Source organism: Erinaceus europaeus, chromosome 1 (genome assembly GCF_950295315.1).
Source record: "Erinaceus europaeus chromosome 1, mEriEur2.1, whole genome shotgun sequence".
Taxonomy (NCBI): Eukaryota; Metazoa; Chordata; class Mammalia; order Eulipotyphla; family Erinaceidae; genus Erinaceus; species Erinaceus europaeus.
In genome coordinates, this window is record NC_080162.1 from 160,902,104 (window position 1) to 161,013,800 (window position 111,697).

Consider the following 111,697-nt stretch of genomic DNA (forward strand, 5'->3'; position numbering starts at 1 on the left):
TTAGAACCATACTGGACTCCACAGTATCATTTCTTATCCCACTATTTTGCATAGTACTTTCTGTCACAACAAAACCCCCATTTTTACAAAGATATACTGTCAGGGACTAGCTTAGAATAATCTCTTAATACTGAAAATATAAACTACCTCAGACTTGTAGTAGTTTGTGTCATGGGTAACTCATCTGTTTTTCTCAGAAATTTTAGATATTCTTTTTTTAAATTTTTTTAAAGTTTTTTTTAAAAAATATTTATTTTATTTATTTATTTCCTTTTGTTGCCCTTGTTGTTTTATTGTTGTAGTTATTATTGTTGTTGTCGTTGTTGGATAGGACAGAGAGAAATGAAGAGAGGAGGGGAAGACAGAGAGGAGAGAAAGATAGACACCTGCAGACCTGCTTCACCGCCTGTGAAGCGACTCCCCTGCAGGTGGGGAGCCGGGGTTCGAACCGGGATCCTTATGCCTGTCCTTGTGCTTTGCGCCACCTGCGCTTAAACTGCTGCGCTACAGCCCGACTCCCTAGATATTCTTTGATACCCATGTTAATTTCCTGGAGCATGTTAAATTAATGTTACATATCTGGAACTTTTTGACTCTTCCAAAAGAAAAACACTTTTCTTGTTCTGATGTGTGTGTGTGTGTGTGTGTGTGTTATATGTAATACAGATACACACACACAGGCATAATTGCTCATCGAACAGTGTAGCAGCTTTGTCATGCACAGGACTCAGGTTCACACCTGACCCACAGGACACTGGAGGAAGCTTTGCTGTTGTGGTGTCTTTTCTTCCTGTCTTTCTCTCTCACTTTCTTTCTATTTTTTCTTTAATATTTTATTTATTCATTGATGAGAATGATAGGAGAAGAGAGAGGAAGAACCAGACATCACACTGGTACATGTGCTGCCAGGGGTTGAACTCTCGACCTCATGCTTGAGAGTTCAGTGCTTTATTTATTTATTTAAAATATTTATTTATTTATTTATTCCCTTTTGTTGCCCTTGTTGTTTTATTATTGTCGTCGTTGTTGGATAGGACAGAGAGAAATGGAGAGAGGAGGGGGAGATGGAGGGAAAGACAGACACCTGCAGACCTGCTTCACCACCTGTGAAGCAACTCCCCTGCAGGTGGGGAGCTGGGGGCTCGAACTGGGATCCTTCTGCCGGTCCTTGGTTTTGCGCCACCTGTGCTTAACCCGCTATGCTACCGCCCAACTCCCAGTGCTTTATTTATTGTGCCTCCTCCCGGATCACTGTCTCACTCTTCTTTCTCTCTGGGGGGAAAAGAAAATCTAAAATAGCCTATAACCTTTTCTGTCTTGACGCCTAATAAACTCATCTCTGAAGGTACATTTTTCACATTTGATAGAATTCTTTGTCCCTAATATTTGGCATAAGTATTTGTAAAGATAGTTGTTTATTATGTTTCTATTTTATGTATAATTTTTACTAAAGAAATAATAGTATAGATTAAAAAGCGATTAATAAGCAGCATTAATATCAACTAGATGTCCTTAGATCTTGCCAAAATTTTGAAGTTCTTACTTTAAGTCACTGAACATTTTTTTTTCTGTTTTCCCTCTTCATATTTTGTATGCTTTATTTATTTTTATTTATAAAAAGGAAACATTGACAAAACCATAGGATAAGAGGGGTACAATTCCACACAATTCTCACCATCAGAACTCTGCATCTCATCCCCTCCCCTGATAGCTTTCCTATTTATCCCTCTGGGAGTATGGACCCAGGGTCATTATGGGGTGCAGAAGGTGGAGGGTCTGTAATTGCTTCCCCACTGAACATGGGTGTTGACTGGTCAATCCATACTCCCAGCTTGTCTCTCTCTTTCCCTAATGGGGCAGGGCTGTGAGGAAGCGGGGACACATTGGTGGGATCATCTCTCCAGGGATGTCTGGTTGGCGTTGCAAAGTAGCATTGTTTTATAAGACTATTTTTTTAAGTAAAATTTCATACCTCCTCAAATTGTTTCCACCACTTCCACCATGAAAGTATCAGTATATCCCGACACCAGGGTCTGCGTAACCCCTTACATTCTCCCCACTTCCACCTTTGTGGGCCTCAGTTTCTTAGTCTGAATCTAAAAGATCATTTTCACTCAACTTTAATTATTTACTTGCTTTGCTTTGTATACCATTATGAGTGAAATTGTTCAGGATTTTCTACTTTCTTTGTGCCATCAGGGCCGCCTGAATGTGCGTTTCCACTGTCTCTCGAGCTTTTTCATTCGGTTTTGTAATTTCAGATATGGAGAGTCATTGCAGTGTCACCCCACCATGTGTGGAGCTTGGTTTGGTGCCAATGCCATAGTGCTACCATTTGGTGCCAGGTCTTGAACCTAGAAACCCTGGCATGGCAAGACACCTGCTCTAAAATAGCTAAACTATTTTCAGGCCCAGTATTTTATCTTATATTATTTTTCTTTTGTCAATGCACTCTTTAGGTCTGGTTTATGGTACTGTGGGAAATTGAACCTGGGACTTTGGAGCTTCAGGCATGAGAGTCTCTTTACATAACCATCATGCTATCTACCTCCTGCCAAGGCCTAGTATTTTACATAGCTCTGGCTATCATTTTTAGTAGGGTCAGTTTAGTGACAATTCTTTTTCTTTTTTTTCTTAAACTTTATCTTTTTTTTTTTTCCCTTTTTGTTGCCCTTGTTTATTGTTGTTATTGCCGTCGTTATTGGATAGGACAGAGAGGAATTGAGAGAGGAGGGGAAGACAGAGGGGGAGCAAAAGATAAGACACCTGTAGACCTGCTTCGAAGCCTGTGAAGTGATGATTCTCACCCCCCCCCCCCCATGGGGAGCCAAACCTTGAACTGGGATCCTCCTTTGTGCCACATATGCTTAACCTGCTGCACCACTGTTCAGCTCCCCACAATTCTTTTAACTGCTATTTGTCTGGAAAGCTCCCTGTCTTTCCTGCAAATCTGAGTGATTGCCACCATGGTTATTACTGGGGCTCAGTGCTCACACTACAAATCCCTCCTTCCTTCCTAGCTTCCTCCCTTCTTCCCATCCTCCCTCTCTCCCTCCCTTCCTTTCTTTCCCCTTCTATGTTATTGGATAGGACAGAGAGAAATTGAGAGAGGAGTCGATAGAGATACCTACAGACCTACTTCACCATTCATGGAGAGTCCTGCAGGTGGGGAGCAGAGGCTTAAACGGGGGTCCTTGAACATGGTATTATATGTGCTTAACTGGATGTGCCATCACCCAGCTCCCCCTGTTTTTTTTCCCCCTATTGTTGTTCTTATTACTACCGAGGTTATCACTGGAACTCAATGCCTGTGTAACAAATCCACCAATCTAGGGAATCATTACCTTCTTTGTTTGTTTCGTTTTTGTTTCCTTCTGTTTTATAAAAAGAGAAATTTATAGAGGGAGGAAAGATAGAGAGAGAAACAGGCATCAATGCTGCCTTTTTGCTCAAGAAGTTTTGTACACTCCCCTGCCCGCTGCAGATAGGGACTGGGAAGCTTGAACCCTAGTCTTCATGAATGATAATGTGTGTACTTTACCAGATCCTCCACTGTCCAGATCCAACATCTTTATTTATCTAAAGTGTTAAGGAATAAGATCTTCAGTTAATCCAGGAAGCTCTTAAGAGTTTCCTTCCCACCACCACCACCAACAACAGCAAATAAAATAAAATAAAATAAAAAATCCAAACCCTAGCTCTATGATTTTTTTTTAAAGAATATTTATTAAATATGAGAAAGAAGGAGAGAACCAGCTATCACTGGTACATGTGCTACTGGGGATTGAACTCAGGACTTCATACTTGTGATTCCGATGTTTCATCTACTGCATCACCTCCCAGACCACCAAACTTTTATCTCTCCAAGACACATAGTAATTAAAATGGCAAATACCTGAACAAGTTTTGAAGGTTGCTAGAAAAAAGAAAAACTACCTAAAAGGAAATTATCGTAAACCTATCAGCTGATTTCTCTATTGAAACTGTTAAGGCTCAAAAGGACTAGCAGAGTATATTCAGTTTTGAATAGTAAATGCCTTTATCCAAGAATATACTTTCTTCAGGTTATAAGGTTTGAAAGAGGAATGAAGAACTTTTCAGACAACAGGTAAATTCATCACCACCAAACTAGCCCTATAAGAAATAAGACATATGTCAATATCTAGTAAAGATAAAGCTATCAACTCTGTAGAACTGAGGCTGCGTAAGGGGATTTGCAGGGTGATTTGGATTGCCAGGGGCACAGGGCACTTAGTGGATTTTGGTAAAGGGATGTTGGTATTTTAGTGGTGGGTATGGTATGCTACTATACATTGAAGAGGTGTGAAAATATACTTCTAAAACATAAATTTTGGGGGGTGGTAGTGCAGCGGATTAAGCGCATGTGGCGCAAAGTGAAAGGACCGGAGCAAGGATCCTGGTTCAAGCCCTCGGCTCCCCACCTGCAGGGGGGTGGTCTCTTCACGGGTGGTGAAACAGGTCTGCAGGTGTCTTATCTTTTCCCCTCTCTGTCTTCCCATTCTCTCTCAATTTCTCTCTGTCCTATCTAATAACAATGACAACAATAAACAACAAGGGCAACAAAAGGGGAAAATATGGTCTCTAGGAGCAGTGATTCAGGTACCGAGCCCCAACAGTAACCCTAGAGGCAAAAAAAAACAACAAAAAAACCATAAATCTTGTAAACCTCAAAACAATGTATAACATTAAAAAATTACCCACTAGGATTTATTTTATGTGAACCTCTTAATCTTTTTTTGGACCTGAGTGTCTTTACTTAGTGTAAAATTCTCAACATTATGGATGGTGAAGCAGTGTTTTGCATTTTCTCAGAAAAAAAAGTAAGTGGAGTAGTATATGCATTTGGGGGAAAATAATGGTGCTGAGTTGTTGACTTTAAAGCATAGTGCAAAATGAAAATAGCTAAGTGACAATTCTTTACTTAGATATTGTTCCAGATTGGACTGGGAAGTTAGCATAGTTGTTAGGCAAAAGGATTTTAATGCCTGAGGCACCAGTGATCTCCAGTTCAATCACTAGCATTGTCAGAGGTGAGCAGTGCTCTGGCAAAATAAAGTAACTATAAAAATAGTTTTATAAGTTAAACTTAACCAGTGGTTTGATAATTCATGCCCAGTGAAAGTCTCTTTTGTTTACTGAAGGAGGACTTGGGATCTCTTTGGCAAAAACTTAGAACTAATGTAAACTTAATGAGCTCCCTTTTCAGTCTACAGCTACTTTAAATTATTTAGTAAATTACTCTTTGTCCTAGTCATCCCGCAATAATTGCTACATAAACTAAATAAACATTTCACTTGGTCTAATAACTGTGGAGTTATTGTTTCCTTTACATTAAATAAGGGATCAGATAATTCACTTAGCTACTTTCATGAAAAACAAAATGTTATCCAAAGCTATTCCATGCATGTATGTAAATAATAGCTGTTGCGGGTCAGCAAAATAACCCACTTGGATAGTGCAACTGCTTTGCCCTGTGCCTGGCCCCCACTGGACTGATGAAAGCTTTGCTGCTGTGGTATCATCTCCCACCCCCACACCACCCCAGTCCCTACACACATCTGAAAAAGGACCTGGAGGGATAAAGCCCTGCTGGCAACAAAAAAGCTACTAAAAATGTTTCAACAAAACTCACTTTGAAAAAAAAAAAACTCACTTTGATGAAAAGATAGAAATTAGATCGACAAAAGGTTGGTAACGGCTGCTTTCCTGTAGTCTGGGAGGTGGTGCAATGGATAAAGCATTGGACTCTCGAGCATGAGGTCATGAGTTCAATCCACACCAGCACATGTACCAGAGTGATACTTGGTTCCCCCCCACTATCTTTCTCATTAATAAATAAATACTTAAAAAGCTGCTTTCCTGTTTGTTAACTGGCTGCATGAAATGAACAAGCTAAATCATCTGTGAACCATTATTTTCTCATGTAGTCTGAAGTACAGGACTTAGAATGATTATAGTCTGGAGAGAAATATAAGTCAAGGGGGTGGTGTGGTGGTGCACCTCCTGGAGTGCATGTTACAATGCTCAAGGTTCGAGCCTCTCATCCCCACCTGCAGGGTGAAAGCTTTGCAAGTGGTGAAGCTGTGCTGCAGGTGTTGCTGTGTCTCCCTCTATCACTCCCGCTCTTCTTGATTTCTGGCTGTCTCTATCCAATAAATAACGATAAAAGAATTTAAAAAGAAATAGGGCAGAAGTGTTATTACAGATATTTATCCAGGAAATTAAAAAGCCTTGGTCTAGAATTTATGGAGTATAGTGATAGACAGAAAGAGCAGAAAAAATAAGGGTTGTCAAATTTAGTGATAAAGTCATAGAAATTTTTACTTCTAATAGTGCTAATATTTTTTTTAATGAAAGATCAAAACACTCAGCTGTAGCTACAGTGATTGAATCTGGAATCTCTGGGCCTCAAACACTAAAGTCTGGTTTATAACTGCTGTATTTCTCTTGCCCAATAGTGCTAATATTAAGTAGCCCTGAGTACACAGAATAATGTCCTTACAAAAAGCAACTGTTGGGGTCTGGGAAGTGGAAAAGTGGATAAAGCATGAGGTCCTGAGTTCCATCTGGCACACATGTGCCAGAGTGACATCTGGTTCTTTCCTATCATTCTCATTAATAAATAAAATGTTTTAAAAAACTGCTTTTGTGGAGGAAAATATAATATGGTGACGGATGGTTGTCAAGGTAAAGGAGAAACAGGTGAGCTGTAGGCTCAAACTCCATCTTTGGAAAGTGAGGATTCTCTTCTAGGAAAGACCAGAGTATCAATAGTTATAAAGCTACATGGGGTAGCAGCTTACCTCACGGGTCCAGTTCTCAAACAAACAAAAAAGAAATGTCCTGTCATCAGTTTAATTGACCTACTTCCTAACTGCCATCACACTTTATGGTTACAACAGTCAGATGTACTTCAGTCATAGAGTTGGGATAGTGGTGGGTGACCATGGCATCCCTGTCCTCAGGTCTTCGTTTTCCTTATAATCTTAAACATGTTTTCTCCTTTTTTTTTTTTTTTTTTTTTTTTTGCATCTTGCTTCTTCATGTTCTTTACTGCTTTTGTCTTCAGCATCTGGTATCTTACTTAGTCTGGAGTCATCCTCTCTGGTCACTGTATTCTGAAGAAGGGCCTTCTATAGTGGCTTCAAAGTGTGTGCCCTCTACCTGATGTGCTACAACCTAGCCTCAAGTTCTCGTTCTCAGTCTTAAGTAATCAATTATTCACCACTCCAGAAATCTTTTTTTTTAAATTTCTTTATTAGGGAATTAATGTTTTACATTTGACAGTAAATACAATACTTTGTACGTGCATAACATTTCCCAGTTTTCCATTTACCAATACAACCCCCACTAGGTCCTCTGTCATTCTTTTTGGACCTGTATTCTCCCACCGACCCATCCCATAGTCTGTTACTTTGGTGCAATACGCCTTATAAATGTTTTTTGAATATTTTATTTATTATTGGACAGAGACCAAGGGAAATCGAGAGGGGATAGGGGGGATAAATAGGAAGAGAGGCAGAAAGACACCTGCAGCCCTGCTTCACCTCTTTTGAAGTTTCCCTTTCAGCAGGTGGGAACCAGGGGCTTGAACTTGGGTCCATGTGCAGTGTAATGTATGCACTCAACCAGGGGCACTACCACCTGGCCCCTCACCCCAGAAATCTAACACCATGTTCAAAATTTTTTCCAGGCAACACTAAAACAATATTTTTGTTTAACATTTTATTGAGTTACCACTGTAATCCTGTAGTTTGGAAGTAGAACTTCTTAGCTCTTCCACAGTACTAAAAGAGTAGTCAAGGCCACACTATTTAAGAGCTATTTTTTTCTTTCTTTCTTGGTCAACTTCATTACATTATGTTCCACAATTCAGAAACTGCTAGGGGGGATTAAAAAAAAAAGTGCCTGTGTACTCATATCCTACACACTTTGATTTGACACCTGTAAAAGCAAGGAATAGAGGACAGTCTTTTCATCAGTCATTGAGTGCATGACTATTCTTCCTTCCTGCCCTCCCAACATACCTACATATTGGCCTAATGGGATGCTATTTGGGGGTGTGGCTTTTGGGAATAAAGCCATGGTCTCATACATACAGTAAACCCCTGAGAAGCTGCCTGCCTCAGTTTTTATTTATTTATTTATTTTTTAAATCGGAGCACTGCTCAGCCCAACTCTAGTTTATGGTTGACCATGGGATTGAAACAGGGACTTTGGAGGCTCAGGCATGTGAGTCTCTGTAACCATTATGATGTCTATTCTCCCCCCCACCCCCAGCCCTACTCAGTTTATTTTTTTTTATTCCTTATTTAAGGGAAAGAGACAAGAAATAGGGAGACACCTGCTCTACTCTGGTGAAGTTTTACCTTTTTGCCATCCATGGAGCTCCCCCAGGACCATTTAAATTATTATTTTGGAGTGGTATCTGGAGTTTCATCTCTCCAGGAGACTTTTTTTTCACTATTTTTTAAATTTCATTTATAAAAAGTAAACACTGACAGAAACCATAGGATAAGAGGGGTACAAATCCACACAATTCCCACCACCAGAATTCCATATCCCAGCCCTCCCTTAATAGCTTTGCTATTCTTTAATCCTCTTGGGAGTAGGGACCCAAGGTCATTGTGGGATGCAGAAGGTGGAAGGTCTGGCTTCTGTAATTGCTTCCCTACTAAACATGGGCATTGACAGGTCGATCCGTACTCCCAGCCTGCCTCTCTCTTTCCCTAGTGGGGCAGGGCTCTGGGGAAGCAGAGCTCCAGAACACATGGTGGGGTTGTCTGCCCAGGGCAGTCTGGTTGGCATTATGATAGTATCTGGAACCTGGTGGCTGAAAAAAGAGTTGACATACAAAGCCAAACAAATTGTTGACTAACCATGAGCCTAAAGGCTGGAATATTGCAGATGAATATTTAGGGTCTCCGTTTTGAAGATAAATATGAGGCCTGTTTTAGATATATTCCAAAGGGTCCATGACTATCTAGTTTTTTGTTGTTGTTGTTTGTTTTTTGTTTTTCTATTCTGAGCCTGACATCTGATATGCAGGTGGACCCAAGTTATTGTCTTGGGAGATGATTTCATAGCTGGAAGAAGGACTAGAAAATTGGATCAGTATCGTTTTTTTTTATTCTCTCAGAGAGACACACCGAGGGAGAGAGGAAAGACACCACAACACTGAAGCTTTCTCCAATGCAATGAGAACTGAGCCATAATCTGAAACATGTGCACCAGATCTTTCCAAAAAAATTTTTTTTTTCCTGTAGATAGAGACACAGACAGCGAGAAAAAACAAGCTTCCCATTGAAGCTTCCCTTCAGTGCAGTGGAGGCAGGGCTTGAACCTAGGCTATGGGTATGGAAAAAACAAAACAAAGCAAAATACCACTATCCAAGTTAGCTATTTCACTAGCTACCCTCCCTTTTTTAAAAAAATCATTTAATGGACGGGAGCTGGAGGAGAATAATTTACAATACAGTCCTTGTCACAAGAGCAAGTTTCTTAGCTCCTCCCTCGACAGGTTCTTACACAGGACACCCACCACCAACTGATGTCTTCATTATCATTTTGCACTGGGTCCTCAGTGGTCTCACAACCCCCTTTTTTTCACTCTGCCCACCACACTCTCACCCTTGGGCCGCCGCACCAAAGTTTCACTTGATTTAATCAACAATGACCTACATCAACTCAAGGTAGCTCTGAGATACAGCCGCAAAAGGTCACTGCGCATGTTCCTTTGCGGGGGGTGGGGTGGGGGGGCGGAGAGGGCTGCCAACCAATCAGAGTCCCGGCGGGCAGGGCACAGCAGAGAGAGGTAGTGCGCGCGCGCGAAGAGCTGGCCCGCCATTGGTTACGCGGAGGCGGGAGCCTTGAGTGGCCCGCGGTTGAGAGGAGCGGCACCTGGCTGCTTAGTTGGCTCCTGTGCCTCCTCGCGGGACGCGCGCTCCGGTGGGATCCTCGGGTGCGTCCCTGCAGGGGGGAGCTTGTGAGGCTGCGACTGTCTGTAGGCTCGTGTTGGATAGAAGGGGGATCGGCACCGGTCGACCCAGGGAGGAGAGAAAGAGGGCGCCACTTGAGGTGGGGGGCTGAGGCCGCGTGCGGGGCCGGGGCTGCTACTTCTCTGTATTAAAATCTGAGAGGTTATTGGAGCAGCTGCATCGGGGCCACAAAGCCAGAGCAGCCACTTAGTGACAGACCTATTGCGGCTGGAAGGAGGAAAGCAGGAAGGGGGAGGTGTCCTTGGGTCCTTGTGTTGACGTTCTGACGTATTAGAGGTTTAGCCTCCCCCCACTCAGAGATGGCTGGTTTTCCTCAGTCCTCAAATGACATCCTTCAACACCTCCCCCCATACCTTCATCAGTTCTGCTCTCAGAGCACTTCGTGTCCTGAACGTCCAGTGCTACCAGTTAGAAGTAGTGATGTTACAGATGGCATGACATGCCTGTTCTGTGTGATCTGTTCAAAGGCTTTAAATATTCGACTTATTATTATTTGTTTTTAACCAGAGCAGCGCTCAGCTCTGGTTTATCTTGGTGCTGGGGACTGAATTTGGAACCTTAGACACTCAGGCAGGAAAGTTTTACATAACCACTATGCTATCTCCCTACCCCATTTCTATTTTTCCCCTTTATGGGGGGGGGGGGAATTAATGGTTTACAGTTGAAAATAAAATACAGTATTTGGTCCATGTGTCATATGTAAATTGCAAAACAAGAATTGAACCCTGACAGGCTGGCTCAAAAACTCTGGTGTTTTGTTTTGATAAACACATTTCATTGTCTCACCATTGGTTTAAAATACAACAAAATTTCAGGAGTATACCTTTATATCTCTGTGTGATTAAGACTTACAGAACCTGCCACTAAAATGGTTCTTCTAAATTGCACTTATTTGTTCTAAAGCTTTTATTTAGTTAGAGCATAACTCTCTTGACACATGAGATGCTGGGGATTGAATTTAGAGACTACATGCTCCAAATCCAGTGTCCTAGTAACTGTACCACCTCCCAGTCCCTCTCAACTGTTTTGTTTTCTTTATAGTGTATTTTATTGTGTTTTATTTTAATGAGAGAAAGAGTTCCAGAGAGAAAGAGAGATATACCTGAACACTGCTCAACTTTGCCATTTGGTGGCTAAGGCATTGAACCTGGGACTTTGGAGCCTCAGGCAAAGTTTTTTTTTTTTTTTTTGCATAGCCATTATGCACACCCCCCCCCCCCCAACTACCTCAACTAGTTTTTTGTTTGTTTGTTTTACCAGAGCACTGCTCAGCTCTGGTTTATGGTGGTATGGGGATTGAACCTGGGATTTTAGAGCCTCAAGCATGAGATTCTTTTTACATAACCATTATACTATCTACCCCTCAACTTTTTTTTTTTTAGTCACCTTTTTGTGCTGCTGCTCTTAATGCTTGCATTTTTACTATGCAATATTATTATCATTTTGGTAGATGGACTACATAAGAGGATGAGAAAAATTAGAGATCATAGTTTAGTTGTATAAGATTAAAGAGAAAACTGGGCTAGGGAGATAGTATAGTGATTATGCAAAATAAACTTTACTGCCTGAGGTAGCAAAAGCCCCAGGTTTAATCCTCAGCACCACCATAAACCAGAGTTGAGCAGTGCTCTGTTAAAAAAATAAATAAATAACTGCAGCATCAACCTAGAACATGTATGAGATGCTGTGGATCTGACTCAGGAGGAACTCATGCTTAAGAAAACATTCCCATGACCAGGCCACACGTACAGGGGGCTTTAGAGTTGTTAAGAATTTAGTGGGGGTCGGGCGGTGGCGCAGTGGGTTAAGCGCATGTGGCGCAAAGTGCAGGGACCGGCGTAAGGATCCCGGTTCGAGCCCCCGGCTCCCCACCTGCAGGGGAGTCGCTTCACAGGCGGTGAAGCAGGTCTGCAGGTGTCTATCTTTCTCTCCCCTTCTCTATCTTCCCCTCCTCTCTCCATTTCTCTCTGTCCTATCTAACAACGAATTGCGTCAACAAGGGCAATAATAATAATAACCACAACGAAGCTACAACAAGGGCAACAAAAGGGGGAAAAAAATGGCCTCCAGGAGCGGTGGATTCATGGTGCAGGCACCGAGCCCAGCAATAACCCTGGAGGAGGAAAAAAAAAAAAAGAATTTAGTGTTGGGGGTCGGGCTGTGGCGCAGTGGGTTAAGCGCACGTGGCGCAAGGACCGCCATAAGGATCCAAGTTCGAGCCCCCTGCTCCCCACCTGCAGGGGAGTCACTTCACAGGCGATGAAGCAGGTCTGCAGGTGTCTATCTTTCTCTCCCCCTCTCTGTCTTCCCCTCCTCTCCACTTCTCTCTGTCCTATCCAACAACGAACAACATCAACAATGGCAATAAAAATAACCACAACGAGGCTACAACAACAAGGGCAACAAAAGGGGGAAAAATGGCCTCCAGTAAAGGTAGATTCCTGGTGCAGGCACCGAGCCCAGCAATAACCCTGGAGGGGGGGGGAAATTTAGTGTTGGAAGAAAAAAAAATCTTTAAAAAAAATTATTCATTCAGGGTAGCGGAGACAGCATAATGGTTATACAAAAGACTTTCATGCCTGTAGTCTCTGAGGTCAGGTTCAGTCCCCAGCACCACTGTAAACCAGAGTTAAGCAGTACTCTGATCTTTCTCTGTGTATCTTTCTCATTAAAAAATACATATTTAAAAAAATTTTTAAAAAATATTTATTCCCTTTTGTTGCTCTTTTTTTATTGTTGTAGTTATTGCTGTTTTTGTTGTTGGATAGGACAGAGAGAAATGGAGACGGGAGGGGAAGACAGAGAGGGGGAGAGAAAGATAGACACCTGCAGACCTGCTTCACCACCTGTGAACCGTCTCCCTTGCAGGTGGGGAGCGGGAGGCTCGAACTGGGATCCTTCCACCAGTACTTGTGCTTTGCGCCACGTGCCCTTAACCCACTGTGCTACCACCTGACTCCCAAAAAATATTTTTAAAAGTGTTATTTTAAAAAAGCTGTCTCTCTCCCCCTCTCAATTTCTCTCTGTCCTGTTCAAATAAAAAAAAAAATTATAAAAAAGGCCACCAGGAGCAGTGGATTTGTAGTGCTGGCACCGAACCACAGTGATAACCCTGGAGGAGAAGAGAGAGAGAGCAGAAGGAATGGGGAAAAAGCAGAGTTTTGAGCAGGGGAGATAGCATTATCCTAATGCAAAATTTCACAGTTGAGGTTCTGAAGTTCCAGGTTTAATCCCTAGTACCACTACAAGCCAGAGTTGAGCCCTACTCTGATTTAAAGGAAAAAGAAAACAGGTACAGATTCTACTCCATGATGTTACCCTGGCAATTACTCACACCGTCTCAGGAAAATAAATAAATAAATAATAAAAAGCATTTATTAATGAGAGAGAATCAGAATATCACTCTGACACATGCAAATCAGGATCACACTTGGAACTTCTCTCAAGTTATGTGCTCAACTCACTTCACTATTTTCTGAGCCAATGGAAGAAATTTTAATATCTAGTTTATTCTCTAATCTATTTATTTTAAAAGTTGGCTGATATATATTAATACATATAATTTAACTTATTTTATAAGATGCTTTATCTGCATATCCCCCCGTCTTTCACTCTCTTTCTCTTTGTCAGAGCACTGCACAGCTTGCTTCCGATGGTGCTGGGAATTGGGCCTGGAACTTTGAAGCCTTGGACATGAAAATCTTTTACATAACTATTATTCGATTTCCCCATCCTATTTTAAAATGTTGGAAGATGTGATTGTAATAACCTGCTTTTATGGTTGAAGGTGTTTTTGTCAAAGTCATGGATGATTTTGATTTGGATGTTTTTCAGGTCAGTACTGTTGAACATGAGACGATCTGCAGCACCAAGTCAGTTGCAAGGGAATTCCTTGAAAAGACCAAAATTTATACCACCAGGAAAAAGTAATACAGATGCGAATGAAGAAATTATAAAAGTGAATTCAGATACAAAATTATTTGAGGTAAAAATTAATTAAGGGTAGTTGGGAAGGTCCCATGTTCAATTCCTAGTATTGCATATACCAGTGATGCTCTGGGCCCCTCTCTCTCTCCACCCCCTTCTTTCTCATTAATTAAAATTTAACAAAAGAAATGAAAAAATGTATAATATAGAGAAGCTTTTTCTTGTTCTAAAGTGACTAAAGATTTGAGAGTACTTACTGCCTGTAGACTATTTCAGTATCTCCTATCAAAGTCTCCCCAAAACTTTAGAATATGTGATAGGGTCTATAAAGTCAACTTTTGGTAGTAGTAAAAATACATCTGTGAGAGAAGGGGTAGAGATTTTTATAAAAATAAAATGTCCTTTTGCTAAAACATGAGTGGAACTGGAAGAAATTAGGTTGAGCAAAATAAGCCAGAAGGAGAAGGACAAATACCAGATGATCTCACTCAGAGATGGGATCTAAGAAACAAAGCAAAAGAAAATACAGGGTAGATCCACAATGGACTGTGTTATTCACAATGGCTAATAATTTAAAAAGTAAAAGTAACCCTCAAATTTATCAACTGGCAAATGGATCAATAAATTGTGATACTTTCATATAGTTAAATATTATATGGTGTAGCAGGCAGCACAATGCCCTGCAAGGTGTGCACATTCTAGTTCCCAGAACTTGTGGATATACTACTTTACAAGACAAGAATGCTTTGTTGGTATAACTAAGGTAAACAAAAACCTTGAGATAAAGAGTTTCCTGGTTTGTACATATGGGCCCAATATAATCAATATGAGTTCTGAATAATCTCATACAACCAGAGAGCTGACAACATAAGGAATCAAATTGCCATTGCTAGATTTGAAACTAAAATCATGAGGTCATCAGCAAAGAAATGTACATGGCCCATGGAACCTAGAAAAGGCTCAGGAAATAGATTATCCACTGAAACCTCTAGATATGAATATAGCCCTTCCAACAATTTAATCTTAGCCTGGATCTGGAGGCTAATATCCTTACTAGCATCTTTAGTTGGTTGTGAGAGACCTGTGTGGGACTTGTGATCTATAGAGCTTTAAGATGATATATTTGTGGGAGTCAGGCAGTACCACAGTGGGTTAAGCACACGTGGCGCAAAGTGCAAGGACCAATGTAAGGATCCTGGTTCGAGCACCTGGCTTTCCACCTGCAGGGGGAATCACTTCACAGGTGGTGAAGCAGGTCTGCAGGTATCTGTCTTTCCCCCCTCTCTGTCTTCCCCATCTCTATCCATTTCTCTCTTTCCTATGTAACAATGATGACATCAGTATAACAACAATAAAAAAACAACAAGGGCAACAAAAGGGAAAATAAATATTAAAAAAATAATATATTTTTGTTGTTTTAAGTTATTAAACTTCTGGTAATTTCTTATGATGGCTATAAATAATAAAATGGCAATAAAAAGGAATGAATTACTGATACATGATAAAACACAAATGAGCCTTGAACATGGCATAATTAAATGTCAGTCATATAAGACAACATACTGTATGATTTCACTTAATATAAGATTCCATTATAAGTAACTCTAAAGAGACAGAAAGTAGATTAGTGGTTGTTGATAATTTGGGAATTCTGCGGTATTTGACAAAAAAAGGGGAGAACAACTGCTGATATGTATGACCTTCCTTCCTACCTTCATTTTCTATTTTCATTGCCATAAGAGTTATTGCTAGGGCTCTACAAATTCATTGTTCCCATTGGCATCCCCCAACCCTTTTTTCCCTCTCATTTTCATTTGATATAATTGAGAGGGGGAAAGGCGATAGAGAAGCTTTCCCCCTGCAGATGGGGAACAGGGCTCAAATTCAGGTCCTCATGTGAGATCAGCCAGGTGTACCACCTCCCAGCCCCCTGTATGAGATTTCTTTTTGAAGTGATGAAGATGTTCTCGAACTGACTTTGGTGATCATTGTATAACCATGAATATCCTAAATATAACAAAGATCATAAAGTATAATGGGTGAATTGTTTGGCATGCAAGTTATATATAATAGAGCAGCTTTTTTTTTTTTTTTTTTCCCCTCTAGGGTTATCGCTTGCTGGTGCTTGATGCCTGCATTAGGAATCCACTGTTCCTGTGGCCATTTTTTTTCCCCTTTTTTTTTTTTTAATAGGAAAGAGAGAAATTGAGAGGGAAGGGGAAGATAGAGAGGAAGAGAGAAAGGCACCTGCAGACCTGCTTCACAACTTGTGAAGCAACCCCTCTTCAGTTGGGGAGCTGGAGGCTCAAACTGAGATCCTTGTGCTTGGTACTATGTGTACTTAACCTGGTGTGCCATGGCTTGGCCCTCCACATAGAGCAGCTTGAAAAAGAAAACTATTAAAAAAGCAAAAACCTTGTGTTTCTTGCTTTACATTGAAGTCAGAATTTATTGAACCTGGGATTTTGGAGACTAAGACATGAGAGTCTCTTTGCATAACTATTATACTATTTACCCCTACTGAAGTCAGAATTCTTAGCATAAAACAAATATATACACATCTAAAAAGCAAAATCATGTTGACTGGGGAAATAGTTTAGTGTAGAGTACAGAACAGGTAAGATCTCATGTTCAAAACCCAGCATCATATATGCCAGAGTAAAACTCTGTTTCTTTTCCCCCTTTTTCATTAATAATAATAATTTTTTCTTTTTTCTAAGTGGAGTAAAAAAATGTAATTTTTTTAGAAAGAACAAAAGACAACCTTTAAGACTGGACAAAGAAGCTGGATATTTATCTGTAAGAGTAACAAATAAGCATAATTATGAATGGCATGTTCTGACATTCTTAAAAACCTGATATGCTAAAATATACTAATTATAAGTTTACTTTTTATTTTGTTACATATATATTTTAAAGTCTTTTTAAAAAATTTAATTATCTTTATTTATTTATTGGATAGAGATGATCAGAAATTGAGGAAGATAGGCAGAGAGACCTGCAGCACTGCTTCACCATTTGTGAAGCTTTCCCTCTGTAGGTGGGGATTGAGGACTTGAACCTGGGTCCTAGTGCTTTGTAACTAACGTGTACTCAACTAGGTGTGCCACCACCTGGTCCCATTATTTTTTTATGATGCCATTCTAACTAGTTAGAGGAAAAAATTCTGAATTTTTCAGTTTTACCTTTTATAGATAAAGAGAAACTGGTAATGTTGGATTTTAATTTCTACATAAAATATCCATTTTGTCCTTTTAGGATGCTGCAAATAAGACTACCTTTTTCCAGTCACAAAATGAATCCAGAATATGTCTTCTGCCCAAGGAAGGAAGTGATAGAGAAATGGTTAAGCGCATTGATAGATGCAGTCTCAGACCATCTTCAATAACAACATTAGACCCACCTCAAACAAGTAAGACTAGGTCAAACTTATGTGTAACAAGTTGTTTTTTCATTGTTATTTAAATTGTTTTCAATTATAAAAATGTTATATTTGAAATTACCTTATGTAATAGCATTAGACTTCTTCTTCTAGCGTTTGCCCTTCTTCCTTAGCCAGTCAACAGCATCAGGTTGAAAGCTGTCAGGAGCTGCTTGTTGCTGGCTTTGAAAGTGACTGGGATCCATGTGGATTCAGTCGGCTAGGAAGGATCGTCAGTTTCCCCAATGAATGGGTACTCACGGGATGCACCACGAGAAGGTCGATCCAATGCATCCCAGCATTAGACTGTTGGCAATTCAGAATTTTGTTGTTGTTCCAATATATATTTATTGATTTGATATAACCATATAATTCAGATCTTGTACTTTTTTTTTGATTATACTTTATTGTGAGTATATGTTTAAGACCCTTCTTTCCTTCCTTCCTTCCTTCCTTCCTCTCTCTCTCTCTACCAGGGTTATTGTGTGTTTCAGTGTCTACACTATGAATCCACTGCTCTTGGCGGCCATTTTTTTTCCTTTTTTTTAAAAATTATTTTTTATTAGTGATTTAATAATGATTGACAAGATTGTGGTAGAAGAGGGGTACAGTTCCCACCACCAGAGTTCCATATCCCTTACCCTCCATTGGAAGCTTCCCTATTCTTTATCCTTCTGGGAGTATGGACCAAAGATCTTTAGGGGGTGCAAAAGGTGGGAATTTCCTTCCTATTTTATTTGATAGGATAGGACAGAGAAATTGACAGGAGAGGGAAGAGAGAGAAAAATAGACATCTGTAAACCTGCTTCACCACTATTGAAGCATTTTCCCCACTTCAGCAGGTGGGTAGCAGGGGCATAAACCTGGGTTCTCTCACATGATATGCACTCAGCCAGGAATGCCACCACCTGCCCCCAAGACTTTTCATTATAAACTTACCAGTTAAATATCATACACTTGAATTGAGAATATAGCTAAATGTGAGAGCACAGAACTTGCATACTTAAGGCCCTGGAGGCTCTCCAGGTTTAATCCCTAGCACAAAATACTCCAGGGATGAGCAGTATTTTGGTTTCTCTCTCCTAAAAAATGCATATTTAAATAAATCTTTTAAAAAAATGTTTATTTGTTTATTTTATTTTCCCTTTTGTTGCCCTTGTTTTTATTGTTGTTGTAGTTATTGTTGTCGTTGTTAGATAGGACAGAGAGAAATGGAGAGAGGAGGGGAAGACAGGGGGGAGAGAAAGATAGACACCTGCAGACTTGATTCACCGCCTGTGAATCAATTCCCCTGCAGGTGGGGAGCTGGGGGCTTGAACCAGGATCCTTATGCCTGTCCTTGTGCTTGCGCCACGTGTGCTTAACCCGCTGAGCTACTGCCCAACTCCCTGAATAAATCTTAAGATAATGAAATATAAGACAATACAAAGAAAAGGAAAGATATTCCCTTGCTCAAGGATTAGAAAAATTAACACTGGTAAAATAACTTTTTATTGCACTGGTTCAATGTAATTGTTATTAAAGTAGTGATGGTGTTCTTTTAATTTTTGTTGGAAATACTGGTTTACAAAACAGTTGTTGTAACTGGGGTACAATTTAACTTATCACCAAAATCTGTGCCAATGGCATTGTTTAAATAGAAGAAATGATAATGGGAGTCGGGCGGTAGGGCAGCGGGTTAAGCGCACGTGGCGCAAAGCGCAAGGACAAGCGTAAGGATCCCGGTTCGAGCCCCCGGCTCCCCACCTGCAGGGGAGTCGCTTCACAGGTGGTGAAGCAGGTCTGCAGGTGTCTGTCTTTCTCTCCCCCTCTCTGTCTTCCCCTCCTCTCTCCGTTTCTCTCTGTCCTATCCAACAACGATGACAACAACAATAACTATAACAACAATAAAAAAAAGCAACAAAAGGGGAAAATAAATAAAATATTAAAAAAAAAAAGAAGAAATGATATTAAAATTTGTTTGGATCTATTAAAGATCTGGATTTTTCTAAAGCTGTTCTGAGAAAAAAACAGTAGAGACACAATACTTCTGGACTTCAAACAACACTAGAGGGCTATGATAATAAAAAACAGTGTGGTACTGGAAGATTTATACTTAGTTGTATGAGAGAGAGAGGCCAGAGCATTACTCTGGCAGGAATTGACTGGGAACCTTTGGTATGCAAATCTGATGCCTAACCAGTTGAGCCATTTAAAAAAATTTTTTTTTATTTATAAAAAGGAAACATTGACAAAACCATAGGATAAGAGGGGTACAACTTCGCACAGTTCCCACCACCAGACCTCCATATCCCATTCCCTCCCCTGATAGCTTTCCTATTCCTTAACCCTCTGGGAGTATGGAACCAAGATCATTGTGGGATGCAGATGGTTGAAGGTCTGGCTTCTGTAATTGCTTCCCCCCTGAACATGGGCATTGACAGGTCGATCCATACTCCCAGCCTGTCTCCCAGTTGAGCCATTTCCCTAGCTCTTCCTTATTCTTTCCTTTTTTTTCTTTTTCTTTCTTTCTTTTCTTTTTTTTTTAAATAATCATTGTGAGAGCACTCTCAGTAAGTTAGGGGAACAGTATATTGAGAGTGTATCTACCTTCTCTTTTTTTAATTTTCAATTTTTTTATTATGTTTATTTATTGGATAGAAATAACCAGAAATCTAGAGGGAAGGGGTGATAGAGAGGGAGAGAGAAAGACACCTACAGCACTGCTTCACCACTCATAAAGCTTTCTTCCTGAAGTTGGGGACGGAGGTGGGGGCTTGAACCTGGGTCCTTGCTCATAGTAACGTGCACTCAACCAGGTGTGCTACCACTCAGCCTTCCTCATTCTTTTTAAAAGCTACACAACAGGGAGTGGCAGTGCACATCGGTTAAGCACCAATATTACCATGTGAAGGATATGGGTTCCAGCCTCCACTCCTAGCGATGACAAAAACAAAACAAAACAAAAAAACCAACAACATTCTATGCAACACTTCACTATACTACTACTGGATATTTAACTTACCTTTTGATATTACAAATAAAACTATAATAGATCTATGAAAATGCATATGATAAGAACTTTAAGGTAGGATACTGATTTCAAGGTATGTGCATCTGTGGGCCTATGTGAAAGCTTGGTAGAGCTTAGGGGAGCTCTCCCATCCTTGGATGGAGGTCTGGAAAGACACCTCACTTGTTAGCCTCTCTCCTTATAGAGATGAGCCAAGAAGGATAGGTCTCCCAGACTCAGTTTCTCCTTGTTAGTCTCTCAAGCTCACAGAAAGCCTACAAGCCTCTCACACTTAGTTCCCCCTGCTAGCAGGCCAGATGGTTGCCTGCTTGAGGGTTCACTCAAAGTTCACACATCCACTTCACCTTTTGATCATAAAGGAGAACAAACTCTATCATACACCCCCGCCAATACCAGGCAATGAGACCCCCATATTCTATTTCCTTGTGCCCTTTGATATATGTGATTCACATCAAGTTTTGTTTTTCTTCTTCTCTACCTCACCTTACTGGTTTAACCCCTGTGCTTTTCTCAAATACCTTTGGATAATTAACTCGCCTGCATCATGGAGACTAGTTATCTTGACCTTTATGTATCTCATCAATTCTTGTCATACCAGCCCCCTACCATAGGGGCAAGCTGACCTTTAACAAACCTGTAATTTCTGACATATGTGAAAAATGTTTTTTTTTTAACTCAGGCCTGTACCCTTCTCCAAATAAACGAATGTTCATACCAGAATGTTCCTTGATGCCTCTTTCTAAGTCACGCGGCCTCTAGAGCCGGTGAGGGAGGGTCGGAGGCTTACCCCCCCCCCCCCCCGTTGGAGCCATTCCACGTGAGCGCCAGCATGCATCGATCATTTTTTTGAATTTATTTATTCATGAGAGAGATAGAAGGAGAGAGAGAAAGATCCAGATATCACTCTGGTACGTGTACTGCTAGGGATTGAACTTGAGACCTCATGGTTGAGAATTCAATGCTTTATCCACTGCACCACCTCCTAGACCACAAGAAAATTTTTATTAGTGATTTAATATTGATTTACAAAATTATGAGATAATGGGTATAATTCTGCACCACTCTCACCACCAGAGTTCTGTGTCCCCATTCCCTCCATTAGGAATTGTATTAGTTCTCTCAAGGTCACAGATATGGGTTGACTATTATTTCTATAACTATCTATAGTCATATATATATTGACCCATTTTTTTTTCTATGGTCCTGCCTTCTTTTCATTTATAAGCACACCTATACCTGTTGCTACTTCCAGATGTCTTTCCCTTTTTCCTCTACTCTCACCAGGCACTGATGCAATTGTAGTTCAGAGCCCTCTGCTCATCTTTCTCTAATATTTCTTCCCCTCTGGGAGTATGGAACAAAATTCTTTATGGGGTGCAGAAGTGGGGAATTCTGGCTCCTTTTTTAAAATTAATTAATTTTATTTTATTATTATTATTTTTACCAGAGCACTGCTCAGCTCTAGTTTATGGTGGTGATGGGGATTGAACCTGGGACTTGATGGAGCCTCAGGCTTGAGAGTCTGTTTGCATAACCATTATGCTATCTACCCCTGCCCAAATTCTGGCTTCCTTAACTCTTCATTGGCAGGTCAATCTATACCCCCAGCCTTTTTCTATCTTTCCCTAGTGGGGTAGGGCTCTGGAGAGGTGAGGTTCCAAGGCACATTGTTGAGGTCTTCCGCACAGGTATCTGCAACTTGGTGGCTGGAAGGTGATAAGATATGAAGCAGGACAAAATATTTGATAAGCAGGGACCAGAAAAGTAGGAATAGAGCAGATGAGAATAGGGATCTTAGGGTGGAGATAAGCTAGGAAGTCTACTTTAGATATGTTTCTGGGGGCCCATGACTTTAGTAATTATTGTTTGAGCTTTATAGCTAACATACAGGTGAAATAAAGATATTGTCTAGGAATATGGTATCAAATTTGAGAATAGGGCAAGAAATCTGGATCAGGACAGAAAGTAGCTACCAAACTCAAGATATATAAATGCATTTAACTGTTTACCCCATCAGTTTTGACTTAGCACCTATATATATTCACAGAAGCCTGAATCTGAGTCTTTGTCAATCTGAGCTCACAGTCCATGGTTATAGCTGGGAATATTCTACACTGCACTCCTTTCAGGACCAATCTTCCTCAAGTGTTATGGTGGGATAACCCACTTACCCTCTGGAATGTGGAGCCGTCCCCTCCATTGCTACTTGATAGTGAGGGCAAGGTCCCGGAGAGGCCCACAAGAGGGCTTGTGAGAACATTCCTGAAGGAAGTGACCAGTGATGGTGGAGAGAGGGATTTATTAGTTGTCAAGCCCCATATTATCTATGTGGGAATCTATGAGTAGGGCCTTGATCAGGGGGTGGCCGAATATTGACTGTAAAGGCCATCATTAAGTGAGCCAGTCTCTTGAACTTACCCAGTTTTTGTTGTCCATTCTTTTTTTTTTTTTTTAATTTCTTTATTGGGGAATTAATGTTTCACATTCAACAGTAAATACAATAGTTTGTACATGTATAACATTCCCCAGTTTCCCATATAACAATACAACCCCCACTAGGTTCTCTGTCATCCTTCTTAGACCTGTATTCTTTGGTGTGATCCGCCAATTCCATTTCAGGTTCCACTTGTGGTTTTTTTTTTTTTTTTTTTCCGATCTTGTTTTTCAACTTCTGCCTGAGAGTGAGATCATCCCATATTCATCCTTCTGTTTCTGACTTACTTCACTTAACATGATTTTTTCAAGGTCCATCCAAGATCGGCTGAAAATGGTGAAGTCACCATTTTTTACAGGTGAGTAGTATTCCATTGTGTATATATACCACAACTCGCTCAGCCACTCATCTGTTGTTGGACACCTGGGTTGCTTCCAGGTTTTGGCTATTACAAATTGTGCTGCCAAAAACATATGTGTACACAGATCTTTCTGGATGGATATGTTGGGTTCCTTAGGATATATCCCCAGGAGAGGAATTGCAGGGTCATAGGGTAGGTCCATTTCTAGCCTTCAGAGAGTTCTCCAGACATTCCTACCAGCAGTGTAGGACGGTTCCTTTGACCCCACACCCTCTCCAGCATTTGCTGCTGTTACCTTTTCTGATGTATGACATTCTCATAGAAGTGAAGTGGTATCTGATTGTTGTCTTTATTTGCATTTCTTTGACAATCAGAGACTTGGAGCATTTTTTCATGTGTTTCTTGGCCTTTTGGATCTCTTCTGTGTTGAATATTCTGTCCATGTCCTCCCCCCATTTTTGGATGGGGTTATTTGTTTTCTTGCTGTTGAGTTTGGCAAGCTCTTTATATATGTTGGTTATTAAGTGCTTGTCTGATGTATGGTATGTAAAGATCTTCTCCCATTCTGTGAGGGGTCTCTTGGTTTGAGTAGTGGTTTCTTTTGCTGTGAAGAAGCTTTTTAATTTGATGTAGCTTTAGTCTTCTTTGTAATTGGATTCGTTTCATTGAAGATGTCTTTGAAATTTATGCAGAAAAGAGTTCTGCCAATATTTTCCTCTAAGTATTTGATAGTTTGTGGTCTAACATCCAAGTCCTTGATCCACTTGGAATTTACTTTTGTATTTGGTGAAATACAGTGGTTCAGTTTCATTCTCCTGTATGTTTCAACCCATTGTTTCCATTTTGTTTAAGAGACTCTGCTTTCCCCCATTTAATAGTCTGAGCCCCTTTGTCAAAGATTAGATGTCCGTAGGTGTGGGGGCTCACTTCTGGGCTCTCAATTCTATTCCACTGGTCAGTGTTTTTATTCATGTTCCAGTAGCAAGCAGTTTTGATGACAATGGCCCTATAATACAGTTTGCAATCTGGGAGTGTGAAGCCTCCAGTTCTGTTCTTTTTTTCTCAAGATTGTTTTGGCAATTCTAGATCTTTTCTGATTCTAGATAAATATTTGTAGCATTTGTTCTATTCTCCTAAAAACTGTGCTTGGGATCTTGATGGGGATAGCATTAAATTTGTAGATGGCTCTGGGTAGTATATTCATTTTGATGATGTTAATTCTTCCAACCCATGAGCATGGAATATCTTTCCACTTCTTTGTGTCTTTTTCAGTTTACTTGAGTAGTGACTCATAATTTTCAGTATACACGTCTTTCACTTCTTTTAGGTTTACACCTAGGCATTGTATTGTTTTTGTTGCTATAGTAAAAGGAATTGATTTCTGGATTTCAATTTCTTCTAACTTAGTGTTTGCATAGAGGAATGCCACTGACTTTTGAATGTTAATTTTGTAGCCTGACACCTTACTGTATTGCCTGATGATTTCCAAAAGCTTCTTGCTGGATTCCTTAGGTTTTTCCGTGTATACTATCATGTCATCTGCAAATAGGGAGAGTTTGACTTCTTCTCTTCCAATCTGTATCCCTTTAATTCTTTGCTCCTGCCTCATTGCTATGGCAAGAGCTTCCAACACTATGTTGAATAGAAATGGTGATAGTGGGCAACCCTGTCTAGTACCTGATCTGAGTGGAAATGCTTCCAGTTTTTCACCATTGAGTATGATGTTAGGGTTCCTTTGTTCTCCTTCCTCCTCCTCTTCTTCTTCTTCTTCTTCTTCTTCTTCTTCTTCTTCTTCTTCTTCTTCTTGTCTTTAAGATGTGCAATCAGGCTGTTTATTTGTGCTTTTTCTTGTTTCCTAATGTGTGCTTGTATAGCTATGAACTTCCCTCTCAGTACTGCCTTAGCTGTATCCCAAATATTTTGATAGCTTGTGTCTTCATTTTCATTGTATTCTTGAAACATTTTGATTTCTTCCTTGATTTCCTCTTTGACCCTGAGGTTGTTAAGTGTACTGTTGAGTTTCCACATTTTGGGACGATTACTAATCTTTTGTTGATTGTTAAGTGTTAGTTTAGTTCCACTGTGGTCTGAGAAGATGCTTGGGATGATTTCAGTGCTCTTGAATTGGCTGATGCTGTCTTTGTGGCCTAACATATGGTCTATCCTTGAGAATGACCCATGTGGATTTGAGTAGAATGTGTATTCCAGTTTCTTGGGATGAATGACTCTGAGAATGTCCAATAGTTTTTGTTTGTCTATCTCTTCGTTTAGCTCCCTTATGTCTTTATTGATTTTCTGCCTGGATGAACTGTCCAGTTGAGAGAGTGGGGATTTGAAGTCCCCTACTATGACTGTGTTGCTGTTAATATATTGCTGTAGCTCTTTCAGTAGACATTTGATGTATTTAGATGGCTTCTCATTGGGTGCATAGATGTTTTATTTATTAAGTCCTCTTGATTGACTGATCCTCTGAGCATTAAGTAGTGTCCATTCCGATCTTTTTTAATCTTATCTCTCGTTTCAGATATAAGAATAGCTGTTCCTGCTTATTTTTGTGGGCCATTGGCTTGTATGATAGTTTCCATTCTTTCACTTTAAGTTTGTGTTTGTCTTGTTGAGTTAGGTGGGTTTCCTGTAGACAATATATTTTTGGGTTGTATTCTGATCCATCTTCCTATTCTGTGTCTTTTAATAGGTGAATTCAAGCCATTGACATTTATAGATATCAAAGATTGAAGATATTTTAACGCCATACTTGTAGAGTTTTATAGTGATCTGATATATGTCCTATATCTTGACTATTTATAGAAGACCTTTCAGAACTTCTTTTAGGGCAGGCTTGGTGATAATTGATTCCTTTAACTGTTGATTGTCTGAGAAGGTTTTGATGCCTCCATCTAGTCTGAATGACAGTCTGGCAGGATTTAGTATTCTTGGTTGAAAGCCTTTCTTATTGAGCACTTGATAGATATCTTGCCACGTACGCTTAACCCACTGCACTACTATCCAACTCCCACATGTGAAATATTAAATGTACCCATATCCACCCAACATTCTTACCAACTAAGGATTCTAATCACATATAATATTCTTTTTTTTTTAACCAGAGTGTTGCTCAGCTCTGGCTTATGGTGGTCGGGGGATTGAACCTGGGACTTTGGAGCCTCGGGCACTGGAGTCTCTTCATATAACCATTATGCTAGCTACTCTATACCCACATAAAATATTCTTTGCCTGGTCTCTTTATCAACAAACCCTTGGCATTTTCAATATGCCTGAATTTGTGTGATGTTAGGGGAAAAATGATTTTTAGTGTGCTGAGAAGATAGCATAATGGTTATGCAAAAAGACTTTCATGCCTGAGGCACCAAAGTTTCCAGGTTCAATCTGCTTTACCCCCATAAGCCAGAGCTGAGCAGTGCTCTGGTAAAAATAAATAAATACATTTTATGATAGATCATTTTAGGGTAATTAATGAGATAGGATATTTTGTATTTTATTAACATTTCACTTCTTTTAAAATTTATTTTTGAGGGGCCGGGTGGTGGCACACCTGGTTGAGCACACATGTTATAGTCCACAAGGACCTGGGTTCAAGCCCCTGGTTCCCACCTGAAAGAGGAAAGCTTTGCAAGCAGTGAAGCAGGGCTGAAGGTATCTCTCTGTCTCTTGCCCTATCACCCCCTTCTCTCTCAATTTCTGGCTGTCTCTATCCAATAAATAAATAAAGATAATAAATGTTTAAAGAAATTTATTTTTGAGAACTTTTGGATAATTTTTTTTTTTTTTTGCATTGTGGGAATCTTGCACATGTATTTCATTGCTGGGATAGCCTGAGGGTGCTTCTTCCCGAGCTAGTGCTCTCTGGGTTGGAGAGAACTCAACTGGAGCTGATCTAGGCTGCTGCGTGGGAGAGGGATCAGGAACTCGTGACGCACTAACTTCGCAGGAGATACACTCTGGAACTCTCGGAGCCGGAAAGCAATTTCCAAATGTCTTTAATCAGAAGAGCAGCTGTTTTTATACTCTCCAAGTAGGGTGGAAACAGGATGTGACATAGAGAGGGTGGAGCAAAAAGTGACTGGTGGAAGATCAGGGTGTGACAAGGAGAGTGGGTGGAGCAGGTGAGAATTCTACCACTAAACCACCAATGCCCTGGAGGGAGTGTGGTGCTTTATGTAAATGTAGAAGTGATTTATGTAAATAGACCAAAGCTTTGAATGGGATCAAATCAATCCCTATATAGGCATATGGTTAAGCAGAAGCCAGGGGGAGCTGGCATACTACCCAACATTTCATCATTCCAGGTCAACTTTTTTTTTTTTAAATTAGTGATTTAATATTGATTTACAAAATTATTACAGATATAATTCCATACCTTTCCCACCACCAGAATTCTGTGTCCCCATTTCCTCTATTGGAAACTGTATTAGTTCTCCCAAGATCATAGATACGGGTTGACTTATTTATTTTGTTTTTTAAAGATTTTATTTGTTGATTGATGAGTAGGGAGAGAAAGAACCAGACATTACTCTGGTACATGTGCTGCCAGGAATTGAGCTCAAGACTTCATGCTTGAGAGTTCAGTGCTTTACCCACTGCACCACACACCCATTATTTCTATAACTGTCTATCTATATTTATATATATTTGTCCATTTTTTTCTTCAGTCCTGCCTTCTCTTCATTTCTCAGTTACACCTACTACTTTTGAATGTCCTTCTACCCCCTATACCCCCCTCTTCTGTGTCCTGATGGAATTTGAGTTCAGAGTCCTCTGGTCATCTTCCCCTAACAGTTCTCCCCTATTGGGAGTATTCTTTATGGGGTGCAGAAGGTGGGAGTTCTGACTTCTGTAATTGCTTCTCTGCTGGACATGGGCATTGGCAGTTCTGTCCATAACTATTTCTTTTTTTATTTTTTAATTTATTATTTAATTTATTTTTTATTGTTTGCCTCCAGGGTTATTGCTGCCTGCATTATGAATCCACCGTTCTTGGTGGCCATCCTTTTTTCCATTGTTGTTTTTGTTGCTGCTGCTGCTCTTGTTGTTAGATAGGACAAAGAGAAATTGAGAGAGGAGGGAAAGACAGAAAAGGGGAGAAAAAGATACACACTTGGAGACCTGCTTAACCATTTGTGAAGCAATCCTTCAGGTGGGGAGCTGGGGGCTCAAACCGGCATCCTTGCAGCAGTGCTTGTCCTTTTTTACTATATGCACTTAACCCAGTGTGCCACCACCTACCCCAGCCTGTTTTTTTTTTTTTTTTTGCCTCCAGGGTTATTGCTGGGGCTGGGTGCCTGCACCATGAATCCATGGCTCCTGGAAGCCATCCTCCCCCTTTCTTTGTTGCCCTTGTTGTAGCCTTGTTGTGGTTATTATTGTTGCTATCGTTCGTTGTTGGACAGGACAGAAAGAAATGGAGAGAGGAGGGGAAGACAGAGGGGGATACAAAGATAGACACCTGCAGACCTGCTTTACCGCCTGTGAAGCAACTCCCCTACAGGTGGGGAGCCAGGGGCTTGAACCGGGGTCCTTGTGCTGGTCCTTGAACTTTGCGCCACGTGAGCTTAACCCGCTGCGCTGCCTTCGACCCCCACCCAGCCTGTTTCTATCTTTCCCTAGTGGGTTCTGGAGAGGTGAGGTTCCAGGACACATTGGTGAGGCTGTCTGCCAGAGAGTTCCAGGTGAAATTGTAGTAACATCTGCAACTTGGTGGCTGAAATGCATTAAGATATAAAGCAGGACAAAATGTTTTCATGAGCAGGAACCATAAAGTAGGGATAGAGCAGATGGGAATAGGAATTTTAGGGTGGATAGAAGGTTGGAAGTCTATTTTAGGTACATTCCTTAGGGCCCATGACTGTGGTAGTTTTTGCTGGTGGTTGATAGCTAACCTGCCAAGTGGACTAAAATATTGTCTGGGAAGACAGTGTCAGAGTCGAGAAGAGGAGTAGAAAGCTGGATCAGGGCTGAGAGTAGTCCCCAAACTTGAAGAAAAAATATAAATACAGTTAACTATTTACCACATCGATCTGACCTGGGGCTCATACCTATTCATATTTACCAGGCCAAATTTTTGTTTAGAGACAGGCAGAGATATCACAGCAACAGATCTGGCACTTCCTATATGATTTGCAGGGCCTAGAACTTGGGCTACATTCATGGTAAGGCAGATGCTGTACCTGGTGAGCTGTCTTCCAGTCCCTGTATTTTTATTTTATTTATTTTGCCAGAGCACTGCTCAGCTCTGGCTTGTGGTGTGGAGGATTGAACCTGGGACCAAGGACCCTTAGGTATGAGAGTCTTTTTGCCTAACCATTATGCTGTCTTTTCTACCCTAGTCCCAGTATTTTTAAGATAATACCTTTATTTCCCCCCAAAATAACAAAATATTATATAATGACAGCATATATTGTGTTCTTTCCTTGTGTTGAATAGAAAATAAAAATTCTGTTGAATTTATTTATATATTTATAAATTCTGCAAATTGCAAAGCATGTCCTAATTAGCATAGACTATAGAACAAGTTTCAAAAAGAAATAGGGGTCTGGCTTTAAGTTAGCATGTCATAGCAGTCTACACTTATTGAGGAATTCCTCAGGGTGGGGGGGAATGCTTATTTGTGAAGGGGAAATTTGGGCTTGTACATTTCAGGAACATATATGTACGAAATATCTGAGAAATGCTTTTAGGAACATCGTTTTAGCAGGGTAATGATAAGAGTCTGAAGTGGGCTCCAGTGTGTCCACGTTTTTCTGTCCAGAGTAATAAGTCATGAATCAGTAAAGGGATCTGTGACTCTGTCTTGCTCCAGGTGAAGCAAAAGAATGCTAACAGTGAGATCATCACAACATCCAAACTGTAAACTGGGGCCTTTGTGTGTTTTTTTATTAATCCTATAATATCCATATCAGTATTGACAGGAAGGAAAGGGGTAGAGTTGCACAGTTTGTTTGATTATACTTGGCTTTATTGTTTAAAAGTACAGAAAAAAAGCAGCTGTGACTTTGAATACCTATGGCAAGGTCAATTTTCATTGGCATCTTTATGAACGAGGATTATATGCATTACTGTTTTTTACAACTAACTGCAATAAAATCATTCAGAGGCAGTGAAAGACCAAGACTAAGAAGAACCAGTTCACTTATCTGGGTTAAGCCAGCCATCACCTAGCAAACATTCTTTAGAACAACCAGTAATCTTTCACATTTTCCCTAACAATGACACATATAAACTTCTAGTATATTGTTCAGTTCACAGAGTAAACTCAATAAATTCACTTTGCTTATATATTTCTGTAGAACTAAAATTACTTACTTCAATTTACTTTTTATTTTCCTTGGGCCTTGCATCGTGCTTGGAATATTCCTAACGAGTATGTGGTATTTGTTTTAGTATGTTTGAATACATTTTCCCTACCTGGAGAAACGTACACGTCAGGAGAAAATGGGTTTATTTTGCTTGCGTTGTTATTTATCACATGTTTTCAGACAGGGACTGGAAAATATATTCTAAACTTGTAAGCTGTTGGTCTTATCAAAGATTGGAATTGCTGTTTCCTTTCATAGTATAAATTATGTGAACACAGTTAAATATCTTATTCTGTAATAATAGCAAATGCCATTTTGTTGTGTTCAGTTTTAAGGCATGTGTAGGCAGTTTCTCAGCATGAATGGTGGATTTCACACAATGGAACAGGCTAGCATGTTCACACACATTACAGCTAGAATGATTCTATTGTTTAAAAACATTTCTTATCTGCTTTTTAGATTTAGTATTCAAGAAAAATTTCTTCTTAAGTAGCTGAAGAAATTGCATTGTCTACTGTAGGTTCCAAGATGAAGGAGAAGCTTAGCTTTACTGTGGAGTTTCAGTGTGGGTGTAACCTAACTAGCTAGAGGATATGCAATTCCTGATTGACAGCAGGACCAGCATTATGCAGATTTTGTAAGAGAACAGCAGCTCTGAAACAGTGACTGGAGACCGTTAGGAATCACTGTATCACCACACATATCACTAGTTTTTCATTTTTTCTGTTTACTGGATTTGTAAATAAATAGCACAAAATAGTTCCTCTTTTGTTTTTATTAAAGTAATACTGCAGTTCAATTTCAGTCTATCAGCTAGGCATGCACATGTGTAAATTTGATATTCTCACTAAATTAGCTAAATTTTAGCGGAGTTCCTTGCTTATCTCTAGACCTTTGTGTATTAAATCCAATCTCAAGCTGTTCTCTTTATACACAAGTGTGTTTTGCTTGTGCCTTCCTGTATTCTTCTGTGAGAAGCTTTATGTAGGTCAGGCTTGGCTTAAGCAGATTTCCTGAACCTGCGTCAGCTTAAGCTGGAGGAATTTTAATAAACCCTCCCCTGTAGGCGTGGGCCTAAATGAGGCTAGCCTAGTTAAGCCTGATCTTTTTCTGTTTGTGAAAGAGCTGAGCAGAGCTGAAGGCTGCATGGTGGTTTCAGAAACTGCCTACTTAATTTGAAAAGAACAATGGTAGGAAAGGCTAGATCTTCCAATTTTACCTTATCTGAAAAGCTTGATTTGCTAAAGCTTGTGAAGCCATATGTTAAAATTCTCGAAGAACACACCAATAAACATTCAGTAATAGTGGAAAAGAATAGATGTTGGGATATCATAGCAGTTAACTATAATGCAATTGGAGTAGACCGCCCTCCTCGAACAGCACAAGGCCTACGTACCCTTTACAAAAGGCTCAAAGAATATGCCAAACAGGAGCTATTGCAGCAAAAGGAGACCCAATCAGATTTTAAAAGCAATATTTCTGAGCCAACCAAGAAAGTTATGGAGATGATTCCCCAGATTTCCAGTTTTTGCCTGGTAAGAGACAGGAACCACATACAAAGGTAAGTATTCTTTTATTTTGTTGTGGAAAATTATGGCGCCTCCTATCTATTGGGCTCTGGCTTAGTTGTGAGAGATATGCATAGTAAGCATCTCTCCAAGGGGAGCAATGAATAGTGTCTTTGTTTTACATTCTTAAATAAAGAAAAGTAAGGCTATAAGGAATTTTGCTGCTGCATTTGATTTAAGCCACTTTTATTGTCCTCTCCCTTTGCTCCCTCTGTAGTTGCTAAAAAAAAAAAAAAAAAGTAAAGGCTAGAGAGGAGTGAAATTTGTGACATCATCATAAACTTGTTAGGCTCTAAAATTAAATTACTTAATTCATTTTTGAGATACCTTCTTAATTCATTTAAGATTATATTTCATTGGCCTTTTCAGTTTTATATAAAGTTAGCAGCTTCAGGAGAAATGGAACCCACCCTTGCTCTTTTGTGAATTTTAGTATCTATACTTAATGAATATTCATTAAGCTATAACACTAAAACCAATATTCAAGTAAACTTTGATGAGACTATATTAAGACAGTTTCAATTATTTTCTAACATGTATTAAAATGAAAAAGAAAGCACAAGAGTTGTCGAAGTATTCATACTTAATAGAATTAAAAGGCTTTAAAAATTCATTAATAGTCTACTTTCACTTTGCTTTTCATATAGTAAAGGGTAAGCTTTCTCATATTGCTTTACAAGAACATCAAATAATTTGAATATATTAATAAGAACAACTGGGTTCTTAAAGGGCTAGAAACAGTTTTGTTGTTAATTTGTGTTCTATGTAATTACTTACCTGGAATCTTCAGAACTATTATCTTGCTACTAATTGCAATTTTAACCCTTTCCAAAAGATGAACATGACAGCTTCAGTTCTTCTGAACCATTTAGGATAATTTAAACAAACAATAAACTCTTTGTCAACTGAGAAATTGTTTTAACAAAACTTTACAAGGCTCATTACTATTGGTAGAATGTCATTGATATTAGGAGATAAACTGAGAAAAACTCTTCAGTCAAGCATTTGTTATTTTGATAACTTGCTAGGTTTTGAGTTCAGCTCCTTACCACTGGCTGCTTCTATCTACTTGATAGCCTAGTTTAAAAAAAATCATCAGTGTAAATTTGGGACATGGGTATGCTATGCATTAACTCATGAAATCTCTGCTTTAAGTGTTCACTGTGATAACAAATCATTAAGCCTACTGTACTAGTGTCCAAAATCTACACAATAAGACCATCAAATTCTATTATTCATTAAAATTCCCCTCAGCTCATAGAGGAAAGTTCCTTTTTCATTACTGATATAAAATTACCTGTTGGATATTATTCTAGTCTTTTGTAATTTGAAAATTATACACAGAAATTAGATGTTAATTACTCACACATTTCAAAAATACTGTGAGTATAGAAGAGAAATATATATATCATGAATATTTGTTTAAAATATATTGATCACTATATGTGTACGCACACATACCTGAAATCAATCTATAAGATAAAATGAGCTTTTTAAAAATATATTTTTATACCTAATGTTTAAGCAATAGCACTTTTTCATATTTTAAGGGAGAGACTATTAAAACTAAGTCAATTAAATGCTTGCTAATTTCTCTATAAGTTTATTGGGCTTGTACTTATTTTACTGACATCACATTGAATCAAAAACTGTAGCATAAGTTTTTATAGCATAAATTTTTATTCTACAGTCTCCAATATGATTCTGTATAAATATTCTTGTCCTAATAAGAGAAATTTAACCACTTGTACTAATTAATATATTTAAAAACATGTACCTATGTAAGACTATTATAACACAATTGTATGTTTTGTGCTTCTTAATATTTTTTCACTCTTTTTAAAATTATATATACATGTATATTAAAATTATCTTTATTTACTGGATAGAGACAGCCAGAAATCAGGAGGCTAAGGGGAGATAGAAGGGAGAGAGACAGATGACACCTGCTGCACTACTTCACCATTTGCAAAGCTTTCCTCCTGCAGGTGGGATCTGAGGGCTTGAACCCAGGTCCTCGCACATTGTAACATGTGCGTTCACAGGCGACCCACCGCCTGGCCCTATATGTGTTTTTTTTTTTTTTTTTCTGTCACCAGAGTTATCACTGGGCCTTGGTGCCAGCACTACAAAGCCACAGCTGCTGGCAGCCATTATTTCCGTTTTTTTTTTTTCCTATTCTATTTTTATTTCACAGGACAGAGAGAAATTGAAAGGGAAGGGGAGATAGGGAAGGAGAAAAATAGACACCTGAAGACCTGTTTTACCTCCTGTTAAGTGGCCTCCCTGCAGGTGGGGAACAGGGACTTGAACCCTATCCTTGAACAAGATAATCTGAGTGTTTGAATGCACCACCTCCTGGCACTTTTTAATCTATTTGAATCACAAAGTTCATATAGATTTTAGAAGCCCTCTATAATTTTTGTGATTTTTTTTTTTTAATATTTTATTTATTCCCTTTTGTTGCCCTTGTTGTTTTATTGTTGTAGTTATTATTGTTGTTGTCATTGTTGGATAGGACAGAGAGAAATGGAGAGAGGAGGGAAAGACAGAGAGGAGGAGAGAAAGATAGACACCTGCAGACCTGCTTCACCGCCTGTGAAGCGACTCCCCTGCAGGTGGGGAGCCTGGGCTTGAACCGGGATCCTTATGCCGGTCCTTGTGCTTTGCTTCACCTGCGCTTAACCCGCTGTGCTACAGCCCGACTCCCCAATTTTTGTGATCTTTTATAAAGCTATTCTTGGGAGTCGGGTGGTAGCGCAGCGTGTTAAGTGCAGGTGACCAGGGTAAGGATCTGTTGGCCATTACGTCAGGTCCCCTGCATTGCTTGATGCTGTTGTCTATTTACATAATCATTGTTTTGCCTGAGACCCACCCTGCCTGCAGGGTATTGGTTTAATCCCCACTGGTTAGAACCTTTGAAACAGCTGCTATGGAAGCTTGCTACCTTTGAGCTCTTTTTCTCCACCCCCTCTCCTTGCCATTTCCTTTTCCCACTTGCCACTTTCGTTTCAAAAGATATAAAGGCATTGTCTCTGATCAGTAAAGGCATTGCATTGCGTTCCCACTCGGCCACAAGTTCTTGGTCTCTTCTCTCTCCTGCTACGCTAGCCCTAACCCAGCAAGGATCCTGGTTTGAGCCCCCGGCTCCCCACTGCAGGGGAGCCACTTCACAGGTGGTGAAGTAGGTCTGCAGGTGTCTTTCTCTCCCCCTCTCTGTCTTCCCCTCCTCTCTTCATTTATCTCTGTCCTTCTTCTTCTTCTAGCGTTTGCCCTTCTTCCGTAGCCAGTCAACAGCATCAGGTTGAGAGCTGGCAGGAGCTGCTTGTTGCTGGCTTTGAAAGTGACTGAGATCCATGTGGATTCAGTCGGCTAGGAAGGATCGTCAGTTTCCCCAATGAATGGGTACTCACGGGATGCACCACGAGAAGGTCTCTCTGTCCTATCCAACAACAATAATAATACAACAATAAAAAAACAAGGGCAACAAAATGGAATAAATAAATATTTAAAAAAGCTTTTCTTTAAAACTTGTTATGCTTTACTAGTTATGTTTAAACTAACATTGAATGTAATATTCATGATATAAGTATATTTTCAAATCATTTGTAAGTATAAAATTTGTTTAATATTTAGTCTTATAATCTATATATATCTTTTTAAATTTTTTTTCAATTATCTTGAAAAAATTATCTTTATTTATGTATTGGATAGAGACAGTCAGAAATTGAGAGGGAAGGGGTGGTAGAAAGGAAGAGAGACAGAGAAACACCTGTAATGCTGCTTCATCAGTCATGAAGCTTTCCCTCTGCAGGTAGGGACCAGGGGCTCGAACTTGTGTCCTTGTGCACTGTAACACGTGTGCTCAATCAGGTTCACCACTCAGCCCCCCTTTATAATCTATATATTAATTCAAAACTGCAATCCTGTGCATTTAATAATTATTTTTTTCTCTGCAGTTTTAGCCTTTTCCACTCTAGGTTTTAGAGATATTAATAAAAACAAATTGTACTAATTTAAATTATATTTATATTCCATTGTCTTCATTTTGTAAATTATAAAACTGCAAAAAATTCAAGAATCAAAATGAAGAAAATTATTTGATTTATAAATAGATTTTATAACACAATCTACTTTATATTTAAGTATCTGATATTTCAGACAATTTAACACATTAGTAAGTGACATATAGATAAGCACCTTTTAAAAACTTTTTATTGGGAGTTGGGCTGTAGTGCATCAGGTTAAGCACAGGTGATGCAAAGTGCAAGGACTGGTGTAAGGATCCGGGTTGGAGCCCTGGCTCCCCACCTGCAGGGGAGTCACTTCACAAGCGGTAAAGCAGGTCTGCAGGTGTCTGTCTTTCTTTTCCCCTCTCTGTCTTCCCCCTCCTCTCTCCATTTCTCTCTGTCCTATCCAGCAACGATGAGAACAATAATTACTACAACAATAAAACAAGGGCAACAAAAGGGAATAATTAAAATAAATATATATTTTTAAATATTTATTTATTTATTCCCTTTTGTTGCCCTAGTTGTTTTTTATTGTTGTAGTTATTATTGTTGTTGATGTCGTCGATGTTGGATAGGACAGAGAGAAATGGAGAGAGGAGGGGAAGACAGAGAGGGGGAGAGAAAGATAGACACCTGCAGACCTGCTTCACCGCCTGTGAAGCGACTCCCCTGCAGGTGGGGAGGCAGGGGCTCGAACTGGGATTCTTTTGCATTTTGCTTCACCTGCGCTTAACCCGCTGCGCTACTGCCCGACTCCCTAAAATAAATATTTTTTAAAAAAACTTTTTATTATCTTTATTTGTCTATTGGATAGAGACAGCCAGAAATTGAGAGGGAAGGGGTAGATAGAGAGGAAGAGAGGCACCTACAGCCCTGCTTTACCATTTGTGAAGCTTTCCCTCTGCAGGTGGGGATAGATAAGCACTTTTAATTTTTTCCCCTTATGTCTTCCTTGAACTTGTTCCAGCATTTTAATCCGTGTAGATTGTACTCTTAACTGTTACTTATTCGGAACTCTAAATGTGACTCTAAATCTTCTCTAAATGTGTAGTGTAGCATCTTACTTTAATCTTATAGTAATCTCTTTACCTTCTATAACTTTTAGTTTTGTTAGGCAGAAGCATAATTTTTTCAAAATCCCTCTAGAAACATTATTTATTCTCATTTTATAACTTCATATTATACATATTTATTTATTCATTTATTTCTTGAGCTTTAGTTTATAGATAATAAAGAGGATTGAACCTGGGATTTTGGAGCCTCCAGCATGAAAGCTTTTTTGCATAATCATTTATGGTGTCTCTCCCAACTATAGTTTTTAAATCTTATTTATATATTGTTAGAATACTCTAGATTTATTTATTTTTTTAAATTTTATTAGTGGTTTGACATTGATTTACAAACTTACATGTCAACAGGGGTATAAGTCCAATCCATTCCCACCACCAGGGTTCTGAATCTTCATTCTCCCCACTGCAAGCCACAACTGTTTTCCCTAAGTTTATAGACATGGGCCAACTGTCATCTCTACAACTGTAGATTCAACTCTACATTTATACATAATTTCCCCCTTTTTCTTCTAGGTCCAATCCTTTCTTCCCTCCCAAGCCACTTTTTGGCAACATTACTACCCTCCACATGTCCCTCTCCTTTTCCTCCTCTCTCTCTGGGTACTGATGGAGCTAGAGTTCAAAGCCCTCTTATCTTCCTCCTATCACTTCTCCCCAGCAGGGAGTATGAATCAACATTATTTTTGGAGTATAGAAGGTAGGAGTTGTGGCTTCTATAATTGCTTCTCCACTGGACACGGGCATTGGCAGGTTGATCCATATCTCTAGTCTGTTTCTATCTTTGCCAGTGGACCAGAGCTCTGGAGAGGCGAGGTTCCAGGACACATCTGGCACTATTTTTTTAAAAGGTAAAATTATAAGGTCTATATTGCACTTATGTCATGATATTCCTATGCCAAAATTTAAATCATGCTAAAACCTCTAATTGCTTCTGATAGGAATCAGTATCTTAGTGGAATTTTATGTAAATCTAACAATTCTTTTTTTTTAATTTCTTTATTGGGGAATTAATGTTTTACATTCAACAGTAAATACAATAGTTTGTACATGCATAACATTCCCCAGTTTCCCATATAAAAATACAACCCCCAGCAAGTCCTCTATCATCCTTCATGGACCTGTATTCTCCCCACCCACCCACCCCAGAGTCTTTTACTTTGGTGCGATACGCCAATTCCATTTCAGGTTCTACTTGTGTTTTCTTTTCTGATCTTGTTTTTCAGCTTCTGCCTGAGAGTGAGATCATCCCATATTCATCCTTCTGTTTCTGACTTATTTCACTTAACATGATTTTTTCAAGGTCCATCCAAGATCGGCTGAAAATGGTGAAGTCACCATTTTTTACAGCTGAGTAGTATTCCATTGTGTATATAGACCACAACTTGCTCAGCCACTCATCTGTTGTTGGACACCTGGGTTTCTTCCAGGTTTTGGCTATTAAAAATTGTGCTGCCAAGAACATATGTGTACACAGATCTTTTTGAATGGGTAAATCTAACAATTCTTAATCATATTTATTTGGGAGTTGATGGTTTACAGTTCATTTATTGATATATGGATATAGTTTCTCATCTCCTAGTGAAAGTTCTTTGCAGAACACTCTCACCCACAATTTAGGTCTTTTTACATTATCATGCACCAGGACCCTTTCTTTTTAAAATTTCTTTATTGGGGAATTAATATATTACATTTGACAGTAAATACAATAGTTTGTAAATGTATAACATTTCTCAGTTTTCCATATAACTGTACAACCCCCACGAAGGTCCTCTGTTATCCTTTTTGGACCTGTATTCTCCCCCCACCGAGCCCAGAGTCTTTTACTTTGGTGCAATACACCAACTCCAGTTCAGGTTCTACTTGTGTCTTCTCTTCTGATCTTGTTTTTCAACTTCTGCCTGAGAGTGAGATCATCCCATATTCATCCTTCTGTTTCTGACTTATTTCACTTAACATGATTTCTTCAAGCTCTGTCCAAGATGGGCTGAAAATGGTGAAGTCGCCGTTTCTTTCTTTCTTTCTTTCTTTCTTTCTTTCTTTCTTTCTTTCTTTCTTTCTTTCTTTCTTTCTTTTTCTGTGAGGAGTCTCTTGGTTTGAGTAGTGGTTTCTTTTGTTGTGCAGGTCTATGGCCATACCACCCTGAACATGCCCAATCTCATCTTTTGCTATGCAGAAGCTTTTAAATTTGATGTACTTCCATAGGTTTATACTTGCTTTAGTCTTCTTTGTAATTGGATTCGTTTCATTGAAGATGTCTTTGAAATGTATGTGGAAAAGATTTCTGCCAATATTTTCCTCTAAGTATCTGATATTTTCTGGTCTAACATCCAAGTCCTTGATCCACTTGGAATTTACTTTTGTATTTGGTGAAATACAGTGGTTCAGTTTCATTCTCCTGTATGTTTCAGCCCATTGTTTCCATTTTGTTTAAGAGACTCTGCTTTCCCCCATTTAATAGTCCTGGCACCTTTGTCAAAGATTAAATGTCCATAGGTATGGGTGCTTACTTCTGGGCTCTCAATTCTATTCCACTGGTCAGTGTATCTATTCATGTTCCAGTAGCAAGCAGTTTTGATGACAATGGCCCTATAATACAGTTTGAGATCTGGGAGTGTGAAGCCTCCATTTCTGTTCTTTCTTTTCTAGATTGTTTTGGCAATTGTAGGTCTTTTCTGGTTCTAGATAAACATTTGTAGCATTTGTTCTAACACCAAGACTCTTTCATCCCTCTTTTAATTTGATAACATTTAAAAATATTGTATATAGGTCCTTAAAATGCTTCATTAAGAATATCTTTTGGGAGTCAGGTGGTAGGCAGCGAGTTAAGTGCACATGGCGCAAAGCACAAGGACCGGCAAGGATCAGGGTTAGAGCCCCCAGCTCCCCACCTGCAGGGGAGTTGTTTCACAGGTGGTGAAGCAGGTCTGCAGGTGTCTTGTCTTTCTCTCCCCCTCTCTGTTTTCCCCTCCTCTCTCCATTTCTCTCTGTCCTATCCAACAACAACGACACCAATAATAACTACAACAATAAAACAACAAGGGCAGCAAAAGGGAATAAATTAAAAAAAAAAAAGAATATCTTTTGCCCCCAAGGAGATATCATAGTGTTTATGCAAAAGACTTCCAAGCCTGAGGCTGGAGATCCCAGGTTCAATCCTCAGTACCACAGTAAACTTAAAATTGAGTAGTGATCTGATTTAAAAACAAATTTTTTTCTATAATTCACCATATAGCTAACATTACATTCCAACACAATATTATGCTGTGTGAAGGGCATACAATGATAGATACAGACCTTTGCCCTTGTTAACCTTACTTGACCTCTGGCTGAATGAATGAAAGAGCAACTAACTGAGTCACTTGCATTTGACTAAGTAATATGGATAGTCTAGCATACTCACAACTATGCAACATCTTGACTTATTTTAAATGGAGAAATCTATATTTATACCACGTATAACCTTTCTTTATTCTTCTGACATTTTAGAACTTGATGATACTTAATTAGTTCCAGAGAATAGAAGGAAGAAGTCTAGGACTAAGGTGTGATGGATGGTAGAAAAGCCTAGAGTGTATTAATGTTGAGACTTATAAGGACATTAGATTTCTGTTGGAGAATACTGAAAAAGACTTTTCTGTTTACCTCATTGGACCTTCTTTAGTATCTGCAATTATCTGTTCTTTTAAGAACCCAGTTAAGGATGATATATATATATATATATATATATATTCATAGACTTAGTTTAATTTGTTATTCCAAGGTTGTTTTTCTTTTATAGTTTCCTTTATATTTTTTTATAGTTTCCTCTATAGTTTAATAATTTAATACATGTGAAATTATGCTGTATTTATACTCTCCTTTGATTTACATTTTATAATGCTTTTTATGTGCTGTAGTGCAAACTTGGATGAGGAAGCACAGGCTGGTGCCAGCTCACTGCAGGTAATGTTGGATCACCATCCGGTTGCTATTACTGTGGAGGTGAAGCAAGAAGAAGACATTAAGCCTCCTCCACTGGTTTTAAATTCTCCACAGAATGATACTTTACAGCAAAGAGAAGAACACGAAGTAGTACATGTTATGGAAAGATCTTTGTCGCCATCACTTTCCTCTGTTGATATGAGAATGACATTGTCTCCATCTTCTATCCCAAGGAGAGATGACTTTTTTCAACATGAGAGTGGAGATCACTTTAGATCACAATTAGGATATAATCCTCAGATTCTGCAGATGCTGAAAGAGGAGCATCAGATAATTTTAGAAAATCAGAGAAAGCTTGGATTATATATTCAGGAGAAAAGGGATGGACTGAAAAGAAGGCAGCAACTAGAAGAAGAGCTGCTTAGAGCAAAAATTGAAGTGGAGAAGCTTAAAGCAATTCACTTACAACACGATCACCCTGAGTATAATAGTATTTAAATTTTTTTTTTCTAGCTCTTCTATGTGACCATTTAAGTTTTGGCCAAGTTATTTTTGTTGAGAAATCTAGTGGTTTGGGAGCTGGTGGCAGTGGATAAAGCATTGAACTTTCAAGCATGAGGTCCTGAGTTCAGTGGCAGCACATGTACCTGAGTGATGTTTGGTTCTTTTTCTTTCTCTCCTTCTGTCTTCATGAATAAATAAATGAAATCTTTAAAGAGAGAGAGAGAGAAATTCTAAAACAGAATGCATATTCATAAAGAATGCTAATATGAAAAAAAATTGACATGATTTTCTAAGACAATTTTCTTTGGAGATTTTATAAACTTTTGATTACATAGCATGACAGTATGCATCTTAGTAGTCTCCTTTTTTCCTTAAGAAGTTCAGTTATTGGCCTTACAGAAGATACTTTATTTTGGTCATTAAAGCTAGCATACATAAATATTCTTTCAACATTGTTGTTCTTTAGCATTTTACTTAGAGCTGTGAAAGCTGTAGTTTAAAAAAAAATCATTCAAATACAGAAGCAATACTAGTCTAGTAATAGAAGCTTATCTACATGTCATTTTTAATGTGAGCACTTAACCAGGTGCACCACCACTTGACTCCGTCTTTGTCATTTTATTTTTATGCTTTCAGTATTTGAAGGAATAAATCCAGGGAATTTGGAGCTGTAGGTATTTGGGAACACTTTTTTCGTAGCCTCTTCAATTTACAGGTAAAAACTGAAGTTTACAGGAATCTCAATGATCTACTCCATGTAACAAAGTTAATACTTGTGACAGAGCAAGAACCAGCTCTCAGTTTTTATTATTTGGGAATCTTTCCCTTGCAGTTCCACATATGTAAAAATTCATTACATTAATGCACTAGCCATATGAAAATTCAAAGCAATGTACGTCATTAAAATTGTTTTTATGGATTGGTATTCAGTGAATGGGGAATTGTATCAGTTACCCACATTCTCCCTCTGGACATTCTTTTTGTCCAGCAAAACAAAACATTCTGTAGGAACTATTATATATTTTGGCTGTAAGATTTAATATATTGGGGCTGGGTGGTTATATACCCAGCAGAGTGTATACAAATTTAGTTACTGTGCTTGAGAATCTGAGTTCAAGCCCCAGTTTCCCAACTGTGAGGAGTAGATTGGCAAGCTCCTTTGTCTCTCCCTCTTATCACTTCCCCCTCTTTCTCTCTATTAAAGGAAATGAAAGGGAAGCAAAAGAAGGGGGCTTGGGGAAAGGAAGGAAAGGAAAGGAGAAAATAATGATTGCCTAGAGAGGTGGTAGATTCATTGTGCAGGCACTGAGCCTTGGCAATAACCCTGGTAGAAATATGTCTTACATTTGAATCTTATTTTGAAAACTACTTCTTTCACAGTAAAAGCCTCTATTAAAATTTTGATGATCAAAATTGGTGTGTTGGTATAGTGGTGAGCATAGCTGCCCTCTGAAGTTCTACTTTTGAATGAAGATTGTAAAAAATGTTTATAGTGCATAATACAATCTGTAGTCTTCTGTTTTCTGTAATATTTCTCTATTAGCACTTGGAAATAAAGCATTGCTTCTAAAGATATATTTTAAATTTGTTGAATTTTTAATTAATGTACACTAAGGATATCTAATTTTTGCTGGAGCCCTGTTTAGGGAGAATTTTAAAGCCAAACTTGGTGTAGGTGGAATTTCAGTAATGTGGGTAGAAAAGATATTTAAGAGCAAACATTATGAAAAAAAGGCATAGATATGGTCTGGGAGATGGCTCAGTAGATAAAGCACTAGACTCTCAAGCATGAGGTCCAAAGTTCAGTCCTTGACAGCACATGTACCAGAGTGATGTCTGGTTCTTTCTTTCTGTCCTCCTATCTTTCTCATTAATAAGTAAAATCTTTAAAAAAGAAAAGAAAAAAGGCATAGGAAATGGGGGGAAGTTGATCAGAGTGTATATCTACAAATGTGTTGCTAAGCCAGGTAATTTAAGTGAGTATAGAGAACTGGTTAAGGTTGTGAAATTATGGAGTAGGTTATTTCCTTTGACTAAATGGAAAAGCCATGATTCAACTCCTGAAGAATTTTTGCATATGAAAATAAGTTAAGTGGTCCACGAGGTGGCGCAGTGGATAAAGTATTGGACTCTCAAGCGTGAGGTCCTGAGTCCAATCCCTGGCAGCACATGCACCAGAGTGATGTCTGGTTCTTTGTCTCTCCTATCTTTCTCATGAGTAAATAAATAAATTCTTTAAAAAAAAAAGGAAATAAGTCAAATCTTTTTTTCCCCTTCTGCCAGGAAATGAACTCAGACACCACTACTGAGAGGCTTCCCCAGACCAATTTTTTTTTCATTCATTTAGAGAGAGGGAGAGATACCACAACACTGTCTTATTATTCATGGAAGGTTTCTTCCCTTCAGCCCACCCACATGTCTCCATGTGCTGGAGCTCAGACTCAAGGCTTCCCACATGGGAAGGCACACATGTTTTTTTTTTTAAAAATATTTATTTATTTATTTATTCCTTTTTTGTTGCCCTTGTTTTATTGTTGTTGTAGTTATTATTGTTGTTATTGATGCTGTCACTGTTGGATAGGACAGAGAGAAATGGAGAGAGGAGGGGAAGACAGAGAGGGTGAGAGAAAGATAGACACCTGCAGACTTGCTTCACCATCTGTGAAGCAACTCCCCTGCAGGTGAGGAGCCGGGGGCTCCAATCAGCATCGTTAGGTCAGTCCCTTGTGCTTTGCACCACGTGTGCTTAACCCAGGGAAAGCGCACATGCTACTAAGTGAGCTATCTCCTGACTCCAGAAACCTGTATTTATTTTATATATATTTTAAATCAGAGCATTACTCAACTCTGGTTTATGGTGGTGCGGAAGATTGAACCTGAGACATCCGAGCCTCAGGCATGAGGGTCTCTTGCAGAACCATTATGATGTCTCCACTGCATAGTGTGTGGTATTTTCCAATTAAAAAATGTTTGCTAATTCAGTTGCTTTTCAATCATTATACAGAAGTAATATGTAAGTTGGCCTTTTTCAGCCAGTGGTGGGTTTCCAGTTTTTCACCTTTGAAGTAGAACAGGAGTTTGTCAAGAGTAGATAATGACCACCATTACTAATTTGAGAACTTGTGAGAATTATAAATCCATTTTTTTTGAATCAGTAACTCTGTAGGGAGAATTTAGAACCAGACCTTTATAGATTCTGTTAAAATCTAAAATTAGAACCATTGGATAGAGTGTCTGGAACTTAGCTTTGGTGCCAAAATCATATTAGATTCTCAAAAAGTTTTGTTGAGTGATACGAATTTGAAAATTGTTTTGTACCAGATAATGGATTACAATAAATGTGCTAATTTTAAGGAATGAAACTTGAATGAAGAAGGCTTTTGAATAAGGGGGATGATTAGAGCTCTGATTTAGGGTTATAGTAGCATGTAGGAGTCGGCATTGCTGTGAGAGAAAATGGAAATTTTAGGTTATAAAAATAGAAATAGAGTACAAATAAAATGAAGTCACTTAAAACTTGTTGATTGCTCAATTTTATTGGCTGAAATAAAAAGCAGACACTTTTTTTCTTTACCAGGGGACTGCTCAACTCTGGTTAATGGTGGTGCAGGGGATTGAACCTGGGACTTTGAAACCTCAGGAATGAGAGTCTCTTTGCATAACCATTATGTTATCTATCCCTACCCAAAAGCAGACACTTTATATTTGCATTAGAATATATTCTTTTTTTTTTAATATTTATTTTATTTATTTATTCCCTTTTGTTGCCCTTGTTGTTTTATTGTTGTAGTTATTATTGTTGTTGTCATTGTTAGATAGGACAGAGAGAAATGGAGAGAGGAGGGGAAGACAGAGAGGAGGAGAGAAAGATAGACACCTGCAGACCTGCTTCACCGCCTGTGAAGCGACTCCCCTGCAGGTGGGGAGCCGGGGTTCGAACCGGGATCCTTATGCTGGTCCTTGTGCTTTGCGCCACCTATGCTTAACCCGCTGCGCTACAGCCCGACTCCCTAGAATATATTCTTTTGCCAGTTTCATCTTTGATCTGTTCTGTAATTTCCTTTGAAATGAATGTATTTAATAGTTGTAATTAGAGGTAAAGTTTTTACAATATAATTCCAGTAAACTCATTTTTGTAGTTATCTTTTTGAGTTTATTGAAAACATATTACTATATGAAATATAATTCATATTACAATTTCAGCATACTGCTACTCAGAACTAATAATGAATGCTCAGTTTGAGTGTTGATGTTATGCAATATAATCAGTGTTTCAAAGCGTGGAACTTTAATTCTGATAGGTGTTTCTAGAAGAGAGATCTGGGCCCATGTTCTATGTCTACGGCTATACCACCCTGAATACGCCCAATCTCGTCTGATTCTAGTGTTATTATCTAAAGATAAAGGTATAAACAAAGCTATTCTAGAAAACACACCATAAAATAGTGCAAATATAGCCTGCTGCAGTCACATGTTTCTTTAGCATTGTCAGGGTTGTTGTTTCTTTGTTTGGATAGTGACACATTCAGTAATATCTAGGAACTAAATAGAATTTAAAGCAACAACAACAAAACAAACAAAAAAATTCCCAGTTATAAAAGAGTATCTTAGAGAAATTCTGAACTAAAGCTTTTTTTTTTTTTTTTGATGTGTGCGCTTTTAACTTTTTCTTTGAAGCTTTTGAGTTACTAGACTATTTACTGACTTAATATTAGCTGCTTTTGCTGAGGTCAAATTTTACTAAGGGAAATGTATAGAACAAATTTTGTTAGTTCAGTGGAATGTAACAGAAATTTCCAGACATCTGTGTAGATTTGAGAACTTTATTTACTTGTTTATTTTCCCTTTTTTTACCCTTGTTTTTCATTGTTGATGATGTTGTCATTGTTGGTTAGGACAGAGAGAAATGGAGAGAGGAGGGGAAGACAGGGGCAGAGAAAGATAGACACTTGTAAACCTGCTTTACCATCTGTGAAGTGACTCCCCTATAGGTGAGATCAGGGGCTTAAACCGGGATTCTTATACGGGTCCTTGCACTTTGCGCCACCTGTGCTTAACCCGCTGCACTATTGCCTGACCCCCAGATTTGAGAACTTTGAATCCATGAGCATTGAAATGCAATGCTGGGAAAACTTGGGGAAGGATACTTTTATTTAAAAAAATCTATATGTAAAAACATATATTAGATTTGGAAAATAATACTCAGTCAAAAGATTATAGTATTCAGTAACTTAGTAGATAGGTTATTTTTGACATCTATCTTCTTCATATAAATGTATGTGAATACATTATTATTTTTATAACATTTTTAAACTATGATTTTGAAAGATTTATTTTGCTCTGTTCCATTTTATGTGAAAATAATCAAAATGTGAAATTATTTTCCTTGTGCCTTTTAGAGTAGTGTTAAGTTTTAAGCAGATACATTTAGAGTGTGTGATATTTTGCATTTAACATATTGGAGATGATGATAATTAAATGCTTAATAGTGTTCTAATACAAGGTAGTAAGTTGTATGATTGTATTGTCATTTTGTGTACTATAAGACTTTCAGTCCTGTAGGGAGTTTTTTTTGTTTTTGTTTTTTACCAGAGCATTGCTCAGCTCTGTCTTATGGCGTGTGGGGGATTGAACCTGGGACTTGAGAGCCTCAGGCATGAAAGTCTCTTTGCATAACCATTATGCTATACCCCCACCCTGGGAGCATTTTTTGATGAGACATAATATAATTTTATTTAGATGAGTATTATAGTAGATGCCAAATACGTACCATGTCTAAATATAATACATTTTTGAAATGTTAACATCTGCAAGTTCCCAGAATCAGTTATTATGTGGTAAATCTGGCTATAAGTACTTAAAACTAATTAGATGAAAGATAATTGTAATATTTAAGTTATTAGCATAAATTACTAAAATGTGATAACTAATTAAACATTAACATTCAAACTAGGTCTTTGACATTAAGAAGTTGGTGCAATGTATTCATATCTCTATTAATTCTCTGATTAAAACTAGCAGATATAATTTGAATTTATATTATTTATGTTTAGTTTTCACTTACTTTGTAAATGATAGAAAGCAAAATAACTTAAAAAGTCATCAAAGCCAGGGAGATAGTACAGCAATTTGTGCAATAGATTTTCATACCTGAGACTTGGAGGTCTTGTGGCTCAAGTGCTCAGAACTACCATAAGTCAGGGCTAAGCAGTGGACATAATAGTGGATTAGGAAAAATAATAATTTTTTTTTAACATTTACTTTTTAAGAGCCTGCCAGATGCTTGCTTAAAGGAATTGTGCTATTTTACACTTTGAAGTGTATCATCTTTAAAAGAAGCTTTGTATGTTTAGTGATTTAACATGTCAAAACAAACTGGTAGATAACTTTCATTATATAAATGAATTATTGCTGGACAGATAATTTGGATTTCTGGGCATACTATAGTTTTATTTATTTACTTTTTTATTTTAGCACTATTTCATAAATACTCTGGTTGAGAAATATATATAGTTCCTTATACTTGCTTATAAAGAGTCATTGTAAACATCTTTAATGAAAGTAATTTTTTAAATTTGTTATAAACTTGTACTTAGTTGACAGTTGATCTCCTATTAGATAAGGAAACCTGTGATTGCTAATTTGAAGGAGTTTATAGGTTCATATCTGTATTTTTAGTGTAATAAAAACTGTGTTTCGGGAGTCCGGCAGTAGCGCTGTGGGCGCAAAAGTGCAAGGACCGGTAGTTCCAGCCCCCGGTTCCCCACCTGCTGGGAAGTAGCTTCATAGGCGGTGAAGCAGGTCTGCAGGTATCTATTTTTCTCTCCCCCTCTCTGTCTTCCCCTCCTCTCCATTTCTCTCTGTCCTATCCAACGACGACGACATCAATAGCAGCAACAGTAATAACTACAACAATAAAACAAGGGCAACAAAAGGAAGAGAAATAGAGAACCTGCAGCACTGCTTCACTGCACATGAAGCTTCCCCCTGCAGGTGGGGACCGGGTACTTGAACCTAGGTCCTTGTACATTGTTAACACATGCACTTAACCAGGTGCTCCAGAGTTCCACCCTCTTGTTCTCTTTCCACATAGTTCTGCAAATAATGGATATATCTATGTTTGAGAACAATAATGACATTTAAAGTCAATTGTAAGTAATTTTTGAATTTTAATAATTACCGTCTTTTACTCAGTTTTTTTTTTTTTTTTTATGACAGAGAGGCCACTTGGCAGTATCACACATGTGCAATGGCCTAGGATCATTCCCATTGCAACATTACAAACAAAACTGAACAGAAAATTTTGGAAGAATTTTCAGTGCAAATCAAAGGTCTAAAAATCTTTAAGTCCTTTGGACCAGTCATCTCAAGGACTTTATTTTATGCAAATAACTAGAGCTATAGTATATAGCATGTAGTATGTAGTTTATATAGTATATAGTAGATCAAGTATATAGTTAAAATAAAAAACAAATGTTCACCAATAGGACACTAATTAAACTAATATTTCTCCTAGAATACTGTGTAGGTATTATACATTTATTTTTTAATTTTATCTCATGGGAATTCTATTCACAATAACATATGGAAAAAGGAGAATGAAAAACTTCACTCAGAGGCTTGGGTTATGGTCCAGTGGATAGAGTGTTTGTCTTGCTATTGGGTCTGATTTACACTAACACATGGGAGTATCATTGACAACACCAGGGGCAACTCCACAGATAGTAGACTGGCATTTTGGTGTCTCTCCCCACTTCTTCCCTTTTTCTTTCTTAAAAAAAAATACTGAATAAAAGTTGAGTCAAGAAGACTATTCAACCAAAGCACATAAATGGGAGAGAGTCAGGGTTCATTTCCTGCCACTTTGTGCATACAACGCTTAGCCAAACTAGAAGCATATTTCTATATCCCTCCCAAAGAAGTTTTAAAAATTGACCCATCCATATATTCTTATAAAAGGAAAGCACGAACTGGAGTATCTACACATAAGTTCTTTTCTTACTGACTTTTCCTAGGGCTACAGCAGCCCAATCCTTTCAGGGATCAGTAAGACTTCACTGAAACATGCATTCTGGTCACAGCTAGCACAAGCTTTCTATAAATCATCTATTTTCTCAAGGGGAACATAATCCTCAATGGTTTTGAGGACTATTGTTTAATGTTAACTCATTTTCCTAATTCAAGAATGCAACATAAAGAAATGAATAATCAAAATTCTGGTAGTGACATTAGATTTTTCAGGCTTGGGGAAGATTGACTTAACAAAGAGGTGCAACTCTTCCTTTCATTCTTTTTAATGTATTTCAGGACAACAAGATAACTCATCTGAAAAGGTGCCTGCACTACCAGGTGCAAGACCCAGGTTCAAACCTAGCCTCCTCAACACACTGGGGAAAACTTTGATACTGTGGTATCTCCACCCCTCCATTGTCTTTTTGTCTCTATCTGAAGTAGTCCACCAGAAGCAGTAATGCCTCAGTGACAACAAAAAAATCTTTTCTTTTTGTTAGAAAAATTCCAGTTGAATGATTATACTAGTTTTGTGTTTAACTTTTTAAGAGTCTTCCAGTCTTTTCCATAATTATCATATTTTATCCTTCTCAACAGTTTGAGCAATTTCCAATTGCTCTACATCTTTGTTAGTACTTGGTATTCTTGTTATTATTTTTATTTTATTTTAGTGGATCTAGTGGGTATGTGGTGTTATCTCATGTTTTCAGAACTTTATTGAGATGCAGTTCATATTATTTAAAATTGCTTACAGCTGTCACTACAGTTAAAAATTTTAATGCATTTTGAACACTTCAGAAAGCATCCTGCTCAGCTTTGTTCCATGCCATCATCATATATGCCACAGTAGAACAGTGCTGTGGGCTAAAGAATTCATTTAACTTTCAGCTTTCACATACATCCATCTCCTGCTCCCACCTTACCCTCTAGCCCTAAGCAGTCAGAAAGCATTTACTTTCTGTTTCAATTTCCCTCTTCTATACATTTCATATGAATGGACTATGTGGTTTTACATGAATGAGCTCTTTTTCTTTATTGGGGAATAAATGGTTTATAGGTGACCGTAAAATACAGTACTTGGTACATATGTAACATTTTTCAGATTTCCAAATAACACTTTAATCCCCTACCTAGGTTCCTTTCCATCATGTTCCAGGACCTGAACACTTCCCCCCTGCCACAGAGTCTTTTACTTTTGTGCAATATACCAGATCCAGTTCAAGTTATACTTTGTATTTTCCCTATGTTCTTATTTTTCTTTTACCACTTTGTTATTATTTTAATTTTTTTCTTTACTGGGGGATTAATGGTTTATAGTTGACAGTAAAAGACAGTAGTTTGTACATGTTTAACAGTTCTCAGTTTTGCACATAATAATCTAATCCCTTCTAGGCCCCCCTGTGCCATCATGTTCTAGAACTTGAACCTTCCCCCCAACACCAGAATCTTTTACTTTGGTGCAACACACCAACTCCAGTCCAAGTTCTGCTTTGTGTTTTCCCTTCTGTTATTTTTTTTTTCTGTTACTATTTTTAGACTTTTGTCTATGAGTGGGATCATCCTACTTCTCTTTCTGGCTTATCTCACTTAAAATGATTCCTTCAAGATCCATCCAAGATGAGGTGAAGAAGTTGAATTCGGGAGTCGGGCGTAGCTCAGCGGGTTAAGCGCAGGTGGCACAAAGCACAAAGATCGGCATAAGGATCCCGGTTCGAGCCCCCGGCTCCCCACCTGCAGGGGAGTCGCTTCACAGGTGGTGAAGCAGGTCTGCAGGTGTCTGTCTTTCTCTCCCCCTCTCTGTCTTCCCCTCCTCTCTCCATTTCTCTCTGTCCTATCCAGCAACAATGACAGCAATAACAACAGCAACGATAAACAACAAGGGCAACAAAATGGAAAATAAATAAATAAATGTAAAAAAATTATTTAAAAAAAGTTGAATTCACCATTTTAAATAACTGAGTAATAATCAGTCACTCATCTGTTGTTGGACTCCTAGGGTGCTTCCAGGTTTTGGCTATTACAAATTGTGCTGCTATAAACATAGGAATACAACAGATCTTTTTGGATGGGTGTGTTTCCTCAGGAGAGGAATTGCAAAGTCATAAGATAGGTCAACTTCTAGGTAAATGGCTTCTTTTAGCATAGTGTTTTCAAGTTTCTTCTGTGGTGTAGCATGTATTATATGTATTGGTGAATATCTATGTTATTCTGATGTTCTCCTAAGGTGGTACTGGAATTTTTTTTTTAATACTTAACATTTTTCTTTTCTTTATTAATTGAGGAAGACATTATTATTATTATTATTATTATTATTATTATTATTATTATTATTATTACTGGATAGAGACAGAAATTGGGAAGGGGAGATAGAGAGGGGAAATACAGAGATACACCTGTAGCCCTGCTTCACCACTTGTGGAGCTTTCCTCCTGCAGGTGGGGACCAGGGGCTTGAACCCAGGTCCTTGCACATTGTAATGTGTGCTCTTAACCAGGCGTGCCACTCCTTTTATTTTATTTATTCGTTTATTTTTTGTCACTTTTTTTTTATCACTGGGGCTTGGTGCCTGCACAATTATCCCATGATTCTCAGTGGCCAGATTTTTCCCTTTGTTTCTATTTATTTTCTTGATAGAAGAGAGAGAGAGATAAAAAAGGAAAACACCTGCAGTAACTTCACTGCTCCTTTAGTTTCCCGCCTGCAGGTGAGGTGAACTGGAACCTAGGTCCTAGCGCATGGTAATAATGTATGTGCTCTAACAGGTGCACCACTGTCCTGACTCCATACAGACTTTTTTCAAAGAAGAAATTTTCTGTGAGGGGCAGATGGTCACACACCCAGTAGATAACACTTGTTACAGTGCTGGGGTACCCGGGTTCAAGCCCCTGGCCTTTACTGAAGGGTGAAGCATCATTAACAGTGGAGCAGTGTGAGCTGCATCTGCAAAACCCCACTGGTGGGGCAGTCCAGTGAGGTACCCAAGGGACTGGGATGGGTATGCGGGGGAAGACACAGACTCCTGGGAGTGCTTCAGAGAGACAACTCAATTTTATTGGGGTGAGAACAGACTTATATATGGTTTAGAAAAAGAAGAAAAGGGGCAATAAGGGAGAGGATTAATAGAGGAAGATCAGTCTAAATAAGGAATATTGGGGAGAGGTCCATTGCTGGTATGTGGAACAAGGTGGCTAGTAAAGGAATTTATGGTCAGGCTAGTCCTAGTGAATGGGGCTAATCTTATCTCTGGCTGAGGGGCCTCTTTTATTGCGGGGCAATGATCCATTCGGCTTCATGTAAGCTGAGGAGGGAAGCGCCTGTCAACCTCTTTGCAGAGGGAACCCAGGGTTCAACCCCCTCAAGGCCTGGGGTCACCTAGGGAGCACTCCCCACAGAGCAGTGCTGCATGTCACTCCTCCTCCCTTTCCCTCTCCCTTTATTCTTCTTTATCCCTTTAAAAAACTTTTTTTTTTTGCTATCTTTATTTATTTATTGGATAGAGACAGCCAGAAGTTAAGAGGAAGGGGAAGATAGATACATAAGAGACAGAGATACCTGCATCACTGCTTCACCACTTGTGAAGCTTTCACCCTGCAGGTGGGGACCTGGGGCTTGAACCTGGGTCCTTGCACACTGTAACACGTGTGCTCAACCAGGTGCACAACCATCCAGCTCCCTTTCTCTTATCTTTTTCAAGAAAAAGGAAGGAAGGAAGGGGAAGATGGCCACTAGGAGCTGTGGAGTTGTCATGCAGACACTGAGCAGTAACACTAGTGATGAAAGCAAGAAAAGAAAAAAAAAAAGGGAAGAAAGGAAGAGAAAAGCAAGAAAGTTTTTAAATGTCCTGATTGCATAATACTGATATTTCAGAATTAATCACATAATTATTTTCTAACTAGGATACAAAAGTATTTTAATAAAATTAGCCTTGGAGAACCTAGTGGAGGTTGAATTGTTAAGTGGAAAACTAAGAAATGTTACACATGTACAAAATACTGTATTTTACTGTTGACTATATTTTACTGTTTATACTGTTGACTATAGGTTTACTGTTGACTATAGGTTTAATCTCCCAATAAAGAATTTTTTAAAAAATTAGCCTCATTCATACTTGGCTTTTTTTCATGTGTTATTTGAAATTATTATATAAGTTTTCTTTTAGTAAACTCTTGTTTTACTTTTCCGTGGCTTGTTATATCCCTGTTAATTAAGTCAGTTGTTTGTTTAAAGCATGATTTTAAATATTTTTCCATGCTGTAGATATTGAAATATCATCTTTTTAAAAAAATATTTATTCCCTTTTGTTGCCCTTATCTTTTTTTATTGTTGTTGTAGTTATTGTTGTTGTTATTGATGTTGTTGTCATTGTTAGATAGGACAGAGAGAAATGGAGAGAGGAGGGGAAGACAGAGATGGAGAGAGAAAGGTAGACACCTGCAGACCTGCTTCACCGCTTATTAATCGACTCCCCTGCAAGTGGGGAGTTGGGGGCTTGAACTGGGATCCTTGCGCCGGTCCTTGTGCTTTGTGCCAGCTGAGCTTAACCTAACGCTGCATTACCGCCTGACTCCCCTGAAATATCATCTTTAACTCCAGGAGCCTTATAATATTTATTGTGATTTTGTTATTCCTCTTCATCTAAATTCATGTAACTTTGGCATGATAACAAATTTATATCCATTGTGCTCATAGTAATGCCTATGATGATTATGATAGGATATTTCCTTATGTTTCTTAATACAATCTGATTTTCTTATGCCTTCATTTTTATTTGATTCGATTTTCTATTTAAATATTATAGTCACCTTTAATAATAATGAGACTTTTTTTTTTTTATTCTAGATCATCCACCTTATAAAGAAAAGACAGAATATAAGGGACAAAACGAGGAGCCTGATAGCCTAGTTAAATATTTCAGTGTTGTTTGGTGTAAAGCTTCAAAGAAAAAACACAAAAAGTGGGAAGGTGATGCAGTTCTTATTGTAAAAGGAAAGTCACTTACATTAAAGGATTTAGAAGGCAAAGATATTGCAAAAGGTATGTGGTTTTACCTAGTGTTTATGATTTGAACCAAAACTATGTATCTCTGGTTATATATAATTGGATTTTATAAAGGGATAGATTAAGGTGTTCTTTAAGTGGCATTTAAATTATCTTCTAGTAGTCAGTCAGACTGACAGTCATACATACAAAAGTTCAATAAAGCAAACCCCACCACCCTATTTTTTTCCCCCTACATAAATGAAATGGTCAGCTAGGTGTTTAGTTATTCTGGTATTTGTCTTAAAGTGTTTCTTACTTCTTTTTTTAATAAAGAGTAATTAACTAATGTATTTACTTATTATTGAGAGAACCATGGTTCTGGCATATGTGATGCTGGGGATCAAACTAGGACACCATGTTTGAATTTACAACACTTTATCTACTGTGCCACCTATTAGGCTGCAAGACCATTTCTTCAATTAGAATTTTTACTAAATTCAATAGGACCAGAAGGATAAGGTAAATCTTGCTTGGAGACTAGAGGAAAGCTTGATAAGACACTAGTGTGCAAGATAATATTTGTTTGATGAACCGTAAAGTGTGAGAAAAGGGCATATTTAAGTAGTATATTAAAAGGAAAAAAGGAAAGAATTAAAATTTACTTCAATGTTTCAGTTGTATGAAATAATATAAAAGGCCAGAGATGAGGCTGGAAAGTACAATAAATTTATTGTAAAATTAATGCCTCAGAATTGGACCTCCTATTTCCATTTAAAACTTGGATTAATTAGTTGCTAAAGTCTATGTGAAGATAAACTGTAATCTTCATTAATGTGAACAGGCCAAGAGAGTGGTTGAATTGAAAAATTTGGGGGAATGAAAAATATGTAGGTGGGTCTTTGGAATTTAGGAATACTAGCTAAGTTATTTCTATATCAAAGCAATGGGTATAAAAGATGCTCTATTACAAATAATTTCAGAATATATATTAATTACCTGTTGGCACAGTCTATAAAGTTTAGCCTAATTTAAATTAGGCATAACATATAAATTTCAGGTCAGCAAAGTAGCTCACCTAGATAGTGTACTTATTTTGCCACGTGTGAGACAGTACAGTACTGGTTGTGGTAGCACTTGCTTTGATTGCTAGTTCTTTACATTTTATTTTCATCTAAATGGAGATAGTAGTGCCATGGTGTTTGTCTGGTTTAAACACACAAACACACACACACACACACACACACACACACATCCTTATTACCTATCAAATTTTCCTTTTCCTTGGCTTAATTTTTCTACATATGAGGTGGCAACATTATGCACACAATATTTTTATTTGGAAGAAAAAAGGCCTTGCCTTCTCAAAAATGGGACTACTTTTTTTTTTTTGTTTGCAATTTTGATTAATAGTGGGTTACAAGATTTTAAGATTACAGTGTATAGTTCCACACCATATCCACCACCAAAGTTCTGGGTCTCCACCCTCCCAACCTCCCAAAGATAACTTTTCACGAAATCTTAGGGACAGTATATATATTTTGCAACTTCTTGTGGATTAGTTCTCTAGATTTCACATGAGTGAAATTATAAGGTAGTTCCATTTTTATTTGTTTATGGACTCTCCATATAGTCTTCCAAAGGGACTGCATTCCTATCAAAAGTATAGCATAATCCCTTTTTCTTCACAACGGCCAACACCTACAAAATGTGACTACCCTTTAAAAAAGATTTCAGTAGTGCCAGGGCCTTGCATAGGTTCAATTTCCATCATTCTCAGGCTACCTTCTCCCCCCATTTTATCTAAGAGAGAGAGACACTGAGGGAAGGACACCATAGCACTACTCTACCATCTCTAGGGTTTCCCTGTGTGCTGTGGTGTTCCTATGCCAGACTCAAATCTAGGGGCTTCTGTTGGTAAGGTGGACACTTCCAAGTGTGTTATTTCTTGGTTTCTAATTTTATTTTATTTTATTTTATTTTATTTTATTTTATTTTATTTTATTTTATTTTATTTTAACCAGATCACTCTTCAGCTCTGGCTTTTGGTGGTACGGGGGACTGAACCTGGGACTTTGGAGCCTCAGGCATGAGAGTCTGTTTGCATAACCATTATGCTATCTACCCTCCACCCAGTTTCTAATTTTAATAGCTACATTAACCACTATATGATTTTTCAGTTTTTTTTTAAGCCAAAATGATGAGTAATGTTTTCAGTCTGGCTAATGGATTATACAAGACAATTTTGCATTTAAAGTGATGTTTGTTTATGTTTTGTGCAGTATGGGAAGTGATGGTCTTATCGCTAAATAAGTTATTCTAGAACATTGACAAATTAATATTTTTCTTAATTTAAAGGCACTGGATATAAATTCAAAGAACTTGAAAAGATTGCGGAGGGCCAAACATTTATGATTGGTGGAAAAGAAATTGAAATCATGGGTATAATCTCTCCAGATGACTTCAGCAGTGGCAGATGTTTTCAGCTTGGAGGAGGAAGTCATGCTGTCTCAAATTCTCAAGCTGCCAAGATGTGTTTCTCTAACCCTTTCAAAAGTGTGTGTAAATCAAGTTCAAAGGAAAACAGGCAGAAAAGTATAGAAAATTGCAAGCCACGCCATGACCCATATGCTCCAAGTAAGATTTAAAAAAATTGAATATTCTATATCACTCATAGACAGAAGTTGAAAAATAATAGAAGGGAAAACACAAAGCAGAACTTGGAATAAATTTGGTGTATTGCACCAAAGTAAAAGATTCTAGGGTGCATGTCTGGTGGGAGGGCGGGAAGGGGTTCCTCAGATTCTGGAACATGATGGCAGAGGAGGATGGTGTTAAAGTGTTATGCGGAAAACTGAGAAATGTTATACATGTACCAACTACTGTATTTTACTGTCAACTATGTGCAAACTACTGTATTTTACTGTTGACTATAAACCATTAACACCCCCCCCATCCAGGGGGAAAAAAAAATCAAGAACTTCACAGAAAATGTAAAAATAAATGGAATATTCTTATTTTTACTGTCTAAAGATTTTTGACGTGAATTTAAAGACTTAATTTTTGTTTTAAAGGTTTTTTAAAATTTCTTTATTGGGGGATTAATGGTTTGCAGTTGACAATAAAATACAATAGGTTGTACAAGCATAACATTTCCCAGTTTTCCACATAACAGTTCAACCCCCATTAGGTCAAGCTTTCTTTCTTTTCTTTTTTTTTTTTAATTGGGGGGGGCTAATGATTTATAGTACAGTTGCTGACACATGGGTTGAATTTCTCATCCTGCCATGATAGGTGTCTGAAAACACCCCTTATTTAGGTCATTTTCCACCTCAAAGCGTACACCCCAGCCCTCTTCCTATCCTCCTCCCCCGGAGTCCTTTGCTTTGGTGAATGCACCCAAACATGCAAGTATATGATTTTGAATAAACTCTGACATCTTTAGGCAGGAAATATTAGGAAATTCAGAGATCAGGAGGAGTTTTTAGGTTTTTGGTTTGAAAGATTATATACCTTTCACATACTAAAATATTGAATGGCAAGATATATAAAGAATTAAAATTTCCCTCATGAGAATTCAGTTAAATTACATACTTTTAGAGTAAATTTAATTTTAAAATTCACATTAAAACTGACACCTAGTCTGTTTATTTTCTATTTGATTTTTTTTTAACTGAAAAGTATTTCTTGAATGGCTTTTGAGGTAAAGTTTTTATTACAGAATTTCTTATTTGGTGAGGAGACAGACAGTTAAATTTAAATTACAATCCAACAGATGGGGAAGGGGTGGCTTCTTCATAATAGTAGCAAAGTAAAATTATATAAAGTCATATAAGTAATTTCCCCTTTTGGAAGTATTGTGGCAACATAGACATTTTAAAATAAAGGGACCTTTGCAATAGATCATACTACCAACAGCTAGAGCTGAGTGATGCTCTGGCTAAATAAATAAATACATTAATATTGACAGAATTGGGGCAAAAACCCCAAATTAAAACTATCTAGCTTTACATTAACTTATCTAAAACTTAATTAAATTATAGAAGCTTATGCTTCTAATTTTGTCCAGATGTTTTGTCTGTCCCACTAGCTCTTTTCATAATTCTCACCTTTATGCTTCTTTTTTGCCTTTCTTTTATGTAACAGAGGACTGTAGGAGAACTGAAAAGACTATCATACTTATTCAATAATTGGATTAGGTGAAGAGTTCAAAAATGAGCTCACATATATATATACAACCACCTATTTTATGACAAAGGGGCTAAAACAATTCATTGGGTTAAAGGTTCTCTTCAACAATGGTACTGGGAAAAATTGGACAGCCACATATAGAAAAGTGAAACTACACCACTTAACATCATACACCAAGATCAAATAAAAATGGACCAAAGACCTGTATATTAGACCAGAAACTCTTAAAATTTATAGATGAAAACATCAGTGAAATGTCACAGGATCTTTACATCAAGTATATATTTTGAGACTCAGCCCTGTAATGTGGTAAATGAAAACAAATGTAAATAAATGGGGCAATATGAAACTAGAAAGCGTTGAAAGCAAACCACACAGTGATAACCAGGCAACCCAGTAAATGGGAGAAGATATTTGCACACCACACACCTGCCAAGCCACTGATATCAAACATCTATACAGAATTGGTACAGCTCTAAAATAAATAACCCAATAAAAAAGTGAGCCAAAGAACTAAACAGTTTTCTAAAAAGATACATATGGCCTACAAACATGAAGAAATACTCCTTTTGGGTGGGAGAAATAGCATAATTATGCAGTCTCTCCAGTTATAATCACCATCACATGCCAGAGTTGGAACAGTGTTCTGGTAGAAATAAAATAAAAATTAAGAAAAGAGGAAAAAAGGGAGTCGCGCGGTGGCGCAGTGGGTTAAGCAGGGACCGGCGTAAGGATCCCGGTTCGAGCCCCCGGCTCCCCACCTGCAGGGGAGTCGCTTCACGGGCGGTGAAGCAGGTCTGCAGGTGTCTATCTTTCTCTCCCCTCTCTCTCTGTCTTCCCCTCCTTTCTCCATTTCTCTCTGTCCTATCCAACAACAAAGCAACGTCAACAATGGCAATAATAACCGAAACGAGGCTGCAACTAGGGCAACAAAAAGGGGGAAAAAATGGCCTCCAGGAGCGGTGGATTCATGGTGCAGGCACCGAGCCCAGCAATAACCCTGGAGGGAAAAAAAAAAATTAAAAAAAAAAAAAGAAAAGAGAAACAAAATATCCCATTTATCATTAGAGAGATGCAAATTAAAACTACACTGAGATTCTACTTTACAGCTGTGAGAATGACAGTACATAAATAATGGTGGTGAGTTCAACAGAAAAATATGTTGTCCTTTCTCATTTCTTCTAATTAGTAGGAGTAGAGGTCATTTTGTATAGAGCTGGAAATAAAGAGTGTCTTTATGTTACATTTGGTGTGAGCCTTTCCAGAATTATAAATTGTGAATAGGAGTCAGACTTTAGTTTATTGAGTAGGATACATGACTTACCATGAGCAAAGCTCGAGATTTGAACCCTGGTACCACTGGGAAATATAGCATCAGGAGAAGCTCCACAACTGATGGAGTAGTGCTGTGGTTCTCTCTCCCTGCCCTTTTCTGTGTGTCTGTATCTGAAGTGAATGGGAAAAGTCAGGGCCATAATGATGGAATCATGCATGTGTGGGGCTCCAGAACTGCAAAAGAAGGGAAGGAAGGGAGGAAGGAAGGAAGGAAGGAAGGAAGGAAGGAAGAGATCTTGATAAAACTCCAACGGATGCTTTTGGTGGGAACTTGTTCTCTTTTCTTTAAATATTCAACTGTTGGGCGGTACTGTAGCAGGCTAAGCGCATGTGGCAGGAAGCCCAAGGACCAGCCTAAGAATCCCGGTTCAAGCCCCTGGCTCCCCACCTGCAGGGGAGTTGCTTCACAGGCAGTGAAGCAGGTCTGCAGGTGTCTTTCTCCCTGCCCCGCCCCACATTTCCCATCCTCTCTATTTCTTTCTGACCTATCAACGACGACATCAATAACAATAACTACAACAACATTAAAAAACAAGGGCAACAAAAGGGAAAATAAACAAATAAATAAAAATAAATAACTGCTAAGGTTTGTAGCTTACTGCATTCTTTATTGCACAGTGAATTTAAACACTTCAAAAGCACTTTGAGGCCTGTGAAATTTGGGAACATTTTTCTAATTCTTTACATGAAATCTCACGTCAGTGAGGCACGAGATTTTGCTTTTTAAAAATTGCTTTACCAACACTAGTGCTATCACTAGTATTACTAAATTTCAAAGATTTTTTTTTTTTGCCACAAGTAATGATAAACAGTTCTATATTCTGAGTGACTAGAGCTGGATAATGTACTTTTTGACAAAGTGAGATCACAGTGTATTTGTAATTATACTTTTACCATTTCCCTAAGATTCCCTTGTTATGCTACGACCAGACAATAATCACCAGTGGATATTCAATAAGAATTGTTACCCTGTTGTGGATGTAGTAACAGATCCTCACCTCGTTTGTCATCTTCGACCACACCAGAAAGAAGGAATTCTATTCCTTTATGAATGTGTAATGGGAATGAGGTAGGAAAATGAATCATTTGTTTTACTTCAGTCTGTTTTGATTTAACCTGTACCATAATGATTTTCTAGTAGGGACCTAATTGAATGAATCTCAGAGTATGCATCACAAAGTTTAGTGGTCAAAATGATAAATTATATTTAGTGTGTATGCATTTATTTGAAAATTATTTTTTTAAAAAGATGCATTCATTTTTAAAGAGTGTATGGGGTGAACAAAATAGGACCAGGACTTTACTCAGAAATCAAACTTTGTACTTCATGTTTTCAAGTCGAGTAGCCTATCTGTTACACCACCTCATGGGCCACACAAAGTGATTTTTAAAAATTATTATTGATTTAATAATGATCAACAAGACCATAGGATAAGAGGGGTATAATTCCACACAGAGTTCTGTATTCCATTCCTTCCATTGGAAGATTTCCTGTTCTTTATCCTTCTGGGACTATGGACCCAGAATCATGATGGGGTGCAGAAGATGGAAGGTCTGTCTTCTGTAATTGCTTCTCTGCTGGACATGGGCTTTGGCAGGTCAATTCATACTCCTAGCCATCTTTCCCTAGTGGGGCAGGGGTCTGGAGAGGTGGGGGTCCACAAAGTGTTTCTTACTGGATGCCCTGTGCCTGACATCTTGTTAGAGGCTATCTTGCCAGTTTTATATCGTTGTGTTTTCTTGCTTGGAATTCATTTCAAGCTCCCAACTACACTTGACTTTCTGTAGTCAATTTCTATTCACTTAAAATGTTTTTAAAATTTATTTATTGGATAGAGATAGAAATAGAGAGGTGCAGGGAGGATAGAGGTGTGAGAGAGACACCTTCAGTACTTGCTTCACTGCTTACAAAGTTTCCCCTTTGCAAGTGAGGACTGGGGTTTTGAACCCAAGTTCTTGCATTAAAACATGTGTGCTTAGCTATGTGCACCACTGCCTGGGCCTTTCTGTTTACCTTTTAGAACTCTGTTCACAGTGCATCTTCTCAGTGAAGCATTTTAGCTCTGCCTCCCACAACTGAAAGGATGGATCACTTTTTTCTCTCTGCTTCTCAGTACATTCCAGTCCACTAGAAAATGTTGTTCTAAAATAATAATAGGGAACATAGTTAATGTTTATAGGGTTTTTTTTCCCCCTTCTACTCGGAAATGGCAGACATATAAAGTTGGTGGTTTTTTGTTTGTTTTTGTTTTGTTATTATTTCTGCCAATCAGAAGTAGAGTGAGGAGCCCGAGTGATGTACCTGGTAGGGCCCAATCACATTTTACCTTGCACAGAAATCTGGGTTCAGGGTTCAGGTCCCCGGTCTCCACTTACAAGGCAAAAGGTTCACAAGCAGTGGAGCAGTGCTGCAAGTGTCTTTCCTCTATCCAACTATTTTTCTGTCTTCTTGCATGGAAGGGGAAAAAAAAAAAAAGGACTGCTAGTAACTGTAGTAGAGTTGACTGGACATTGAATCTCAATGATAGCATGGGTGGCAAAAGATTAATAAACAAAATAAATTTTACAAATTGACAGAATACACTTTAATCACCAATAACAAAGTTTAATTAATTCCCTTGTACTTTGTAACTTTCAAAGTATATGAGCACACTTGGTTGATTGTAATTTATTTATTTATTGATTTGTTTATTTTTGCCTCCAAGGTTATCGATGGAGCTCAGGGCCTGCACTATGAATCCACTGCTCCTGGAGACCATTTTTCCCATTTTTTGTTGCCCTTGTTGAACTTCTTGTAGTTGTGACTGTTGTCTTAGCTGTTGTTGGATAGAGAGAAACTGAGAGAGGAGGGAAGATAGAGAGGGGGAGAGAAATTCTGATAGACACCTGCAGACCTGCTTCACCGCTTGTGAAGTGACTCCCTGCAGGTGGGGAGCTGGGGGCTGGAACCGGGACCTTTATGCTGGTCCTTGCACTTCACACCATGTATGCTTAACCTGCTGCGCTACCTCCCAGCCCCCAATTGTAACTTTTAAAGTATTTGAGCGCACACGGTTGGGCACTCATGTTGTGCTCAAGGACCTGGGTTCAGCTGTATGAACAGTGAAACAGTGCTGCAGGTCTCGTTCTCCCTCTCTTTCTTCCCTCTCAATCGTTCTCTGTGTCTATCCAATAAATAAATAAAAAAGGGTCCCTTTAATGTATGTGTCAGATAATTTTATTTAAGGTAGAATATACTTATAAGTATACTTTATAATATTAGCTTTAAATTGCATTAGCCAGTAGATTTAGGGGGACGAGTGGCAGCACACAGGTTGAGTGTACATGTTACAATGCCCAGGGACCATGTTCAACCCCTAGTCCCAACATGCAGGATGAAAACTTCACAAACAGTGTACTAGTATTGTATGTCTCTCTCTCTCCCTCCTCCCCCCATCTTCCCTACCCTTTCAATTTACCTGTCTCTATGTAATAATAAATTTAAAAAAACAGCTTTATTAAATTATATTTATGAGATTTAGTACTTAGTGTCTTAATTTACTGGTATTGCTGAAAGCTGTTTTGGTTGAGGACTTCATTCATCTCCAAAGAATCATAAATACAACTTAGTAGATCTTAGTGGCTAAGATTATACTTTAAACTACATTAATATGCTGACATTGATAACATTTTAAGTTAGCGATGATAAGCACCAAGTTAAATTATTCCAATAGAGATGCAAAATAGTGACTTAGCTCTAGTCTTTCTAAGCACATAGGCTAATAACCAATTTAGATTTAGCTCTATAACTTCAAATTAATTTAGTTGAAATTAAATGTCCAGAAGCATCGTAGAATTCTGGACTTAAACATCAGGTCTCAAGTTTGATCACTGTGCTTACATATGACAGAGTCATACCCTATTTCTCTCTGTGTCCTCTTTTGAAATAAATAAAATATTTAAAAAAGAAATGAAACATGTAATGAATAGAATTATCAAACACATGAAAGACGTTATAAATCAGCTAAGGACTATGTTTAGCTGGTAGTAAACTTTGCCCTAATTATAAAATACATAAATATCATTTATAATTTTTTCCTGATAAGTAATGATGTTAAGAACTTAAATATTTTCTCTTTGTGATTAAAGTAAGTATAATTATTTCTAACAGAGTAAATGGCAGATATGGAGCTATTCTTGCTGATGAAATGGGCTTAGGGAAAACATTGCAATGTATTTCTCTCATCTGGACTCTGCAATGCCAGGGACCCTATGGAGGCAAGCCAATAATAAAGAAGACACTTATTGTCACACCTGGAAGCTTGGTAAATAATTGGAGGAAAGAATTCCAAAAATGGCTAGGAAGTGAAAGGATAAAAATATTTACTGTTGATCCGGTAAGAGATATTTTAAAACGTTTAGGCTCAGTCATTTTCTAAATATTTGCAGAAAAAAATTGAATTGGCTTACATTTAGTTTTGAGTTAATATATGCTGGTAGTTGACTGATGTTTATCAGGCATTTGCTGCTTAAATTTGGTACATCATACAAGTTCTATGTATAAAAATCTCTCACTCATTTTTTATTTTTTAGGACCACAAAATAGAAGAGTTCATCAAATGTCCATTTTATTCTATTCTTATAATCAGTTACGAAATGTTACTTCGTTCTCTGGAGCAAATTAAGAGCATAAAATTTGATCTTCTAATCTGTGATGAAGGGCATCGTTTGAAGAACAGTGCTATTAAGACAACTACAGCCCTCATCAGCCTCTGTTGTGAGAAAAGAATAATTTTGACTGGTCAGTCTTTACTTTTTGGAAGACATAACAGCATTTTGGCATAGTGAATATATAAAGCTTGTAATATAACACTTAATATCCAAAGAATTGCTAAGCCTGTGTTAACTGAAAGCCCTAAACTATTAAACCCCTCTATAAGAATTTACAGGGACTGGGTGGTGGCACACATGTTACAATGCACAAGGACCCGGGTTCAAGCCCCTGGTCCCCAACTGCACAGGGAAAACTTAACATAAACAGTTTCATGATACTACATAATCTTTAAAACTAATGTGATAGTGAATATCTATTAATTACACATTTTTTTCTGTATATACTCCTAGTGGTTAAGTATAGAGTCTAAATGAAAAGTATGTATATGAGTTGTATAAAGAGCTTTTCTGTATTTGTTTATTAGAGTATAGTACCAGGGGCCTGTGATTGTGGAGTAACTTCACTCCTGAGTCAACTTTTCCATTCTTTTTGTTTTATTTTTAGATAGATAGATAGATAGATAGATAGATAGATGTAGATGTAGATATACATAGATAGATAAGAGAGAAACAGATAGACAGTAGCATCATCCCACCATCCATGGCATTTTTCCCAGGTTCCTGGTGCTCCAGTGTGATGCTGAGGGTTAGAACCAGAACATCATATACTGATAAACATTCCCCCTACCAGCTAATCTGTACCCTGGCCTCTTAGAGCTTTTTATGGAGATAGGAGAGTAGAAATATAAACTTTGTAGAATTCTAGTAATTTGATTGGTTGAATGACAGGTTTATGTCTCTGAAAACATATACAATAAGACAAAGGAAATACATTTTTATTCTCAGGTAAACACTTCTCTTATTTTTTTTAAAAAAAATTCTTAACAGAAGCCAGACCTTTCACCTTCTGCATCCCACAATAACCTTGGGTCCATACTCCCAGAAGGTAAAAGAATAGGAAAGCTATCAAGGGAGGGGATGGGATATGGAGTTCTGGTAGTAGAAATTTGTGTGGAGTTGTACCCCTCTTATCTTATGGTTTTATCATTGTTTCCTTTTTATAAATTTTAAAAATCTTTAGTTTATTTGATTATTTTTTACTAGAGCACTGCATAGCTCTGGCTTGTGGTGGTGATAGGGATTGAACTCATGCCTCAGGCATGAAAGTCTCTTTGTATAACCATTATGCTCTCTCCCCAGCCCTTTCTTTCATTTTTTAAAAGAAACTTCTCTTCTATAATCCAGAAGAATAGTTTTAGTAAAAGATACCAATTTTATTTGAAAATCTTTAATATTTCCTGTCTTCCTGCCATATGACATAGCTTCTTGACTTCTATCAGTGTGAGGTTATTTATTTCTTCTGCCAGTTTTATTCAGTCTAGACCTAGAGAAGAGGACCAGAAATAATAGACTAGGTACTAAACTACCTTGATGATTGAAATTATCACAAACTTTGTCTTTACTTTTCACTATAATAACATGGGAATTTATTATCTTCCCACTTACAGTTATCATCACTACTAATTACCACTAATAAGTATAATTATAACTATTAATTATTTTGAGAGGAAGAAGCAGACAGAAAGATGAGCAACACCATACCACTATTCCACCATCTGTGAGCTTTCTTAGTGGTGTTCGTGGTGCTTCCATGTGGTGCTGGGGCTCAAACCCAGGGCCTCATACATAGAAAAGCATGTGTTCTACCAGGTGAGATATCTTTCAGCCCTTATCTCACATTTACTAGTAAGAACAAATTCTGAGTATAACTGAAATACCTTAAATGAATTACCTAAATTTACATAGTTATAATTAATTTAGAAGTATTAGCAGCTATAGAGTATTTATTACACTCTGGGCATTTAATTTATTTAAGTTAAGTATATCGATTTAATGTTAGACTCTCACAACTCTAGGAGTTACTACCATCATTCCCATTTTACAGATAACAAAATTCAGGTAAGTAATCAGATTTTACTTAGAGAAAGATACAAGTAGAATTTAAACCTTAGCAGTCAGGATCTTGTTTTATATGGTTATTAGTATACATTTTTCAAGTTGATTTTAACTTTTCTAGTTTTAGATACTTTGCTTCTGTTTATTCCTCTCAGGGGAAAGAATACAGATTTCTTTCCTCCCTCCTCCCTTTCCTTCCTCCCTTCCTTCCTTCCTTCCTTCCTTCCTTCCTTCCTTCCTTCCTTCCTTCCTTCCTTCTTTCCTTCTTTTTTATTCTTTCCACCAGGGTTATCATTGGGACTTGGTGTCAGCACTGAGTCTACTGCTCCCAGCAGCCATTTTTCCTTTTTTTTCTCCTTCCTTCCTTCCTTTCTTTCCCTTTCTTTCTTTCTTTCTTTCTTTCTTTCCTTTCTTTCTCTCTCTCTCTCTCTTTCTTTCTTTCTTTCTTTCTTTTTTTCTATTAGAACACATAGAAATTAAGAAGGGAGGGAGAGACAAATATAGACACCTTGTGAAGCGTCCTCAAGTGGAGGCTTAAACCTGGGTCCTTGCACATGGTAACATGCACTCAACTGGATGTGTCATTGCCTAGCCCCTGGGGTACAGGTTTCTATGTAGACTTGCAGTTGTTAAAGATAACCATGGCCTTTTCCTTACTTTTACCTCCCTTTAGGTACTCCAGTTCAGAATGATCTCCAGGAATTTTTTGCATTGATTGATTTTGTAAATCCAGGCATATTAGGTTCTTTGTCTTCTTATAAAAAAATATATGAGGAGCCAATCATTTTATCCAGACAGCCTTCTGCTTCTGAAGTAAGATTTACCTTATAATAAACAAGTTAAAGAGAGCAGTATGTCCAAGAAACTCATCCAAAATTTATTTAGCAAAAATGAAATTAATATAGCTTATTAAAAATTAACTTTATCCTTTTTGAGGTAACCTTGGTTACAAGGCTATAAATGTTTTATTATAGAAATAGTTTCATACCTCTTCAAAACGTTACACTCACAATAAAAACACCCATATCACTCCACCAGAGTCCATTGGTTCCTTTTAGCCCTGGGAACTCTACCTTTTTCTGCCAGCTCCCTCTGGTAACCTCAGGTCTGTACCTTGAGTTCAAGGGTTTGTCTTTACTGGATTTTACTTGTTTTCTTTGCATTGTGTGATTACTCCTGATGAGTGAGAACATTCTTTTTTCATTTTATATAAGTCCCTTTAATATTTCTTGTAGGGGGAGTTGGGTGGCAGCGCAGCGGTTTAAGTGAACATGGCATAAAGCGCAAGGACCAGCATAAGGATCCTGGTTCGAGCCCCCAGCTCCCCACCTACAGGGGCATCATTTCACAGGTGGTGAGCAGGTCTGCAGCTATCTGTCTTTCTCTCCCCCTCTCTGTCTTCCCTTCCTCTCTCCATTTCTCTCTGTCCTATCCAACAACGACAACATCAGTAACAACAACTACAATAATAAAAAACAAGGGCAACAAAAGGGAAAATAAAGAAATAAATATAAAAATTTTTTAAATATTTCTTGTAGGACCAGTTTAGTTGTAATGAATTCCTATTAATTTCTTTTCAGAGATTTTTTTTTTTTGTCTGAAAAGCTCTTTATAAGTCTTTCAAGTTCAGCTGCAGCATTATTCTCCATAATAGGAGACATCTTGCTGAATGTACCCACAGAGTTTGTTACTACAGAATCTGACTTCCAGAGTGTTTGTCTCAACCACTTGTGGAACTCAGGCAAGCTTCCATGGATGATTAGGAGAGTTGCCATGATAGTCCCTGCTCTTTGTCCCTAGAGTTTTTGTTCGTCTTCACTGGGAGTTCACTACTCCAGCTGATGTGGTTTTATTTAGCTTTTTTTTTTCATAGGAAGAGACAGAGATAGAGAGAGAAAAGATGTCACAGCAATAAAGTTTCCTTCTGTATGATGGGGGCTGGACTTGAACCTCAGTTATATCCATGGCAAAGTATATGCCTTGTAAAAATGAGCTATCTTGCTGACAACCATCTCTACAATTCTTAAATTCCTATTGGTTGAATTTACATAGCAATAGCAAGTGAGAATAATATCCTCTTCTGGTTGAATTTGCATGTTGTTTAAAATGACAATATGTCTAAATGATTCTAAGATAATACCAATTCTAAGATGTATCATTATTTTATATATCTTTGGAAGACATTATTAATAATTATAATAACTCATTCATTATAAAAAGGTATCCTATTTCAATGATATTAAAATGTAAAAAAAAAAAGAATGTCTCAGTGGGATAGTCACTCAGTGAATATTTATAAAGGATCACAAACTATACAAAATAATGACATATGCAGATATTTAATAGCTTGGAAAGTATTCTGATACATTATTTAAAAATAAGACCACGGGGGGGCCTGGGTGTTAGTGCAGCTGGTTAAGTGCACATGGCGCAAAGTCCAGGTGCCAGAGTAAGGATCCTGGTTCGAGCCCCTGGCTCTCCACCTGCAGGCAGGTCACTTCACAAGCAGTGAAGCAGGTCTACAGTGTCTGTCTTTCTCTCCTTCTCTGTCTTCCCCTCCTCTCTTGATTTCTGTCTGTCCTATCCAACAACAATAGCTATAATAACAATGACTACAACAAGGGCAACAAAATGGGGAAAATGGCCTCCAGGAGCAGTGCAGGCACCAAGCCCCAGTGATAACCCTGGAGGCAGAAAAAAAAAAAAAGACCACATTCATTCACTTAGACACCATATATAATAAGTACCTAAAGTAGAATAGATGCTAATGCTAAATACTAGGAGATACAATAATCCAAACTTTACTGGTTTCCTTTTTTCTACTAAGTTTTATAATTTAAATTTTTGCTTTTATAATAAATAATCATTAAATATATTCATATGTTAATGAAGACAAACATATTTGGATGACACAAAAGTCATGATATTGGTGATTATTTCTAGTAGATTAAAGTGAGTTTTATTTATTCATTTTTTTCTCTGGGATTTCACCACTCTGGGCCAAACTTACCTGATAACAGATGGATGGATGGATGGATGGATGGATAGATGAATAGATAGATAGATAGATAGATAGATAGATACATACATACATACATACATACATACATACATAGACAGATTGATTGATTGATTGATAGAGGTAGGAAGGAGATCAGCCTCCCCAGTGCAGTGCATTGTGCCCATGGCAGATCAGTCTCCTTCACAGATGAACTGTTTTCCCACCTCTAAAGTTGGTTCTAATTTTGTTTTTTATTAATTGTATTTTCTCACTTTCCTTCAGTGACTGTTCCTTTTGTGATAACAATTGAGAATAGTTTTTTTTTTAAGTATCTTTATTTATTTATTGGCTAGAGACAGCCAGAAATTGAGAGAGAAGAGGGTGAGAGAGAGAGAGAGAGAGACAGAGACCTGCAGCCTAGCTTCACCAGTTGCAAAGCTTTCCCCCTCCAGGTAGGGACTAGGGGCTCAAACCTGGGTCCCTGTACATTGTAACATGTGCACTCAACCACCACCCCTATCCCCCCTTTTCTTTAAAGCTACTGAGCTGTATGTAGCTTATGGTGGTGCAGGGTGGACTGAACCTGGTACTTTAGAGCCTCAGGCATGAGTGTCTCTGCATAATGCTATCTACCCCTGGCCCTATTTATGCTATCTACCCCTGGCCCTAATTAAGAATAGTTTTACTATATAAGAAGAAATTTATTTTGGGGGGGTTAATTTCTTTATTGGGGGATTAGTGGTTTATAGTCAATAGTAAAATAACATTTCCACATAACAATACAACCCCCACTAGGTTCTCCTCTGCCATCATGTTTCAGGACCTGAACCCTCCCCACCCCCTCCCCAGAGTCTTTTACTTTGGTGCAATACACCAACTCCAGTCCAAGTTCTGCTTAGAGTTTTCCCTTCTGATCTTGTTTTTCAACTTCTGCCTGTGAGTGAGAGATCATCCCATATTCATTCTTTTGTTTCTGATTTATCTCATTTAACATGATATCTTTGAGCTCCATCCAAGATGGGGTAAAAAAAAGGTGAATTCACCATAAGCCTAAGACTTTGGAGCCTCAGGAATAAGAGTCTCTTTGCATAACCATTATGTCATCTACCCCTGTTCACATTTCTCAGTTTTCTACATAACAGTTCAGTGCCCCTTTAGGTCTTCCTCTGCATCATGTTCCAGGACCTGAAACCCCCACCCCTCCTCCACCCCCTCACCTCCTGCCAAGGAGTAATTTCTGTTATCTATTTACCAATAAATCTATGCATATATGATTCATTTGAAGCTTTGCTGTGAAGTTCTGTGTACTCAAAAAAACTTACAGACTTTAAGCATACATTACAAACTTTTGAAATGTATGAATCATGGTTTTAAAGAAACAGGTATGCAGTAACTTCTTAGATGCTTAGCTTTAGGATTAGTAGCTTGTTATACTATTTTTTCCAATTATTTGCCAGGTTGGTTTTTTACTGATGATTTTAAGTCTATGAACATTAGTCTTCAAATAAAAGCTTACTTTTAGAGTAATTTAGTTTAGAGATTATTGACTTCTGATGGTTCTCAGTGGTACCAGTAGCAAAATAAGCATTAGGAGACTGGCTTAACTAAATTAAATGATTGTGCTAAACATTTAATAAGATACTGGTTTACTGGATTGTTTACATTTCAAATTTTTATTTCATTTTTTCCTGTTAAACAATCTGAAAGAAAGCAATTAATAAGTGATTTAGCATTATTAAATGTTTAATGCTAATTTTAACTAAAATGTTTTTGTTTCTGTCTGTTTCGATAGCACTCATATTTGCTGTTTTTCTATAGGAAGAAAAGGAGTTAGGAGAGAAAAGAGCTGCTGAGCTAACATGCCTCACTGGACTCTTTTTTCTTAGAAGAACTCAAGAAGTCATAAATAAATATCTTCCACCTAAAATAGAGAATGTAGTTTTTTGCCGACCAGGAACTCTACAGATTAAACTTTATCAAAAGCTGTTAAATTCCCAGGCTGTCAAGTTTTGTCTCCAAGGACTTTTGGAAAACAGTTCTCATCTAGTGTGTATAGGAGCTCTTAAAAAACTGTGCAATCACCCCTGCCTTTTGTTCAGTTATATAAAGGTAAGTAGAGTTGAGAATTTCTTGCTATGTGAATCTAAGAGAGCAACTGGGTTAATGCCCGAGTTGCATTTTTCATTTTCAAGAAGCTATACAACTTCTCCAGTATGGTTCTGCTAAAGAACTAACCTAGCGTTCTACTTATTCTTTTTAATACGATTTTTAAATTATCTTTATTTATTTATTGGATGGAGATAACCAGAAATTGAGAGGGGAGGGAGAGAGACCTGCAGCCCTGCTTCACCACTTGCAAAGCTTTCCTTCTGCAAATAGGGACCAGGGGCTTGAACCCAGAACCTTGCACATTGTAATATGTGCACTCAACCAGGTGCATCACCACCTGGCCCCTTCAACTTGTTCTTCATCGTATGTCCACATGTATAGAACTCAACTTCGAATTAAATGAATTTTAAAAGGCACTGCCTGCTGGATTTTTTGTCTTATGCCCATTGGTTCCTTATTTAATAGTTTGTCATAGTCTGCTTTTATTTTGTTTGTTTTATTTTATTTATTTATTTGAAAGAGAGATGCAGATAGAGACATAGAAATACCAGAGCACTGCTCAGCTCTGGCTTATGGATGTGCGGGGGGGATTGAACCTGAGACTTGGAGCCTCAGGCATAAGAGTCTTTGCATAACTGTTATGCTATCTCCCCCGCCCAATAGTCTGCTTTCTTTTACTAATAAGCCTAGTCATTTTTGTTTACATGTTACTAAGAAATACAAAATTTATCATTAGAAATGATTTCTTCTTTTATCATTATAAATGTAAGACATGTGGGCTGTATGAAATGTATCAAATTCAGAGAATCACAAAGAAGAAAATGGTCAGCTACTGACTGGAATGCAAATTGATAAAACTAGCAGATGGTCTGGTAATATATACTATAAACTTTGTAAGTTTTGCCTTTCATCCTGGTATTACTAGTTTCATGAATTTCTTATTAAGAAAAAAGTTCTCCAGCCAGAGAAAAACACTTTTTAATATTTTTACTGTAATAATATGGGCATATAACATTATATAATATTTGGGTGTATGCCTTTAAATCATTATCTATCTATATATACTACAATATGTTCACCACCAGATTTCTAGTTTCCAACCATCAACATGCACTGATCCCCTTTACTTAGTTGATCAGCACCACCCTTTCTCTTTCTGTCTGGTAGCCACTGTTTTGTTTTTATAGTCTAGAAGTAGGTTTCTGTTTTATTTAGCTTATTTGTTTTTTAGTGTAAATATCACATACACATGAGGTCATTTTGACATTTCTCTAAGCATAATACCTTTAGTTCTAACCAATTTGTTGTAAATGTCAGGATTTTGTTGTATTCTGTTGTGTGAGTGTATGTATTGACAAACAGGTAGGTATTGATGGATAGGCACTGAGATATATTGTATACACACACACACACACACACACACACACACACACACACACACACACACACACTGCATCTGTATTCACTTGTATGTTGGTGGGCAGATTAAGCAGAAGCTGCTGTTGTAATTAAGCATAACTTTCTCTGTTAACTTAGAATTGTTTCTTCTTACAGAAGAAATTGGTAAGACTGAGTATACTACTATGCTTATTTTGAGTATCACATGGGAGGTATTGTGTGATATCCATAAGTCAGGGGGGAAAAAAGTAATAGTAAGAAGGGAAGAAGACAAAAAAAAAAGTATTAATGATTAAAAAGTCTAGGATTGTGGTCCAGGAGGTGGTTCTTTCTCTGTCTCCTCTTATCTTTCTCATGAATAAATAAATAAAAATCTTAAAAAAGTGAAGTCTAGAATTTGGAGGAGAGTATTGTTTGTAATGTTTTCTTCCCTTTTTTCTTGGCACATGAGCAATTATGTTGCACTTGGAGGAGGATGTTAGCAAGCAATTAAAAACTGCATTCGATTGGTACAATACACCGGACCTGTCCAAGTTCTACTTTGTGTTTCCCCTTTCTGTTCTTATTTCTAAACTTATGTCTATGAGTGAAACCATCCCATATTCATCCGCTCTCTTTCTGCTTTATCTTACTTAGCATGATTCCTTCAAACTCCATCCAGGATGAAGTGAAGGAGGTGAATTTATCATCCTCATGAGGGACTGAAAGAGGGTTAGGGTCCTGGTGCATGATGGTAGAGGAGGACCTAGACTGGGAGTGAAAGTCTTTAGCAGAAAACTGAGAAATTTTACACATGTATCAACAACTGCATTTATTTTAAAACACTAGTTCCCCCCAGTTAAAAAATAAAAACAAGGGGGTTGGGTAGTAGCGTAGCGGGTTAAGTGTACATGACATGAAGCACAAGGACTGGCATAAGGATCCCGGTTTGAGCCCCTGGCTCCCCACCTGCAGGGGCATTGCTTCACAGGCAGTAAAGTAGGTCTGCAGGTGTCTATCTTTCTCTCCCCCCTCACTGTCTTCCCCTCCTCTCTCAATTTCTCTCTGTCCTATCCAGCAACAGCAATAACAATAACAACAACAATAATAGCCACAACAATGATAAAACAACAAGGGCAACAAAAGGGAAAAAATAGCCTCCAGGGACAGTGGATTTGTGGTGCAGGCACCTAGCCCCAGCAATAACCCTGGAGCCAAATAAATAACTATAAAAACAAACAAACAACAGCAAACATTGCATTAAAACTTCTAAGTGATTAACTTAGTAGAATGAATATTACTTCCTTGCCCCCAGTGACATAATCCTGACCTACAGACATTTACATAATAGTTTGGTCTTTTCAGGTAACTATTAATCTTTGCTCTTTTTTTCCATGCTGTTAGCACTTTTTTCTCCCAGTTAAAAAAGTAAACATTAAGTTGTGTTAAAAATCACCCTTTTGAATAGGAGAAAGAATGTAACTCTGCATGGGATGAAAATGAAGAAAGAGGTCTATATGAAGGCTTGATAAATGTCTTCCCTGCTGATTACAGCCCGCTCATGTTTACTGAGAAGGAATCAGGGAAACTGCAGGTGCTATCAAAGCTCTTGGCTGTTATCCATGAACTCTGTCCTACTGAAAAGTAAGAAGTCAGTTTAATGACCTGTTTACAAGTGCTAATGGAAATGTATATTTAATGTTATCCTTACTTCTTATCTCCCATTATTTAAAGAAAGAAATAGTGAAAATATATGTTGTTTTCTTTTTTAGAAGCATGTTAAGCTTCCAGTATTTTGTGAACTTATCATTAACAATGTGTCTTAAGTTTTTATGAAAAACATTTATATATGTATATTTAAAAAGCAATTTTAAAGCTGTCTTCTGCTATATAAGACCTAACCTGTTTCTTAATCACTGTCTGAATCCTTTCTTCTTTTCCTACCCTTTAAATGTTGACACTCTTGAGGGCTTTAGACTTCCTTGTTTTAAACCCTTTCTGGGTTATGTTCTGTTCCTCATAGTTTCAGTATTCACTCATATAGTATGAGTTCCAAATATGTATCAGTTGTCTAATCCTGTCTTCTAATTTCTACATCCTTTCTGAGTATATAAGAGATATCTACATCTACATTTGTTCTGTCACATTTCTGGCTTCACAAGTTTTTCATTCCTCCTGGTAATAGCATTTAACTGGCCTTAAAAGTTATAGGATATGTTCTTTTTTTAATTATTATTTCTTTATTGGGGAATTAATGATTTACATTCAACAGTAAATACAATAGTTTGCACAGGCATAACATTCTCCAGTTTCCCATATAACAATACAACCCCCACTATAGTGGTCCTCTATTATCCTTCATGGACCTGTATTCTCCCCACTCACCCACCCCAGAGTCTTTTACTTTGGTGCGATATGCCAATTCCATTTCAGGTTCTACTTGTGTTTTCATTTTTTTTTTTTTTTCTTTAGGTGCAGATAGGACCCTACTGAAGAATTTATTTATTTATTTATTGGGGAATTAATGTTTTACATTCAACAGTAAATACAATAGTTTGTACAAGCATAACATTCCCAGTTTCCCATTTAACAATACTACCCCCACTATGTCATTTATCATCCTTTATGGACCTGTATTCTCCCCACCCACCCACCACAGAGTCTTTTACTTTGGTGCAATACGCCAATTCCATTTCATTTCAGGTTCTACTTGTGTTTTCTTTTCTGATCTTGTTTTTCAACTTCTTCCTGAGCGTGAGATCATCCCATATTCATCCTTCTGTTTCTGACTTATTTCACTTAACATGAATTTTGCAAGGTCCATCCAAGATCGGCTGAAAACGGTGAAGTCACCATTTTTTACAGCTGAGTAGTATTCCATTGTGTATATATACCACAACTTGCTCAGCCACTCATCTGTTGTTGGACAACTGGGTTGCTTCCAGGTTTTGGCTATTACAAATTGTGCTGCCAAGAACATATGTGTACACAGATCTTTTTGGATGGATGTGTTGGGTTCCTTAGGATATATCCCTAGGAGAGGAATTGCAGGGTCATAGGGTAGGTCCATTTCTAGCCTTCAGAGAGTTCTCCTCTGTTCTCCAGAGGTTGGAGAGGGTGTGGGGTCAAAGGAACCCTCCTACACTGCTGGTGGGAATGTCAGTTGGTCCAACCTCTGTGGAGAACAGTGTGCTGCTCCCTTTTCAGATGTATGACATTCTCACAGGAGTGAAGTGATATCTCATTGTTGTCTTTATTTGCATTTCTCTGACAATCAGAGACTTGGAGCATTTTTTCATGTGTTTCTCAGCCTTTTGGATCTCTTCTGTGTTGAATATTCTGTCCATGTCCTCCTCCCATTTTTGGATGGGGTTATTTGTTTTCTTGCTGTTGAGTTTGGCAAGCTCTTTATATATGTTGGTTATTAAACTCTTGTCTGATGTATGGCATGTAAAGATCTCCCATTCTGTGAGGGGTCTCTTGGTTTGGGTAGTGGTTTCTTTTGCTGTGAAGAAGCTTTTTAATTTGATGTATTCCCATAGGTTTATACTTGCCTTAGTCTTCTTTGTAATTGGATTTGTTTCATTGAAGATGTCTTTAAAATTTATGTGGAAAAGAGTTCTGCCAATATTTTCCTCTAAGTATCTGATAGTTTGCGGTCTAACATCCAAGTCCTTGATCCACTTGGAATTTACTTTTGTATTTGGTGAAGTAGAGTGGTTCAGTTTCATTCTTCTGCATGTTTCAACCCATTGTTTCCAACACCATTTGTTGAAGAGACTCTGCTTTCCCCATTTAATAGTCTGAGCCCCTTTGTCAAAGATTAGATGTCTGTAGGTGTGGGAGCTCACTTCTGGGCTCTCAATTCTGTTCCACTGGTCAGTGTGTCTATTCATGTTCCAGTACCAAGCAGTTTTGATGACAGTAGCCCTATAATACAGTTTGAAATCTGGGAGTGTGATGCCTCTTGTTCTGTTCTTTTTTCTCAAGATTGTTTTGGCAATTCTAGGTCTTTTCTGGTTCCAGATAAACATTTGTAGCATTTGTTCTATTCTCCTAAAAACTGTGCTTGGGATCTTGATGGGGATAGCATTAAATTTGTAGATGGCTCTAGGTAGTATATTCATTTTGATGATGTTAATTCTACCAACCCATGAACATGGAATATCTTTCCACTTCTTTGTGTCTTTTTCAATTTCTTTGAGTAGTGACTCATAATTTTCAGTATACAAATCTTTCACTTCTTTGGTTAGATTTACTCCTAGATATTTTATTGTTTTTGTTGCTATAGTAAAAGGAATTGATTTCTGGATTTCAATTTCTTCTAGCTTAGTGTTTGCATAGAGGAATGCCACTGACTTTTGAATGTTAACTTTATAGCCTGATAACCTTACTGTATTGCCTGATGATTTCCAAAAGCTTCTTGCTGGATTCCTTAGGTTTTTCCATGTATACTATCATGTCATCTGCAAATAAGGAGAGTTTGACTTCTTCTCTTCCAATCTGTATCCCTTTAATTCCTTGCTCCTGCCTGATTGCTATGGCAAGAGCTTCCAATACTATATTGAATAGTAATGGTGATAGTGGGCAGCCCTGTCTAGTACCTGATCTGAGGGGAAATGCTTCCAGTTTTTCACCATTGAGTATGATGTTGGCTGTAGGTTTGCTATATATAGACTCCACTATCTTCAGGAATTTTCCATCTATTCCCATTTTTTGTAGTGTTTTGATCATAAAGGGATGTTGTATTTCGTCAAAGGCTTTCTCTGTATCTATTGATATGACCATGTGGTTTTTGGTCTTGCTTTTGTTGATGTGGTGGATCACATTGATTGATTTACGTATATTAAACCAACCTTGCATGCCTGGGATAAACCCCACTTGGTCATGATGAACAATCTTTTTTATATACTGCTGTATCCAGTTGGCTAGAATTTTGTTTAATATTTTCTCATCTATGTTCATCAGAGATATTGGTCTGTAGTTTTCTTTTTTGGTTGTGTCCCTGTCTGCTTTTGGTATCAGAGTGATGTTGGCTTCATAGAAGCTGACAGGGAAGGATATGTTCTTGATCTACTTTTATTTTTGCTTATTTGTCAAACTACAGTATTTCCTAACTGTAGGTGTTTTATCAAAGTATTTGAAGATATATACCAGTTCCTGGATTTCTGTGTTCCCTTTTGGATTTTGTTCTCAGGAGCAGTCACTAGCACCTTTAATATATTGCTAGATCATATATTTGTTCTGCATTTCTTCTTTCATCATATTTTGTCTCCAGAATTTCCATTTGGTTCCTTATTTAGACCTCGCATTTCCTTGTTGACATTCTTATTTTTGTGCATATATCATTTTTCCAATTCCCTCAGGTCCCTGTTCAGCTTTTTCTTTAGCTCTTTCAAATACCCAGTTTGGTTTTTTCCTCATTAGACCATGTTTCACTGGGATGGTTCCTAAAGATTTGTTTTGTTCATTTAAGTGGGTCATATTGTTTTTTTCTTTCATTTTTTTTTTGTTGCCCTTGTTGTTACCCTTGTTGTTGTCATTATTGTTATTGTTGTCATTGCTGTTGTTGTTGTTGGATAGGACAGAAGGAAATCGAGAGAGTAGGGGAAACAGAGAGAGGGAGAGAAAGATACACACCTGCAGGTGTAGAGCGGGGACTGGAACCGAGATTCTTGAGTCGGTCCTTGTGCTTTGCGCCATGTGCGCTACCGCCAAGCCCCCATATTGTTTTTTTTCTTTGTATGCCTTTTGACCCATCTTTTTTTTTAACAAGATTTTTCACTTTTTTAAAACATTTATTTATGTATTTATTCCCTTTTGTTGCTCTTATTGTTATTTTATTGTTATTTTATTGTTGTAGTTATTATTGATGTCCTTGTTGTTGGATAGGACAGAGAGAAATGGAGAGAGGCGGGGAAGACAGAGAGGGGGAGAGAAAGATAGACACCTGCAGATCTGCTTCACTGCTTGTGAAGAGGCTCCCCTGCAGGTGGGAAGCAGGGGGTGGGGGAGGGGGTGCTCGAACCAGGATCCTTAAGCCAGTCCTTGCGCCACCTGCGCTTAACCTGCTGTGCTACCACCCGACACCCTGACCCATCTTTTATTGACAGTTGGATATTTGGAAAAGCAGTGGCTTCCCTAGTCTTTGCAGGTTGGCTCACATGAGAAGACCTTCCTTCACCCAGTCAGCTCTGATCGACGGCTCCGAGCCTCTTCTGGGTATGATTCTTGCATATACTTACTTGGCTGCTTTTCAATGTCTTAATTTCTCTTAAAAATTTTGCTCTTCCTGGTTTTAAACCATAGCTTTCTCTATTATAATTCTCAATCTATATCTCTTACTCCAAGCGCCTGCTGGTCTATAGTGCCTGTTTTGTTTTGAGGAGCCTTGCTTGCAGCATATAGCCTGAGATCCTAGCTACTGTTGGTAGTTTGAACTCTCAGTTAGATGTCTAGAGTCATTGTGTAGTTTGCAAAACAAGTTATAACTTTGCAGGTTTGACCCCTGTGTTCTTTCCAATTCACCAAAGGGAATTGAAACCAGGTTTTTATATACTCTAAATTGAACCATACTGGAGTAGAGGTAAAAATGAATAAGAAGACTATGAAAAATTTAATACCTATATTGATATGTATTTGCCCATTGCTTTCTCTTTCTAAGTCATACCTACTACTTGTGGGTGTCATTCCTTCCTCCCACCCCTTCTCTCTCTGGGTGCTGATGGAATTAGAGTTCAGAACCCTCCAGTTATCTTCCGCTAACATTTCTCCCCCTTTGGGAATATGAACCAAAATTCTTTATGGGATTCTTCTTCTAGCGTTTGCCCTTCTTCTGTAGCCAGTCAACAGCGTCAGGTTGAGCCTGATGTAAAGTTTCGAGACCTCCTTTGAATCTAGAGAGGTGGCAGTCGTTGACTATGTGGGTCATAGTCTGTCTGTAGCCGCAGGGGCAGTTCGGGTCGTCTCTGGCTCCCCAGCGATGGAACATAGCGGCCCACCGGCCATGGCCTGTTCGATAGCAATTGAGGAGGGCCCAGTCATAATGTGCTAGGTCAAAGCCGGGTTGACGCTTGCAGGGGTCTGTGATGAGGTGTTTGTTCTTTACCTCAGCTGACTGCCAACTCTGTTTCCAAGAGTCTGGAACAGAGAAGTTCAGTGTAGGCGTAGGGGACCAGATTGGGTGACGAGATGTCAAGCGTTGGACAGGGTGGGCGAAGATATCCGCGTATATTGGCAGGTCCGGTTGAGCGTAGACGTGGGAAATGAACTTAGATGATGCCGCATCCCGACGAATATCTGGCGGGGTGATGTTGCTGAGAACTGGCAGCCATGGAACCGGGGTGGAACGGATGGTTCCAGAAATTATCCTCATGGAGGAATATAATTTGGAATCGACCAAGTGGACATGGGGGCTACGGAACCATACTGGGGCACAGTATTCTGCAGTGGAATAGCATAATGCCAGAGATGATGATCGTAGTGTGGAAGCACTCGCGCCCCATGAGGAGCTGGCCAGTCTTGTAATGATGTTATTCTTCGCGCCCAACTTTGCTGCAGTTTTTATGAGATGTTTGTGAAATGACAGAGTGCGATCGAGAGTAACGCCAAGATAGACTGGTTGGGCTTCATGCCGGATTCTCGTATCGCCAAGCTGCACATTAAGCTCACGCGAGGCCGAGGCATGGTGTAGATGGAAAACAGATGATACCGTTTTAGCAGTGCTAGGGATTAGTCGCCATTTTTTACAGTAATCAGATATCAGAGACATGTCTTTCGTGAGTGTTTCCTTGAGGATGTCAAACTTTGATGCCTGAGTTGCACAGCAGATGTCATCCGCGTAGATGAACTTTCTTGAAGAAGTTTCTGGGAGGTCTTTGATGTAAATATTGAATAGTGTAGGAGCCAGAACAGAGCCCTGGGGGAGGCCACTTGAGACAAGTCTCCATCTGCTGGACTTGTCACCCAGATGCACCCGGAATCTTTATGGGATGAAGTAGATGGAGTCATGGCTTCTGTAACTGCCTCTGCTGGACTTGGACACTGGCAGGTCGATCCATACCCCCAGCCTGTTTCTATCTTTCCCTAGTGTGATAGAGCTCTGGAGAATGAGATTCTGGTATACACTGATGAAGTTATCTGCCCAGGGAAGTCAGGATGGAATCAGAGTAGCTTCTGCAAATTGGTGGCACATGGCTCACCTTTGTTCTTCCCAGCATCTTTTTTCCACATGATTTCTTTGTCCCCTCCTCTAGTTTCTCTCCTACTGGCCTAGGTATCCCGCTTCCATTATAGATACCAGGATCTAAAGAGATTTCTTGAGGAGAGTCAGCCTAGCTGTTGTCTTCATGCAGCTATCTTGACTCTGTCCCCAGACTTTCATTTTGATGTATTATAATATCTCTGCCTTCCTGAGTCCCCTGGTTTAAGTTCCTTTCATTTACTCTCTTCAAACAAGAAATATTTTATCTGAGATAAGATAAGTTAATTGAACATGGGGATGTACTTATTAATGCTCTTCTAATAGTTCTTTCTTCTCCCCCCACCCCCAATAATTCTTTGTTCTGGTCCTGTTTTTTTTTTTTTTTTTTTTTCTGAGATTCTTAACAAGGTTCTACCATGTGGGTGAGCTTGCACCTGTATCTTATTAAAACTTTTTTTTTTTTTTTTACTTTAAACATATTTTTATTTTTTGGTCATCACTGGGGTTTCACCATTTCAGGCTGATTTATTTTATTTTATTTATTTTTTTTTTTACCAGAGTATACTGCTCAGCTCTGGCTATGGTTGGGTAGGGGAGATTGAACCTGGGGCTTTAAAGCCTCAGGCATTAGAATCTCTTTGTGTAACCATTATGCTATCTTTCCTGCCATCCTCCTTAGAACACATAGGTTTCACCTATTTACTCCTAAGCAGGTCACCATTTTATTAGTCTCTGTTTTCGTACATAAATGTCTCCTTGGTTTTAGCAAATATTATAGAATCTGTTTTTCTGTTTCTCGTCTTTCTGCTGTTTTTAGAGGTGACTTCATAGAAGTAATGAAGGCAAAAATGCCTTTCCTACAGTACTTATAACTGGGGGTCTCTTAAAAATTAGCAGTAAAATTGAATTTGATGGAGAACCTTTGTTTTAATTGTTGCTTATGACTGTATATTCTGTAAAATCAATGACAATATTGCTGTCGTTTTTACTTCAAGTAAATTTTTTTTATATATATTGTCATCATCATCATCATTTGTCTACCAGGGTTGTTGCTGGGGTTTAGTGCTTACATACTGAATCCACTGCTCCCAGAAACCATTTTTCCCTTTCTTTTATATAGTAGGACAGAGAGAAAGTAAGAAGTTGAGAGTGGTAGGGGAGGTAGAGAAAGAGAGAAAGTGCAGAATAGAGTGCTGTTTCACTGCTTTTAAAGCTTTCCCCTACAGGTGGGAACCGGGGGCTTGAACCCAGATCATTATACATGGCAATGTGTGTGCTCAAACAGATGCACCACTGTTGTTAAAAATTTCTACGGCTCTTGCCGGCCGGGCTAGCTTCACGGGCGGGTAACAGAGACGCAGAGACAACGGCTGGGCAGGGAAGCTGTATTTCTTTATTCAAGAACAACGATTCATAAACTAAACCAAACTAATCACCAAACAGAACTCTGCTGTCTCTTTGCTGCGGCGCAAGCACTCTCTCTTACTCTGCAACTCTGGAACTCTCGAACTCAGGAACTCTTCAACTCTGGAACTCTCTCTTACTCTGTAACTCTGAAAACTCTGGCACTCAGGAACCCTGGAACTCTGGCGGGGTTCCTAGGGGCGGGGCCAAGCGGCCCGCGAAATTAACAGGACTGATCTAATTCTCTTGGCGGGGGAGAACTAGAACCCAATGTAAAGCACCACTGCCTTCCCCTTTAATTTTGGCTTTAAAATATTCATTTAAAAAATCTTTCTTTTTGGTTGACAGGGTGGTATTGGTCTCCAACTATACACAAACCTTGAATATTTTACAAGAAGTATGCAAACGTCATGGATATGCTTACACAAGACTTGATGGACAAACACCAATATCACAAAGGCAGAAAATTGTAGATGGCTTCAATAGTAAATACTCCTCTGATTTTATTTTTCTACTGAGTTCAAAAGCTGGTGGTGTGGGACTTAATCTCATTGGAGGATCACACTTAATTCTCTATGACATTGACTGGAATCCAGCCACTGATATCCAGGTATGAGTCTGTATGTACTACAGAAACATGACTGAATATCTGCTATGCCCACTGGCAATACGAGGATAATAATGATGCTTAATAATTACTGCATATTGATTCTTTATTTTGAATCAGCAACTCCACTGAGTATTTTCCATCTGTTTAATGTTTTTATGTACCCCTTATTTCAAGGGTCAAGGGTTTTTTTTTGTTTGTTTGTTTGTTTTTACCAGAACACTGCTCAGCTCTGGTTTATGGTGGTGTGGGGGAGTGAACCTGAGACTTTGGAGCCTCAGGCATGAGAGTCTCTTTGCATAACCATTATGCTATCTACTCCCTATCTGTTTAATTTTTATAATAATCTTGGAAGCGTGGGTATTATTAGCACTATTATACAGATGTAGGCATGGGAGCTTGTTGTAGATCACGTATCTTAAAAGAAGTAGATTCAGTATGCCAAACACAAACCTGTATGTCTCCAGCTTCTAATTCATTTCACAGTTGGGTCTTCAGGATGCACATTACTATGTGGAAAACACTAAAGTACTAAAAGTACTAAAGTACCTTTTTATTATTTTATTTTTTATTACTGATTTAATATTGATTTACAAAATTACAGGATAACGGGTGCAACTCCGCATAGTTCCCACCACCAGAGTTCTCAATCCCCATTCCCTCCACTGGAAGTTATAGCAGTTCTCCTAACATTGCAGACATGGGTTAACTATGAAATCTACAACTATCTGTCTGTATTTGTATATATTTGCCCCCCCTTTTTCCTATGGTCCCATCTTCTTTTCCTTTTCAAGTCACACATACACCTATTACTATATCCAAATATCCCTCTTTTTCCTCTTTTCTTTCTGGGTCCTGATGGAGTTGGAGTTCAGAGTCCCCTGGTCATCTTCTCCCTACCAGTAGGAGTATGGATTAAAATTCTTGTTGGGGTGCAGAAGGTGGGAGTTCTGGCTCTGTAATTGCTTCTCTGCTGGACATGGGCATTGGCAGGTTGATCCATATCCCCAGCCTGTTTCTATCTTTTCCTAGTGGGGTAGGGCTTTGGGGAGGTAAGATTCCAGGACACATTAGTGAGGTCAAGGACCTTAGTAATTGCCTTTAGCACCTCTATAGGCCAGACCTTCCATGCCCATACCATACTTATTCTCTGTATTCTTTCTGTCTGGTCTTGTCCCATTTTTTGATGTAGGTAGATCTTCTCATTCTTGCAAAGCTCCCTTGCAGTTATGTTGTTATGCCACAATAAGTGTCCATTTATCTCTGTCTTTATCTCAGGAAAAAGACAAACTGGAGAATGTTTGGGCGAGAGTAGGCTTTGTTCTTTGAAACTACAAGTAAAATCGAGAACTCCTAATCTTAAATGTACCATTGCAGGTTGCTCATGTGCAAGGGCTACTAGTTTCTACTGTGTTAGAATTCTCATTTATTTTCTATAGGCAATGTCTAGAGTTTGGAGAGATGGTCAGAAACATCCTGTACATATCTACAGACTCCTGACCACAGGTAATAATAACCTTTCAGTGTGTCAAAAATGTTTTACCTTTGAATAATCAAAAAAATTTTGTTCCTCATTTGTATTTTATTGTCAGTAATACTGTTATTTGCATTAAGTAGTATACTAGTGAACATCATTTGCTTACAAAAAGAACAGATGTGAAGAACTGAAGTAAATCTAATGACTGTTTTATCTTCAGGTACAATAGAAGAAAAGATCTACCAAAGACAAATCAGTAAACAAGGTCTTTCTGGGGCAGTAGTAGACCTGGCCAAGACATCTGAGCATATTCAGTTTTCAGTAGAGGAACTTAAAAATTTATTTACATTACATGAAAATTCACATTGTATTACACATGACCTGCTTGAGTGTGATTGTATAGAAGAGAAAGATCATACAGGTTAGTTGTATTTGAATTCTGTTACTATGGTAAGGTTGATATGGCTCCCTCTAGCCATTGAAAACATTAAGATATGGAATAACTGAAGTATTTACATTTTCACATGTTAGTTTCTATTTTTCCTTAGGTCATAGAGTAGCTGCCAGATGAGTATTTGAGAACATATTAACTAGAATCATATTAGTTCTTTCAGTATAGCTTTGTATTTCTGAATCAGTTGTAGAAATTTTTACTTATTTAGGAGAACCTCTCAAAATTCTCATATAATGGTTTTGGAGAATTGTCTTTTTAAAAAAATTTTATCTTTATTTATTTGATAGAGACATCCAGAAATTGAGAGGAAGGGGACTATAGAGAGGGAAAGAGAGAGAAAGACACCTGCAGCATTGCTTCACTTTGTGAAGCTTTTCTCCTGCAGATCAGGACTAGGGGCTTGAACCTGGGTCCTTGTGCATTGTAACATGTGCACTCGACCAAGTGCGCCACCACCTGGTCCCAGAATTGTCTTAATCCTTATTTTCATTTCACCAGAACATACGCTTGACAGAATAATTCTATTGTATTATTATTGGGTTGTTGGACAATGCCCTGTGCTTGGAGTGTGTGTGTGTGTCATTTATATCCCACCAACAATGTGTTTAAATGATTATCCCCCCAGTTTTGCAAATTTAATGGATTAGCTAATGCTTGTATTTTTGCTGGTTTGACAGTAAAAAAAACATAATAATAAGCAGGGGGTTGGGCAGTAGCACAGAAGGTTAAGCACACATGATGCAAAGTCCAAGCACTGACTTAAGGATCCCGGTTTGAGCCCCTGGCTCCCCACCTGCAGGCGGTGAAGCTGGTCTGCAGGTATCTATCTTTTTCTCCCCCTCTGTCTTCCCCTCCTCTCTTGATTTCTCTCTATCCTATCCAACAATGTCAGCAATAACAACAACAATAAACAACAAGGCAAGAAAAGGGAAAAAATGGCCTCCAGGAGCAGTGGATTCATGGTGCAGGCATAAAGTCTCATCAATAACCCTGGAGGCAAAAAAAAAAAAGCATATTACTTTAGTTTTTTTTTTTTTTTAGAATTTATTTATTTATTCATGAGAAAGATAGGAGGAGACAAAGAACCAGACATCACTCTAGTACATGTGCTGCCAGGGATTCAATTCGGGACCTCATGGTTGAGAATTCAATGCTTTATCCACTGCTCCACCTCCCGGGCCACATTACTTTAGTTTTAATTTCCTTTTTTTTCTCTTGTCCTGAGTAAAGTTGGACATAATTTTCCTTTATGTACAAGTCATATTTTTTGTGTGAACCAGTTGGTCACATCATTTTTCTACTAGTAACTTAATTTTTGTTAAATGTAACTTACTATAAGAAGTATGTGAAAATATTGTAATATACAGTGAATTTTTCAAAGTTTTTTGTTCCATTGATTTTTGCTTTACAGGTTTTATATAGCCTTTACAAAATATTAATTTAATTTTATTATAAGCTATTATGGTTGCTTTATACCAAATACCTTTTGCTTTTATTTTGTCTTAGGTTCCCCCCCCCCACACTATTTAGACTTTCTGACCCCTTATCTTTTAGCTAATGGCATATATATTTTTCCATCAAGGTTATCACTGGGGCTCAGTGCCTATACAATTCAACTGTCCCCTTTTTTTGATAGTAAATCAGAGAGGGAGAGACACATAGAGAAGGAGAAGCATGTTGAACACTGCTCCACTGCTTCTGAAGTTTCCTGCATGCAGGTGGGAACTAGGGGCTTGAACCCAGGTCATATGCATGTTTATGTGTGCTGTATGGGGTGCACCACCATCTGAACCTGGTATAAATGTTCACATTTATAAATATCATAAAGCAAGACTTTCTTTTTATCTTGTTCTATGTTTGTTTGTTTTTTTAGATTTTATTTATTTATTTAATAATGAGAAACATAGGAGGAAAGAGAAGGAGCCAGACCTCACTCTGGTACATGTGCTGCTGGGGATTGAACTGAGGATCTCATGCTTGAGAGTCCGCTGCTTTATCTACTGCACCACCTCCCCGACCACCTATGGTTTCTTTTTAACTAGAGCATTTAGTTTATTTAAATTTTCTTAGAATCATCGATACATTTAAATTTATTTATACTTTCTCTTGTGTTGCTTTCTGTTTCTCAGAAGAGCCCTACTAGTGGTTAACTCACCTAATTTTCAGTATTTCAAATTGTGGTCCCCCCCCCCAAGTGTTGTCTTTTCTAGGTGTACAATTCTAGTTGATAGGTTTGGTTTTGTTTGATCAAAACTTTGCAGGCGTTAGTTTACTACTTTCTTGATTCTTAGAGAAATCTTATCATTTCCTTTTCTTTTTTAAAAATAATTTTATTTATTCCCTTTTGTTGCCCTCGTTTTATTGTTATAGTTATTATTATTGTTGTTGTTAGTGATTTTGTGGTTGTTGGATAGGACAGAGAGAAATGGAGAGAGGAGAAGACAGAGGGGGAGAGAAAGACGCTTGCAGACCTGCTTCACCCCTGTGAAGCGACTCCCCTGCACGTGGAAAGCCAGGGGCTGGAATCGGGATCCTTATGCTGGTCCTTGCGGTTTGCACCATGTGCCCTTAACCCACTGCACTACCGCTGAATCCCCCCACTTTTTTTTTTTTTTTTTAAACAAGAGCACAGCTCAGCTCTGGCCTATGGTGGTACGGGGGATTTCATGTGATACCTCAGAGCCTCAGGTATGAGAGTTTGTTTGCATACCATTATGCTCTCTCCCCTATCCCCCTTTTTCAAAAATTTCAATATTATTTTAAATATTTAAAAGATTTTGATGATATATATATTCCCTTTTGTTGCCCTTATTTTTTATTATTGCTGTTTTTTATTATTGCTGTTATTATTGCTATTATTTATTTTTCACAAGAGAGAATGACCAGAACAATTATCAATTCTGGCATATTTTGGTGCTGGAGATTTAACTTGTGACCTCAAGGGCATTTTTTTTTTTTTTAAATTTTTAATGACAGAGCTGCCAGTACACTACTCAGCTCAAGCTTATGGTGATGCTGAGGATTGAACCTGGGACTTTGGAGCCTCAGGCATGAAAGTCTTTTGCATAACTATTATACTGTCTCCCCAGCTTGTCATAAACATTTTAATGTAAGGTAGTATTTTCCTTTCTGAACTGCAGAGTAAAATACTTATAGTATAATATATATGTGTAAATAAATTAGAATAATAAGAAAGTAAAAATGTTAAGACTAAGTAAAACAAGACTGGAGATTTTTGAAGGTGGGATATATCATGTTCCAGGACATGAACCATACCCCCTATCCCCACACCCCCACCCCAGAGTTGTTTACTTTGGTGCAATGCACCATATCGTGTTCTTAATTTCTATCCTGTCAGCCTTTATATATACTTCAAATTTCCTATAACTACAGGGTTAAAAATTTAAAAAAGTAAAGCACTGTAATAGCTTTCATTGCTCTTAGGATAAATAAATTCCTGCGTTGTTTTGTTTTTGTTTTTGTCTTCTTGCTGCTAGTGCTTTACTGAGACTTTGTGTGCCTGCATGATTTCACTGTTCCTGGCACTTTTTTTTTTTTTTTTTCAAACAGAAGGTGAAAGGCATTGAGGTGAGAGAGAAAGACCAACAGACAGAGACAGGGAGGAAGAGAGACACTGTAGCATGGCCTCACTGCTCTGAAATGTCTCCTTTTTTCATGTTGCTCCCATGTCGTGGTTGGGGCCTTGAGTTGGGGGACCCTCTTTTATAGATAGCTAGTAGGCATGTTTTAGTTATATTCCAAAGGGCTTGTGGCTACACAAGTTTTTTTTTTTTTTTTTTTTTCTTTTTTCCCTGAGCCTGACATCTGATATGCAGGTGGATCCAAGTTATTTTCTGGGGAGACGATTTCATGGCTGCAAAAAGGACCAGAAAGCTGGATCAGGGAAGAGAGTATCTCCCTAATATGGGAAAGGGGTATAACTATTGTTAACTATAAACCCCATGGATTTGATCTGATCTTGGGCCCATATTCAACTTGGGAGCCTATGTGACCTCTGCTTCCTATAGATCTGAGCTCACAATCTGTGGTCATGAGTAGGAATATTCCAGGCTACCCCAATATCGGCTCATCTTCCTCAGATGTAGCATAGAGTATATTGTCCATCTTCCCTTTGCAGGATGGAACATTCTCTACCATTGTTGATCCAAGTTGAGAGCAAGGTCCTATGGGGGCCCACAAAGGGGCCTATTGTGTTGTTCCTGATAGAAATGACTGGTAACAATGGAGAGAGGGATTTATTTGAGGTCTAGGCCCATCATGTCTGTTTGGGAATCTCAGGACTCCTGGGTTAGGGCCCAAGATGATGGGGTGGCCTGATAGTGAAAGTACTGGATTTTCAAACTTAAGGTCCCATGTTTGATCCCTATCATTGCATGTGCCAGAGTGAAGCTCTTGTTCTCTCTCACAGATAAATAAATCTTAAAAAGAAAAGATTGTGGGTCCTTAATGCATCTCTAGATGATTATTTGTTTAATGTATGCATCTCCCTATAGACTACTCTGTGATCCTTCAAGCTAGAGACCGTATCTATTTTTGTTCACCATTTTTGTCACCAGTATTTAAATCATCAAGTGGTAAATAATGTATGAATGCTCATTTGGGTAGTTTACTTTGTTTATTTTAATTTGAACTATGAGCAAATGTACTATATGTCATAGACTTGTATTTTAAAATAAAAAGAAAATGTACATAGTAAGATATCGATTGCTCTAAGGATTTTCTCATTGCTTTGCTTATTTCAGATGATTCATTGGAAAAAATCCCTGTCTATAGAAATTGTCAGCTTGGTCCAAATCACCAGAAATATGACTCCCTGAAACCTCTCTCCATGTCACAACTGAAGCAATGGAAACATTTCTCTGGAGATAATTCAAGCCTTATAGATCCATTTCTTGAAGGAATAAGAGAAAATGTGTCATTCTTTTTTCAGAATATAACCAATCAAACTACTGTCATGTAGCAAAAGATTGTGTCATAACATTCTTTTGTCCCCTCTTTTAGACTATTAATGTAATTAAATGTGACTTTTTGAAAAGTAGTAGAATTATTTAAATTATAATTTTTTTTTTTACAAAGTCTATCTGTAAGTCTATCTGTAGTATTGGTATGATAGTAAAACTGTTGAGGTTACTTTTGTTTGTTTTTGGTGTATGTTCTTAAGTACTGAAACATTAAACACATACTTTTGTTACCATATCAATATTTATTAGCAGTTCCATAGTAGGTGAGCTACTATGAAAGTTTCACAAGGAAATGGTAAAATGTCTTTTGGAAATCAAATCTGATTGGGAACATTAGACATAAATGTGTGAGGAGGCTATTGGAAAATATGTTAAGTTTAAACTGTAACTCAATAGAGAAAGAGAACCAGAGGCTGGGATTATTAATGCTGAGGAAGTTGAATGTAATAGTTTCCACAGGGCAGTAAGTTGGAGAAGAAGCTGAGAAATACTGTTGTGATGCATGAGAGCCATAGTTCCTCAACTGTAATCTTAAACTCACTGGAACTGTCATGCAATCTAGAAAGCTGTGCCCACCAAACATTGTCCAGTGAATAGTGGTCCAGCCATCACTGTTTAGTAATTATTTTGAGAAAGGTTTTTTTTTTTCTACAACAATATGACAACAAGGGCAATAAAAGGGAATAAATAAATATATTTTTTAAAAAAGGTATGAGTTGTGAGTCTCTTTCCTTACTCTTTATTTTAACTAAGTTTTTTTTAATTAACATTTATTTATTTATTCCCTTTTGTTGCCCTTATATATTACATTCAACAGTAAATGCAATAGTTAAATACAATACATGCATAAAATTTCTCAGTTTTCCACATAATAATACAACCCCCACTAGGTCCTCTGTCATCCTTCTTGGACTTGTACTCTCCCCTCCACCCACCCCAGAGTCTTTTACTTTGGTGGAATACACCAACTCCAGTTCAGGTTCTACTTGTGTTTTCTCTTCTTTTTTTTTACCTCCACTTTTTTTTTAAATAGAGGAATTAATGTTTTACATTCAACAGTAAGTACAATAGTTTGTACATGCATAACACATGCAGTTTTCCATATAACAATACAATCTCCACTAGGTACTCTGAATCCTTCTTGGACCTGTATTCTCCCCACCCACCCACCCCAGAATCTTTTACTTTGGTGCAATACGCCAATTCCATTTCAGGTTCTACTTGTGTTTTCTTTTCTGACCTTGTTTTTCAACTTCTGCCTGAGAATGAGATCATCCCATATTCATCCTTCTGTTTCTGACTTATTTCACTAAACATGATTTTTTTCAAGGTCCATCCAAGATTGGCTGAAAATGGTTAAGTCATTTTTTACAGCTGAGTAGTATTCCATTGTGTATATATACCACAACTTGATGATGTTAATTCTACCAACCCATGAACATGGAATATCTTTCCACTTCTTTGTGTCTTTTTCAATTTCTTTGAGTAGTGACTCATAATTTTCAGTATACAAGTCTTTCACTTCTTTGGTTAGATTTACTCCTAGATATTTTATTGTTTTAGTTGCTATAGTAAAAAGAATTGATTTCTGGATTTCAATTTCTTCTAGCTTAGTGTTTGCATAGAGGAATGCCACTGACTTTTGAATGTTAACTTTATAGCCTGATAACCTTACTGTATTGCCTGATGATTTCCAAAAGCTTCTTGCTGGATTCCTTAGGTTTTTCCATGTATACTATCATGTCATCTGCAAATAGGGAGAGTTTGACTTCTTCTCTTCCAATTTGTATCCCTTTAATTCTTTGCTCCTGCTTGATTGCTATGGCAAGAGCTTCCAACACTATGTTGAATAGTAATGGTGATAGTGGGCAGCCCTGTCTAGTACCTGATCTGAGTGGAAATGCTTCCAGTTTTTCACCATTGAGTATGATGTTGGCTGTAGGTTTGCTATATATAGACTCCACTATCTTCAGGAATTTTCCATCTATTCCCATTTTTTTGTAGTGTTTTGATCATAAAGTGATGTTGTATTTTGTCAAAGGCTTTCTCTGCATCTATTGATACGACCATGTGGTTTTGGTCTTGCTTTTGTTGATGTGGTGGGTCACGTTGATTGATTTACCTATATTAAACCAATCTTGCATGCCTGGAATAAACCCCGCTTGGTCATGATGAACAATCTTTTTAATATACTGCTATATCTGGTTGGCTAGAATTTTGTTCAGTATTTTAGCATCTATGTTCATCAGAGATATTGGTCTGTAGTTTTCTTTTTTGGTTGTGTCCCTGTCTGCTTTTGGAATCAGAGTGAGGTTGGCTTCATAGAAGCTGGCAGGGAGTATTCCAGTGTCTTCAATCTTCTGGAAGACTTTTAAAAGTAGAGGTATTATTTCTTCTTGAAAGGTTTTGTAGAATTCATTTGTAAAACCATCTGGTCCAGGACTTTTTTTGGGGGGGGAGATTGTTGATAACTGTTTCAATTTCATTAGCTGTGATGGGCCTGTTCATGCTATCCACTTCCTCTTTACTTAGTTTTGGAAGTTGGTAGGTATCTAGGAAAGCGTCCATTTTCTTCCAGGTTCTTTAGCTTGGTGGCATATAGTTGTTCATAGAAGCCTCACATGATGGCGCAAAGAGCAAGGACCGGCATAAGGATCCCGGTTCAAGCCCCCAGCTCCCCACCTGCAGGGGAGTCACTTCACAGGTGGTGAAGCAGGTCTGCTGGTGTCTATCTTTCTCTCCCCCCTCTGTCTTCCCCTCCTCTCTCCATTTCTCTCTGTCCTATCCAACAATGACGACATCAGTAACAACAACAATAATAACTACAACAATGAAAAACAACAAGGGCAACAAAAGGGAAAATAAACTTAAAAAATATTTTTTAAAAAAGGAGAAGAAAGAAAAAATCTTTCAAAAAATAAAAAAGAAATGGAGAAGACTCAAATAAATAGTATTATAAATGAAAGAGGAAGTATTAAAACAGACATCACAGAAATCCAGAGTATGCAAGGCTTCTATGTACTGCTATATGCTACCAATCTAGAAAACATAGAAGAAAGTGACAAGTTCCTAGACACATACACATTTCCAAAACTGAACAAAGAGGAGTTAAAAAATATGAACAGGCCACTCACAGTCAAAGAAATTGAAATAGTTATCAAGAAACTTTCCAACAATAAAAGTCCTGGATCAATTGGTTTCAAAAATGGATTCTAAGAAAATTTCAAAGAAGAGTTAATACCTCTACTTTTTTTAATTAGTGATTTAATAATGATTGAGAAGACTGTGGGATAAGAGGGGTACAATTCCTAACACCAGAGTTCTGTATCCCATTCTCTCCATTGGAAAGTTCCCTGTTCTTTTCTTCTCTGGGAATATGGACCAAAGATCTTTATGGAGTGGAAAGGTAGAAGTTCTGGCTTAATAAAAAAAATTAAAAAAAAAGAAGCCTCACATGATATGTTGAATTTCTGAGGTGTCTGTTGTGATATCTCCTCTTTCATTTAGTATCCTATTTATTTGGGTCTTCTCCCTGTTTTGTTTTGTGAGTCTGGCTAAAGGTTTGTCGATTTTGTTCACTCTTTCGAAGAACCAACATTTACTTTCGTTGATCTTTTGTATGGTTTTCTTATTCTCAGTGTTATTGATTTCTGCCCTAACTTTAGTGATTTCTGTCCTTCTGGTTGCTTTAGGGTTCCTTTGTTCTTCTTCTTCTAGGTCTTTAAGATGTGCAACCAGGCTGTTTATTTGTGCTTTTTCTTGTTTCCTAATGTGTGCTTGTATAGCTATGAACTTCCCTCTCAGTACTGCCTTAGCTGTGTCCCATATATTTGGATAGCTTGTGTCTTCATTTTCATTGAATTCTCAAAACATTTTAATTTCTTCCTTGATTTCCTCTTTAACCCAGAGGTTGTTAAGAAGTGTACTGTTGAGCTTCCACATTTTGGGACGATTACTAATCTTTTGTTGATTGTTAAGTGTTAGTTTAATTCCACTGTGGTCTGAGAAGATGCTTGGGATGATTTCAATGCTCTTGAATAGGCTGATGCTGTCTTTGTGGCCTAACATATGTTCTATCCTTGAGAATGATCCATGTGGATTTGAGTAAAATGTGTATTCCAGTTTCTTGGGATGAATGACTCTGAAAATGTCCAGTAGTTCTAGTTTATCTATCTCTGCATTAAGCTCCATTATGTCTGTATTGATTTTCTGCCTGATGATCTGTCCAGTTGAGAGTGGGGTGTTGAAGTCCCCTACTATGATTGTGTTGCTATTAATATATTGCTGTAGCTCTTTCAGTAGATGTTTGATGTATTTAGATGGCTTCTCATTGGGTGCATAGATGTTAATAATTGCTAAGTCCTCTTGATTCACTGATCCTCTGATCATTAAGTAGTGTCCATTCCTATCTTTTTTGATCTTATCTATTTTAAAGTCTATCCTGTCAGATATGAGAATCGCTGTTCCTGCCCTTTTTTGTGGGCCATTGGCTTGTATGATAGTTTTCCATCCTTTCACTTTAAGTCTGTGTTTGTCTTGTTGAGTTAGGTGGGTTTCCTGTAGACAGCATATTGTTGGGTTGTATTTTCTGATCCATCTTCCTACTCTGTGTCTTTTAATAGGTGAATTCAAGCTATTGACATTTATTGATATCAAAGATTGAAGATATTTTAATGCCATTCTTGTAGAGTTTTAGAGTGTTCTGATATATGTCATATTTATGATGGTTTGACTGTTTATAGAAGACCTTTCAGAACTTCTTTCAGGGCAGGCTTGGTGATAATTGACTCCTTCAGCTGTTGCTTGTCTGAGAAGGTTTTTATGCCTTCGTTTAGTCTGAATGATAGTCTAGCAGGATACAGTATTCTTCGTTGAAAGCCTTTCTCATTGAGCACTCGATAGATATCTTGCCATTCTCTTGTGGCCTGTAGTGTTTGTATGTTGAAGTCTGATGCTAATCTTATGGGTTTTCCTCTGTAGGTGACTGTTTTTCTCTTGCAGCCTTCAGGATCCTTTCTTTATCCTTATTTCTTTCCATTCTAAATGTGATGTGTCTTGGTGTCTTTAAGTCTGGGTTAATTCTGTTTGGGACTCTCTGGGCTTCTTGAATCTTTATTTCTTTGATGTTGTCTAGACTAGAGAATTTTTCAGCTATTATGACCTGAAGAATGCTTTCTTCGCCTCCCTCTCTTCCTCTGGTAAGCCAATAATGCGTATATCGTTTCTTTTGAAGTCATCCATAGGTCTCTGTTGTTGTTTTCAGCACCTCTTAATCTCTTTTTGAGATCTCTTACTTCTTTTTTAGTTGTCTCTAATTTGTCCTCGATCTTGCTATTTCTGTTCAGCCTCATTGATTCTATTCTCTTTGCCCTCTACAGTTTTCTGGAGTTCATCTGTTTTGTTTTCCTGTTCTGATACTCTTTTAGCTTGTTCAGCTAGTTGTGTTCTTAGCTCAGCTATTTCAGCTTTTGGCTCTCTAATAACCATGAGATAGTGTTTTCTTCCAGTCTCATTTGTTGTTCCTGTATTTCTGATTACAATTCTTTCAAACTCTTTACTCACTCCTGTGATTATTTCCTTAGCTAATGTTTGGATGTTGAACTCGTTATTTTGTGCTTCACCCTTTGGGGAGCTTTTAGCTGGACTGTTGTCCTGGTTAGTGTCTCCAATATTTCTTCTTGCTGGTTTATCCATTTTATATATTATGTTATGAGTTCCCTCTCTTAGTACTTTTCAAATTACTGATCACTATTTCCTGGATTGACTTGTGTCTAAGTGAGGTAATTAAAAGGTTCACAGTGGTGGAAGTTAACAGTTGTTTCAATAGTATTTTAATCCCTGAGTTGGAGCTCAGTGATTTAAAAGCCTCGTTTTATTTTATTTTTTCCTTCTCTGTAGGCTATGGGAGCCTGAGGGCTTCTAACTATAAGTAGGCTTCTTAACTTAATCACTGACTCCTAACCAAGAGATAAGGCAGGGTGTGGCAGAGATAGTCTGGTGATTATGCAAAGAGACTTTCACAGCCCCACAGGTATGCCACCAAGGTATAGGTCTTTTCCTGAATTTCCTGGTTAGATTTCTGTTCCCCGGTGTCCCTCCATACTGCTGCTCTAGATTCTGAGGGCAGTAGCAATGGAGACTCAGGGTTGCACTTGGTGAGTCTCCGGGGAGTCCTCTCCTCCCTTCAGCTGTCCCCTTGTTGGTGGAACAGACTGGAGGTGGTGTCGTCGGACTGTTACCAGCCACTTAGTCTCTCCTTAGGCTCCTCTTTGTTATCAGCTGCGTGTGTTTGCACTCACCAGTGATTTGGTGGGTTCCTGTAGTAGTTCTAGTCCTGTCTTGTTTCAGTCCCAGGTGGTCTCCTTTGGTATTCCTAGTTGATCTGGGAGAGGAGAGGAGAGGAGAGGAGAGGAGAGGAGAGGAGAGGAGAGGAGAGGAGAGGAGAGAAACAGATCTGCTGCTGCTCGTAGCCCCGCCTCTGGAAGTCTCCAGAAAGTTTTAATGTACAAAGCAAACTTTAAGACTAGACTCTACAAAAAGCTACCTCACTTAATCTCTTTAATCTGTGCTTCTATAAGAAGCTTTTATTTCCAGCTAGGCAGATTTATTTTGAAGTGAATTATCTTGAGGTATTGAATACTCAATTAAGCATCATCAAATATGAGGTCTTTAGATTTGTAGTGCCATACCTGGGCAATTGTACATCTAGAATTCATGAACAGGTGTTTTGGGGCCAAATTTGTCAGTGAAAAGGTAGTCAACTAATAGTAAGCAAAAATAGTATTTTTTAAAGAAATTTTATTATATATATGTATATATATTTATTTATGAAAGGAAACACTGACAAAAACCATAGGATAAGAAGGATACAACTCCACACAGTTTCCACCACTGGAACTCCATATTCCATCCCCTCCCTTGATAGCTTTCCTATTCTTTATCCCTCTGGGAGTATGAACCTGTTGGGACTATGTGTAAGCCTCATAGAGCTTAGGGAGAACCACCCCCATCACTCCATATTCCATCCCCTCCCTTGATAGCTTTCCTATTCTTTATCCCTCTGGGAGTATGAACCTGTTGGGACTATGTGTAAGCCTCATAGAGCTTAGGGAGAACCACCCCCATCCTTGGATGGAGGTCTGAGAAGATAACCTCTTGGTAAGTCTCTCTCAACCGAGGTGAGCAACTCAGGGGGGAAACTCAGACTTAGTTCTTTCCTTCTTGACTCTCAGGCCCACAGAAACCCCAATACTTCCCTCCATTAACTGCAGGCCACATGGCCGCAAATTCACTTATTCAAAATCACCTTCTGATCACAGAAGAATACACACTTCATCACACACCTCAGACCCCAGACAAGAGAAATTCCAAACTATATGGCCTTTTGATATACATCTTTTCTCTGTCTCACCCTACGGGTTTAACCCCTATACTTCTCTCAAATACCTTTGGATAATTAAGTTGCTTACATCATGGAGAATAACTGTCTTGTATCTCATCAATTCCTGTCATACCAGCCCCCTACCTTAGGGGCATGCCGACCGTTAAGAAACCTGTAATTTCTGACATATTTCAGTAATAATTCCCTTCATTTGTTTTTCTATTTAACTCATTTCCACCTTGCTAATAAACGAGTTCTGAATTCTGAACATGCTGGAGAGCTCCCTGGTGTCTTTTACTGCATGTCACCCCTGTCGTGAGTGAGAAAGAACCAGTCTGTTACCTTTCCCCTGGAGATCACCCCACCAGAGAGACACGACATGAACCCAGGGACATTTTGGGGTGCAGAATGTGGAAGGTCTGGCTCCTGTAATTGCTTACCCGCTGAACATGGGTGTTCATAGGTCGATCCATACATACTCTCAGCCTGCCTCTCTCCCTAGTGGGATGGGACTCTGGAGAAGTGGGGCTCAGGACACATTGGTGGGGTCGTCTGCCAAGGGAAGTCTGGTTGGCATCATGGTAGCATCTAGAACCTGGTGGCTGAAAAAAGAGTTAACATACAAAGCCAAAAAAAATTGTTGACTAATCATGAACCTAAAGGCTAGAAGAGTTAGGGATGGGGGGTTCTTCCATTTTGTACATAGTAGGCCTATTTTAGTTGTATTGCAAAGGACCCATGACAATATTAGTGTTTTTTTTTTATTTTATTTAAGAAAGGATTAATTAACAAAACCATAGGGTAGGAGGGGTACAATTCCACACAATTCCCACCACCCAATCTCCATATCCCACCCCCTCCCCAGTAGCTTTCCCATTCTCTATCCCTCTGGGAGCATGGACCCAGGGTCATTGAGGGTTGCAGAAGGTAGAAGGTCTGGCTTCTGTAATTGCTTCCTCGCTGAACATGGGCGTTGACTGGTCAGTCCATACTCCCAGTCTGCCTCTCTCTTTCCCTAGTAGGGTGGGTCTCTGGGGAAGCTGAGCTCCAGGACACATTGGTGGGGTCTTCAATCCAGGGAAGCCTGGCCGGCATCCTGATGACACCTGGAACCTGGTGGCTGAAAAGAGAGTTAACATACAAAGCCAAACAAATTGTTGAGCAATCATGGACCCAAATCTTGGAATAGTGGAGAGGAAGTGTTAGGGAGGGTACTCACTGCAAACTCTAGTGTACTTCTGCTTTCTTACTTTGGTGCCATACTCCAAACTCAGTCAATTTCTGCTTTGCGTTTCTACTTCTTCTTTTTTTTTTTTTACATGCATAACATTCCCCAGATTCCCATTTAACAATACAACCCCCACTATTTCATTCTCCCCACCCACCTACCCACCCCAGAGTCTTTTACTTTGGTGTAATACTCCAATTCCATTTCAGGTTCGACTTGTGTTTTCTTTTCTAATCTTGTTTTTCAACTTCGACCTGAGAGTGAGATCATCCCGTATTCATCCTTCTGTTTCTGACTTTTAGTGTTTTTTTTTTTTCTGAGCCTGACATCTGATATGCAGGTGGACTTAAGTTATTGTCTGGGGAGATGATGTCATGGCTGGAAAAAGGACCAGAAGGACATCAATGAAGAAAAACATTATAATAATTGCAATCCATGACATCTAATTATAAATGCTTTATGACAGAATAACTGTATAACTGAATGAGCTAATAATATGAACATTTTAAAAGTATACATTTTGCTTTATGCTATCTTTTAAAAATTTCTTTATTGGGGGATTAATGTTTTACATTTGACAGTAAATACAATAGTTTGTATATGCATGACATTTCTCAGTTTTCCACATAACAATACAATGCCCACTAGGTCCTCTGTCATCCTTTTTGGATCTTTACTCTTTACCCCCCACCCACCCACCCCAGAGTCTTACTTTGGTGCAATACACCAACTCCAGTTCAGGTTCTACTTGTGTTTTCTCTTCTGATCTTGTTTTTCAACTTATGCTTGAGAGTGAGTTCATCTCAGATTCATCCTTCTGTTTCTGACTTATTTGCCTTAACATGATTTCTTCAAGCTCCATCCAATATGGGCCGAAAACAGTGAAATCACCATATTTAATATATGCTATCTTTTTTAAGACTATGCCAAAAAGGGTGAGATGCATTCACAACTGTGCAGTCATCACAACTTTTTGTTTCCAGAAAAAAGTTCTCAGTGTTTCTCTTTTCAACTCCCCAGTCAATATCAACCCCAGGCTGCTGACCTCTGTTCCCAGTACTCTACTTTTCTATTCCAAGTCATCTCTTATTACCAAATTTAATGACCTCTTTTTAGTTCTTATGGCAATTCATTTTGCATCAGGTACTGATGGTGATTTCCCTCCTGAAGCTCTTTGTTAATCTTCAAGTGATAATTTAAAAAAATTACCATTTCAGAAATGTTTATGGAATACCTAATACATTTCAACATTTCTGAGAATTTGTACACACAACAAGTAAAATAGGCTGAGTTTTGCCCTCATGATGCTCTCACACTGGCATACAGGGAATAATACAGATTTGAAATATGGCAAAGGATGATAAATGCTATGATAAAAATAAGAACAAGGAAAGTATTAAAGTGGAAGTGAAGACTGCTTAACATACAGACTGGATTTTTGCAAATATCTAAAAAGAAGTAGAAGAAGAAGAAGGAGGAGGAAGAGGAGGAGGAGGAGGAAAACAAGAACCTGAGAACCACACCATTGTCTAGGAAAAATGTTTCGAACAGAAGAACTCCAAAAGCAAAGATAGATACTATAACAGCATATTTAGCATGCTTTAGAAACAGACCAGAGACCATCGTGGAGGAATTGTAGAGTGTGGTAAGGGTGAAGTTAAAGAGATTGTAGTGATGGGGAAGTCATATGTTACGGTGCATTAAAGAACATCTTTAAAAGATAATTTATTTATTTCCATTGGATTCCTTTGATCTTTGACTTATAAAAAGAATGAACTCTAGCAGTGAATATAATTGTTCTCTATCTTCAGGATATCCCTGCAACAACTGCGTGAACTGGTGGTTGAGTTGCTAAGACAGCTGGAAGTCAGGCAGTGAGATGAGAAGGTCCTGTTCTACGGTGATAGCTTGTTTCTGAAAATCTCCAGACATTTCAGTGGAAGAACCTGTAAAAGGTGCTAAGTAAAGGGCTTGAGGCCCAGCCACTGAGTTAGCTGCCAGCAAAGATGGGAGTCTAAGTTCCCAAAAGATTCTGCCCTTAGCCTGGACATCACAGACGGCTTTGGGGCCACACCTATGCTCCTGTCCCCAGACCTCCTAGAAACGAAATCTTATCCAGGATCATGTTTTGTCCCTCTAGGATGAGTAGGAGCCACAACCTCACCCTCAGAGTTCTGCACATCAGGTTCTTGTCATCTGGATCCCTGGGAAATCATTGCTTCTCTTCCTGATGTTTCCTATCCTTCAATCTGAAGCAAAATCAAGTATGCTTAAGGGTCCAGGTTCAGGCTTCCAGTCCCCAGCCTGAAAACAATGTGACTGAGATTATTTGTCAGAAATTACCCTCTTTGTGAATCTCTTTTATGTAGTGTAACTTACTAAAACCTTTCCTTCTGCATTTCAGCAGTTCCCTCTTTTTTTTTTTTAAATCCTTGTTTATTCTATAGAGACAGCCAGAAATTGAGAGGATGGAGGCGATAGAGAGACAGAGAGACACTGGCAGTATAGCATCACCACTTGCAAAGATTTCCTTCTGCACGTGGGGACCAGGGTTTGAACCTGAGTCCTTAAGCATTGTAATGTGTGCTAAGCCAGATGCACCACCATCCAGCCCTCGGTGGTTCTCTAATGGGGTCCTCATACCAGTAGCACCAGCATCAGCTTCCTCTGGGGATGTGTTGCCTTGCACCAACTCCAGTCCATTCCAAATGTTCAACCAGAAGCTCTGGGTTAAGCCCACCAAAATTTATTGATTGATTTGTGAAAAAGAGAAGGTGCAAGAAAACCAAAGCACATGTGATGCTGAGTATGGGATTTGGGATCTCATGCCTGATGGTAAAATACCCAAGCCACTGTCATGTCCCAAGCCTCTGAAGAACATTTTGAGAGTGTTTGCTTGTACTCTAGGAGTTGGGAAAACCACTGGACATGATCTGAATTTCTTTGTGCGCAAAGAAGGCTGGCAGAACATGAGGAAGCAATGTTTTGAGATGATTTAGGAGCCTACTGAAATAATCCAGTCACAAGGGGGCATTGGTTTAGACCAGGAGTTAGCAATGAAACGTTAAGAGGAATTATTGGAGTCTGGATATTTTTTTGAAGGTGTAACCAACAAGATTTCTGAATAGTCTCATTTAGGGAAAGACAACAAATGACTCCAAGACTTGATCCCAGCCAAAAGAGGAATGTTGCTTATTACTGAAATGGAAAAACTGAGAGGGGACATTGGTGAAGGAAACGTGGAAGTTCTGTTTCCTGCAAAGCTGTTTACTACAAAGCCCATTAGATACAAGATGCCAGGTAAGCAGTTTGATATATGAGTTTGTTGGTATGCTTTTAGTTCTGCTTCTGGGATCCCTTCTGTTAAACTGCTTGACGTTGTGGTTTATTTACATGGTAATTTTGTTACATTGGTTTGGTCTCACTCCCCCTGCCTCTGGGAGATTTTGGTTTAGTCTTTGCCTTTTTTGCTTCTTCCTTCTCCCTGCCCCCTATCCTACATACTACCTGGGTTCCTGACACTGCCACTGGAGGAGAGAGAGGCAAAACAAAAAATTGGGTTGTGATTAGATTAGATTAGTTTTTTGAACCGTTCGCTCGTGAATAAAGAAATATTGCTTCTCCGCTCAGCCATGTGTCCCTGGTTGTCTGTCTCTCGCCGCAAAGCTAGCCCAGTATACTGGCACCCTGAACTTTGACCGTAATATGGCGCCACAACGTGGGACGTAACCTGCCCATCCCCCAGATAAATGAAGACATTTGGCTACCTATCCACTATGGGCTGCTTTTCTACTTATGAAGAGGCTTCCAAAGGCCCTTTCTTCATAAGAAAGTTTCTCTATTTCTGGAACATTTCGCTCTGGGCCACATTCTGGTTTCCACCCACTGCCTGCCCACAGGAGCCTGCTCGCTACTGTGGGGCAAAGGGTGGGGCTCAGAGATGCGCTGCCGCTGCTGCTGCCACTGGTGTGGCTGCCGCAGCCTCAGGAACTGGAAGCAGGGCAGCAGGCATGGCGGGCAGGGCTGCAGCCCATCCTAGCCCCTGCCCCGGGGTGCCTCATCCCACGCCTTCTGCACGGCTGGCCCACCCGCCCTCCTGCTATGAAGTCTGGGTAGATCCCGGACCACCTGGAGACCGCAGGCTCCCTGCCGGGACTGGGCCCCCTGGCTGAGATCCCCAGCTTGGCTCTGAAGGCAGAGGAGCTAGAATACACAGACATAAGTTCAGTGATGGCACCCCTGCAATTCCTGGAAGTGAAGCTGCGCAAGAAGCCACCTCCGGATAAAGCACCCCCCGAACAACTAAGACAGTACAGATCTAAATTCGTGTTTAAAATGACATGTCTTCATAACAAAAGTTTTTCTCCTTGTGTATTCAAGACCATGTTTATGTGTGTGTTTGAAGTTTGGTAAACATTAATTTTAAGGTTAAAAATGTAACTTTAATCGCACCAAAGTAAAAGACTCTGGGGTGAGTCGGTGGGGAGAATACAGGTCCATGATAGATGATAAATGACATAGTGGGGGTTGTATTGTTAAATGGGAAACTGGGGAAGGTTATGCATGTACAAACTATTGTATTTACTGTTTAATGTAAAACATTAATTCCCCAATAAAGAAATAAATTTTAAAAAATGTAACTTTAAGGCTACATTCTTACCAGGCAAAGTTAAATGAAAAAGTTTTCAAAATAATTATCATAAAGGTAAAAATAACTTACATTTAAAGTCTGAGGTAAAAATTAGTTAAAAATCAATATATTTTAACTAAATTTGGTCAAAAATCCTGCACACACCTAGGGTTTATCTCCATCTTGTACGGATGTAACAAAAGGTAAAATAGACGTTATTGATATGTAAAGCTCTCAAATACCTTCTCATTTAGAGGTAGAACCAGCCCAGGCATAAGATAGATTGCACAATGGTTATGTTAATGATTCTCATGCCTGAGGCTCTAGCAGTGGTTCTTTGCCTTACCACATTTTATTGCACTTAAGTTGGTTAAGGAGCCTTAAAATGAAATGAGAAAGACATTCCAAATTTATAAAGATACTTAAACCAATTATAATCATCGAGTTATCAATTGTGGTAAAGTTTTAACCTGTTACAAGTTTTGTTTCATAAGTAAATGAATTGCAGCTGTCAAGTTCTCTACAGAAAAGCGGAATTCCAGTGGCTGACCTTCCTCATGCAACAATTCACCCCCCCCCCCACCCCGGCAATTCTTCAGTGGACATCTGCTTTGAACTGGTACTTCTATTGGACTTACTGGTACACAACTCTACAGTAGCTTCCCTTTATGCTGCTGGGTTTCTCAAAGACTGACTGCAGCCAGCTGCCTTTGGACTCTATAGGCCATACCCTCTCCCTCCTTGCTAGGTAATGCCCACAGAGGCAGGAAATGCCCCAGAGTCAAGAGAAGACCACAGAGACAGAAAATGTTCTTCAGCTGATAAGCCTTGCCCACAGAGGCAAGAAACGCCCCCCTCAGGCCTTCCCTTGGCATCACACTGGTTCTTGTTGCTCACTTACTTGGTCCTCCATATTTGTGCCAGTTTCTTTTTTGAAAATGCCTGTACGATATAGGTTTCTGTTCACCCCACACTTCTGATACTATGGTCAATTAGTTAAAAAGAAAAGGGGGAATTGTTGGTATGCTTCTAGTTCTGCTTCTGGGATCCCTTCTGTTACATTGCTTGATGTTGTGGTCTATTTACATGGTCATTCTGTTACATTGGTTTGGTCTCACTCCCCCTGCCTCTGGGAGATTTTGTGTTGTTGCGGCGGTCTGGTGTCGGGCTGCACCGCGGAGAAGAGAGCGGATGTCCAGAGCAAAGGGGAACACAAATCTTTATAATAGGATGGGGGGGGGAGGTTTGGTTCAGACCACATGGAGCCAGCCAGCAATGGCCGACCACGGGGGGAGAGCAGGGAGCGAGACCTCAGAGAGGGAGAGCCGAGAGCCCAGAGAGAGAGAGGGGAGGGGTGAGGGGGCTTTTTATTGGGCGACAACCAGGGGTGACGTGTAGGGCCAGGATTGGTTGAAAGGGGGCACTCTAGGATTTAGCGGGGCATAGAAAAACCTGGGGGCAGAGCCAGGATTGGTTGAAAGGGGGCACTCTAGGATTTAGCGGGGCATAGAAAAACCTGGGGGCGGAGACTGCATCAGAATAAGTCCTCAGCAACAATTTTGGTTTAGTCTTTGCCTTTTCGTGCTTCTTCCTTCTCCCTGCCCCCTATCCTACATACTTCCTGGGTTCCTGACGCTGCCATGGGAGGAGAGAGAGGCAAGACAAAAATTGGGTTGTGATGAGATTAGATTAGTTCTTTGAACCATTCACTCGTGAATAAAGAAATACTGCTTCTCCGCTCAGCCATGTGTCCCTGGTTGTCCGTCTCTCACGGCGAAACTAGCCCAGCATACTGGCGCCCTGAACTTTGACTGAAATGAGTTGAGCTCAGAAGAATTAGTCATGGCATGATTTCCTAGATACCTACCAACTTCCAAAACTAAGTAAAGAGGAAGTGGATAGCATGAACAGGCCCATCACAGCTAATGAAATTGAAACAGTTATCAAAAATCTTCCCAAAAATAAAAGTCCTGGACCAGATGGTTTTACAAATGAATTCTACAAAACTTTCAAAGAAGAACTAATACCTCTACTTTTAAAAGTCTTCCAGAAGATTGAAGACACTGGAATACTCCCTGCCAGCTTCTATGAAGCCAACATCACCCTGATACCAAAAGCAGACAGGGACACAACCAAAAAAGAAAACTACAGACCAATATCTCTGATGAACATAGATGCTAAAATACTGAACAAAATTCTAGCCAACCGGATACAGCAGCATATCAAAAAGATTGTTCATCATGACCAAGTGGGGTTTATCCCAGGCATGCAAGGTTGGTTTAATATATGTAAATCAATCAATGTGATCCACCACATCAACAAAAGCAAGACCAAAAACCACATGGTCATATCAATAGATGCAGAGAAAGCCTTTGACAAAATACAACATCACTTTATGATCAAAACACTACAAAAAAATGGGAATAGATGGAAAACTCCTGAAGATAGTGGAGTCTATATATAGCAAACCTACAGCCAACATCATACTCAATGGTGAAAAACTGGAAGCATTTCCCCTCAGATCAGGTACTAGACAGGGCTGCCCACTATCACCATTACTATTCAACATAATGTTGGAAGTTCTTGCCATAGCAATCAGGCAGGAGCAAGGAATTAAAGGCATACAGATTGGAAGAGAAGAAGTCAAACTCTCCTTATTTGCAGATGACATGATAGTATACATGGAAAAACCTAAGGAATCCAGCAAGAAGCTTTTGGAAATCATCAGGCAATACAGTAATGTGTCAGGCTATAAAATTAACATTCAAAAGTCAGTGGCATTCCTCTATGCAAACACTAAGTTAGAAGAAATTGAAATCCAGAAATCAGTTCCTTTTTCTATAGCAACAAAAACAATAAAATATCTAGGAGTAAACCTAACCAAAGAAGTGAAAGACTTGTATACTGAAAATTATGAGTCACTACTCAAAGAAATTGAAAAAAACACAAAGAAGTGGAAAGATATTCCATGTTCATGGGTTGGAAGAATTAACATCATCAAAATGAATATATTACCTAGAGCCATCTACAAATTTAATGCTATCCCCATCAAGATCCCAAGCACAGTTTTTAGGAGAATAGAACAAATGCTACAAATGTTTATCTGGAACCAGAAAAGACCTAGAATTGCCAAAACAATCTTGAGAAAAAAGAACAGAACTGGAGGCATCACACTCCCAGATCTCAAACTGTATTATAGGGCCATTGTCATCAAAACTGCTTGGTACTGGAACATGAACAGACGCACTGACCAGTGGAATAGAATTGAGAGCCCAGAAATGAGGCCCCACACGTATGGACATCTAATCTTTGACAAAGGGGCCCAGACTATTCAATGGGGAAAGCAGAGTCTCTTCAACAAATGGTGTTGGAAACAATGGGTTGAAACATGCAGAAGAATGAAACTGAATCACTGTATTTCACCAAATACAAAAGTAAATTCCAAGTGGATCAAGGACTTGGATGTTAGACCAGAAACTATTAGATATTTAGAGGAAAATATTGGCAGAACTTTTTTCTGCATAAATTTTAAAGACATTTTCAATGAAACGAATCCAATTACAAGGAAGACTAAGGCAAGTATAAACCTATGGGACTACATCAAATTAAAAAGTTTCTTCACAGCAAAAGAAACCACTACCCAAACCAAGAGACCCCTCACAGAATGGGAGAAGATCTTTACATGCCATACATCAGATAAGAGTTTAATAACCAACATATATAAAGAGCTTGCCAGACTCAACAACAAGACAACAAATAACCCCATCCAAAAATGGGGGGAGGACTTGGACAGAATATTCACCACAGAAGAGATCCAAAAGGCCAAGAAACACATGAAAAAATGCTCCAAGTCTCTGATTGTCAGAGAAATGCAAATAAAGACAACAATGAGATATCACTTCACTCCTGTGAGAATGTCATACATCAGAAAAGGTAACAGCAGCAAATGCTGGGAAGGGGTAGAGAACTGAGTTCACAAGGCTTTTTAAAAAATCAGTTATTTTTATTATGATTTTTTAAATTTATTGGTTAGAGACAACCAGAAATCAAGAGAGAAGGGGGAGGGACAGAAGGTGAGAAAGAGACACCTCTAGCCCTGCTTCACCACTTGCAAAGCTTGCCCCCTGTTGGTGGAGACCAGGGGCTCAAACCCCAGTCCTTGCACATTGTAACATGTGCACTCAACCAGGTGCACCACCACCCAGCCCCCCACAAGTTCTTTTTATTTTCAGATTAAGTTCTGGGGTTAAGTTCTACTCAATTCCTCCTTCTTTAGCCGTCTCTTCACCCATATTAAGCAGTCTACACCTACTTGTGGGGTTTGATTTGAATAAAACTGCTTTATACCATATGCTATAGTGATAATTAAGTGTGTATTACTGTGTTCTAAATACTGAATGTTTTGCATGGATAAACAACTCCATCAGATTGTCCTAGATTGACTGAATTTCCCCATGGGCTCAGTGATAAGCCCAAGGGTAGTTGTGAAACTTAAGTATATGAGTAGTGAGATAGAGAAATCATGATCTTGACAGCTTGCATCAGAATTCCTTGGTCTTCATTTGGTTAAAAGAAAGAAAGGAAGGAAGGAAGGAAGAGCCTTATTTAAATGTGAGTAAGTTTCTTCACTGCTTTGGATGTTAGATTTCCCTTTCCATTTATGGGACAAAAGCTATGCTGACAAAACTATCAGGTTCTAGGTATTGTGTTGCATACATAATTCATTTCTAAAGACACCTGCACACCCATGAAACTTCATCATGTGAAAATATTCTTGCTCTAAATGATAATATAAATGCATTTAATCACGTTATCATTAGGATTGAAGCACTGCTGATGAGATTAAAATGTGAGCAGAATTCAATTTCCCTATGGCCTATCCATTTAACAGGGTGTATGATAAAAGAACAAATAAAAGAAGCCTTATTGTCATTTGAGTGGTGCTATAGCTCAGCATATAGCAGCTCAGCATAGCAATGTTATATAGGTAAAATTAAGATTTCCAGGAATCGGGCAGTAGCGCAGCAAGTTAAGCGCAGGTGGCGCAAAGCATAAGGACCGGCATAAGCATCCCAGTACGAGCCCCTGGCTTCCCACCTGCAGCGGAATCGCTTCACAGGAGGTGAAGAAGGTCTGCAGGTGTCTATCTTTCTCTCCCCCTCTCTGTCTTCCCCGCCTCTCTCCATTTCTCTCTGTCCTATCCAACAACAACGACATCAATCATAACTACAACAATAAAACAACAAGGGCAACAAAAGGGACTAAATAAGAAATAAAAAAAAAATAAAGAATTATGACTTGCACCAACCAATATGTACAACCAGCAGATGGCACTGTTTCTCTGAGTTGGTCCAAAATGAATATATTAGATTATTGAGGGGGTTGTAGATATGCTAGCCTTTCCAACACCCCCTCCCCCCCACTGCTCAGCTCTAGCTTATGATGGTGTGGGGGATTGAACCTGGGGCCTATGAACTTCAGGCTTGAAAGTTTGTTTGCTATCTCCCATGCCTTATGCTAGTCTTAATTTTACTGGGAAGACTCATCATGGTTTGATACAGAAATTTTTTTTTTCTAGCTTTGTATAATGTGGATTTTTCTTTTTTTTACTTAGACTAGTTTGTTTTGACCTTCTTTTATAGCTTATCTCCATTTTGTTTCAAGCCATTATGCACCTCCATCCCTAAGATCCTTTGTTTTCCACAAAATCAATACCAATTCAGAATATATCTTTCGTGCTAAAAGAAAGAAAAAAAAAATTCTATGAAAAAGTACCCAACTGATACTGACAGAATGTTTTGTTTGAGTTCATCACACTTCTCTGAAAACCTAAAGTGTTAAATGTAGTTTAGCCATTGTAAAATTCCTCAGGTTTATGGAATATATACTCATGTAAATCTTCTGTTTTAGAGGGAGAAAAGGAAAAATACCACAGTCTTCTTCATTAAGAAGACAGTGGAACTTTAGCACAGAAGATCAAAATAAACAATTCCTCAGGAGTCAGGCGGTAGTGCGGCAGGTTAAGCACACGTGGTACTGAAGCACAAGGACCTGCCTAAGGATCCCGGTTTGAGTCCCCAGGTTCCCCACCTGCAGGGGAGTTGCTTCACAGGTGGTGAAGCAGATCTGCAGGTATCTGTCTCCCTCTCCCTCTGTCTGTCTTCCCCTCCTCTCTCCATTTCTCTCTGTCTTATCTAACAATGACGACATCAATAATAATAACATATCCTGGTACATGATGGTGAAGGAGGACCCAGGCTAGGGGTGAGAGTGTTTTGCAGAAAACTGAGAATATTTTTTATAACTGTATTTACTGTAAACCATTAATCCCAATAATAAAAATAAGTAGAACCAATAAAGAGCTTGTCAGTTTATCTAAGAATTATTACCTATCATCTTTCTATCAAGAGATATATTTATTTTATTTAGTATTTTATTTATTTATTAATAAGACAGATAGGATAAAGAGCCAGACATCACTCTGGTACATGTACTGCCAGGAATTGAACACAAGACCTCATGCTTGAGAGTCCAATACTTTACCCAGTGTGCCACCTCTCAGACCCCAAGATATATTTATTTTAAAGAATTGATTCATGTGGTTATGGAAACTGGCAAGACTGAAATCTGTGTAAGCCAGTGTAAGTCTACAATAGTATTTGACTAAACTAAGCACCATAGCCTAGCCACCCTGGTGTATAATTAACATGATATATTAATTCACGTTCATTTATCTTTTTTAAGTTTTAAAACTATTTTAAATTAATTAATTTTTTTCTTTTTTTAAAAATTAATTAACTAATTAATTAATTGCCTCAAGGATTATTTCTGGGGCTCAGTGCTGGCACTACTGCTACTCTCCATTTCTCTTTGTCCTATGAAATACAACAGGAAAAAAAATGAAAGGAAGAAAGAAAAGAAGGGCCACTGTAGGCAGGGAATAGGGGCTTAAACCCAGGTCCTTGAACATAGTACTGTGTACACTTAACCAGGCGCTCCACTGCTTGGCCTCCCATGTTAATATTTTCTAAGACATTAAATTGATTTTCAAATATTGGCTGGAGTGTGATGATTGCTGTTTAATCTGTCATAATGAAAACAGCAGTAATAGCAATGGCATGTGGTTTGTATCGGCATTTAGAAACAATAGAGTAATGACTATTTTCAAGTAGCAATAGCCATCGCAATAGGGTGTCATATTAACCTTTATCCTCTGAATTCTGTTCATATTTTAAAATTCAATCATTAGCAAAGCAGATACTTCCAACTTTACTATACTAAGCCAGCTGTTCTCCATCTTTCTCTTTTTAATCACTCAGACATCCTGCCATAGGATGGAACCATGAAGGATAACCCTTGTGCTTTTTTTTTCTCATGAGGTCTCATTAAACATGACCAGGATAGGAATGTAGATATATCTCCTCATTCCCAGGATTAACATCAGAAACCAGTGTCTAATCTGGGTGCCAGCAAAGAGGTGAGTGATACTCTTTTTCCTTTATGATCTTACTTTCCTTTTGGAGGTAAAGCTAAACTAATAGAGCTTGGGGGTATACCAGGGTCCATAGGCTGCAGAGAGTATGAATGAGAAGGGGTCCAAGGCTCTCCCCTACTTTCTGGAATAAGGGACTTTGCTTATTATAGCTCTCACTATCTCAGTTAAAAAAAAAAAAGCTTCTGAAGATGAGATTAGGGAAATTGGGAATGGTGCTCACATATCAGACAGCAATAGAGAGGTGGGTTGGTGGAGAGGATAAGTGAGGGTTCCATTTGGTGTGATGGTGCAGAAACTTTGGTAGTGGGCATGGTGAGTTGCAATGTATAATTCCTATACAGTGGAACCTCCGCAGTCATCATTCACTGGCTCCAAAAGGTATGACAAGTACTGAAAAGTGGTGAGTACCAAACAAATGAGCATGATAACTCCCACTGGAGTCAGGGGAGGAACTGTTGCCTGCTGTCTGTTCCTCAACTTCTTCCCCAGTCCAGCAACACTGCACAAGAGGATCTAGAGCTTGGCCAGGGGCAACCCAGCAAGACCATGACACAGCTCTTTGCT

The 111,697-nt window shown here is 38.5% G+C and overlaps 2 protein-coding genes across 3 annotated transcripts; both read left to right on the forward strand.

Moving 5' to 3' along the window:
• The first annotated feature begins 9,888 nt into the window (after positions 1 to 9,888).
• Positions 9,889 to 90,634, forward strand: RAD54B (RAD54 homolog B). 2 transcript variants are annotated; one of them, XM_060198969.1, is made up of 15 exons: positions 9,889 to 9,982; positions 13,854 to 14,004; positions 17,205 to 17,358; positions 54,414 to 54,608; positions 56,910 to 57,188; positions 60,984 to 61,146; positions 64,228 to 64,453; positions 64,650 to 64,857; positions 67,459 to 67,598; positions 71,605 to 71,895; positions 74,741 to 74,916; positions 83,228 to 83,489; positions 84,926 to 84,992; positions 85,184 to 85,384; positions 90,181 to 90,634. In XM_060198969.1, exons 2-15 carry the CDS (start codon positions 13,870 to 13,872, stop codon positions 90,396 to 90,398), a joined length of 2,715 nt encoding a protein of 904 aa, XP_060054952.1. In that variant the 5' UTR covers positions 9,889 to 9,982; positions 13,854 to 13,869; the 3' UTR covers positions 90,399 to 90,634. The 2 variants fall into 2 exon arrangements, with proteins under 2 accessions (XP_060054952.1, XP_060054956.1); XM_060198973.1 differs by lacking the exon at positions 85,184 to 85,384.
• On the forward strand, positions 31,581 to 43,038 carry FSBP (fibrinogen silencer binding protein). Its single transcript, XM_007537232.2, has 2 exons — positions 31,581 to 32,049; positions 41,036 to 43,038. Exons 1-2 carry the CDS (start codon positions 31,676 to 31,678, stop codon positions 41,556 to 41,558), a joined length of 897 nt encoding a protein of 298 aa, XP_007537294.1. The 5' UTR covers positions 31,581 to 31,675; the 3' UTR covers positions 41,559 to 43,038.
• Positions 90,635 to 111,697: the final 21,063 nt, after the last annotated feature.

Bases quoted from the DNA above. Each gene is read 5' to 3' on its own strand.
- RAD54B (XM_060198969.1), top strand. From the start codon at position 13,870: ATGAGACGATCTGCAGCACCAAGTCAGTTGCAAGGGAATTCCTTGAAA. The intron at 64,454-64,649 runs GTAAGAGATATT...TTTATTTTTTAG, and splicing joins AAATATTTACTGTTGATCCG to GACCACAAAATAGAAGAGTT. The intron at 85,385-90,180 runs GTTAGTTGTATT...TGCTTATTTCAG, and splicing joins AGAAGAGAAAGATCATACAG to ATGATTCATTGGAAAAAATC.
- FSBP (XM_007537232.2), top strand. From the start codon at position 31,676: ATGGTAGGAAAGGCTAGATCTTCCAATTTTACCTTATCTGAAAAGCTT. The intron at 32,050-41,035 runs GTAAGTATTCTT...TATGTGCTGTAG, and splicing joins GACAGGAACCACATACAAAG to TGCAAACTTGGATGAGGAAG.